Source organism: Mirounga angustirostris, unplaced genomic scaffold, assembly GCF_029215605.1.
Source record: "Mirounga angustirostris isolate CCGP_5_RB_7025 unplaced genomic scaffold, mMirAng1.0.hap1 SCAF_7, whole genome shotgun sequence".
Taxonomy (NCBI): domain Eukaryota; kingdom Metazoa; phylum Chordata; class Mammalia; order Carnivora; family Phocidae; genus Mirounga; species Mirounga angustirostris.
In genome coordinates, this window is record NW_026991715.1 from 2,788,803 (window position 1) to 2,932,981 (window position 144,179).

Consider the following 144,179-nt stretch of genomic DNA (forward strand, 5'->3'; position numbering starts at 1 on the left):
TGAGTAAACAATCCTTAAATTGCTTAGAATAGTGCCCAGCACATAAAACAGAAACAAAAACACCTACTACGTAGTTTTCTCACTAAAGGCAGAAAGTTGAGTTTGTTTACATTGCTTGCTAATTAGTACTTTTTGTTAAAAGGCACAACCCTGTCTCTCCTATTTAATGACACCCTGTTCAATGTCAATAACCTTTTTCAAGATCCAACTAAAAAATTATCTCCTCTTGCTATTTTTCTGTTAAGATAACGATTACATTCTCTTTATTTTTTCAGCAGTATGGACCAAGTTTGTAAAACTTAATTTGCTAATTATGGTAATCTTCTTTGTAATTTATGCTAATGATCAGTAATTATGTGCGTGAATATACAGGACAGCAACTCTGTCTCATGAATTTTTACATCTCAAACATCAAGCAAGGTCAGAATTACAGCTTGTTCCTATAAATGCTGTACTTTTAGTATGTCCCCCTTAAAGGCAATGCAACATTTTCAAATATAGTAGACAATGAATCATGGAACACTACATCAAAAACTAATGATGTAATATATGGTGATTAACATAACATAATAAAATAAAAAATATATAGTAGAAATGTTAGTCAAATTATTTTGTGACTCCAGGTACACAAGTAATCTGTCTTTTGCAATTTACCAATTAGTATTTAGGAGGACTATTTCTCTCCTCTTTCCTCTCTAAATTTGAGTCATCTTAGTGATTGCTCTGATGTAAAATTATTATTTATATGACTTGCTTTCCTCTACATCCTCCACAGAAGTCTCTTGAGAATTGTTTTCCTTTAGGATCTTACATCTCTAGAGGCTGGAAGAAGACCTAAGAACTCAGGCAACCTAATAGCATAAACAACTTAAGCTCATTCTAAGAAACCTACAGGGGCTTAATGCTAATTTTCTAACCACTTGAAAAGCTTTAAAACTCCCTGCAGTTTAGCGTGTGAGAGGAACGCTGGGATAGCGGTGGGGGATTAGCGTTGTCTCCTCTCCCTGGGCAGGAAGGGGAGGGATGTGTTTTCTGGGGTGGCAGATTCATCACCCCATCTCAGTGACTGCAGAGTGCCCATCCCCCCTCGTAACTGAGCCTGTTGTTAAGCTGAATCCTTACTTCCTCCCCTAGGTCAGGATTTTAGAGATTACGTTCCTTTCTCTCTTCATTTCCAAGTTGTATGTTAAAAGTTACATTAAATCCAATGCCAATATTGATTTGGTTAAATAATGCAGTCGTGCAACTAGTTTGACCACGTTCCTCTTTGTTCCTGAGAGATTTGCTATTTTAACTAAACAGGGGTTTCCCAGTTCACATTTTTTTCAGAAAACCTTGTTACCTTTTCTGCTCCCCAAATTACCCACCCATGCTTTCCCAAACCCTCTTATTAACTTAGGGAAGAGTTAATGGGTACATCCTCTCAGGTTTCACCAGATGGTGCTAAAAATAATTGGATCTGTGCTTATTAAGCTACTAGCAATAAGTGGAATCCATTAATTTTATTGATACAATATTCAAAGAACTGTGCTTTGTATACAGTACAAAGTGTTCTAAAATCCTGTCTTCAGTGGTTTTGCAGTTAGTTTTTCCTACGAGAACTTTGGATCCTTGATCAGGGCAATGACTTCTACTCCCGTTGGCCATCTCCGGCTAGAGAACGACTTAATGTACAGGGTTAGGTGTTTCTGTTTGCCTTGTTTCATTTCTATCTGTGGACCACCATCTTCTGGTCCTGACGATTCGTTATACCTCCAGATTTCCGCTTCCAAAACTGGAACACAGGCATTGTTCAAATGTAGACAACCGAGCGAGGCCAGAGCAGGATGCTGTTGATTTGCCACAGTAGCAGGATGAGTGAGAGATCCACCACTGGCTCTTTGTAGCCTGTGAACTCAGCTGACCCTCCTCGTCAGACTCTGGGTGAGGACAGGGGCTTTCCTTCTTGGAGGAATGCCCTGGCTCCCCTCTTCTACCACCTGCCCCGTTGACAAAAGGGGAGCACTCTGGGAAGCGGCTTCTTCAATCCAGGGACAATCTCGCATCCCAGACCCACTCATTGTTTCTTCTGAGAACTTGGTACAGGTCAGTATAAACAATGATGGTGTTGCAGTGAGGGGAAAACTTACCCAAAAAAGACCTGCTGGCAAGTGTATTTCATTTGAGATCATGGGCTCCCAGAGCACTGTCCTAGAATACTGATGCTTTTGTAAGTTTAAGCATGCGAGTCTTATATTTTTGGAATTATTTTGTTGTTTTTCCCTAACAAATATTTCTGATTTTCATTTTAAAAAAGAAACATTTGAGTGTCTTTAAATACAAGTATTTTAAGGAATGCTCTGAGAAACCCCGTGATGTAGTTATTAATATTTCCTCGTAAGAGGAAACCAGTTCTTGTGGTTATACTGGGATCCAGGGGGGTGTGGATCTACATCTCAGATCCCAGGACAAAGGGCTTTAAACCCAGCTGCAGTCCCACAGACCTAATAGGCCATTGCTATAACAGGTAATCAGGGAGGTGGATGGTTAGGCAAATGTGCTTTTCAGATGTGTGATAAGCTTTCTACATTTCTATGCACTCTTCTCAATATTTAGTAGTCTCTGTTTGAACACAAATTTCAGGAAGCTTGAGAGTGTTCAGAGCAACTCATGCAAACTAATACAGTATTCAGAAAGTCCTAACAAAGAGCAAATGTGGCATTATTAACTGTGTTCTGTGGTAGAGGACGTGGACACAGAGCTGGAATTCACTCAAGGAACCTTCCTTAAACATGTAACTTCTAAGGTGTAGTGACTGGGCTCAGGTCACGTGGACTTCTCAGCCCCGTTTCCAATGGCCAGTCCATCAGAACATGTGTCTGACAATTCTGGGGCTCCTCGGAAGCATGCTGCAATCAGGAAATGGGCATCTTACCTCCCTTCCAGACAACTGACTTCTCCTGAGGTCACAAAGGTCTCCCCTTCCCATGTAATTGTCCCACCCCATCTGCAACACCACCACCCCCAGATGGGAAGAGCTAATAATGAGGGCATGTGAAGTGGGCAAAACCTCTCTAGACCTTTGCCAGAGTAATTACACAGATGGAAACGTTCCCCTATGTGAAGCTCATGGCAGAGGCCCTCTTGCTCTGTGGTTAAAATATTGATTGGTGGGGCACCTGGGTGGCTCAGTCAGTTAAGTGTCTGCCTTTGGCTCAGGTCGTGATCTCAGGGTCCTGGGATTGAGCCCCATGGTGTGAACCTTGCTCACGGGAAGCCTGCTTCTCTCTCTGCCCCTCCCCCTGCTCATGCTCTCTCTCTCTCTCTCAAATAAATCAATAAAATCCTTACAAAAATAAAACATTGATTGCTTAATGAAAAAGAATGGTAACATTATTAGGACGTTTGTACCTTGATGAGATCACTGTAGATCCAACAAATTTTTGTGTTCATGGAGCTAATGTTCAGGTGACCCAATGGCGATTGAGCCCAGGAAGCTTACTGTTCCTAACCAAACCCACAAGTATTTGGTTGACAAGACTGACTGCTGTTTACCAGTAGAGGGAGCAATGGGACCCCAGGAGGGCTGGACTACTGTCATTGAAGGTACGGCATTCCGACCAGCAGGTGGGAAGCAAGTTGACAGAAGAGGGTAGACTGTGCGAGGACTGTTAGCTGGTCCAGGGAGTATGGAGGCCCACAGCCTCCACAACAGGAGTGCCTGCCACCTATGGGGAGATCTCCCATGCCAGCAAGGTGGGACTACTTCTTTCTTGTATGTTTCTGAAAATGCACAAGGGGATAATTACACCTCCACTTTCTCTTTCCTAAATTCCATTCAGATAATTCGTGTGACCCTGCTGAGATCATGGATTTTGGTTTAGTATCGTTAAGATATCAGACTTCAGACCTGGAGCAAAGCAGTGAGTGAACACATGGGGCAAGTATTGAGTGGTTCCTCATGCTAAGAGAGTGGAGTGCTCTTGCACACATGCACACACACACAGACACGCACACACACGATGAACACGGGAGGTTAAGACACGCACATACACGAACATGCAAGGTGAAGACACATACACACATGATGAACATGTGAGGTGAAGACGCACACACATGATGAACATGCGAGGTGAACAGACGCACACACGATGAACATGCGAGGTGAAGACATGCACACACATGATGAACATGCGACGTGAAGAGACACCCACACACGATGAACATGCGAGGTGAAGAGATGCACACACACGATGAACATGCGAGGTGAAGACACGCACACACACATGATGAACATGCAAGGTGAAGACATGCACATACATGATGAACATGCGAGGTGAAGACATGCACACACACGATGAACATGCGAGGTGAAGACACGCACACACACGATGAACATGCGAGGTGAAGACACGCACACACACACGATGAACATGCGAGGTGAAGACACGCACACACACGATGAACATGCGAGGTGAAGACATGCACACACACGATGAACATGCGAGGTGAAGACACGCACACACACGATGAACATGTGGGGTGAAGACACGCACACACATGATGAACATGTGAGGTGATGGGTGTGGGGATGACTTAGATGGAGAGTCCCTTTAACAGAGTGCAAATGTATCAAATTATCACGGTGTACACCTTAAATATCTTACAATTTTATATGCCAACTGTACCTCAATAAAGCTGACATATATATGTGTATATGATTCATATACATATAAGTTCTAAAAATCTGGAAGAAGAAAGTAGAGAAAACAAGTATATACATAAATTTATCAATAACTATTGTCTATGAGTAGATGGGATTAGGCATTATTTTTTTTAATAGCCTTTTTTTTCTGTAACAAACATGAATTGCTCTTATAATGAGTTGTTTTAAAGTAGCTAAATAGGATAGAGGGTACATACCTCAATATCATAAAAGCCATCTATGAAAAACCCACAGCGAATATCATTCTCAATGGGGAAAAACTGAGAGCTTTCCCCCTAAGGTCAGGAACATGGCAGGGATGTCCACTATCACCGCTGCTATTCAACATAGTATTAGAAGTCCTAGCCACAGCAATAAGACAACAGCAAAGAAGAAGTTAAACTCTCACTGTTTGCAGATGATATGATACTTTATGTGGAAAACCCAAAAGACTCCACCCCAAAACTGCTAGAACTTATACAGGAATTCAGTCAAGTGGCAGGATATAAAATCAATGCACAGAAATCAGTGGCATTCCTATACACCAACAACAAGACAGAAGAAAGAGAAATTAAGGAGTTGATCCCACTTACAATTGCACCCAAAACCATAAGATACCTAGGAATAAATCTAACCAAAGAGGCAAAGAATCTGTACTCAGACTATAAAATACTTATGAAAGAAATTGAGGAAGACACAAAGAAATGGAAAAACGTTCCATGCTCATGGATTGGAAGAACAAATATTGTGGAGATGTCAATGCTACCTAGAGCAATCTACACATTCAATGCAATCCCTATCAAAATACCATCCACTTTTTTCAAAGAAATGGAACAAATAATCCTAAAATTTGTATGGAACCAGAAAAGACCCTGAATAGCCAGAGGAATGTTGAAAAAGAGGAGCAAAGGTGGCGGCATCACAATTTCGGACTTCCAGCTCTATTACAAAGCTGTCATCATCAAGACAGCATGGTACTGGCACAAAAACAGACACATAGATCAATGGAACAGAATAGAGAGCCCAGAAATGGACCCTCAACTCTATGGTCAACTCATCTTCGACAAAGCAGGAAAGAGTGTCCAATGGAAAAAAGACAGTCTCTTCAACAAATGGTGTTGGGAAAATTGGACAGCCACATGCAGAAGAATGAAACTGGACCATTTCCTTATACCACACCCAAAAATAGACTCAAAATGGTTGAAAGACCTCAATGTGAGACAGGAGTCCATCAAAATCCTAAAGGAGAACACAGGCAGTAACCTCTTCGACCTCAGCTGCAGCAACTTCTTCCTAGAAACATCACCAAAGGCAAGGGAAGCAAGGGCAAAAATGAACTATTGGGACTTCATCAAGATAAAAAGCTTTTGCACAGTAAAAGAAACAGTCCACAAAATCAAAAGACAACCGACAGAATGGGAGAAGATATTTGCAAATGACATATCAGATAAAGGGCTAGTATCCAAAATCTATAAAGGACTTTTTAATCTCAACACCCAAAGAACAAATGATCCAGTCAAGAAATGGGCAGAAGACATGAACAGACAGTTTTCCAAAGAAGACATCCAAATGGCCAACAGACACACGAAAAAGTGCTCAACATCGCTCGGCATCAGGGAAATCCAAATCAAAATCTCAATGAGATACCACCTCACACCAGTCAGAATGGCTAAAGTTAACAAGTCAGGAAACGACAGATGTTGGCGGGGATGCGGAGAAAGGGGAACCCTCCTACTCTGTTGGTGGGAATGCAAGGTGGTGCAGCCACTCTGGAAAACAGCATGGAGGTTCTTCAAAAAGTTGAAAATAGAGCTACCATACAATTCAGCAATTGCATTACTGGGTATTTACCCCAAAGATACAAATGTAGGGATCCGAAGGGGTACATGCACCCTGATGTTTATAGCAGCAATGTCCACAATAACCAAACTGTGGAAAGAGCCAAGATGTCCATCGACAGATGAGTGGATAAAGAAGAGGTGGTATATATATATACAATGGAATATTATGCAGCCATCAAAAGGAATGACATCTTGCCACTTACAACAATGTGGATGGAACTAGAGCATATTATGTGAGGGAAATAAGTCAATCAGAGAAAGACATGTATCATATGACCTGACTGATATGAGGAATTCTTAATCTCAGGAAACAAACTGAGGGTTGCTGGAGTGGGGGGTGGGGTGGGAGGGATGGGGTGACTGGGTGATAGACATTGGGGAGGCTATGTGCTATGGTGAGCACTGTGAATTGTTTAAGACTGTGTCAAAAAAAAAAAAAGAATATAGCAGGAGGGGAAGGATGAAGGGGGAGAAATCGGAGGGGGAGACGAACCATGAGAGACGATGGACTCTGAGAAACAAACTGAGGTTTCTTGAGGGGAGAGGGGTGGGAGGATGGGTTAGCCTGGTGATGGGTATGAAAGAGGGCACGTTCTGCATGGAGCACTGGGTGTTATACGCAAATAATGAATAATGGAACACTACATCAAAAACTAATAATGTAATGTATGATGACTAACATAACATAATAAAAAAAAAAAGTAGCTAAATAGATAACAAGCCCTTGTCTTTAGGGTATCACTCTTCAGCTAAAAATAAGACAGAAAAAATAAAAGTGTTGTCCCCTTTATGTGTGGTGATTACAAATCAAATGTTACATCTCATTACCACATGGTTTTTAAATTTAACTTTTTAAAAAAATTTAAAGATTCTTCTACTAAAAAGGAAAAGAAGAAAAAGAAAAGATTCCTTGTGCCCATATTATATTTTCTAAACTTATAATTCATGCTGACCTGCGTTAGCTCTTGGTATGCATTTTCACCAGGAGATGTGCAGAGACACTGCACTCATACTATACTCCATTTCCAAGCCATCCGTTACGTTAGTTTGTCTACAATTTTCAAGTTGACTTTTTTTTTAAACACTGACTCTCATTGGCCTTTGTGTATGGCTTCACCTCAGACAATTACTTCTTCCTGAGTTTAGGGTCTGCAGCCCTTTCTGATTGGACCTCAAGTGGACATGCCCTACAGGTAGGCATGCATTTACAGACTCCCCATTTATACCCTATTCTAACTTCTCCAGCAGCTGGATCCTTGTCAGCCCCAAACAAGTTGATGGCAGGAAACTGTATCCATACAGCTAGCATTTAATTGTCGATATGGAGGACATACATCTTTTTCTGTTAATTTCTGAATGTTAGAGGAGTTCACAAGCCAAATATTTGGTGTCTGTTCAATAATGTAAGTATTTAGTCCACTCTTACTGAAGCAATGCAGGTTAACCCTCCCTCCCCAAATCTCCCAAACCTGCTGCAAAAATAACCCTGCACAATGATTCTTACTATTTCCTTTAACTGACCCATTGCGCAGAGTATTATGTTGCGTTGGAATGAGCCAAAGAACGTCCCTCATTTCTGCTCATTCTGTGAATGCCTGCAGCAGGGAAGAAGATTCTCTCACCTCTGCACAATCAAATCTGCTTTTGGTCTCTTGGATAACTCTACCTTCATCACTGGGTCAGGAGACCGGACCAAATACTTAACAGTTCAGAGTTAAGTAAATTCAGGGCTTGTTTTATTTCAAGGGCCCCCAGGCTGTTACTTTCCTGACTGTGTATAAGTAATGTATTTTATGAATAGATGCTGTCTCTCATTCCTGTCTATACCACAGAGTAAGTCACCAATACATATTTTTTTCCCAGTTGAGTTTATAATCATGGAAACATGAGAGTTTATCCTATTAATTGAAGCTATTGTTTCACAAATTTTAGGGGGCAGTTTGTCAGTGAGCAGAGAAATAGGTTCAAAGTTCGTGGATTCTGACAAAAGTATTTGCTTTCTTTTTCTAAATTATTTTATAGCTAATTATATCAATAAAAGCTTATTTTTTTAAAGGTCTATCCACTTATTTCACTTAACCAGATTATAAGCTATTGAGGAAAAAGTTATAGCTTTCATCGCTTTGTAGACAAGTATGTTTTTAGCACCTCAGCCTACAGTTGCAGGAATGGGCAGACAGGTGGCCCAGTTCAGGTGTGAGGGGGCACAGTGAGACGCATCCACTGTTGGAAGGAAAGGAGATGCACCATTTTCTTCATGAGTAATAGCACACATGTTAACCTCTGCAAACAGGTTTATCAAGCCAAGAGTGATGGAAAGAAGTAAGGCGAGCTCTGGAGGAGACTTCATTCTGCTGGGGTTCTCTGACCGGCCAAAGCTGGAGACCATCCTGTTTTTCATTAACATGGTTTTTTACCTTCTGGCTGTGGCGGGGACCTCGACCATCATCTTCCTCTTCCTGGTGGACCCTCCACCGCACTAGCCTATGTATTTCTTCCTCTGCAGTCTGTCCCTCCTGGATCTCTGCTACACGACTGGCAGCATTCCTCAGATGCTGGTCAACCTCTGGGGCCCACGGAAGACCATCACCTACGTGGGTTGTGTCGTCCAACTCTGCCTTCCTGTCTGCGGGGGGCACCGAGTGCATCCTCCTTTCAGTCATGGCCTACCACCGCCTCGTGGCTGTTCGCATGCCACCGCACCCACGGCCGCCACGCACCCACAGGAGTGCCCGCAGCTGACAGCCGTTGCCTGGCTCAGTGGGATCGCCGACTCCGTGCTCATGTCCCCACTGACGATGTCCCCGGGGCGCTGTGGCCAGCGCCGCATCAACCACTTCGCCCGCATTTCCTGCGTGGACACCAGCCGCGCTGAAGGCCTGCTTTCCTCCTGGCCATCCCCATCGTGCCCGTGCCTCTCGCCTTGATTCTCGTGTCCCACGGCTGTATTGCAGGGGCGGTGGTCGCGCGCATCCAGGGTGCGGCAGGGAGGCCTTCAACACCTGCTCTTCGCACGTGGCCGTGGTGTCCCTCTTCTATAGCAGCATAATCTACATGTACATGCAGCCCGGGACCGTGGCCCCCCAGGACCAGGGCAAGTTCCTCACGCTCTTCTACGGTCTCGCGACCCCCACTCTGAATCCTTTCATCTACACGCCGAGAAACAAAGAGACTCAGTGCAGGGGGCGGTGCGCAAGGTTCTCAGGAGAGACAGCGGCGTGCTGGGCGCGGGAAGGCACTCAGGAAGGCTGGCATCCCTGCGCCCAGGTGCCTCGGGTCCGCGGAGACTGAGGCGCCCCAGCGCAGGAGCGGTGTGCGGGGTCGCGCGCAGGCGCTGGAGTGTGGGCGCAGCGGGTCTGCTCTCTTCCAGGGGTCCTGGACTAAGGCACAGGTGGCTGGACAGGACCCCTGTCCTTCCCGGTGACAGCGTTGACCGGAGGAGATACTGTGCTGGGGGAATGGAAATGCTACTTCCGCTCTGCTCAGGGGGGTTTTACGCGGAGACAGTGATGACTTGGGGCTGGGATTCCAGGGCCCTGTGACGTCACTACTAAGTTAGCCATCAGGGAGGAGACGGCAGGTGCCGGACACCTGCGCGCGTGTGTGAGGGCGTGGCTGGTATGCTGACGTTCGGTGGTTCCCTTCCATAAACCTTCGTGTTAGGAATGTTCTCGACCCTCCTGGAGATGGGGCTGTTCCTTCTGCAGGCTGCAGTTGCCTGTCCCCGGGTGCCCTGCTCAAGTAACTGCTTCAACAACAGTGGTCCTTTAAAATTTTTTCAGGTCATATGCCACTTGTTGATCATTAACTCAACTGAACGGGCATTTCATGCAACAAGCATTTAAAAGTAAGTTGGGTTAGCAGGAAAGCGAATAGACATTACAGAGACGATTACATAAGGTAGGGTAAGTCAGTTGTGAGTGCGTGTGTCTCAAATGTTTTCCTTACAGTGAACCATTGACACAAAAGCTTGAAAATCACTGCCTGAAAGAGTCTTTGCTGGAACAACCTTCCAAGCATGCAGTACCTCTGCACTGGGGGAAAAAAATTAGAGATACAATTCTATTTATTTTTCTAAATACTCTTTCCCCCCCCTTTTAAAAAAGTTTTAAAATTTCAGTTAGTTAACGTACAGTGAAATATTAGTTTCAGGTGTAGAATCTAGTAATTCATCACTTCCATACAACACCCGGTGCTCATGACAAGTACCCCCCTTCATCCTCATCCCCTGTTTCCCCCATCCTCCACCCTTTCCTCTCTGGTGACCATCACTGTGTTCTCTAGTGTAGAGAGTCTCTCTCCTTTTTTTTCTAATTTAATTTAATTAAAAAAAATTTGTATTGTTATGTTAATCACCATACATTACATCATTAGTTTTTGATGTAGTGTTCCATGATTCATTGTTTGCATATAACACCCAGTGCTCCATGCAGAATGTACCCTCCTCAATATCCATCACCAGGCTAACCCATCCCCCCACCCCTCCGCTCTAGAAACCTCAGTTTGTTTCTCAGAGTCCTTAGTCTCTCATGGTTCATCTCCCTCCAATTTCCCCCCTTCGTTTTTCCATTCCTTCTCCTAATGTCCTCCTTGCTATTCCTTGTGTTCCACAAATAAGTGAAATCATATGATAATTGACTTTCTCTGCCTAAAGACACATACAGACTGAAAGTGAACGGATGGAGATCCATCTTCTATGCCAACGGACCTCAAAAGAAAGCTGGGGTAGCAATTCTGATATCAGACAAATTAGATTTTAAGCTAAAGACTGTAGTTAGAGACACAGAAGGACACTATATCATTCTTAAAGGCTCTATCCAACAAGAAGATCTAACAATTGTAAATATCTATGCCCCCAACATCGGAGCAGCCATCTACATAAGCCAACTGTTAACCAAAATAAAGAGTCATATTGATAACAATACATTAATTGTAGGAGACCTCAATACTCCACTCTCAGCAATAGACAGATCATCTAAGCAGAAAATCAACAAAGAAACAAGAGCTTTGAATGGATCAGAATGGACACTGGACCAGATGGACCTCATTGATATTTACAGAACATTCCACCCTAAAACAACAGAATACTCATTCTTCTCGAGCGCACATGGAAATTTCTCCAGAATAGACCACATACTGGGTCATAAATCAGGTCTCAACGGACACCAAAAAATTGAGATTATTCCTTGCATACCCTCAGACCATACTGCTTTAAAACTGGAACTCAATCACAAGAAAAAATTTGGCAGAAATTCAAACACTTGGAAGCTAAAGACCACTCTGCTCAAGAATGTCTGGGTCAACCAGGAAATCAAAAAAGAACTTAAACACTTCATGGAAACCAATGAGAATGAAAACACATCAGTCCAAAACCTATGGGATACTGCAAAGGCGGTCCTAAGGGAGAAATACATAGCCATCCAAGCCTCACTCAAAAAAACAGAAAAATCCCCAATTCACCAACTAACTCTACACCTTAAAGAACTAGAGGAAAAGCAACAAACTATGCCTAAGCCATGCACTAGAAGAGAAATAATTAAAATTAGAGCAGAAATCAATGAATTAGAAACCAGAAACACAGTAGATCATATCAATGAAACTAGAACCTGGTTCTTTGAAAGAATTAATAAGATCGATAAACCACTGGCCAGACTTACCCAAAAGAAAAGAGAAAGGACCCAAATTAATAAAATTATGAAGGAAAGGGGAGAGATCATGACTAACACCAAGGAAATAGAAACAGTTATTAGAAATTATTATCAACAACTATATGCCAATAAATTAAGCAACCTGGAAGAAATGGTTGCCTTCCTGGAAACCTATAAGCTGCCAAGACTGAAACAGGAAGAAATTGCAACCTGAATAGGCCAATAACCAGTAACGAGATTGAAGCAATGATCCAAAACCTCCCAAAAAACAAGAGTTCAGGGCCTGATGGATTCCCTGGCAATTCTACCAAACATTCAAAGAAGAAATAATACCTATGCTCCTGAAGCTGTTTCAGAAAATAGAAACAGAAGGAAAGCTTCCAGACTCATTCCATGAATCCAGCATTACCTTAATCTCCAAACCAGGCAAAGACCCCCTCAAAAAGGAGAATTTCAGACCAATATCCCTGATGAATATGGATTCCAAAATCCTCAACAAAATCCGAGCTAATAGGATCCAGCAATACATTAAAAGGATCATCCACCATGACGAAATGGGATTTATCCCTGGGATGCAAGGGTGGTTCAATAGTCGCAAATCAATCAGTGTGAGAGAACACATTAATAAGAAGAGAAAGAAGGACCATATGGTCCTCTCAATTGATGCAGAAAAAGCATTTGACAAAATACAACATCCTTTCCTGATTAAAACATTACAGAGTATAAGGATAGAGGGAACATCCCTCAAGTTCATAAAATCCATCTATGAAAACCCACAGTGAATATCATCCTCATGGGGAAAAGCTGAGAGCCTTTCCCTTAAGATCAGGAACATGTGAAGGATGCCCACTCTCACCACTATTGTTCAACATAGAAGTCCTAGCAACAGCAATCAGACAACAAAAAGAAATAAAAGGTATTCAAATTGGCAAAGAAGAAGTCAAACTCTCTCTCTTTGCAGATGACATGATACTTTATGTGGAAAATCCAAAAGACTCCACCCCCAAATTACTGGAACTCATCCAGCAATTCAGTAATGTGGCAGGATACAAAAGCAATGCACAGAAATCAGTTGCTTTCTTATACACTAACAATGGAACTGTAGAAACAGAAATTAGATAAACGATTCCATTTACTATAACATCAAAAACCATAAGATACCTCGGAATAAACCTAACCAAAAAGGTAAAAGATCTATACTCTAGGAACTACAGAACACTCATGAAAGGAATTGAAGAAGACACAAAAAGATGGCAAAATATTCCATGCTCGTGGATCAGAAGAATAAACATTTTTAAAATGTCCATGCTGCCCAGAGCAATCTATACCTTCAATGCCATCCCAATCAAAATTCCAATGACATTTTTCAAAATGCTGGAACAAACAATCCTAAAATTTGTGTGGAATCAGAAAAGACCCTGAAATGCCAAGGAAAGGTTGAAAAAGAAAAACAAAGCTGGGGGCATCACATTGCCTGATTTCAAGCTATATTACAAAGCGGTGATCACCAAGACAGCATGGTACTGGCACAAAAACAGACATATAGATCAATGGAACAGAATAGAGAACCCAGATGTGGACCCTTAACTCTATGGTCAAATAATCTTTGACAAAGCAGGAAAAATATGCAATGGAAAAAAGGCAGTCTCTTCAAAAAATGGTGCTGGGTAAATTGGACAGCCACATGCAGATGAGTGAAACTCGACCATTCTCTTACACCATACACAAATAGTCTGTTCTTGATTCGTCTCTTTCTCTTTTTTTCCCTCAGCTCATCTGTTTTGTTTCTTAAATTCCACATATGAGTGAGATCATATGGTATTTGTCTTTCTCTGACTGACTTAGCATAATACTGTTAGCTTCATCCACGTCCTCGCCTTCCATACAACACCTGGTGTTTATCACAAGTGTCCTTCTTAATGCCCATCACCCAACTGACCCATCCCCCTACCCCCACCCCTCTGGTCACCATCAGTTTGTTCTCTGTAGTTAAGAGTCTGTTTCTTGGTTTGCCTCTCTCTCTCTTTAGGGATACCATTCTTACTAATTCAAGAACAGAGGGTCATGGAAGGAGATAGTGGTGTGGTAGCACATGGACAGGAAGAGGGTGGAAAGCCATGAACCTGCAGCTGCACAGTATGAGAGAGTTTGCCGGGATCAGTGATGATCATGATGAGGATGATGATGCTAATTATGATGTAAATGGATCTGTACTTCATTAACTCATGTATTTTCACCTTCTGACAATTCTGAAGTAAGACCAATTCAAGATTTAATGGCAAAAAAGAGTTTACTTTGCAATATTTTTTTTTCTCAGAATTACAGCAAAAGGTAAAAACAAGAATCTTTAAGTTGTAAAAATTAATGGAATTAATAAAATTTCAATGAATTCTAGGAACTAATTGGTCTCTGCAATGGTGAACTTGCTGTGTCAATCTGACTAGGCCGTAGTACCCAGTAATTTGGTCACACACCATTCCTGATGTGACTGTGAAGGTATTTCTTAGATGAGATTAGTGTTTAGATCAATAGACTTTGAGTAAAGCAGATTGCTCTCCATTGGGTGGGTGGGCTGCATCCAACAAGTTGAAGGTCTTAGGATCAAACAGAGATTCCCTACCAAGGGGGATATCTGCTTTTAGATCACTGTTGGACTTCAGCTGCATCAACTTTTCCTTGACTCGCCAGCCTGTCCTGCAGATTTTGAATTGCCAACCCACAAAATCACAAGAGCTATTTCTTTAAAATCTTTCTATTTATCTACCATCTATCATCTATCTATCCATCTATCATCTATCTATCTATCTATCTATCATCTATCTATCTATCTATCTATCTATCTATCTATCATCTATCTACCACCTATCTATGTATCTATCTATCACCTATCTACCATCTATGCATCTATGTATCTATGTATCTACCATCCATCTATCATGTATCTATCTACCTTCCATCATCTATCTGTCATCTATCTATCTACCATCTATCTATATCTATCAGTCATCTATCTATCATAATCTATCATCTATCAATCTATTATCTATATCTACATATTCTATTGATTCCGTTTTTTTGGAGAATGCTAATACTTTCCAAAAAGTAATAAAAATTAAGTATGTGTAGATTAACTTTTGCATAAGTTTTAATTATTTTTTAAATCCTAGATTCTTTAGGTTCATACCCAGTTTTCATATTTATTTTCTTATGTTCAAACAACCATTTCCTTGAAGAGAAGCTTTGCTTTTATTTTCAATCCAGACATCCTCACTGGATTTGTAGAAATTAAAAAAAAATGTGGGTATTGTAGAGAATGAGGAGGGCAAGTTAGTTTATGTGTATACTACTTTACTTTCTGATTTCTCCAGGTAAAAGGAAGTTTGTTGTAATCTTTCTTTGCTTGTACCTTTTATGAAATCTCTGAAATTTTTTCATGGTTTTGTCTTTTGGTGGGTTTGATATTTTTATACTTGTATGTACTCAGCATTGCAAATTGTAAGGATAAGCACATGTACTCTAGCTTCTGGTGCAGCTTCATATGTATGTCCTGTGGACCTATATAAACAACAGTATTAAAACAAGTTTTTAGGTTATGTGGAAATAAGTCACTTAGGATTACTAATTTGCTTGTTTTCCTTTATATTTTTGGCCAGGAAACAATCATATAGCACCATTCTAACTGTTTAGAGAATCCATCCTGTGTTTTGTCTTAAGACCTCTTTTTTTGAAGATTTTATTTATTTATGTGAGAGAGAGACAGAGCGTGAGAGAGGGCACAAGAAGGGGAGAGGTAGAGGGAGAAGCAGACTCTCCACTAGGCAGGGAGCCCAATGTGGGACTCCAACCCAGGACTCCAGGATCATGACCTGTAGCCAAATGCAGACGCTTAACTGACTGAGCCACCCAGGTAACCCACCCAATTTTTATATACCTGCAGTATTAATTATAATAAGATTGATAAAGGTCAATCAGGATAAGGTTGTAAGCATTTTCAACTATTTATGAAAAACATCATTTATAACTATCAGTGAACATAAACAATTTTGTCTAATAAATATTCTAACATACACAGCTTCCCATAGCTAATGTACAGAAGAGTTAAATATTAATATTAAATTATTATTAATAATAATAATATTAATTATTATTAATAATAATTAAATATTAAATGTCTGTGTTTTACCAAAAAGTACTTGAAAGCTTTTTAGTAAATGTATGTAAACACAAATTTTTTTTCATTATGACAAAATACAGATTTAGAATAGTTGTTTTGTTGGATCATATTTAGTTATCCTTTAAATGTACCCCTTTCCATTCTAAACAAAAGAAATCTCTATGCCAGCCTTTTTCCATCACAAATGCTTTTGTGTCAATGTGTTCTTGAGGTTTGATATGAAATGTGATTCCAGTTTGTACACATGGTTCCCAATAGCATTTTGGTTAAGGCCTATAATATCTTTAGTCTATGCAACTGTACCAGTTTTTCTTGCTTCCTTTTCTTTCAATTTATTTATTTAATATGCATATTCAAGTATAATTAGCATACAGTGGTGTATTAGTTTCAGATGTACAGTATAGTGATTCAAAAATTACATACATTACCCAGTGCTCATCATAAATGTGCTTTTAATCCCCTTTATCTATTTCACCCATCCCCCCCCACTTGCCCTCTGGCACCCACTACTTTGTTCTCTGTATGTAAGAGTCTGTTTTTGTTTGTCTCCTTTTCTTTGCTCATTGGTTTTGTTTCTTAAATTCCACATGAGTGAAATCATATGGTATTTGTCTTTCTCTGACTGATTTAGTTTGCTTAGCATAATACCCTCTAGCTTCATCCATGTCGCTGCAAATGGATTATGGTTTCACATCTCACAGTTAGGTCTTTAATCCATTTTGAGTTTATTTTTGTATATGGTGGAAGAGTAATAAAAAATGAGAATAGGTTAAGGGAACTCAGCAATACCATTAAACATAATAACATTTGCATTACAGGAATTTCAGAAGGAGGAGAGAAAAGGGGGCAGAAAGTTTATTTGAAGAAATAATAGCTAAAAACTTCCCTAATCTGGGGAAGGAAACAGACACCCAGATCCAGGAGTACAGAGAGCCCCCAACAAAATCAACCCAAAGAGGTCCACACCAAGACATATACTAATTAAAATGGCAAAAAAGTAGTGATAAGGAAAGAATTTTAAAAGCAGCAGAAAAAGAAAACAGTTACGTACAAGAGAAACCCCATAAAACTATCAGCTAATTTTTCAGCAGAAACTTTACAGGACAAAAGGGAGTGACATGATATAATCAAACTGTTGAAAGGAGAAAACAAAAACAAAAACAAAAAACCCTGCAACCAGAAATACTCTATACAGCAAGGCTACCATTCAGAATAGAAGGAGAGATTAATGTTTCCCAGGCAAACAAAAGTTAAAGGAATTCATCACCACTAAACCAGTTTTACAAGGAATATTAAAAGAAATTCTTTGAGTGGAAAGAAAAAAACCATAATCAAGAGTAAGAAAATTAGTATTAGAAAAAATTCCACAGTAAATGCAAACATAATAAATGTAATAGATTAATCACTTATAAAACCAGTACAGAGGTTAAAGCATAAAAACAGTAAAAATCAATTATATATACAAAAATCAGCCAAAGGATTCACAAAATAAAAAGATATAAAGTATGACATCATATATGTAAAATGTGTGGCGGGGGTGAATGAATCTACATTTACTGCTTGTCAGTAGTTCTTGCTGTGCACTTGGTGGCAGTCAACCTTATACATCAGAGATGCCCCTTGCACCTGTATAAACTTTATCAACTTTGAGCCACTTATTGTTGGTATGACAATGCAACTTATACTTGAAATACTACTCAAAACCTAGAGGAAGAAACATTTTCTGAAGAAATAAGACTACATTAATTTACAGAAAATCATAATCACTTTTTTTTTTTTTACTTTGTCATGGACTATATTTAGTTGTTTACTTACTTCTCATCACTTGATTCTTTATAGCAATCCCATGAGGCTGGTGTTATTGCCCCACTTTATAGATGAAGAGGACAGGGTTCAACAAGGTGGATCTATTAACTGAGAACCCATAGTCACTAAGGAGCCAGGTTCCACAGCAAGTATGACCTGACCTAATCCCATACTCCCAAGCCCTGTGCTGCCTGGCCTTTTTTCATTATGGACACAGTGGTCTTGGTCCTATAAAAATGTGAATTCTCCTCAAATTAATTTACAAATGTAGTACAATACCAATCAAAGTCCCAATGAGATATTTTTGAGGTTACTAGGAAGGGACCCTGGTATGACATTTAATCTGGTAAAACAAAACATTGTAACAACCATGAAAAGTCTAAATTGAAAAAAAAAGAAAGAACAATGATCCATGTCTTGATCTACTAAATGATAAAATATCCTATAAATCCACAGTTACTAAAAGCATGTTACTCATATAGAAACTAATAAATATTACATGATCAGAATTGATATTCTCCCAAATAAATGTATATACATTGGAAATTTAGTATATGGCAAAGGTATCATTTCAGGACAATGGTGAAAGTATAGCTAATAAAATTAATTGGGAACTCTTAAGTAAACATTTGGAAATATTAAATATTATTGCTTCTTTCTCTCACACACAGTCACTGTAGATGGAGTGGATTAAAAGGCTAAGCATAAAATAGAAAGCTGTAAAGCAACAAGATAAACATAATCTCTAAGTATAACTTCAGGCATCAAGCTATAAAATCGTGTCCTTTCCCAAATAGTCTGAAAACACAAAACAATATTCAGTTGGGATCTCTAAGACCCTTTATTACCTAGACCTCTGGGATCTCTCAGAACTCACTTCCCACCACTCTTTTTCTCACTACCTTCCAGCCACACCAGACCTTCCCACATATGAATCTCTTCTTCCTCTAAATCCTTTGCACTCCTTTCTCTTGTGATTTCCTCTACACCCATATTGTGTGTCTCCCTCATTTCATCAGGGAGAGCCCACATGGCAGCTCCCAGATCACCTGTTACTTTCTCTAGGCTCACCCCATTGGATTGTTGGTCTTCTTCACCTGTATTCCCCATTGGCTTGCTTACTTGGTGAACTTGTACATCACTTGTCACTGAAAGTTTCGGCTTGGTGAGTGTGATGGTTAATTTGATGTGTCCCTGTGGCTAGACTATCATACCCGGTTTTTGTTCAAACCCCAGCCTAGATGTTTCTATAGAGATATTTTTTAAAGATGTGATTGACATTAAATCAATAGACTTAAAGTACATTATCTTCTAAAGTATAGGTGGATCTCATCCATGCAATGAAGGCCTTAAGAGAAAAGACTGAGCTCCCATGAAGGTGAGGAAATTCTGACTTCAGACTGCCTTTGGGATCAAGATGCAACATTATTCCTGTCAGAATTTCCAGTTTGCTGGCCTGTCCTGCAGAATTTGGATTTGCCAACCCCCAAATCACATGAGCCAATTCCTTGAGATTAATCCCCCTTCTCCATCCTTCCTTCCCACCCTCCGGTCCTCCTCTCTCTCCGCATGTATGTATCTATCTATGTCACCTGTATCTATGTAAAACCTGCATTGCTGTTATAGAATGTTGCAAGGAGAAATAATTGGGGGAGAAACTTCTAGTACTTGTCCAATAGTCTTGGACAAGGAAAAATGCAACAACCCAATAAAGCTAAGACATAAAATATTCAAATTTCACAGGAGTTAAAAAGGATGAAGTTATGGTTAGCCTCACCAGGTAAAGAATCCCTTTCTAGTTAAGATGCTGGAAGGAGGTTAGGGGAACATGGATTGGGTGGTGAAAGAAAATAGCTGTGATTGAAAGCTCTTATCTCATACTTATCAAGAGTTATGGGGATTGTTAGCAGCTATGTTTCATGTTAAATTATTGCCCCCCTTCTATATTACTAAGTTATGTGAAAAACAATGGTGGTGGCTAACATTTTAGGTCTCAAAGAGCTTATTCCTTAACTGATATCACTTCTTGTGATATGGTAGCCAATAGAAGTTTCTATGTCCCTGAAGTTGGAGATGTGAACTTTCACCTAAATTGAAGACCAGGATAGAGACAGAGAGCAATGAATATGGACTCTGCCCCAGCAGATTCAGTGTCTACCTTCTCCAGCTTGCTCTGTGCTCCATCTGCAGGGACAACACCAGCTGGACCCTAGCCTTTAGCTTGTGGTTGCATTCAGCCAATGGGGGACCATGCCAGGAGGTAGTAAGGATGGAGTAGTTAGGTCAACATATTGACTACAGCTCTTTCATCCTGAGAGTGCCACATCTGGATGTTTCTCTCCCCTAAAAATAACAGCTCCTGTTGAACATCTGTCCTCACATAGCACTTCTGTCTTCTGGTTTCTGTAACTGCTCCTGTCCTCTTGCCTTTGTCTGCAAGTAGTAATGGTCCCCACTGGCACTAGCCCAGGTTAATATTGGTTGACAAGTTTAATTATAAACCTAGGTCCTCTGGCTCAAATCCAGACTCATTTCCATTCTTCCTCATAGCTGTGATGTGGCAGCAGTTTCCAGGTTAGCTGGAAGACTGTTTTGGTTTCCATTACCTTATTAACTCAAGGAAGAGGAGTGCACACCCTCTTCTTCACTTCAGAAGGAGAAGTGGTCCTGAATACCACTCCTGTGTCTGGTACCTGAAATGCTTTATAGAGAAGTAGAGAGTGTTACAATATGAAATAAAGAATCAACGAAAACAAATAAGTATGACGTAATATTTTGTATGCAATGGATTCCATTTTTTAAGGCAGATTTGTGAAGTAAATTGAATTGTATCAACAATCTGTTTCCCTTCCCAACTGCCAGTATGTGGGCAATGTTTGTAAAAGAAATACAATTCTTGTAATATTTTCCCCAATGATATATATTCTGTGGAGTATTTTAAGAAAATGATTCAATACAAAAAAGAAACCTACATACATTCCATAACATAGCAAAACATAAAATAAAAGTAGCCAAATGTCTACAAATAGAAATAGTTGGAAACTAGGGAATACCTACTAATTACATTGTTATACATTATTTTCAAAAAACATTGTGAGACTGTGTCAGTATAAACATTTTTATGTCATTTAATGTTGGAAGTACTCAAGAAGCAGCAGGGCACTCTAAAACTGATGTCTGGATTAAAATACGAGCTTCTTGCATCCAAGTTCTATTAATTTGGACCTCAGTTCCCTCATTTATAAAATGGGGACAATAATGGTGCCTAATTAATAACTTCACTGTATAAGTTAAGTGAGTGAAGCCAGATAATTTTTTTAGAAATATGCCTGGCAATACTAAGCAGCTATGATGTCCCAGGGTCCTGGGATCAAGCCCCACATCAGGCTCCATGCTCAGTAGGGAGTCTGCTTGAGATTCTTTCTCTCCCTCTCCCTCTGCGCCCCCCCCCAACAAATATGCTCACTTGCTTTCTCTCAGATAAATAAATCTTAAAAAAAAAAAAAGAATGAATGCATGCATGCTTGGACGTATGAGAAAAGCAAATGTGCCAGTGAGTGAATGAAAACATCTTTACATATCCTAAAAAGGAAGGCCTAGAGTTGAATAGGAAAATCACTAGTTCAGTAGTTATAGATAAATCAATGCAGCATATTATTGACAAAACCACTGATTTGCTGGAAATCTGATTGCAGTTCTACTCTTTTTTTTTTTTTAAGATTTTAAAAAATTTATTTATTTGACAGAGAGAGACACAACAAGAGAGGGAACACAAGCAGGGGGAATGGGAGAGGGAGAAGCAGGCTTCCCACGGAGCAGGGAGCCCGATGAGGGGCTCGATCCTGGGACCCTGGGATCATGACCTGAGCTGAAGGCAGACACTTAACAACTGAGCCACCCAGGCACCCCCACAGTTCTACTCTTGAGATGCTTGCATTTTCCAACTCCTCCTCCAAAAGGGGTATGAAATGTTTTATTCTCAACTCTTCCAACACTAAATGTGTGAGATTTTCCCCACCAATAACCAACTCTCCAACTCTCTGGACACCTATATTAAATGAAATTCTGACACTAACACCCAGAGTTAGCACAGACCCCCAAAATTTGAGGGCTCATTGGCATAAATCAGGTATGATAGAAATGGCCTCATTATGAATAACAAAAGATGTACCTCTCACCCAAGTCACTCAGGAAATTCCAAAGGTCTTAGAAACTCTGTGCCATCAGACACAAAGAGTGAATTTATACATATTTCTTATTATATCACAATGGGTCACAGGCAAAATGGTGAATATGTTATGGATAGATCTAGAGTTAAATCTCAACATAAAATCTTAATAGTTTTGTAATTAGTTAACGTTTATGAGATTAATAATATTTGCCTTGTGGAGTTGTTACACATATTAGGGAAAAAAATGAAAAAGACTTCACACAGATCATCATCTCAAAGGCAATTACTCTAAACAATTAAAAAAATAACAACATATATAACTATACAAGCAATTAACAGTAAGACTGCATACATATTACACATATATAACAATATAAACAACTAATAGGATTATTAGCAAAAAATAAAACAGAAAATACTTTTTCTTTACCTTGTCCTGAAAATGATGTATGAGCACATTCATATCAGATTGTCACCTACCTTGAACTCAAGCAATATTGGCAAGTATCCTGCCTCCCTAATCAATTTTCATATCTTTCAATCTTTTCTTTCCTCTCACAAGTTACTAAAGTCTCTAAATATGTCCCCATGACCCTGCAAAGCCACAGCAGTTCTCTAACACAATGCGCCGGAGAGCCTTCTTCACATCCTTGTTCCTGAGCATGTAAATCAGGGGGTTCAGCATTGGGGTGACAACAGTGTAGAAGAGGGCTATGAACTTGCCCTGTTCATGAGAGTTACTCTTGGCTGGCTGGAAATACATAAAGATGATGCTCCTGTAGAACAGAGCCACAATGGCCAGGTGGGAAGAGCAGGTGTTGAAGGCCTTCCTCCATCTTTCTGCTGACCTGATCTTCATCACAGCCACGGCGATGTAGCTGTATGAGACCAGGATGAAACCCAGGGGCAAGACAACAAAGATAAAGCTGGCCACATACATCTCTATCTCGTTGAGGCTGGTGTCCATGCAAGCCAGTTGCATAATGAGGGGCATCTCACAGAAGAAGTGGCCAATGCAATTGTTCCCACAGAGTGGCAGGAGCATAGTGAGTGTGGAGCCCACCATGCCGGTGGTCAGACCCCCAAGCCACGAGGCAAGGGCCAAGCTGAGGCAAAGTTGTGGATGCATGATGACAGTGTAATGCAGTGGCCTACAGATAGCAGCATAGCAGTCATAGGACATGACTGCCAGGAGGATGCATTCAGTTGCCCCCAGCCAGTGGGAGATATAGAACTGGACCACACACCCTCCATAGCTTATGGTTTTCTGTGGTCCCCAGAGGTTGACCAGGAGTTGTGGGACAATGCTTGTGGTAAAGCTAATGTCCAGGAAGGAGAGGTTGGCAAGAAAGAAGTACGGAGTGTGGAGGTGCACATCCATGCAGGAAACCAGAATGATGATGCCATTGACCAAGATAAACACCACATAAAACCCTGAGACAACGATGAAGAAGAAAGGTTCTAGTGAGGGTCGTGCAGAGAAGCCCAAGAGTACAAAGACTTCTGGAGAACTTACATTGACTAGTCCCATCTTCACATGCAGCCGGGAGTGGGACAAAAAGACCACCTGTGGTGAGTGGAGGGTACAGAATATAAGGCCTCGAGTGATTATATCAGTTAGCAGACTTTAAACATAATTTAAACCCATTTTCTTGAAAGCATCTACTGCTCGATGGATGATGCTGCATCATCTTCCTGAAGGCCAGTTTGGAGAGACATGAAAATATGCATAGCTGAGGGGAAAACGGACATTCATGCAAAGTTCTTGGCACATTTTATTAAAATATTACTCAGGTGTGAAGAACAGAGCAGCTATAAACTCAAAGGTCATCCCTTTCTAAATCCCAGGGAGTGAAATTTATTCATCTCTAAAACAGGAAGTTGACCAAGAAAAATAAACTTGAACACACATGTTTATTCACAGATTTTCAAAATACATGTAGGGTTTCCATCATGCATATGCAAAAATGGGGCTCAGAAAGCTTCATGCGTTTGCTGAAATTTATGCACAGAAGCTGAACCAGTGTGGACCTCACTGAGCCACAATGCTGAGACAATCGTCTGCTTTGCATGTAGCAGAGCAGGGCAGCACTGACGCTCTGAAAAAGCATCTGGGAGATGGATTCTGACGCCCTGCAACCCGGGGAAGCATCGAGAGCTGCAAAGATACGGGTGGCTTCATAATGTGGATGTGAGAGAGGAGAAGTGAATGAGGAGAGATACGAGCAATGACACAATGAGGTGATTACCCCATATAGAGAGTCATCTCAAATGAGCTGATGAGGACATAGAAAAGTAAAGGACAGAACTCAAAACCATATTGTTCCCTGTGGATATAAGTGTCCCCTCCATGGAGATATGTAAACTTTGTGGACTCACGTATGAAGAAAATGTATGAATGTCACCAAGAGATGGCAGCCATAAGGTCAATCACGAGGTAACAGTTCAATAGAATTTTTGAGGAAGTAGAAACCTTTGTGGTGATCTGATCTATTTCTGGAAATGTTCAGTGGTTTACCCAAAGTCCCAGAGCTGCTCAGTGCTGGTACTGGAGCTACACCCAACATTCAGATTCTTAGTACAAAGATAACATTCCCAGTAAAGGAGGAGGTTTGATCATTTGCAGAGATTCACCAAAACTGCCCAATAAATAATCATTCTTGAAAATGTGATCTCACCCAAGTCCTGTGACATTATGACAAAGAAAGATAGCATAGTGACAGTTGTGAAAACGTTTTTAATTCAAATTTTAAGTTAATTATGTAGTCACAAACTCTACTCCTGGCTGTAGGTAACCTGCCAAAATACCAAAGACCTCAAGAAGAGCAGGTCAGATTATTGAAATGGATCCGTGTTCATCAACCTAACTGGAATTACCAGAAAGTCTGTGATCCCAGTTCATCTTAAATACTGTAAAAAACAAACAAATGAACAAACAGAAATAAACAAACCCAAGGATGTCACTTACTGATGGTGAGCGAGCAGCAGCATCTCCCTGTATGGAGAGTGGAAATGTTGAATAATGGGGAGTATTTTACTTCAAAGATTGGTAAAACCCATGAATTCAATGGATGTGGCATTAAAAATTAGGAAGGTAGCCATGGGATCTGAGAAACACTAAAAATATTGGAAATCTCCAAGTCATTGGTGGCAGACATGTTAGATTCTGTTCAAATGCATGTCTAAAGAATACATTCTTAAGTTTTAAAATCAGAATAGGTTTAAGTTAGAAAGAAACCCTATTTTTTCCTAGAAAACTTTTTGTAAAAGGAGTGAGGATGACTCATAGTGTTTCCAGAACGAGAAATTTATGCCCACTCTCAAAGGACCTAGTGTGTCATAAAACCCATGTAATCACAAGACACTCATTTTATCCTCTGGAGCATTCAGGAGGGAGACAGAGGGTGATGTATATGTCAGGGGAGTGAAATTGGAGGGAAAGAAGCTTTGGGGATTTTTTTTCCCTATTGAATAATTACAATTTCATTGTAATCAAATTAATGATTACTTTTATGAATAAAACACCACTTTAAGTTTTTATACTGCCAAACACTGTTTACCGAACATAAGAATCAAGTCTCTACTCAAAGATTTGTCAGGTAGTGGAGGAGAGAGTCTGAAATATTTGCTCATTACAGTAATTTTGGTACATGTCGCTATAGATTTTCTTTTCTTTTTCAAGAGAGAAGACAATCAAGAATTTTATTTTTTACTTTTGTTATTTAATTCAATTAGCCAAAGTATAGTACATCATTAGTTTTTGATATAATATTCAGTGATTCATTAGTTGAGTATATCATCCAGTGCTCATAGATTTTCTTTAAAATTCAATCATATAATTATTGGTGTCCACCACAGCAATGAACTAACATTTTCTTCTTTAAAAATGAGCTTATTTTTTTATTGTATTAAAATACACATAACATAAATTTAGCATAAAAATTTTTTAAGTATACAAATCAGTGAAATTAAGTGCATTCACAGAATATTGCAACCATAACCAACATCTAGTTCCGGAACTTTCTCATCGCTCCAGATGTACCCCCTACCTAGTCACTCTTCATTGGCTTTCTTTCTCCAGGCCTTGGCAAACACTAATCTGCTTTCTGTCTCTAAGGATCTACCTATTGTCAATATTCCATGTATATGAAATCATACATTTTGTGGCTTTTTGTGTTTGGATTCTTTCACTTAGCATAATGTCTTGTTCATCCACATTGTAGTATGTGCCAGTATTTCACTCGCTCTTGTAGCTGAATACTATTCCATTGTGTGCCTTCACCATATTATATTTACCTATTCATCTGCTGATGGACATTGGGTGAATTTGTTGGGTATTTTGGCTATTTCTACCTTTGGCTATTGTGAATAGAATGTCTATGAACATTTCTCTACAAATTTTGTTTGAATGCCTGTGTTCAGTTATTTCAGGTGTACACCTAGGAGTGGACTCATTGGGTCATGTGATAACTCTGTGATTAACTTATGGGAGAACTGCCAAATTTTTTCACAGTGACACAGCCTTTATATTCCTGCAAGCCCTGCATTGTATGTTCTGATTTCTCTACATCTTCGCCAATACTTTTTATTTTCCACTTAAATTTTTTTTGTAATAATCCTGGTGGGTGTGAAGACATATTTCCTTGTTGGTTTTGATTTGTACTTCCCTAAAGACTGATGATATTGTGCATCTGTTTATGTACTTTTGGTCACTTTATCTTTTTTTGGAGCAGTATTTATTCAGGTCCTTGTTCCACTTTTAATTGCATTATTTGTTGTTGTTGTTCTTAAGAAATGAATTCTTTATATATTCTGATTATTAGATCCCTTATAGATAGATCATTTGCAAATATTTTCTTTCATCTCTGGGCTGTTTTTTTTTTCACTTTTTTCATAGCGTCCTTTGACAAAGAAATTTTTTTCATAAAGTCCAATCTATTTTTCTTTTGTTTCTTTTGTTTGGGGTGTCATATTTAGGAAACCATTGCCAAATCCAGACTCATGAAGTGTTCCTTCTGTATTTTCTTTTAAGAGTTGCATAATTTTAACCCTTATAATTAGGTCCCTGATCCTTTATGTATATATGTGTGTATGTATGTATGTATGTATGTATGTATGTATGTATGTATGTATGTTTCAATATGATATTAGATAGGGGTTCAGCTTCATTCTTTAATAGCTATATATCCAGTTGTCCCAGTGTTATTTGCTGAAGAAACTATTTTTTCCCCATTGAATGGTCTTATCATCCTTGTCTAAAATCAATTGCCACAGATGTATGAGTTTATTTCTGTACTTCCAGTTCTGTACCACTCATCTTTTGTTATGTTAGGACCACAATTTTGATTACTATAGAGTTGTAGTAAGTTTTGAAATTGGAAAATGTGAGGTCTGTAAATTTGCGAGTTTTTTTTTTCCATTATTGTTTTGACTATGCTGGGTCCCTTGTAATTCAATATGAATTTGAGAATTGGCTTTTCAATTTTTGCAACAATGACAACAAAAACATTGGGGTTTTGATAGGCATTGCATTAAATCCATGGATCACTTTGGGGAGTGTTGCCATCTTAGCCATATTAGGTCTTCCCATTCATAGACATGGATGTCTTTCTATTCATTTAGGTCTTCAATATTTTCATCAATAGTTTGTTGTTTCAGTGTACAAGTCTTAAACATTCTTAAATTTATTCTGAAGTATTATCTTTCTCCCATGCTATTGTAAATAGAATTATTCTGTTAATTTCCTTTTGGGGTGTTTATTGCTCGTGTACAAAAATACAACTGTATTTTGTGTTTTGATCAAGTGTCTTGAAACTTTGGTGAATTCATTTATTAGCTTTAACAGTTTTGTGGATTCTTCAGGATTGTATACATTAAAAATCATGCCATTTGTGAATATAGATAATTTTACTACTCCCTTTTCATTTTGGGAGTCTTTAATTCTTTTGCTTGCCTAATTACTTTGGCTAGAACTTCAACACAATGTTGAATAGAAGTGGTAAAAGTGGAAAAAGTGGACGCCATTGACTTGTTCCTGATTTTAGGAAGTAATCTTAGTTTTTCACAATTGAGTATGATGCTAGGTGTGGGTTTTTAAAATTATATTACCTTACCACGTTGAAACAGTTTCCTTCTTGAATTACATGAATTGATATTTGTATGTTGAACCGTCCTTGCATTCCTGTACTAAATCTCACTTAGTTATCATGTATAATGGTTTTAATATGCTCTGCAGGGTTTGATTTGCTATTTTTCTGAGGATTTTTGTATCTATATTCATAAAGTACATTGGTCTGCAGTTTTCTTCAATGTCTTTAGCTGACAGCTATACATTTTTACATATATCTGCAATAACTTCACTGGATACTATTTCTTATTCCTTTAGCACTGGTCCCTAATTGAACCATAATAAATTTACTCTTCAATTTGTGTAAAGATTTGGGGGAGCATAATTACTAAGACTGAGTTTGCACATTGCACTGGAACTAGCTAGTTCTGGCTATTAGTCAAGCCTCTTAAATTTACTTGTCTTCCATTTTTTTTTGATATGCACATTAAAAGATTTGCAGAATATCATTTTAATTTTTAAACTCTGTGAAGGTAAGGTCTGTGTCTAACCTGGTTATTATTATATTCTCCATTGTCCCAATATATGCCTTGATTTGATACCTGGCATGTTGACAACATCCAATACATATTAATTATTATTATTATTATTATTCAATGAATGAGTGATTCTGGGTCTATTCTGTTAATGAATGTATAATGCTTTTGATATAACATAGGAATAGAGGCATTGGAATATGTATTTGACATAATTTACTCCATTATGGGTCATTTTACACCAATAATTTTATCTAACTTTTGAATTATCTCTGAATTATGCAGATTACTCCTAATTAACTCTGTAAAGAGCTATTATGAGTGCCACCTCAAAGATGAGGCCACTAGGGCTTTGAGTGGGTTTGCACAGGGTCACATGTCCCTCCCACCCCACCCCTCACTCCAGCAACCCCCAGTTTGTTTCTTGAGATTAAGAATTCCTCATATCAGTGAGGTCATATGATACATGTCTTTCTCTGTTTGACTTATTTCACTCGGCATAATACCCTCCAGTTCCATCCATGTCATTGCAAATGGCAAGATCCCATTCCTTTTGATGGCTGCATAATATTCCATTGTATATATATACCACCTCTTCTTTATCCATTCATCTGTCGATGGACATCTTGGCTCTTCCACAGTTTGGCTATTGTGGACATTGCTGCTATAAACATCGGGGTGCACGTACCCCTTCGGATCCCTACTTTTGTATCTTTGGGGTAAATACCCAGTAGTGCAATTGCTGGATCATATGGTAGCTCTATTTTCAACTTTTTGAGGAACCTCCATACTCTTTTCCAGAGTGGCTGCACCACCTTGCATTCCCACCAACGGTGTAGGAGGGTTCCCCTTTCTCCACAATCCTGCCAACATCTGTCATTTCCTGACTTGTTAATTTTAGCCATTCTGACTGGTGTGAGGTGGTATCTCATTGAGGTTTTGATTTGGATTTCCATGATGCCGAGCGATATTGAGCACTTTTTCATGTGTCTGTTGGCCATTTGGATGTCTTCTTTGGAAAAATGTCTGTTCATGTCTTCTGCCCATTTCTTGATTGGATCATTTGTTCTTTGGGTGTTGAGTTTGATAAGTTCTTTATAGATTTTGGATACTAGCCCTTATCTGATATGTCATTTGTAAATATCTTCTCCCATTCTGTCGGTTGTCTTTTGGTTTTGTTGACTGTTTCCTTTGCTTTGCAAAAGCTTTTTATCTTGATGAAGTCCCAATAGTTCATTTCTGCCCTTGCTTCCCTTGCCTTTGGCGATGTTTCTAGTCCCGGAGAAGTTGCTTTGCCTGAGGTCGAAGAGGTTGCTGCCTGTGTTCTCCTCTAGGATTTTGATGGACTCCTGTCTCACATTGAGGTCTTTCAATCATTTGGAGTCTATTTTTGTGTGTGGTGTAAGGAAATGGTCCAGTTTCATTCTTCTGCATGTGGCTATCCAATTTTCCCAACACCATTTGTTGAAGAGACTGTCTTTTTCACACTGGACATTCTTTCCTGCTTTGTCAAAGATTACTTGACTATAGAGTTGAGGGTCCATTTCTGGCTCTCTATTCTGTTCCATTGATCTATGTGTCTGTTTTTGTGCCAGTACCATACTGTCTTGATGATGACAGCTTTGTAATAGAGCTGGAAGTCCGGAATTGTGATGCCGCCGGCTTTGCTTTTCTTTTTCAACATTCCTCTGGCTATGTGGGGTGTTTTTTGGTTCCATACAAATTTTAGGATTATTTGTTCCATTTCTTTGAAAAAAGTGGATGGTATTTTGATGGGGATTGCACTGAATGTGTAGATTGCTCTAGGTAGCATTGACATCTTCACAATATTTGTTCTTCCAATCCATGAGCATGGAACGTTTTTCCATTTCTTTGTGTCTTCCTCAATTTCTTTCATGAGTATTTTAGTTTTCTGAGTACAGATCCTTTGCCTCTTTGGTTAGATTTATTCCTAGGTATCTTATGGTTTTGGATGCAATTGTAAATGGGATCAACTCCTTAATTTCTCTTTCTTCTGTCCTGTTGTTGGTGTATAGGAATGCCACTGATTTCTGTGCATTGATTTTATATCCTGCCACTTTACTGAATTCCTGTATGAGTTCTAGCAGCTTTGGGGTAGAGTATTTGGGGTTTTTCACATAAAGTATCATATCATCTGCAAAGAGTGAGAGTTTGACTTCTTCTTTGTCGATTTGGATGCCTTTGGTTTCTTTTTGTTGTCTGATTGCTGTGGCTAGGACTTTTAATACTATGTTGAATAGCAGTGGTGATAGTGGACATCCCTGCCGCGTTCCTGACCTTAGGGGGAAAGCTCTCATTTTTTCCCCATTGAGAATGATACTTGCTGTAGGTTTTTCATAGATGGCTTTTATGATATTGAAGTATGTACTCTCTATGCCTATACTCTGAAGAGTTTTGATCAAGAAAGGATGCTGTACTTTGTCAAAAGCTTTTTCTGCATCTATTGAGAGGATCATATGATTCTTGTTCTTACTTTGTTAATGTATTGTATCACATTGGTTGATTTGCGGATGTTGAACCAACCTTGCAGCCCAGGGATAAATCCCACTTGGTCGTGGTGAATAATCCCTTTAATGTACTGTTGGATCCTATTGGCTAGTATTTTGGTGAGAATTTTTGCATCCATGTTCATCAGGGATATTGGTCTATAATCCTCCTTTTTGATGGGATCTTTGTCTGGTTTTGGGATCAAGGTAATGCTGGCCTCATAAAATGAGTTTGGAAGTTTTCCTTCCATTTCTATTTTCTGGAACAGTTTCAGAAGCATAGGTACTAATTCTTCTTGAAATGTTTGGTAGAATTCCCCTGGGAAGCCATCTGACCCTGGGCTTTTGTTTTTTGGGAGATTTTTGATGACTGCTTCAATTTCCTTAGTGGTTATAGGTCTGTTCAGGTTTTCTATTTCATCCTGTTTCAGTTTTGGTAGTTGATACATCTCTTGGAATGCATCCATTTCTTCCAGGTTATCTAATTTGCTGGCATAGAGTTGCTCATAATATGTTCTTAGAATTATTTGTATTTCTTTGGTGTTGGTTGGGATCTCTCCTCTTTCATTCATGATTTTGTTGATTTGGGTCATTTCTCTTCTCTTTTTGATAAGTCTGGCCAGGGATTTATCAATCTTGTTAATTCCTTCAAAGAACCAGCTCCTAATTTCGTTGATCTGTTCTAATCTTCTTTTGGTTTCTATTTCATTGATTTCTGCTCTGATCTTTATTATTTCTCTTCTCCTGCTGGGTTTAGGCTTTATTTGCTGTTCTCTCTCCAGCTCTGTTAGGTGTAGGCTTAGGTTGTGTACTTGAGACCTTTCTTGTTTCTTGAGAAAGTCTTGTATTACTATATACTTTCCTGTTAGGACTGCCTTTGCTGCATCCCAAAGATTTTGAACAGTTGTGTTTTCATTTTCATTGGTTTCCATGAATTGCCTGGTTGACCCACTCATTCTTTAGTAGGATGCTCTTTAGCCTCCATGTATTTGAGTTCTATCCATCTTTCCTCTTGTGATTGAGTTCTAGTTTCAAAGCATTGTGGTCTGAAAATAGGCATGGAATGATCCCAATCGTTTGGTACCAGTTGAGACCTGATTTATGACCTAGAATGTGATCGATTCTGGAGAATGTTCCATGGGCACTAGAGAAGAATGTGTATTCCATTGCTTTGGGATAGAATGTTCTGAATATGTCTGTGAAGTCCATTTGGTCCAGTGTGTCATTTAAAGTCTTTATTTCCTTGTTGATCTTTTGCTTAGACGATCTGTCCGTTTCAGTGAGGGGGGTGTTAAAGTCCTCCACTATTATTGTATTGTTGTCGATGTGTTTCTTTGCCTTTGCTATTAATTGCCTTATATAATTGGCTGCTCCCATGTTAGGGGCATAGATATTTACAAGTGTCAGATCTTCTTGTTGGATAGACCCTTTAAGTAGGATATAATGTCCTTCCTCATCTCTTATTACAGTCTTTGGTTTAAAATCTAATTTGTCTGATATAAGGATTGCCACTCCAGCTTTCTTTTGGTGTCCATTAGCATGGTAAATGGTTTTCCACCCCCTCACTTTCAATCTGGGGGTGCCTTTGGGTCTAAAATGAGTCTCTTGAAGACAGCATATTGATGGGTCTTGTTTTTTAATCCAATCTGATAGCCTGTGTCTTTTGATTGGGGCATTTAGCCCATTTACATTCAGGGTAACTATTGAAAGATGGGAATTTAGTGCCATTGTATTGCCTGTAAGGTGACTGTTACTGTATAATCTGTGTTCCTTTCTGGGCTATGTTGCTTTCAGGCTCTCTCTTTGCTTAGAGGACCCCTTTCAATATTTCTTGTAGGGCTGGTTTTGTGTTTGCCAATTCCTTTGGTTTTGTTTGTCCTGGAAGCTTTTTATCTCTCCTTATATTTTCAATGACAGCCAGCTGGATATAGTATTCTTGGCTGCGTATTTTTCTCATTTAGTGCTCTGAATATATCCTGCCAGTCCTTTCTGGCCTGCCAGGTCTCTGTGGATAGGTCTGTTGCCAATCTAATGTTTCTACCATTGTAGGTTACATATCTCTTCTCCTGAGCTGCTTTCAGGATTTTCTCTTTGTCTCTGAGACTCGTAAGTTTTACTATTAGATGTCGGGGTGTTGACCTATTTTTATTGATTTTGAGAGGGGTTCTCTGTGCTTCCTGGATTTTGATGCCTGTTTCCTTCCCCAAATTAGGGAAGTTCTCTGCTATAATTAGCTCCATTGTACCTTCTGCCCCTCTCTCTCTTTCTTCTTCTTCTGGGATCTCAATTATTCTAATGTTGTTTTGTCTTATGGTATCGCTTATCTCTCGAATTCTGCCCTCGTGATCCAGTAGTTGTTTATCTCTCTTTTTTCTCAGCTTCTTTATTTTCCATCCTTTGGTCTTCTATATCACTGATTCTCTCTTCTGCCTCATTTATCCTAGCAGTTAGCACCCCCATATTTGATTGCACCTCAATAATAGCCTTTTTGATTTCTACTTGGTTAGATTTTCATTCTTTTACTTCTCCAGAAAGGCTTTCTGTAATAAGTTCCATGCTTTTTTCAAGCCCAGCTAGTATCTTTAAAGTGATGATTCTGAACTCTAGATCTGACATCATACTAATGTCCGTATTGAGTAGGTCCCTGGCTGTCAGTACTACCTCTTCTTCTTTTTGTTGAGGTGATTTTTTCCATCTTGTCATTTTGTCCAGAGGAGATAGATTAATGAGAGAACAAACTGCTAACAGGGTAACAACATTCCCAGAAAATATACTCTAAACAAATCAGAAAAGACCTGAAGCAGTTGGAAAAGAAAGGGAAAGAGATTAAAAAGAAAAAGAAAAAAAAAAAGATGGAAAAGAAAAAGAAAGATAAAAACAAACAAAACCAGAAAAAAACAAAGAAAACCAGAATGTGATCAAATATGATCAGGCTGGTATATAGATCAGTGCCACACACTAGATTTTGGGTGTATTTGGTCTGTTAGAAGAAAGTGCCTCCCAAAATTTTAAAGAAAGAAAAACTTATATATGTACAAAAATAAGGGTTTGTATGATGAAGGGATGGAATATGACTGTAAAGATGGAAATTATAAAAAATTCTATAAAAGGAATTGATAAGAAGTTGTTTGAAAAAAGAAAGAAGAGGATTAAAAAAAAAGAAAAAAAGAAGGGAGAGAATGTGATCAGGCAGGGGAGTAGAAGAAAACCATACAATAGAGATTTAGGGTATATTTTGATCTGTTAGAAGAAACTATCTCAAAATTTTAAAGAGAGAACAACTTTATATATATATATATATATATATATATATATATATATATATATATATATATATATATATGCCAAAAATATGGGTAACTACTATGAAGGGATAGAATATGACTCTAAAAATGAAAAATAAAAATGAAAAATAAAAATTTTTTTTAAAAAAACGGATTGATAAGATGTTGGTTGAAAAAGGGAAAAAGAAAAATTCAAAACAAAACAAAACAAAAAAAAGACAGTTAAAAAAAAATTAACTTTGAAAGACTAAAGAATCATGGTAAAAAAGCCATGGATTCTATGTGCTGTATTCCCCTAGCGCTGGAGTTCCGCCGTTCTCCTTGATCGGTAAATTTGGTCTTGGCTGGCTGTTCTTGCTGATCCTCTGGGGGAGGGGCCTGTTGCCATGGTTCCCAAATGTCTTTGCCGGAGGCGGAATTGCCCCACCCTTGCCCGACCAGGCTAAGTAATCTGCTCAGGTTTGCTCTCCGGAGATTTTGTTCCCTGCAAGCTTTCTGTACAGCTTTGGAGGCGGAGACTGAAAATGGCGGCCTCCCAATCTCCGTCCCGGAGGAGCCGACAACTCGGGCCCTGCTCCTCAGTGAGCCCCCGAGAAAAGCCGTCAGTCACTCCCGTCTCCCCGGTCTCCGGCCGCACTCCGTGCTCACCTGGCCTGTGACCGCGCGTTTCTATCTCTCGTACCCAACCCTGGGTGGAGTCTCCAAACCCAGCAGATCCCTGCGGTGCGCTCCTGCACCTCTCCTTCTGGTGGAAGAAGGGGAGTCTCCCTGGATCTGCTGCTTGTTGGGTCCCTGCTGGAGGAGCAGTGGCCTGACTGTGCCGCAGATCATGGTTTTTGACAACCCCGAGCTGAGAGCCCGTGCCTCGGCTCCGTCTCTGCAGTTGGCTTCCCTGCTCTGATATCTGATACCTGGGAGCTCTGCTGCACTCAGGCACCCCCGGTCTTTCTGTGACCCCAAGGGTCCTGAGACCACACTGTCCCGGAGGGTTCCACCCCCCGCTTAGCCACCAGAGTGACGTCCCTCAGCGGAGCAGACTTTTAAAAGTTCCGATTTTGTGCTCCGTGGTTCTATCACTTGCCAGAAGCGGCCAACAGAGGCCCCTCCCCCGCCGTCTATCCTCCTGAATATTGCCTCGGATTCACTTCTCCGCACGTCCTACCTTCCAGAAAGTGGTCGCTTTTCTGTTCAGAGAGTTGTTGCTCTTCTTTTCTTCGATCTCCTGTTGAGTTTGTAGGTGTTCAGAATGGTTTGATCCCTATCCAGCTGAATTCCTGAGAGGAGACGAAATCCAGGTCTCCTACTCCTCCACCATCTTGCTCCGCCCCCGCTCTTAATATATCTTTTAAGTCCATGTAGTCCAGTGTGTCATTCAAAACCATTGTTTCCTTGCTGATCTTCTGCTTTGATGATCTGTCCTTTGCTGTAAGTGGGGCTTTAAAAATCCTCTGCTATTATTGTATTATTATGAATGTGTTCCTTCATGTTTGTTATTAATTGTTTTATATATTTGGATGCCTCAAATTAGGGGCATAAATAGTTACAATCGTTAGATCTTTTTGGATAGTCCTCTTTATTATGATACAGTACCCTTCTTCATCTGTTGTTAGTCTTTGGTCTAAAATCTAGTTGGTCTGATATAAGTATTTGTTACTCTGGCTTTCCTTTGATGTCCATTAGCATGATAGATGGTTCTCCAGCCCCTCACTCTCAACCTGCAGGTGTCTTTAGGTCTAACTTGAATCTCTTGTAGGCAGCATATGAATGGGCCTTGTTTTGTTATCCATTCTGGCAGCCTATGTCTTTTGATTGGAGCATTTAGTCCATTTATATTCAGAGTAATTATTGATAGATGCATATTTAGTGCCATTCTATTACTTGTTTTGCCATTGTTTCTACAGATTTTCTCTGTTCCTTTATAGTCTTTGTTGTTTTTTGTCCTTCCCAAAGAGTCTGCTTAGCATTTCTTGGAGGGCTGTTTAGCAGTCACACACTCCTTTAGTTTTTGTTTGCCTGGGAAACTCTCTCTCTCTCTTTCTTTTCTGAATGACGACCTTGCTAGATAGAGTATTCTTGGCTACAGATTTTTCCCATTCAAAATTCCTGACTTTAAAAGCCCAAACTAAGATTATAGTTCTTTGAGTAGGAGAATCACCAGAGTATTTTGTGTAAAACCTGAACTTGTTGATAGGCAGAAGACTAAGTAGTGAGACCAAACAGAGTAGCAAACAAGTAGAGGATATTAGCAGAGAGAACTCCTGTAGAGATATAAATGACCTGCATCCCATGGGTAAGTTGAGACACTGACAGTGAAAGGACTACTGTCTCTTCTGCATGGCCCTGAGAATCCAAATGAAGTTGGACGTGTGCATATCTATTGCGGTTAGTGAATAGTCACTGCCACCATCCCTGCAGAATACAGTTCACTAAAACTCACTTCCTTATATTCTATCCATCCTACAGAAGAAGAGGAGTTCCAGGATGTCCATTGGGTAGACATTGGTAGTGGAATTAAAGTCTTGTCCTTTCCCAGATAGATTCATGCTAGTGTGAGCAGAAAGGGAAGTTAAAGAGGCTGAAGAAACTAAAAGCCTTCTGAGTACCACATCTGTATCATTTAGTGTCTGAGACCCAACAGGGACCTACTTAACTGAGCATTTGTGGATTAATGACTTTATTCATGAGTAATCAGAACAAGAGAAAGCTGATTGCAGTGCTTCTCAAATTTTAGCAGGCAACAAGAGGATTCTGCTCCCAGAGTTTCTGTTTCAGCAGGTGTATGTGAGTTAGGACCTGAGAATTTGTATTTTTAATACGTTCAGGTGAAACTGATGTTTGTTCCTTCATGTTTTGGTCCCAAAGCATGGGACTATGCTTTGAGGACTGCTGGTCTAATGTCTAGCTACTCAAAGGAAGAGCAAGAGTGGTATCTTCTGGGAGCTTGTTAAAAAGGCAGAATGTTGAACCTAGTTTGACAGAATCAGAATTAGCATTTAAGAGTCCTCTGAGGATTGGTAAGATGTGAAAGTTTGGGATGCAGGGTTTTAGTACATAGGTTCACAAATATGAGTTAGGTAAAGCATAAACCCAGCATGGGTTTGTGACACTCCTGCTTCAAATGCTTTTTTTCCCCATGCTATGATTGAAACAAAAATAGTAATACAAAATTTAGAAATGACTGCAAAGCATTTGAGACCCCTGAGCACTGCCAATGGGTAGCACTAACAAACTTCCTCAGACTTGGTATCTACATTTGGTTTGAAAACAGAACAAAACAAAACATTGGGATAGATGAGCATATAATTTCTGACTTCAGCAAATCATTTTCATGTTAGATAAAAACTGAAGAAGTTTTAATCTGTTCTGCACTCCATTGGGTGAGAGACAATATGAATAAACTGTTTCATTCCCCCAACAGCAACAGCTCAGAGTCAGCAGTCAGCTAATCGCCTGCATGAAATTATCACTGTGGCCAGCTTGTGCTCTGTGGCTCTGGTGGGTAGTGTAGGGGAGGAAGTGGGGGAACAGATGGTGAGATGGGTTTGTCAGGCTCTGTCTCCTTCCCCATTGCAACGCTAGCCTTGGAACAACAACAGGAAGAACAATTACTCCTTTACCTAACTTGTATGACATCAATACTCTTCTATTTTCATACTCTTTTTCTCTTTCTTCCCCATTTTGTTATTATTATTTTTTGAAGTATCAGACCTTTTAGGAGAGACATTTACATTCGATTTGATGTTTATAACCTGAGGAACAAACACATTTTATTTCTAACTTTTCTTTTTCTTTTTCTTTTTTAAGTTCCCTTTTTGTGTGTTTAGAAGAGGACAAAATATTGGTATTCTGGAGATGTGAGATTTCTGAAGAATCTGAAAGTCCTCCTCTTCTGATTCTCCAATCCTGGAGTTTCCTTGAAAGCAAGGTGAACCTGGAGTGTTAGATTTATTCTCTCATGTTTCAGCCTGATTTTTTTTTTTTACCCATGTGCCTTTTTCTTTTCCCCTCCCCTTCAGAATGTTTCCTGCCTTCTCTACCATGCCCATCCCTTGGCAGCTCATGGTTGGTAGGAGCACAAGCCAGTGGTCAGATGCCACGTCCTGCCTCATATTGTGCCCATCATTGCTGAAAGTGGAGTGAAACTCCAGGGCTGAAAAGCAGAGTCACAGTGAGAGAATGGGGAATTATCTCCTGAGAGAATTCAGGTGAGTCTGAAGCTGTTCGGAAGAACAGGGAGTGGGAGACTGGGTGTATGCATTTGGAACAGTGAGACTGTGGTGCTTTAAGAGGTTTGAACCTGAAGACAGCATTCTTTTAGAACACACAGTGACCCCTCACCACCTCAGTTTACTCACTCTTTTGCCTTACTTTGGAACCATGGTAGGTTGCCAGATTTAGAAAATAAAAGTACAGGTTGCCAAGTCAGATTTGAATTTCAGATAAACAAACTTTTTTTTTTTTTTAGTGTAAGTATGCCTTAATCAATATTTGGAGCATTATTGCATGGGCCATACTTACACTAAACAAATTGTTGTTTATTTGAAATTCAGATTTAACTGTCATTTTACATTTTATCCAGAAACCCTAGTCTGTAGTCACTCGAATCTTTCTATACCTTTCTATCCTCATCTGGGTATACGGTTTATCTTCCTATTAATCAACTTCATGATCCCATGATCCTTCATTAGAATAAACAGTCAGGTTCTTGAAAATTATGGATGCAAAATAATGTACTCAAATGCTTTTGATTTAAGTAGTGCCTTCTCTTGGTGATATTTAGCCTTCCTCATCTTTGAATGCTTTCTTTTTTTTTAAAGATTTTATTTATTTGACAGAGAGAGAGAGTGCACCAGCAGGAGGATTGACAGGCAGAGGGAGAGGGAGAAGCAGGCTCCCTCCTGAGCAGGAGCTTGATGTGGTACTTGATCCCAGGAGGATCATGACCTGAGCCAAATGCAGACACTTAACCGACTGAGCCACCCTGGTGCCCCTCAAATGCTTTTGAGGTCATAGAATAGATGTGAATAACAGACATTCTTACGGCTTGCTTAATCTTAAAGGGTTTTCTTTACAGCACCTCACTCTCCCATCCACTCCTTGCAGCCTAATTATATTATATTATATAACAAGACTAGATTTTTAAAATTAAGATATAATTGACATATAATATTGTATAAGTTTAAAGTGCACAATTTGTTGATTTGATACATTTATATATTACAATATGATTACTGCCATAGTATTAGCCAACACTTCTATCACATTACATAAATTATCACTTCTTTTTTGTGATTGGAATAATTAAGATCTAGTTCCTTAGCAAGTTTGAAATTTACAATCCAGTGTTGTTGATTATAATCACTATTTTGTGCATTAGATCTCCAAGACTTATTTATCTACTAGTTGCAAGTTTGTACCCTTAAACAATATCTCCCTAATTTCTCCACCTCCAGCCCTGATAACCACCATTCTACTCTCTGTTCCTAAGAGTTAGCTTTTTAAAATTCCACATAGAAGTGATATTTGTTTTTCTCTGTCTGACTTATTTCACTTAGCATAATGCCCTCAAGTTCATGACATGCCATGTTGTCACAAATGGCAGGATTTCTTTTTTTCTCATGGCTGAATAATATATATGGACATACTCTATCCATCATACTTATCTATCATCTATCTATCATCTATCTATCTATCTATCATCTATCTATCTATCTATCTATCTATCTATCTATCTATCTATCTATCTATCATCATCTACCTATCTATCTATCATCTATCATCATCATCATCTATCATCTATTATCTATCTATCTAATCTATCATCTATCTGCCACATCTTGTTTTTTTTAAAACTTTTCCATCTTCATTTTATTTTATTTTTTTACATATACACATTTTTTTATTTTTATTATTATGTTATGTTAATCACTATACATTACATCATTAGTTTTTGATGTAGTGTTCCATGATTTATTGTTTGCGTTTAACACCCAGTGCTCCATGCAGTACGTGCCCTCTTTAATACCCATCACCAGACCAAACCATCCCCGGGTCCCCCTTCCCTCTAGAACCCTCAGTTTGTTTCTCAGAGTCCATCGTCTCCCCCTCCAATTTCCACCCCTTCATTCTTCCCTTCCTGCTATCTTCTTTTTTTTTTTAACATATAATGTATTATTTGTTTCAGAGGTACAGATCTGTGATTCAACAGTCTTGCACTGTTCACAGCACTCACCATAGCACATACCCTCCCCAATGTCTATCAACCAGCCACCCCATCCCTCCCACCCCACCCCCCACTCCAGCAACCCTCAGTCTGTTTCCTGAGATTAAGAATTCCTCATATCAGTGAGGTCATATGATACATGTCTTTCTCTGATTGACTTATTTTGCTCAGCATAATACCCTCCAGTTTCATCCACGTCATTGCAAATGGCAAGATTTCATTCCTTTTGATTCTACCATATCTTCTTTATTCATTCATCCATTGACCGATGTTTAGATTGTTTCCATATCTTGGCTATTGTAATTTTGCAACAAACATGGTAGTGCAGATATTTCTTTGATATCCTGTATTCATTTCCTTTGGCTGTATATCCAGAAGTGGGATTGCTGGATCATATGGTAATTCCATTTTTAATTTAAAAATTGTTTTCCATAATGGCTAGATCAATTTATATTTCTACCAATAGTATAAAAGGGTTTCCTTTTCTTTACTTCCTTGCCAACACTTAATACCTCTTCTCTTTTTGATGGTAGCCATGTGACAAGCAGGAGGTGATATTTCATTGTAGTTTTGATGTGCATTTCCCTGATGATTAGTGATGTCGAGCACCTTTTAATGTAGCTTTTGGCCATTCTGTTGTGTTCTTTAACACAACTAGATTGATCTGCCCATGGCAAAATTCTAATCACATTACTCCTGTGTTTCAAGGTACATCCATTTCCCACTACTTAACATGTAATGTGTAGACCACTTATTTTGGAATTTAAGGTCTTATATATTCTGTTTTAATAACTCCCTCCTTCTGTTCTCTTCTCACTTTGGGCATTTCCTCCACTGCCTGGTTTAGCAATGAGCCTCTGATCAGTTGTTTTCTGTTTAGTAGAGAATCTCTCAAGGGTAATTGCTGCCTTGAATATATCTTTGCAGTCCCTATGTCTCCCTAGAACTTAGCACAAAGCAGGGATTTAAAGAAAGTAAAATTAATTTGGTTAAATATACTTTTCTGCCCTTTCTACCTTAAATATGTTGCATGGACCCTATACCCTTATCAATCTGACCACTGGTTTACCTTTTGATTTCAAGCTTTTGTGCACTGGCTATCAAAACTCTTACTCCAAAGTACATTTTCAACCATCTTTACTTGTCAAAATATTAATTCTGCAATGCCCTGGCCAAATATGACATTTTCCTGATCTTTGCCAGAAATTATTCTTTCACATTTTTATGACTTGTAAATGGTCATAAAATTTATGACACTAACCACATTCTACCTAGTGCCATTAGATTATGAATCCTTTGATTACAATGACAGTGACTTTAAAACTTGAGCATCCCTCAAACTTGTGCTTATGCTCTATGGAAAGAAGTTTTTCTATAAATGATTTTTGGCTATTATGAAGAAGCATATGTAATTCTCATTTGAGGGAAGCAGAGGACAAAATGATCTGCTTCAGAATACTGAGACTTAAAGGAACTTTCCATTTTTAATTATCTCCCTTTCTGAATTGATTGTTAAATTTTCTGACATACATCTGTTACCATATTCTGATAGAGATGGCGGTCTTTGGAAACAGCCATGGACTTCTACTTTATAAACACAAAAGCAGCAAGAGGATGCTGCTTAAATTCAACCATGCTGTAGTGAAGCCATTTAGACTCAGAGATATGGAAATGTTTTGGTTCGCTCACATTTGCAGTTGCAAAGACCCCTTCTCATTCTGCTCTTCAGTCATTGCTCTCTGCTTAGGGTCCTAGGCCTGACTTTCTGGAGAAGTCCATTTGCTGGGTTTTGGTTCTATTTGTTTTGTTTTTTTTTATTTAAATTCCAGTTAGTTAACATACAGTGTGATATCACTTTCTGTTCTATTTTAAAATCCATACAGACACAAAGAAGAAAGAGGAGGACATTGACTCAGGAGGTCTCACCATGGGTATCTGTGAATGAGACCTCCACAGTCCAACATTCCCACATACTTCACAGCAGCCAGATTCAGTGGCACTCAAGGAATTCACAGGACTGAAAACAGTATTCAACTTGCATTGATAATAGCAAGGGATGATTATTTCTGTCTTTCTCTCTGCCCACATAGTGTTAAAAATTTCACAGGATTATCTCATTATTTTTCTATAACTACTATATGACGTGGTTGTTGTTATTACCCTCATACTGTACTATGATTGTGGAGTCAATCAATCAATCAATAGGTAAGTAAGTAAGCAAATAAATAAATAAATAAATGTGAATTGCATAGTTGGATATATTTACTAATTGGTGACGGAGATATTTTATTCCCAGTAAGTAAAATATAGGTAATTTCTGTCTAGAGCACTCCTTTCATTGGTAAATATTATTATTATTATTATTATTATTATTATTATTATTTGATTGATCCTTAGTAATTTTTTTTAAAGATTTTATTTATTTATTTGAGAGAGAATGAGATAGAGAGAGCATGAGAAGGGGGAGGGTCAGAGGGAGAAGCAGACTCCCCGCCGAGCAGGGAGCCCGATTGCGGGACTCAATCCCGGGACTCCAGGATCATGACCTGAGCCGAAGGCAGTGGCTTAACCAACTGAGCCACCCAGGCGCCCCGATCCTTAGTAATTTTTTTATATTACAAAACAATTTTGTCAGTTATATCTTAATAAAGTAGGGGAAAAAAGACACAGATGTAGTGAAAAGAAGGGCTATATGCACCCCAATGTTCATAGCGGCAATGTCTGCAATAGACAAACTGTAGAAAGAGCCGAGATGCCCTTCAACATATGACTGGATAAAGAAGATGTGGTCCATATATACAATGGAATATTACTCAGCCATCAGAAAGGATGAATACCCAACTTTTACATCCACATGGATGGGACTGGAAGAGATTATGCTAAGTGAAATAAGTCAAGCAGAGAAAGTCAATTATCCTATGGTTTCACTTATTTGTGGAACATGAGGAATAGCATGGAGGACATTAGGAGAAGGAAGGGAAAAATGGGGGGGGATTGGAGGGAGAGATGAACTATGAGAGACTATGGAGTCTGAGAAACGAACAGGGTTTTAGAGGGGAGGGGTGAGGGGGGATTGGTTAGCCCGGTGATGGGTATTAAGGAGGGCACGTACTGCATGGAGCACTGGGTGTTATATGCAAACAATGAATCATGGAACACTACATCAAAAATTAATGATGTAATGTATGGTGATTAACATAACATAATAAAATAAAATTTAAAAAAAAGTAGGGAAAAAATAATGCGTCTTCTGAGGAAAGTCCACAAACTACCTATGGAGTATCCTTCTCCCCCAGTATCGACCCTGAATTTGATCAAGTATCTAGATATAATCACAACTTACAAGAGGTGTATTTGAAACAATAGCATACAAATGCAACCAGCAAGACCCAGAACATTTCTTCAACAGATAAATTCCAAAGTCCAAACAAGAGAGGAGAAAAATCCTAGAGGTTAAAAGGGACTTTGGACAGCTATTAATTAATCGGAATATATGAATATTATTTGGATTCCTTTTTTAAGTTTTTATTTTAATTTCAGTTAGTTAACATACAGTATTATATTAGTTTCAGGTATACAATATAGTAATTCAACATTGCCATACATCACCCTGTGCTCATGACACGTGCCCTCCTTAATCCTCATCACCTATTTAACCCATCCCCTCCACCACCTCTCCTCTGATAAACATCAGTTTGTTCTCTGTTGTTAAGAATCTGTTTCTTGATTTGTCTCTCTTATTTTTTTCCCCTTGCTCCTTTGTTTTGTTTCTTAAATTCCACATATGAGTGAAATCATATGATATTTGTTTTTCTCTAACTGGTTTATTTTGCTTAGCATTATACTCTTTAGCTCCATTCATGTTGTTACAAATGTCAAGAATTCATTCATTTTTTTTTAAGATTTTATTTGTTTATTTGACAGAGAGAGACACAGTGAGAGCAGGAACCCAAGCAGGGAGAGTGGGAGAGGGAGAAGCAGGCTTCCCGCTGAGCAGGGAGCCCGATGCGGGGCTCGATCCCAGGACCCTGGGATCATGACCCGAGCCGAAGGCAGACGCTTAACAACTGAGCCACCCAGGTGCCCCAAGAATTCATTCTTTTTTATGACTGAGCAATATTCCATTGTACATATACACCACATCTTCTTTATCCATTCATCAGTTGATGAATACTTGGGCTGCTTCCATAGTTTGATTATTGTAAATAATGTTGCAATAAACATAGGGGTGCATGTATCCCTTTGAATTAGTGTTCTTGTATTCTTTGAGTAAATTAGTGGTGAACTTTGGAAGGCAGGTTAGCAGCATTGCTTGGAGCTCATACAATTAGATAAAAGGGAGATGGATAGTTTCCAATAAAAGTTCACCTGGGAAATCTCATCCTGCTTTTCCTGTAGTACTGGATACATTCCTTGGTTTCTCTGATTCTATATTCCCATGCCCAAAGTAAGGATATGAATATTGCCAGATCCTAGATTTTGTGAAGATAAAATGAAACAATGCATTTATGTTAGCAAGAACATGGTAGGTGATTAACCAGTATTAGCTATTATTTAACTACTTATAATGCTCTGAAGTTGAACTTGTTTTCAGGTTCTTGAGCTATATATTTTGTTTCAATGAACCAGTCACAGGAATTATGTGGTTCTCAAGGAATCTCATTCAATGCACTGTAGATATGATTGAGAACAAGTTGGAAATATTCCACCTCATGGAACTTATTCTAGCAGGATGAAGGAATTGCAAACAGTTATATAAATCATAAGTACTATGACTGAAATATAGCAGAAGGAAGGGTGTGATACTATGGAGACCTGACTTCTGAGGAGAGACCTGGATAATTAAGAATGAGCAGGTTAGGCAAAGATCTGAGGGATTAGCTTCCAAACAAAAGACCATACGTGAAGACCCCGAGAAGAGTCTGAGCATGGTGTGTAGTGGGACAAAAAGGACAGGAGTATATGAGGTTAATGAAACGAGTTGGTTCACTACTTGGCCACTCCACATCCCACAGCTGATTATCCTGAGTTTTTTTTTTTCCCTCTAAGTTTTATTGAGGTATAATTGGCAGACAAAAAATTGCTCATAGTTAAAGGATACATTTTGGACATATGTGAACTCCTGTGATATCATCACCACAATCAAGGTACTAAACATATTCATTGCTTTTGATTTCCTTGTGTTCGTGTGTGTGTGTGTGTGTGTGTGTGTGTGATAAGAACACTCAACATGAGATCTACCCTTTTAACATATTTTGAAGTGCACAGTATTCTAAATTATAGGCATTATGTTGTACAGCAGATCTTTGGAAACTATTCATGCAACATAACAAACTTTGTATGCATTAGGCAACAACTCCCTAGCCCCTGGCAGCCACCACTCCATTTTCTGCTTCTAAGAGTTTGACTCTATTCAATTTCACATATAAGTGAGGTAATTCAGTACTTGTTCTCCTGTCACTAGATTAACTCATTTAAGCATAATATCTGTAAGATTCATTCATGTAGTTGCAAATGGTAGTATTTCCTTCTTATTTATGGCTGACTAACTTTCCACTGTATGTATATGCCACATTTTCTTTATCCATTTATCTGTGGAGAGACATTTGGGTTGTTTCCATGTCTTGGTTATAAGTAAATAATGCTATGGTGAACATGGATGTGCAGATAGGTCTTTAAGATCTTGATTTTGATTCTTTGGATATATACTTAGGAACAGGATTGCTGGTTCATATAGTTATTTTATTTTTAATTTTTGAGGGGGCTTCATGCTGTTTTCCATAATATCTGTACCATTTGCATTCCTACCAACAGTGCCCGAGAGTTTAATTTCTTCATACCATTACCAACACCTATTATTTTTTAATTTTTTGATAACAGCCCTCCTAACAGGTGGGAAATAATAACTCATTGTGGTTTTGATCTGCATTTCACTCATAATTATTTATGTTGAGTATCTTTTCATATACCTACTGGTCATCTGTGTGTCTTCCTTGGAGACGGAGGGAAAACAACATAATTGTGCTCAAAGAGTTGAATTCAAACATGCATTTTGATGGAAAATGCTTTCCTCTCTTTGGGGTTAATCAATATTTATGGAAAATCCATATGAGCACTCTTGGCCTTAAGAAAAAAATTAGAGAAGAGATCTCAGTGGATGTTGATTAAAAAAAAAGAAAAAAGATAAACCCCTTCAAGAAACACTGCACTTAATCACTGTGCTGTAACTTAAGAAAAATTACATAGCTAAGAGAAGATGAAAACTTGTCAAGGTCTTTTTTGCTATTAAGGGATGAAGTTACAGTGTAATTTCTGTCTTCCTTTTTTTTCAGGGTTTATGGCATGATGATTTAATATATCTAATATACTGTGAAGTGAGTATGAGGATAAAATTTCTGATGTCAGGTCATGTGTCATTTCCAGTATACCACAATAGCCTCTTTTTCAGATAAGGCAGAAGTTAATGTGTTAATGCCCATCACCCATAAAGATTCCGTTCTTTGAAAGATGTAGTGAGATTAAAGGGCAAGCTACAGGATGCCTGGATGGCTCAGTCAGGTAAGCATCCAACTCTTGGTTTCTTTGGCTCAGGTCCTGATCTCAGGGTCCTGAGATTGAGCGCTGGGTTGGGCTCCATGCTCAGCACAGATTCTACTTGGGATTCTTTCCCTCTTCCTCTTCCTCCCCCTCTGCTCTTCACCATGCTCTCTCTCTTTCTTTCTCAAATAAATAAATAAATAAATAAATAAATAAATAAATAAATAAATAAATAAATAAATAAATAAAATCTTTGAAGGGCAAAAGAAAAAGGAAGTTAATGTATTTTATGTAGAAGCACAAAGAATGTGCTATAGAAACAAGAGGAAATAATGAATGCAATTCTGATTTGAAATGGCCAGAGGGAAGGTCACATTTGAAAAATTGCTGTATGGATTGTGCTGCAAATGTTTAACAAGCTAATGAAAGTCAGAAAAGACTTTCCAGACTGAAGGGACAATATGTGAAAATGTATAAGAGTTTGAAGTATCTGGTGGTTCAGGAATAACAATTAGCTGTCAATAACAAGCATATTGTTCAAGAATAGAGCCAACAGGAAAAGAAGTTGGAAATGAGGTTTGGTATTTGATGATGCAGTCTTCAAAGGCCCATAGGAAGTGGTGATTCAGTGAGTATTTGTGAATTGGAGAAAGATGTAATGTGGCTCATATTTAAGGGAGAAATGTCTGTCTTCTAATGTGCATTAGATGGAATGGCAGACAAAAATGGAGAAGTTAAGAAACTTAAAATATACCAAGCAATAGAGGGTAAAGAGCTGAAATTTGTCAGGAACAACCAAAATGGAAAAACAAAAAAAGTTCAGTTAAAGTAAATGCATTTCCAATGATTCATCTTGATGTCTGTCAGTCATTTAGATCACAGATGTGGTATAAGAGAAGGCTAAGATTATTTCTCCAAATGAAATTTAAAGTCACTCCTGGTATCTCCCAGAGAGCTCTCCATTATTAGAGAACCTTGGAATATACTGTACATATATAGAGATAGAGGAGACACAGAAGCAGGGAGAACAGGGATGGATTTTACATGAGGTGATACTGAGTTGGGAAATTCCCAATTTCCTCCTTGGCTGTCAGATCCTCAGCAAGTGTACCAGATGAAGGAAACAGAACTGATAAGAAATAGACACTCATTCTACATCATGAGTCACTTTCATTTTCTCTGATAAAGTGTTTCACTGTCTCCAGACCCAACCATTACGCAGGATCAGCCAAGAAACAAAAGAGCCACAGGACTTGTACCAAAGGCTCTCCAGATTTTATTCTCAGTCACTCTAGTCCAGTGGAATTAATGAGGAAAGGAAATGACATTTATGAAGTTATCAAAGGGCGCCAAGCATGTTACATAGTGGCCTTAACTCCTAATGAGCCTATAAAGGAGATGTTGTTATTCCAATTTTTACAATTTTTGAAATTTAGGTTAAAGGATTGTAGTTTCACAGTAAGAAAAGGTAATTTAAATCACTAGACATAAACCAAGCAAGACTCCAAAGCCCACTGGCCTTCTCTACTTACTTGAGAGAGGTCTTCTATAGGACTCCTTTCCATCTTAAAAGTGAGCCCATGCTGTGCCCAGGAACTTTTTGTGGTTTTCAGAGGGGATTAAGGGGATGCGATGCAACATTCTAACTGTTGCTCATCTATGGGATTCTTTGGGTCTTCATTCTCTTGTGAAGGCCCCTATGTTTTCTTCCACTGTTATGTGACAAAGCTATTTCTCTAAATTTTCTCTGGCTGACTTTCTTATTTAGATCTTTATTCCCCAGTGAATAAAGCATGAAGTAGGGGTTTGCTTTTCTTTTTCTCTCCAAATAGCGAGTCAGATTTTGCAACTTCAACTTCATTCACTCTTTTCCCATTGAATTATGGTTACTTCTTTATTGTATATCAAGTTTCTACATATAGATAGATCTGTTCCTTTCTACTTAATTTCTTTATATTGACTTAGTTCTTGTTTGTCTTTACTAGCAGCATACTGTTTTTATTATTTTGACTTTGTAGCATCATCTGGTATCTGGTGTGTTGTCATCTTCTATGACATCATAGAGGCTTGGCACAGGAGATACAAACCATGGCAGATTTTTTTTTTTTTTAAATAAGATGGGTTTCAATATAAAGAATTAGGTGCTTACAAAATCATTGGAATGGCTGAAGGTGTGGGTTTGAGGCTGGGCTCTTGTAAAGATACCCTCACCCTACAGAATTGATCCATGGAGTTTTGCTGCCGAGGAGGCTTTTTGAATGATTCCACATTCAATAATTTGCCACCAGCAATATCTGTGAGGTTGGAGATTGGACACCAGAATGTTGATGCTGAAAAACTTCCCACCTCTGAGCCTGATTGTCAGAGGAAGAGACACAAAAGGCCTCTGGGCACTTTGGACAGCACCTAATTGACAGCCTGAATAGTGGCTGCCAGTGAGTCCTAGAAAGGTAGCTAGATGTTGCTTTCCCCTCTGACCAGAAAGAATGTGGAATGGACATTGACATTGCCTGTTAACAGTTTCCAGGACATGCCTTCTTTGTTCTTTGTTTCAAAACGGATTTAGCTCTTTGAAGACTTTCTCTTCCCACATTTATTTAACACTGAATTTGTTGATTTTATCAAAAGTAAAATTTGAATTTTGATTGGGGTGACACTGACTATACAGATTAATTTGAGGGAAAAATGCTATGTTTATGCAAATACATTATTCAATAAAAACAATTATTCATATGGCATTTATTCAAGTCTCTCCTCATGCACTTTGGTAGAGTTGATAATTTTTGTCTTTCTTGCACTGTTAGGTTGATTTCTAGAAGCCACTTACAATAGTCAGTCTATGAAGTGTTTTATTTTCTAGCCTGCTATTGTTGAAATGCTCTTAAATTTTGTAAGATTACTGTGTATCTACCAGCCTTGCTGACCTTCTCATTTCTTTTAATGTTTTGTTAATTTTACTGGGCTTTGTACATAGTTAATATAGCATCTATAAAGTTAAAGATTTTTCTCTCCTTTTTCATCTTACAACTAGTACCTTTTTTCTTGTTTTATGTCATTATTATGTTTAAAACTATCAATGTTCTTGGGTGTCCTTGTCTTGTAAATGATCTTAGATTTTTTTTTTCCTGATTTGTTCCATTAAGTTTGCTGTATGTTTTTGGTATATTGAACTTATCACAATAAGGAAGTTTCATCTTATAATAAGTTTTATTGTTTAATTTTTATTGTTAATGGGACTAGATATCACCAAATGCATTTTTTTTAAACTATTAAGATAAACTTGTAAATTTTCTCTTAGACCTCTAAGGTGGTAAATCATGGGAATAGGTTTTGTTTTTTTTAAGATTTTATTTATTTATTTGACAGAGAGAGACACAGTGAGAGAGGGGACACAAGCAGGGGGAGTGAAAGAGGGAGAAGCAGGCTTCCCACTGAGCAGGGAGCCCGATGTGGGGCTGGATCCCAGGACCCTGGGATCATGACCTGAGCTGAAGGCAGAAGCTTAAGGACTGAGCTACCCAGGCACCCCAGGGACTAGGTTTTTTTGTTGATGACCTATCCTTTAATTTCTGGGATAAAGCCCACTCAATTGTCAAGTGTGTGTTATTTTTACTGAACTTTTAGAATTAGTTAATTAATATTTTATTGAGGATTATCGTATCTATTTTCATGCATAAATTAGACCTGTAATTCTTTTCTCCCATTTATTTAATTTTGGACTGAAGAGTCTTCTAATCTCATTAAATGGATTTGAAATCATTTTCTGTTTTTCTCTTTCTGGAACATCTTTTATAAGAAGATATATTTGTCACATGAAATTTGGTAAAACTTTATATGGAAACATGTTGGCTAGAATATTTTGAGGTATGGGTGATATTCAAGTGACAATTTTTGCATTATGTTTTTCTCAGATATCCATTTTAAGTCATCATGTTTATTATATAGCTGTTCAGACTACTTGTTTTTTTATCTCTGTAGTACTTACTCTGAAATTTGTTTTGATATTAGTTTTATTCCCCTTTTCTTTTTATTTAAATGATCCTGCCAGATTTTTGCCCATCTTGCCAATATTATTCTTTTCTAATATTTGGTTCTCACATTCATTTCTGCCCATAACTTTCTTTGTTTCCTTTTTCTTTTTTTCCAAGTAGATAGATATCTGCTTACTTTGTCATTTTCAATCATTTGTGTTTTCTTATGAAAACAACTCATTTTCTTCACATTTCCCTTTATCTATAGCCTGGAAATTGTCTTCTGTGGCTTTCACTATCATTTTATTAGTGTTTTAGGAAATTTCCTTTATGTTCTCATCTTTAAAATAAAGATTACTTATTATATTACTTAATGTCTAGACATACGTACATTTTTAGGTATTTCATTGTTGATTTTTAATTTTATTGCTTGATAAAGAAATAGAATGTAAACTGTTGATTTTTTGCATTTAGATTTCCTTTGTGGAGTTATAATGTCTTAATTAATTCCAAATATGTGGGGAGTTAGAAAAAGAATTGAAAAAAAAGCCAGGAAGTATGGAAAAATCACTCATGATCTCAACACTTTGACCAAGATACATTTTTAAGATTCATTTAATGTCTATTGTCTTAATGATAGAGTATAAGATGATATATTATTTCAGCCAATAAATCTTTGTATATCACCTATGACCTGACATTATCTGAATTATGCTGATAAAAAAATTACTTTGTATACAGCAGAATTTAGTGCCCATTTATGTTCAGTAATAATGACATGGAATTCCAATTAGGTTCCTGCTAATGGTAAGGATTTTATGTTCCTGTTCTTAACTTTAAAATACAAACATCCCATTGGGGAGGGTATGTGCCATGGTGAGCATTGTGAATTGTGTAAGACTGTTGAATCACAGACCTGTATCTCTGAAACAAATAATACATTATATGTTAAAAAAAAAAAAAAGAAGATAGCAGGAGTGGAAGAATGAAGGGGGGGAATCGGACAGGGAGACAAACTATGAGACACTATGGACTCTGAAAAACAAACAGGGTTCTAAAGGGGAGTGGGGTAGGGGGGATAGGTCAGCCTGGTGATAGGTATTAAAGGGCACATTCTGCATGGAGCACTTGGTGTTATACGCAATGAATCGTGGAACACTACATCAAAAACTAATGACGTAATGTATGGTGATTAACATAACATAATAAAAAATAAAATAGAATAAAAAAATAAAATACAAACATCCCTTAGAAGGGAAAGTCAGTGAATCAATAACATCAAAGAGAATTATTTTATCAGATTCTTTTTTCATTGGGCAGTTTAGAAAAATGGAATATTGAGAAAACTGGACTCTAGGGAAACAGAAGAAAACACATGGGACACTGAAATTAAATTTTGCCTGATTTACAATCATTACATCCAAATTAAATCATTTGTGAATATTATCCAGAAATCTCTACATCTGAACTCATCTCCAAAAAGGGCCCTTCTTCCTCATATTTGACTTACTTTGTATTTAACAACTTCTATTCTTTGCTTACTGGCCCAATATGTCAATATATAACCGTGTTCTTGAACTTTTAAACACCAACACTGAGGAAATGTCTTCTCCAAATATTGACAGTAAGCAAGAGTGAGGCTCATAGTCTGGGATATTTTGCATGCAGTCTTACATAGAAGCAGGAGAATAGACAAGTGTTGGGATGTGATAACAGAAGAAAAAGACCATTCAAAGAAATACTGTTTGGATAACCAGTGTAGTGATAAATTTGCTTAACTCAGTCATGGGTTTGGGTCTGTATTTCACTATTGTGTAACCATGAAAGCCTCTGGTTTCTCTAACCTCAATTCCATCACTCAGTGCTTGCTTGATTCTTATAAGGAAGATGATAATTGTTGGGAAAATGTCAAGAGTAATATGCACAACAAACTTCTCTGAATGTAGGTGTGGATCATAGTATTCTATATGTGCATGGATGGCCAAACCCCAGCAGGGTTTGGAGACTCTTGCTCTGGCTCATGGGGCCAAAGTTAATGGTGCAGCTATTCCATGGGGATGGATGCACAGGAACTGCTGGTCTCCTCTGGGCTCACTGGAGAAGTCACACCTTCCTGTTGTTAGGATCTCTTTCCATTTTTGGCCCCTCCCACCTCTTCTGGAGAGGTCAGACTATAGACATTCCTACCCATTGTAAGCCGGTCTCCGTGGTTAATTTTTGAACTGCTTCTATATTTGTGACTGCCTGCCAGTTCTAAACGACAGAGAAGTTTGGCAAAAAGAAGAAGCAGGCTTTGTCTTAATGGTAAGGAAAACAAGAAAAGGGGGTGAAAATATTTGAAGGAAAATAAGAGTCTCTTTTCTATGTGTTTCCATCTAGTTGCCTGAGAAACAATCAAAAGAAGCTCAAGAAAGTAAACGAAGATGTGGAAAGAAAACGGTAAGCACACAGTGTATCAGAGCATTTTCCCCTGAGATTTACCTCTGTCTCACAAGGGACTGAGAATCCATCTCATAAGAGCTAACATCTTATTTTAAACCTCACAGAGCTACAATCATAGAATTCTTTGGTGATTGCCTCTAAGACTTGGCAGGTTAGTCGGAGGCTCTAAACAAAAGAAATGGGGTATTAGTGCACATGTTTAATTCCTTCATGGTTATATAAAGCACATGTACAAACATATAGCTGACATGCTTATTTTAGGTTGGCTATTTACAATGGCTACACCTCCAACTTTTTCCTCACTCTAGAATGATCTTTGGAAAGTGTAAGTCTCATCATGCCTTTCTCTTGAGACCCTTCAATTTTTCTCCATTGCATCCAGAATAAAATCCAAACTCTTCAGTGGGACTGTAGTCCTATAAGGATTGACTCCTGCATACCTCTCTGATTTCATTCCCCACCCTCCACCCTCACCCATCGTCTTCCAGGAATTCTGCAGCATTTCATGTTCTTGAATCCACCGAGCGCAGCCTGAACTCAGTGCCCTAGTGCACACTGCTCTTTTAGCACGTACGGTTTTCATTTTTGACGCTTGTGCTTCACAGCATCTCTTTCTGGAAATTCTGGCTCCCACACTCTCCTCTAGAAAACATCCTTGAGTTTTCTCACAATGTGGGAACATTGCTTCCACACCCCATGAATTTCCTGCATTGCCCACTATGCTTTTCTATCACCTAGTAACTTTATATTAGTTAGTTTAGCTTTTTATTGTCCATCTTCCTTTATAGACCATGTGGTCTTTGAGGCTCTGACCACTGCTTGCCTTGCCTAGCCGTTGCCCAACCTTTACAAGATACTCAATGGAAAAAAGAAAAAAAAAAAAAGAGTGGAAAAAACAACAGCTATCTGGACACTGATATATTACCCCAGCTTAGATAAACCCTGCCTTGTTTGCTGACTGTAGGATTTCCATATCTTTGCACTCATCCTCTTTCCTAATCATTGCATGTCAAGATCTGGGTTTTTATCTGAGATGGCTCCTTCTTCTCTAACTAAGTGTGAAAGGGTGAGGGATTGAAGGGAAGGCCCATATTTATTGTTGATATGAAATGCTGTTTGCAGGAATCAGCCATTACCTAAGTATTCCACTTACATTTTCTTGGCACAAAGGAAAAGGTAGACAGTGGGGTGGCTATGCATCATTGTAACTAATTCCCCTTTACAGTGTGTGGCTGAAGAGGTGATGTTATTGAACTAAGGTCCTTGTCTCAGGCTGCCACAAACCTGTTCTGTACAACATAGAGTCATTTAAACTTGACTTTTGCTTTCTTGTGTCTAAAATGAGATCTGTGCTAGGTGATGTTCTCCAATTCTTCCCTTTTAAAGGAACTGAAGTGTTGACATGCCAAATACAACCAAGTCTTTATTAAAAACAGACAGTAACTAAATGAGAAATTAAATGTCTCCAGGGTGTCCCAATCTGAACAATTTTTTTAAAGTTTTATTTTACGGATGCCTGGGTGGCTCAGTCATTAGGCATCTGGGGTCATGATCCCGGGGTCCTGGGATTGAGCCCCAGATCGGGCTCTCTGCTTGGCGGGAAGCCTGCTTCTCCCTCTCCCACTCCCCCTGCTTGTGTTCCCTCTCTTGCTGTCTCTCTCTCTCTGTCAAATAAATAAGTAAAATATTTTTTAAAAAGTTTTATTTTAATTCCAGTGTAGTTAACATACAGTGTTATATTAGTTTCAGGTATACAACTTAGTGATTCAACACTTACATACAACACCCAGTGCTCATCATGATAAGTGCACTCCTTAATCCCCATCACATATTTCCCCTATCTCCCCTCACACTTTCCCTCTGGTCACCATCAGTTTGTTCTCTGTAGGTAAGAGTCTATTTATTGATTTGCCTCTCTCTTTTTTTCCCTTTGCTTGTTTGTTTTGCTTCTTTTAAGACAATTTTTATTTTATTTTATTTTTTTAGAGAGAGAGAGCATAAGCGGGGGCGGATGGGAGGGAGGGAGGGAGAAAGAGAGACAGAATCCAAAGCAGGCTCCATGCCCAGCACAGAGCCTGACCTGGGGCTCAATCTCACGATCCTGAGATCATGACCTGAACTGAAATTAAGAGTTGGACACTTAACTGACTGAGCCACCCAGGCACCACTCTTTTCTTTCTTAAATTCCACATATGACTGAAATCATAATGGTATGTGTTTTTCTCTGACTGACTTATTTCACTTAGCATAATACCCTCTAGTTCCATGAATAGCATTGCAAATGGGAAGATTTCATTCTATTTGATGGCTGAGTAATAGTCCATTGTGTGTATATATACACACACCATTCTTTATCCACTCATGAGTCAATGGACATTTGGGCTCATCCCATAGTTTGGCTATTGTTGATAATGCTGCTATAAATTGGGATGTTTTTATCCATTTGAAATAGTGTTTTTGTATCCTTTGGGTAAATATCTAGTAGTGCAATTGCTGGATCATAGGGTAGATCTATTTTTAACTTTTGGAGGAACCTCCATACTGTTTTCTGCAGTGGCTGCAAATTTTATGAATGGGACTCACAGAACTTTGACCAGTCAGTTTGGTGAGGCAGAACTCAATTGTCCTGACTACCTGAGTCAACTGCAATCAAATATATTATATAAGACTTATATGGGCTAGAACTAAATTCAGTTTCATTTTGGCTAATTTGACGGGATGATAGTCTCTGAATAAAGTCACATTCTCTACATCTTCCTGAGTCAATTTTGGTTATTTTATTTTTACTAGAATATTATCATTTAATTCATGATTTTAAACATATTTACCAAAGGTATAGTATGAACTCTTTCAAGTCATTTAGCTTTTTAAAATTTAGGCTTATAGATGTATGGCACAGTAAAATTCATCCTTTTTAGGTAAATTGTTTGATAAGTTTAGAAAAACATGCAGTCATGTGACCACCATCTCAATCAAGATATGGAATATTTTTATCAGCTTTCCCCTCACTAACAAGCCCTGGCAACCACTGATCTGATTTCTGTTTTGCTTTTTTCCAGGATGTCACAGTGTTATTGCTTTTATCTTTATTAGGTTCTTATTTTTGCTGTTCTTAGTTTTTTATCATTGTTGCTATTCTAATTGTTTTGAATTAAAAACTCAATTTTTGTGTTTTCAATTTTTTCTTGTTTAAAAATGGGGGCATGTAAAAATATAACTTTTTCTCCAATATTTTTTTCTCTTTTAATTTTTTATTTAAATTCAATTTAATTAACATATTGTGTATTATTAGTTTCAGAGGTAAAGTTTAATGATTCATCAGTTGCATATAACACCTAATTCTCATTACATCAGGTGTCCTCCTTAATGTCCACTACCCAGTTACCGCATACTTGGTTTGTCTCCCTCTCTGATTTTGTCTTATTTTTCCTTCCATTCTCCTATGTTCATCTGTTTTGTTTCTTAAGTTCTGCATATGAGTAAAATAATGAGCTATTTGTCTTTTTCTGGTTGATTTATTTTGCTTAGCATAATATATTCTTGTTCCAACCATGTTGTTGAAAATGATTTCATTCTTTTTTATGGCTGAGTAATAGTCCACTGTATATCACCTCTTCTTTATTTGTCCATTTTTGAATGGACATCTGGACTCTTTCCATATTTTGGCTATTGTGGACATTGTTGCTATAAACATTAGGGTGCATGTGCCCCTTCGAATTACTATGTTTGCATTCTTTGGATAAAAACCTAGTAGTGCAATTGCTGGGTTGTAGGGTATCTCTATAATGTTAAAAATTTTATCTCACCTACTTACATTCAAAGTACTAAGCACAAAGTTGTAAACATTAACTAGATTAAAAAATAATAATATACAAAGCAGAAAAATGTATTAAAAGCAGATAGATATAATAATCTGTTATAATTATTTTAAAAATAATAATAAATGGAGAAAGAAAGTAGCTACCATAAAGCAGGAAAACAATGGAAAGGAATGATAAAATCTTTAGAGATTAAAACAACATTAAAGCATCAGTAAGTACAATCAATTCTTTCTCTTTTTTTTTGTTAGTTTCAGAGGTAGAATTTAGTGATTCATCAGTTTCATACAACACCCAGTGCTCATTAGTTCAAGTGCCCTCCTTAATGACCATCCCCCAATTATTCCTTCCCCCTACCCACTTCCCTTCTGGCAACCCTCAGTTTGTTCCCTATAGTTAAGAATCTCTTATGGTTTGCCTCCCTCTCTGTTTTTATTTTATTTTGTTTTTCCTTCCCTTCCCCTATGTTCCTCTATTTTGTTTTTTAAATTCCACATGTGAGTGAAATCATATGGTATTTGTCTTTCTCTGAGTGACTTATTTTGCTTAGCATGATACCCTCTAGTTCCCTCCATGTTGTTGCAAATGGCAATATTTCATTCTTTTTGATGGCTGAGTAGTATTCCATTGTATCTGTATCCCATGTATTATTAAAGGAATTAGTATTATTGTCCAAAATTGTGTTACTTTGCTTTTCATGTTTTCTTGGACTTGAACTGTTTTTAATTCCAAACAGTGTATTATATTTTTAATAATAAGTTCTGATTTTATTGCATTATCAGTATCAGTATCTGTTATTTCTGCTTGTGGATTTTGTCAAAGTTCTTTGTCATGTATTGTGCACCAACTTTGAAAGAAGTTACCTATATTCTTTAAATCCTTGTTTCTTCATATAGAAAATAGTCTTACAATTAAAAACACTGCAACTTTAGATTGTGGTTGTAAAAGTAACATTTTAAAAATTAACATTCAGACATGAGCACATGCCTGGATGAAACCAGCATTTAAAAGTGCAAACTAGCATTATGTCTATTATGCCCCACAGGCTTTGAAAATTCCAATAATAATTATTTTAAGGTTCATAATTTGAAATTTATCTATTAGGGAAACCTGATTAATTATGTATTTCATATATTTTATGTCCTTATTTTTCTTACTATTTGTTGCTGTCTGAGAGAAATTAATCTACTACTATTTCATTTGAGTTAATGTTCATTTTTTTCTATGCTTCATATTGATTCTAAGTATTTCAGTAAGTAACATTTCATAAGAGTTGCAGGTGTTTATGGTTTTGTCTTTATCATGTCATCTCCTGTCCATCTTTGTTCTGAAATGAGAGGAGGGCAAATTGCTAGTCTTTATCTTCTAACGTGTGTGAAGACCCATGTGGAGGAAGGGTCGAGCTAGGTGGGGGGATGGTAGGCAACTCCCCTTCAGGAAACAAAGAGGATAAGGGTGATTATCATATTAACACTTAATATTGTCTGAACTAATTTCTACATATAAGGCTGCATTGGTTTGCTTGGGTTGCCATAACAAAGTACCACAGACTGGAAGATTTAACAGAAACTTTTTTTCTCACAATTCTGGAGGCCCTAAGTCCAAGATCAAAGTGTTGGCAGAGTGGATCTCTTCTGAGGCCTCTTATCTAGGTTTATATGCCTGTGTTCTCCCTGTGTCTTCATATTATCTTCACTCTATGTCTGTTTGTGTCCAAATTTCCTCTTCTTATTTTTATTTTTTATTTTATTTTATTTTATTTTTAATTTTATTATGTTATGTTAGTCACTACATCATTAGTTTTTGATGTAGTGATCCACGATCCATTGTTTTCGTATAACACTCAGTGCTCCATGCAGTACGTGCCCTCCTTAATACCCATCACCAGGCTAACCAATCCCCCCTCCCCCCTCCCCTCTAAAACCTTGTTTGTTTCTCAGGTCCATAGTCTCTCATGGTTCATCTCTCCCTCCAATTCCCCCCGCCCCCCACTTTTCCCTTCCTTCTCCTAATGTCCTCCATGCTATTCCTTATGTTCCACAAATAAGTGAAACCATATGATAATTGACTTTCTCTGATGGATTTATTTCACTTAGCATAATCTCCTCCAGTCCCATCCATGTTGATGTAAAAGTTAGGTATTTATCTTTTCTAATGGCTGAGTAATATTCCATTGTATATATGGACCACATCTTCTTTATCCATTCATCTGTTGAAGGGCATCTCGGCTCTTTCCACAGTTTGGCTATTGCAGACATTGTTGCTATGAACTTTGGGGTGCATATGGCCCTTCTTTTCACTACATCTGTGTCTTTGGGGTAAATACCCAGGAGTGCAATTGCTGGGTCATAAGGTAGCTCTATTTTTAAATTTTTGAGGCACCTCCACACTGTTTTCCAAAGTGGCTGTACCAACTTGCATTCCCTCCAACAGTGTAAGAGGGTTCCTCTTTCTCCACAACCTCTCCAACATTTCTTGTTTCTTTCCCTGTCCATTTTTGCCATTCTAACTGGTGTAAGGTGGTATCTCAATGTGGTTTTGATTTGGATTTCCCTGATGGCTAATGATGATGAACATTTTTTCATGTGTCTGTTAGCCATTTGTATGTCTTCTTCAGAGAAGTGTCTTTTCATAACTTCTGCCGACTTTTTGACTGGATTATTTGTTTTTTGGGTGTTGAGTTTGAGAAGTTCTTTATAGATCTTGGATACCAGCCCTTTATCTGTAGTGTCATTTGCAAAGATCTTCTCCCATTCTGTGGGTTGCCTCTTTGTTTTGTTGACTGTTTCCTTTGTTGTGCAGAAGCTTTTTATCTTGATGAAGTCCCAAAAGTTCATTTTTGCTTTTGTTTCACTAGCTTTTGGAGATGTATCTTAAAAGATACATCGGCTGTGGCCGAAGTAAAGAGGTTACTGCCTAGGTACTCCTCTAGGAGTTTGATGGATTCCTGTCTCACATTGAGGTCTTTCATCCACTTTGAGTTTATCTTTGTGAATGGTGTTAAGAGAATGGTCGAGTTTCATTCTTCTGCATGTGGCTGTCCAATTTTCCCAGTACCATTTATTGAAGAGACTGTCTTTTTTCCATTGCATGTTTTTTCCTGCTTTGTCAAAGATTATTTGACCATAGAGTTGACGGTCCATATCTGGGTTCTCTATTCTGTTCCATTAGTCTGTATGTCTGGTTTTTTTTTTTTTTTTTTGTATGTCTGTTTTTGTGCCAGTACCATGCTGTCTTGGTGATCACAGCTTTGTAATATAGCTTGAAATCCGGCAACGTGATGCCCCCAACTTTGCTCTTCTTTTTCAACATTTCCTTGGCGATTCGGGGTCTTTTCTGATTCCATACAAATTTTAGGATTGTTTGTTCCAGCACTTTGAAAAAATGTCATTGGAATTTTGATCGGGATGGCATTGAAGGTATAGATTGCTCTGGGTAGCATAGACATTTAAACAATGTGTATTCTTCTGATCCATGAGCATGGAATATTTTTCCATCTTTTTGTGTCTTCTTCAATTTCTTTCATGAGTGTTTTGTAGTTCCTAGAGTATAGATCCTTTACCTCTTTGGTTAGGTTTATTCCAAGGTATCTTATGGTTTTTGGTGCTCTTGTAAATGGAATCGTTTCTTTAATTTCTCTTTCTACAGTTGCGTTGTTAGTGTATAAGAAAGCAACTGATTTCTGTGCATTGATTTTGTATCCTGCCACATTACTGAATTGCTGGATGAGTTTTAGTAATTTTGGGGTCAAGTCTTTTGGGTTTTCCACATAAAGTATCATGTCATCTGTGAAGAGGGAGAGTTTGACTTCTTCTTTGCCAATTTGAATAACTTTTATTTCTTTTTGTTGTCTGATTGCTGTTGTTAGGACTTCTAGTACTATGTTGAACAACAGTGGTGAGAGTGGGCACCCTTGATGCGTTCCTGATCTTAAGGAAAGGCTCTCAGCTTTTCCCCATTGAGGATGATATTTGCTGTGGGTTTTTCATAGATGGATTTTATGAACTTGAGGAATATTCCCTCTATCCCTATACTCTGGACAGTTTTAATCAGGAAAGGATATTGTATTTTGTCAAATGCTTTTTCTGCATCAATTGAGAGGACCATATGGTTCTTCTCCCTCCTCTTATTAATGTGTTCTATCACATTGATTGATTTGCGAATGTTGAACCACCCTTGCATCCCGGGGATAAATCCCACTTAGTCGTGGTGGATGATCCTTTTAATGTATTGCTGGATCCTATTAGCTAGGATTTTGTTGAGGATTTTGGAATCCATATTCATCAGGGATATTGGTCTGAAATTCTCCTTTTTGATGGGGTCTTTGCCTGGCTTGGGGATTAAGGTAATGCTGGCCTCATAGAATGAGTTTGGACGTTTTCCCTCTGTTTCTATTTTCTGAAACAGCTTCAGTAGAATAGGTATTATTCCTTCTTTGAATGTTTGGTAGAATTCCCCAGGGAATCCATCAGGCCCTGGACTCTTGTTTTTTGGGAGGTTTTGGATCACTGCTTCAATCTCGTTACTGGTTATTGGCCTATTCAGGTTGTCAATTTCTTCCTGTTTCAGTCTTGGCAGCTTATAGGTTTCCAGGAAGGCCTCATTTCATCCAGATTGCTCAGTTTATTGGCATATAGTTGTTGATAATAATTTCTAATAATTGTTTCTATTTCCTTGTTGTTAGTGGTGATCTCTCCCCTTTCATCCATAATTTTATAAATTTGGGTCCTTTCTCTCTTCTTTTGGGTAAGTCTGGCCAGTGGTTTATCAATCTTATTAATTCTTTCAAAGAACCAACTTCTAGTTTCATTGATCTGATCTACTGTGTTTCTGTTTTCTAATTCATTGATTTCTGCTCTCAGTTTAATTATTTCTCTTCTAATGTGTGGCTTAGGCATCATTTGTTGCTTTTTCTCTAGTTCTTTAAGGTGTAGAGGTAGTTGGTGCATTCGGGATTTTTCTATTTTTTTGAGTGAGGCTTGGATGGCTATGTATTTCCCCCTTAGGACTGCCTTTGCAGTATCCCATAGGTTTTGGACCGATGTGTTTTCATTCTTATTGATTTCCATGAATTGTTTAAGTTCTTCTTTGATTTCTTGGTTGACCCAAACATTCTTGAGCAGAGTTGTCTTTAGCTTCCAAGTGTTTGAATTTCTGCCAAATTTTTTCTTGTGATTGAGTACCAGTTTTAGAGCATTGTGGTCTGAGAATATGTAGGGAATAATCTCAATCTTTTCGTATCGGTTGAGACCTGATTTGTGACCCAGTATGTGGTCTATTCTGGAGAAAGTTCCATGTGCGCTCGAGAAGAATGAGTGTTCTGTTGTTTTAGGGTGGAATGTTCTGTAAATATCTATGAGGTCCATCTGGGCCAATGTATCATTCAAAGCTCTTGTTTTCTTGTTGATTTTCTGCTTAGTTGATCTGTCCATTGCTGAGAGTGGAGTATTGAGGTCTCCTACAATTAACGTATTGTTACCAATATGACTTTTATTTTGGTTAACAGTGGGCTTATGTAGATGGCTGCTCCCATGTTGGGGGCACAGATATTTACAATTGTTAGACCTTCTTGTTGGATAGACCCTTTAAGAATGATATAGTGTCCTTCTGTGTCTCTTATTACAGACTTTAGTTTAAAATCTAATTTGTCTGATATAAGAATTGCTACCCCAGCTTTCTTTTAAAGTCTGCTGGCATGGAAGATAGATCTCCATCCCTTCACTTTCAGTCTGGATGTATCTTTAGGTTCAAAATGAGTCTCTTGTAGACAGCATATGGATGGGTCCTGTCTTTTTATCCAATCTGCGACCCTGTGCCATTTTATGGGAGCGTATATGCCATTCACATTGAGAGTGGTTATTGAAAGATATGAATTAATTGTCATCATGTTGCCCGTGAAGATGTTGTTTTTATAGATTGTCCTTGTAAATTTCTGTTGTAGATCACTCTTGGCATCTTTCTCCTTTTATAGAACCCCCCTTAATATTTCTTGCAGGGCCGGCTTAGTGGTCACATATTCTTTCAACTTCTGCCTCTCTCTCCATCCATTCTAAATGAAAGCTCTGCATCTCTCCATCCATCCAAATGAAAGCCTTGCCGGATAAAGTATTCTTGGCTGCATGTTCTTCTCGTTTAGTACCCTGAATATGTCTTGCCAGGCCTTTCTGGCTTGCCAGGTCTCTGTGGATAGGTCTGACGTTATTCTAATGATCCTCCCTCTGTCTGTAAGGAATCTCTTCCCCCTAAGTGCCCTTAGGATGGTTTCCTTGGTTCTAAGATTTGCAAGTTTTACTATTACATGCTGGGGTGTTGGCCTGTTTTCCTTGATCTTAGGAGGGGTCCTCTCTGCCTCTAGGACGGGAATGTTTGTTTCATTCCCCAGATTAGGGAAGTTCTCAGCTACGATTTGCTCAAATACGTATTCTAGCCATCTCTCTCCACTCCCTCCGGGATTCCAATGATTCTGACATTGGAATACCTCATGGTGTCACTTATGTCTCTGATTCTATTTTCATGGATTCTGAGTGTTTTCCCCTGGCCTCCTCTTTTCCCTTTTTATCTATTATATTGTCTTCCAGATCGCTTATTCTCTCTTCTGTCTCAGTTACCCTAGCTGTTAGATTATCTAGATTGGATTGGATCTCACTGATAGCATTTTTAAGTTCTGCCAATTTACCTTTTATTTCTGCTCTTAGAGACTCTATGTTGCCATTAATTGATTTCTCCATTCTAGCCATTGTCTTCACAATTGCGAGCCTGAATTCCATCTCCGACATCTTGGTTATATCTGCATCCATTTGTAAATCTGCAGCATAAGTCATAATCTCTGAGTCTTTTTAGTTTGGGGGGCTCCTCCTCCTAGTCATTCTGTTGATGGGTGTTTGAGGGAATGTATAGAGTCGAAATTATTGACCAGAACCCAAGCAAGATGCACCTGTTTGCTTGGGACCTTAGGGTTGTTGGCCTCTTGTTTTTCCATCCTGTCTTCTGTGGGAGGGGCCTGCTGCGCTGTTACTCAGGCAACCCTGTTTGGGCGGAGTTGCCCTGTCCCCCTGTGGTGGGGAATGGGCTCAGCGGGAATCAGTCTTTGGGGCTTTTGCTCTCTGGCACCTTTCCCTGGTGGCTTTCTGTGTCTCTTCCGCGAGTCAGAGCAGAGGAGACCGTTTCCAACCCTCTGCCTCAGAGCAGAGAGACAACAGTCTGTTCTTCAGTGAGCTTTCCAGGCCACACCGTCTCCGTTTCTGTTCGTGATGCTATAAACTGCAGCGTCCTGGGTTGTGCGCCCCTCCGCAGCGTTCCCAGTCCTGCCTCCGGGTTGGGGCACGTCTCTGCCCTTTGTGCTTCTAAAACCGCCAGCCGCTCCCAGTTCGCACGTGTGCACAACTCCGCCACTTGGGGTCCTGTCCCGGGGAATGCAGTTTGCGTGCGTGACTCTGCCCCTCAGGGTTTCCACCCCCGGGGGTTGCAGTTCCCCGGTGCGACCCCTGTGCACCAGGTTTCCAACTCGGAGGCTGCAGTTCCTGTGCACGCGACCGTTGCTCCAGTTTCTGTCCGGGGGGCTGCAGTTCGCGTGCATGTGACCCCGCCGGTCTGGTTTTGCACCCCGGGGCCTGCCCTAAAGTTCTTTCCTGACACTACTGGTCTGCGAGTCTGTGCCCCTCCACAGCGCGCGAGGCTGTCACTCACCGGCGGTGTAGGATCCCCATGGCCAGGCACCCTCCCGCTGCCATTTATCCGCCAATATGTGCCCGCAGAATCACGGCTCTCCGCTTCGTACCTCAAAACCAACCGCCTGTGATATTCTGTTTGTAGAGATGCAGATCTTCTTACATCTCAGGCTGGTTTCGTGGGTGCTCAGAGTGGTCTGGTAGATATCCAGCTCAATTCCTGGGACCAGTTGAAAGAGGGTTCCCTACTCCTCTGCCATCTTTCCCCCCTCCTCCCAAATTTCCTCTTCTTATAAGAACAACACTCAAATTAGATGAGGGCTCACCTCAAAAGCCTCATTTTAATTTAATTCCCTATGTAAAGACCCTGTTTCCAAAAACAGTTGCATTCCAAGATACTGGGCATTAATTTGGGGGAGTACACCATTTAATCCATAACACAGGTCAATAAACAACAACAATAAGAAAGAAGAAAGAAAGAAAGAAAGAAAGAAAGAAAGAAAGAAAGAAAGAAAGAAAGAAAGAAAGAAAGAAAAATAAAGAAAAGAAAGAAAGAGGAAGGAAGGAAGGAAGGAAGGAAGGAAGGAAGGAAGGAAGGAAGGAAGGAAATAAATCCAGGGATATTTCCAATCTGCAAGTTACAGCTAGCCTCAGGACCCAGAACTATCTCACTGTATTTAAGATAGACAGTCAGTAGTAGATGGTGATAATGCACAAAATGGATTTGGACAGATTTGGATTTTATGGCCAGACCCTCAATGACAGAGCTGGCTGAGCAACTTAGATTCATCATTCACCAATTTCTTTGTAACATGACTTTGCATTCTATAATATTCAAATGCAGTTTGCAGTCATCTTCTGATTTGTTTTATTCCCTAAAGAACTCATAGGTTTTATATCCCCTGGGCACTAATGTACTTGACAGTACATTTTCATTTCTTGGAGAGTCATAGAATTCTTGTTGTCATCCTATTTTCCTCACCACTTTGTGGGCTTGGTTTCAGATGGGAAGGTTGGGCTACCTTAAGCTCATCTCATTGATGAATTAGTTGCACAATAAGTGTTTTCCACATGGATGTTTTAGAATTTATTATTTATTCTTGAAGTTCAGAAGCTATTACATATCTCAAGGTTCCATGTGATTTGTGGGTTTCCCCCCCATAAAAGACATTTTCAGATTGAAGTCTTTATTTCAGGTATCTTAGTACATCTTTCAATACTTTTGTTTCATTTATGTGGTTCTTTTTTTTTTGAATATATATATTTTTTTATTCATTTATGTGGTTCTCATCTCCAAGACTAACTACTGTGTATATGAGATCATTTCTTTCCATTTTATTTTTCTTTCTCTAACCATACTACATTCTCATTTTCTATCACTTAATGTTCACTTCAGGCATGCATTACATGCTGCCTGCTTGTTTTTAGAAATGCAATTTGCAATGACACGGAGGGAACTAGAGGGTATTATGCTAGGTGAAATTGGTCTGTTAGAGAACAACAAATACCATTTGATTTCACTCATGTGGCATTTAAGAAATGAAATAGAGGAACATAGGGGAAGGGAGGGAAAAATAAAATAAGATAAAAACAGAGAGAGAGGCAAACCATAAGAGACTCTTAACTATAGGAAACAAATGGAGAGTTGCTGGAGGAGAGGTGGGTGGGGAGAAGGGGTGATGGGCATTAAGGAGGGCACTTGAACTAATGAGCACTGAGTGTTGTATGAAACTGAAGAATCACTAAATTCTATCTCCGAAACTAACAAAAAAGTTGATTGTACTTATGGATCATTTTCATGTTGTTTTAATCTCTAAATATTTTATTATGCCTTTCCATTGTTTTCCTGCTTTATGGTAGCTACTTTATTTCTCCATTTATTATTATTTTTAACAATAATTATTATAGATGATTACATCTATCTGCCTTTGATACATTTTTCTGCTTTGTATATTATTATTTTTTAATCTAGTTCATGTTTAAAACTTTGTGTTTAGTACTTTGAATGGAAGTAGGTGAGATAAAATGGTGTGTTCGTGCCTTTGTGTATTTGTTTGGGGAGGACACAGAGAAGAAATAAGCTGAAATTCAAGCTTTGATTTTGGTGTGTTGTCTCAGCTTCCTCACCAAATACTGTCTTCCCTCTGCACTGAGCACATTTCTATTCTGCGTATATTGCCCTCTTTGATGTGGGCAGGTCATTACAAGATTCTTTGTCTATATTTCCCCTCAAGTTTAGGGGTCTGGGACACAGAGAAATAAAAGGTGACATTCTGGCTACTCCATCCCGTCTTAACCACTCACTCCCTGTTGTGGTGTGGAGTTGTGTCCCTGTAGAGATAATCTCTATTTCTCTCATCACCAGCCCACACTTAATAATACTGGTCACTGTAAATTCGTGTTCAGAATTTTTGGGACTTTCTCATTTACCTTTAAAGATATAGACTCCCTCATCAAGGACAGCAGAGAAATAAATTGGCTTTCAATATTCTCCTTTAAATTGTTCCAAATTTTAGGGGTGCCTGGGTGGCTCAGTCAGTTAAGTGTCTGCCTTTGGCTCAGGTCTGCCTTTGGTTTAGGTCATGATCCCAGAGTCCTGGGATCAAGCCCCAAGTAGGGCTCCCGGCTCAGTGGGGAGTCTGCTTCTCCCTCTCCCTCTGCAGCTCCCCCAGCTTGTGAACATGTTCTTTCTTTCTGTCAAATAAATAAATAAAATCTTAAAAAAATAAAATTTTCCAAATTTTACTATATTGCACATCTGTTTTTCGTACATGTGGTATTATACATAGTATGATAATCTATTAATTCCTTAAGTTTCATAAAATATGGAATTTTATTCTCTGCTTCTTATTCTTTTGCTAGTTTTTTTTTTTTTTTTTTTAGAGAGAGTGCACACGTGTGAGAGCGAGGGGGGAGGGGCAGAGGGAGAGGGAGAGCATATCCCAAGCAGGCCCTACACCCAGCACAAAGCCCATTGCTGGTCTTGATCTCATGATCCTGAGGTCATGACCTGAGTTGAAATAAAGAGTTGGACACTTACCTGACTGAGCCAGCCAAGCACCCTTCTTTTCCTAGATTTTTGTTTTTTTCAGCTTTATTGAGTTATAATTGACAAATAAAATTTTAAAATATTTAAAGTGTATGTGGTGATATATGTATACTTTGTGAACAGAAACCCCCTCATCAGTTAATTAACATATCCACCAACTCCCACAGTGTTGTCAACTATATTTCATGGTTTTTCAGAAACACCTACAGTAAGCAGGCTTTTAATTTTAATTAACATTTGAATTGTGAATCTACCAATGACATTAGGTTAATAGGAATGAAACCTCTCTTTCAAGTGAGTTTCCAGCTTCAGATGATTGGGCTGTCTTACGTTATTATCTCTTTCCTTTGTAGGCAGGAAATGACTACATATGAGAGACAAAATCAAGTTCAAGATAAGAAAAGTAAGTCATTGCTTCATAATATTCTTCATGCAAGGGAAGTTGTAAATTTAAACATCTAAATTAGTTTTGATATTATGTTAGGATTGAAGGAAACACAGCTTTGAGTCCTTATGGGGATGTCTCAGCCCTTCATTTTTTTTTTTTTTTGTATAACTAAACTGATCTCATTACTTTTTGTATGAAAGTAATATCTGTGTGTGCTTTATTTCATTTTCCTTAAATTTTTAAGTTTTACAAGTTTTTTATTCATTTTTTGTTAGAGGTAATAATTTATTTATCTTGTTAAAAATCTAATAACCCCATAGAGTGTTAACCAAATGACATATAAAATACAGAAAAAGAGAGAAATAAGCCAGATTCTTAGCTATTTGTCCTATTAGAAATATTCCATTCGCTTCTCCACCATAGGAGGGCCGGGCAGAGACTCCTCAGCTAGAGAATTTTTCAGGTTGGGACTCTCTTCAGGCTTGCCTTCTGCACATCATTGGGTACAAAAACCTTACTGCAGACTTGGAAAAACTGTGCAGAGAACCCTCTGATTTTGATAATCTCCAACATGAAGAAATGTTTTTGAAGAAGTTTTAGAAAGAACATCATGGGGAAGAAGGAAAGATGACGGAGGAGTAGGGGACCCTATTTCAACTGGTCCCCGGAATTGAGCTGGATATCTACCAGACCACTCTGAGCACCCACGAAACCAGCCTGAGATGTAAGAAGATCTGGATCTCTACAAACAGAATATCACAAGTGGTTGGTTTCGAGGTACAAAGCGGGGAGACCTGATTCTGCAAGCAGATATTGGAGGATAAACGGCAGTGACAGGGTGCCTGGCCATGGGGATCCCACACTGCCGGTGAGCAACAGACTCAGTTGCTAGGGACGGGGCACAGACTCATAGACCTGTAGCGGTGGGGAAAGGACTTTAGGGAAGGCCCCAGGACAGAAACCTGGAGCGGTGGGGTCACATGGGTGAACTGGGAGCAGCTGGCGGTTTTAGAAGCACAAAGGGCAGAGATTGCCCCAACCTGGAGGCAGGACTGGGGGTGCTGCAGAGGGGCGCACAACCCAGAACGATGCAGTTTATAGCAGAATGGACAGAAATGGAGATGATGTGGCCTGGAGAGCCCACTGAACAACAGACTGCGGTCTCTCTGCTCTGAGGCAGAGGGTTGGAAACAATCCCTTCTGCTCTGACTCATGGAAAAGATGCAGAAAGCCACCAGGGAAAGATGCCAGAGAACAAAAGCCCCCAAAACTGATTCTGACTGAGCCCATCCCCCACCACAGGGGCCAGGGCAACTCTACCCAAACAGGGTTGCCTGAGTAACAGTATGGCAGGCCCCTCCCCCAGAACACAGGCTGGGAAAACAAGAGGCTAACAACCCTAAGGTCCCAAGAAAACAGGTGCATCATGCTTGGGTTCTGGTCAATAATTTGGACTCAATACATTCTCTCAAACACCATCAACAGAATGACTAGGAGGAGAAATCCCCAAAACAGAAAAGACTCAGAGATTATGAATTATGCTACAGATTTACAAATGAATGCAGATATAACCAAGATGTCGGAGATGGAATTCAGGCTCACAATTGTGAAGACAATGGCTAGAATGGAGAAATCAATTAATGGCAACATAGAGTCTCTAAGGGCAGATATAAGAGGTGATTTGGCAGAACTTAAAAATGCTATCAATGAGATCCAATCTAATCTAGACAATCTAACAGCTAGGGTAACTGAGGCAGAAGAGAGAATAAGCGATCTGGAAGACAATATAATAGATAAAAAGGGAAAAGAGGAGGCCAGGGGAAAACAACTCAGAATCCATGAAAATAGAATCAGAGAAATAAGTGACACCATGAAGTGTTCCAATGTCAGAATCATTGGAATCCCGGAGACAGTGGAGAGAGAGAGAGGACTAGAAGATGTATTTGAGCAAATCGTAGCTGAGAACTTCCCTAATCTGGGGAATGAAACAAACATTCGAATCCTAGAGGCAGGGAGGACCCCTCCTAAGATCAAGGAAAACAGGCCAACACCCCGGCATGTAATAGTAAAACTTGCAAATCTTAGAACCAAGGAAACCATCCTAAGGGCAGTTAGGGGGAAGAGATTCCTTATGTACAGAGGAAGGAACATCAGAATAACGTCAGACCTATCCACAGAGACCTGGCAAGCCAGAAAGGCCTGGCAAGACATATTCAGGGTACTAAACGAGAAGAACATGCAGCCAAGAATACTTTATCCGGCAAGGCTTTCATTTAGAATGGATGGAGAGATGCAGAGCTTCCACGACCGGGAGAAGCTGAAAGAATATGTGACCACTAAGCCGGCCCTGCAAGAAATATTAAGGGGGGTTCTATAAAAGGAGAAAGACGCCAAGAGTGATCTACAACAGAAATTTACAGGGTCAATCTATAAAAACAACATCTTCACAGGCAACATGATGGCTATTAATTCATATCTTTCAATAATCACTCTCAACGTGAATGGCCTAAACGCTCCCATAAAACAGCACAGGGTTGCAGATTGGATAAAAAGACAGGACCCATCCATATGCTGTCTACAAGAGACTCATTTTGAACCTAAAGATACATCCAGACTGAAAGTGAAGGGATGGGGATCCATCTTCCATGCCAGCGGACCTCAAAAGAAAGCTGGGGTAGCAATTCTTATATCAGACAAATTAGATTTTAAACTAAAGTCTGTAATAAGAGACACAGAAGGACACTATATCATTCTTTTTTTTTTTTCCACTCTCAAATGTGCCACATGACACTTGTCTGGCAAGATTCTTTTTTTTTTTTAAATTTTTATTGTTACATTAATCCCCATTAATTACATCAGTAGTTTTAGATGTAATATTCCATGATTCATTGTTTGTGCATAACACCCAGTGCTCCATGCAGAACGTGCCCTCCTCAATACCCATCACCAGGCTAACCCATCCTCTCCCCCCCACAACCCTCAGTTTGTCTCTCAGAGTCCATTGTCTCTCATGGTTCGTCTACCCCTCCGATTTTCCCCCTTCATTCTTCCCCTCCTGCTATCTTCTTCTTTTTTTTTTCCCTCAACATATATTGCATTATTTGTTTCAGAGGTATAAATCTGAGATTCAACAGTCTTGCACAATTCACAGTGCTTACCAAAGCACATACACTCCCCAAGGTCTATCACCCAGTCACCCTATCCCTCCCACCCCACCCCCCACTCCAGCAACCCTCAGTTTGTTTCAGGGAAATCCAAATCAAAACCTCAATGAGATACCACCTCACACCTGTCAGAATGGCTAAAATTAACAAGTCAGGAAATGACAGATGTTGGCGGGGATGCAGAGAAAGGGGAACCCTCCTACACTGTTGGTGGGAATGCAAGCTGGTGCAGCCACTCTGGAAAACTGTATGGAGGTTCCTCAAAAAGTTGAAAATAGAGCTACCATATGATCCAGCAATTGCACTACTGGGTATTGACCCCAAAGATACAAAAGTAGGGATCCGAAAGGTTACGTGCAACCTGCAGTTTATAGCAGCAAGTCCACAATAGCCAAACTGTGGAAAGAGCCAAGATGTCCATCGACAGATGAATGGATAAAGAAGAGGTGGTATATATATACAATGGAATATTATGCAGCCATCAAAAGGAATGAGATCTTGCCATTTGCAATGACATGAATGGAACTGGAGGGTATTATGCTGAGCAAAATAAGTCAAACAGAGAAAGACATGTATCATATGACACTATATCATTCTTAAAGGGTCTATCCAACAAGAAGATCGAGCAATTGTAAATATCTATACCTCCAACATGGGAGCAGCCATCTACATAAGCCCACTGTTAACCAAAATAAAGAGTCATATTGATAAGAATACGTTCATTGTAGGAGACCTCAATACTCCACTCTCAGCAATGGACAGATCAACTAAGCAGAAAATCAATAAGGAAACAAGAGCTTTGAATGATACATTGGACCAGGTGGACCTCATAGATATTTACAGAACATTCCACCCTAAAACAACAGAATACTCAATCTTCTCGAGTGCACATGGAACTTGCTCCAGAATAGACCACATACTGGGTCACAAATCAGGTCTCAACTGATACCAAAAGATTGAGATTATTCCCTGCATATTCTCAGACCACAATGCTCTAAAACTGGACCTCAATCACAAGAAAAAATTTGGCAGAAATTCAAACACTTGGAAGCTAAAGACCACTCTGCTCAAGAATGTTTGGGTCAACCAAGAAATCAAAGAAGAACTTAAACAATTCACGGAAATCAATGAGAATGAAAACACATTGGTCCAAAACCTATGGAATACTGCAAAGGCGGTCCTAAGGATGAAATACATAGCCATCCAAGCCTCACTCAAAAAAATAGAAAAACCCCGAATTCACCACCTAACTCTACACCTTAAAGAATTAGAGAAAAAGCAACAAACGATGCCTAAGCCATGCATTAGAAGATAAATAATTAAAATCAGAGCAGAAATCAATGAATTAGAAAACAGAAATACAGTAGATCATATCGATGAAACTAGAAGTTGGTTCTCTGAAAGAATTAATAAGATCGATAAACCACTGGCCGGACTTATCCAAAAGAAGAGAGAAAGCACCCAAATTAATAAAATTATTAATGAAAGGGGAGAGATCACCACTAACACCAAGGAAATAGAAACAATTATTAGAAATTATTATCAACAACTATATGCCAATAAACTGAGCAATCTGGATGAAATGGAGGCCTTCCTGGAAACCTATAAGCTGCCAAGACCGAAACAGGAAGAAATTGACAACCTGAATAGGCCAATAACCAGTAACGAGATTGAAGCAGTGATCCAAAACCTCCCCCAAAACAAGAGTCCAGGGCCTGATGGATTCCCTGGGGAATTCTACCAAACATTCAAAGAAGAAATAATACCTATTCTACTGAAGCTGTTTCAGAAAATAGAAACAGAGGGAAAACGTCCAAACTCATTCTATGAGGCCAGCATTACCTTAATCCCCAAGCCAGGCAAAGACTGCATCAAAAAGGAGAATTTCAGACCGATATCCCTGATGAATATGGATTCCAAAATCCTCAACAAAATCCTAGCTAATAGGATCCAGCAATACATTAAAAGGATCATCAACCACGACCAAGTGGGATTTATCCCCGGGATGCAAGGGTGGTTCAACATTTGCAAATCAATCAATGTGAGAGAACAAATTAATAAGAGGAGGGAGAAGAACCATATGGTCCTCTCAATTGATGCAGAAAATGCATTTGACAAAATACAACATCCTTTCCTGATTAAAACTCTTCAGAGTATAGGGATAGACAGAACATTCCTCAAGTTCATAAAATCCATCTACGAAAAACCCATAGCGAATATCATCCTCAATGAGGAAAAGCTGAGAGCCTTTTCCCTTATGATCAGGAACACGTCAAGGATGCCCACTGTCACCACTATTGTTCAACATAGTACTAGAAGTCCTAGCAACATCAATCAGAAAACAAAAAGAAGTAAAAGGTATTCAAATTGGCAAAGAAGAAGTCAAACTCTCTCTTTTCACAGACGCCGTGATACTTTACGTGGAAAACCCAAAAGACTTGACCCCAAAATTACTAGAACTCATCCAGCAATTCAGTAATGTGGCAGGATACAAAATTAATGCACAGAAATCAGTTGCTTTCTTATACACTAACAGCACAACTGTAGAAAGAGAAATTAGAGAAATGATTCCATTTACAATAGCACCAAAAACCATAAGATACCTCGGAATAAACCTAACCAAAGAGGTAAAGGATCTATACTCTAGGAACTACAGAACACTCATGAAAGGAATTGAAGAAGACACAAAAAGGTGGCAAAACATTCCATGCTCATGGATCAGAAAAATAAACATTCTTAAAATGTCCATGCTACCCAGAGCAATCTATACCTTCAATGCCATCCTGATTAAAATTCCAATGACTTTTTTCAAAGTGCTGGAACCAACAATCCTAAAGTTTGTATGGAATCAGAAAAGACCCCAAATCGCCAAGGAAATGTTGAAAAAGAAAAACAAAGCTGGGGGCATCACTTTGCCCGATTTCAAGCTATATTACAAAGCTGTGATCACCAAGACAGCATGGTACTGGCACAAAAACAGACATATAGACCAATGGAACTGAATAGAGAACCCAGATATGGACCCTCAACTCTATGGTCAAATAATCTTTGACAAAGCAGGAATAAACATGCAATGGAAAAAAGACAGTCTCTTCAATAAATGGTGCTGGGAAAACTGGACAGCCACATGCAGAAGAATGAAACTCGACCATTCTCTAACACCATTCACAAAGATAAACTCAAAGTGGATGAAAAACCTCAATGTGAGAGAGGAATCCATCCAAATTCTAGACGAGAACATAGGGAGTAACCTCTTTGACATCAGCCACAGCAACTTCTTTCAAGATACATCTCCAAAAGCTAGTGAAACAAAAGCAAAAATGAACTTTTGGGACTTCATCAAGATAAAAAGCTTCTGGACAGCAAAGGAAACAGTCAACAAAACAAAGAGGCAACCCACAGAATGGGAGAAGATCTTTGCAAATGACACTACAGATAAAGGGCTGGTATCCAAGATCTATAAAGAACTTCTCAAACTCAACACCCCAAACAAACAAATAATCCAGTCAAAAAGTGGGTAGAAGTTATGAAAAGACACTTCTCTGAAGAAGACATACAAATGGCTAACAGACACATGAAAAAATGTTCATCATCATTAGCCATCAGGGAAATCCAAATCAAAACCACATTGAGATACCACCTTACACCAGTTAGAATGGCAAAAATGGACAGGGAAAGAAACAAGAAATGTTCGAGAGGTTGTGGAGAAAGAGGAACCCTCTTACACTGTTGGAGGGAATGCAAGTTGGTACAGCCACTTTGGAAAACAGTGTGGAGGTGCCTCAAAAAATTAAAAATAGAGCTACCCTATGGCCCAGCAATTGCACTGCTGGTTATTTACCCCAAAGACACAGATGTAGTGAAAAGAGGGGCCATATTCACCCCAATGTTCATAGCGGCAATGTCTGCAATAGCCAAACTGTGGAAAGAGCCCGGATGCCCTTCAATAGATGAATGGATAAAGAAGATGTGGTCCATATATACAGTGGAACATTACTCAGCCATCAGAAAGGATGAATACCCAACTTTTACATCAACACGGATGGGACTAGAGGAGATTATGCTAAGTGAAATAAGTCAAGCAGAGAAAGTCAATTATATGGTTTCACTTATTTGTGGAACATAAGGAACAGCATGGAGGACTTTAGGAGAAGGAAGGGAAAAATGAAGGGGTTGAAATCAGAGGGATAGAGGAACCATAAGAGACTATGGACTCTGAGAAACAAACAGGGTTTTATAGAGGAGGGGTGGGGATTGGTTAGCCCGGTGATGGGTATTAAAGAGGGCACGTACTGCATGGAGCACTGGGTGTTATACGAAAAGAATGGATCGTGGATCACCACATCAAAAACTAATGATGTATTGTATGGTGACTAACATAACATAATAAATTAAAAAAAAAAGAAATATTCCATTCTTTCCTGGGTAGCCTGAATTTCTTCTTCTTTTTTTTTCTTGTGAATTGTATTTTTTTTTATTTAATAAGTTTTTATTTTAATTCTAGTATAGTTAACATAAAATGTTATATTAGCTTCAGGTGTACAATATGGTGATTCAAAAATTCAAAACAGTACTCAGTGCTCATCAGAATGCACTTCTTAATCCCCATCACCTATTTCACCCATCCCCCTGCCCACCTCCCCTCTGGGAACCATCAGTTTGTTTGATGTGTTTTGATTCTTAAATTCCACATATGAGTGAAATCATATAGTATTTATCTTTCTCTGTCTTATTTTGCTTAGCATTATTCTATGTAGTTCCATTCATATCATTGCAAATGACAAGATTTCATTCTTTTTTTATTGCTGATAATGTTCCATGGCATATATATAATCTTTATTCACTCATTAGTCAATGGACACTTGGGCTGCTTCCATAATTTGGCTATTGTAAACAATGCTGCTATAAACATAGGAGTGCATATTTTCCTTTGAGTTTGTGTTTTTGTATTTTTGGGGTAAATACCCAGTAGTGCAATTGCTGGATTCTAGGATAGTTCTATTTTTAAATTTTGAGGAACCTCCATACTGTTTTCCAGAGTGGCTGTACCAGTTTGCATTCCCACCATTTACAAGGGTTCCATTTTCTCCCCTACCTCACCAACACTTGTTTCTTTTGTTAATTTTAACCATTCTGACAGATACATTGTTGTAGTTTTGATTTGTGTTTCCCTGATGATGAGTGATGTTGAGCATCTTTTCATGTCTGTTGGCCATCTGTATGTCTTTTCTGCAAAAATATCTATTCAGGTCCTCTGTCCATTTTCGTAATTGGGTTGTTTGGTTTTCTGGTGTTGAGTTGTGTGTTTTTTTTTTTTTTTTTTGAAGTATAATGGCCATTTATTTTTTTTCTGGAGAACAGCTTTTCTTCAGTCCTTAAGGACTTAGCTCCTTTGAGTTGTGAAAGTTCTTAACACATTTTGAGTATTAACTCCTTATCAGATATATCATTTGCAAATATCTTCTCCTATTGAGTAGGTTTCCTTTTTGTTTGGCTGATGGTTAACTTTGCTGTGCAAAAACTTTTTATTTCGGTGTAGTCCCAATAGTTACTCTTACTACTTTTGTCCAACATCATACTGGAATTCTTAGCCATAACAATCAAAGAAGAAAAAGAAATAAAGGGCATCCAAAGTGGTAAGGAAGAAGAAAAACTTTCATTTGCAGATGACATAATACTATATATAGAAAACCCTATAGACCCCACTGAAAACTTAGAATTGATAAATGAATTCAGTAAAATTGCAAAATAAAAAACTAATATACAGAAATCTGTCACATTTCTATACACAAATAATGAAGTAGAGGAGATAAAAATTTTAAAAAATCTCATTTACAATTGCACCAAAGAGAATAAAATACCTTTGATTAAACTGAGCCAGGGAGGTGAAAAACCTGTACCCTGAAACCTATAAAACATTGATGAAATAAATTGAAGACAACACAAATAAATGGAAAGATATTCAGTGTTTATGGATTGCAAGAACCGATTTGTTAAAATGTATACACTACCCAAAGCAATCTACAGATTCAAAGCAATCCTTATCAACATGCCAATGTTTTTCACAGAACTAGAACAAATAATCCTAAAATTTGTATGGAACCACAAAAGACTCCAAAGAGCCAGAGCAGTTTTGAATAAGAACAAAACCAGAAATATCACAGTGTCAGATTCCAAGATGTACTACAAAGTGATAGTAATCCAAACAGTATGGTACTGGCACAAAAATAGACACACAGATCAAAGGAACAGAATAGAAAAACCAGAAATGGACCTACAACTCTATGGTCAATTAATCTATGACAAAGGAGACAAGAATATATAATTGGAAAAAGATAGTCTCTTCAACAAATGGTGAAATGATATCTGGAAAACTGAACAGCAACATGCAAAAGAATGAAATTGAACCACTTTTTTACACCACACAGACACACAGACACACAGACACACAGACACACACAGACAAACTCAAAATTAAAAAAGACCTAAATGTGAGACATGAAACCATAAAACTATAGGAAAACATAAGTAGTAATTTCTTTGACATTAGTTGTAGAAGCATTTTTTTTTTAAATATGTCTTATCTGGCAGGGAAACAAAAGCAAAGTTAACCTATTGTGATATGATTTATTTTGAGCAACACTTTATTAAACTTCCATGGGAAGCGATTAACCCAAATCCTGCTGATTTACATTTCTATATAGATGTTTTAAATAGGGCCATTTTGAAAATTAGCTGTGTTAAGTGTCTCTTTTTTCTCTCCTCTCCTCTCCTCTCCTCTCCTCTCCTCTCCTCCTCTCCTCTCCTCTCTTCTCTTCTCTTTTCTTCTTTCTTCTCTTCTCTTCTTTCTCTTCTCTCCTCTCCTCTCCTCTCCCCTCCCCTCCCCTCCACTCCCCGCCCCTCCCCTCCCTTTTCTTTTCTTTTCTTTTCTTGTTTTACTGTAGCATTCACTTTTTTTGACATAGTAACCAGGTATAGTAATCATGTAACTACTCAGAATGAACAATTATGAACAGCAATGTTTGTTCCCTGGGGACAGACATATGTGAAAGAAACTCACATATGCTTCAACTGTCTTCTCATCTTACAGACAAGTGTATTGAAAAAATTGTGTAGCCTCATTATTTGGAACTTTGCATTTCTTTTTTTTTTATGTTATATTAATCACTATACATTACATCATTAGTTTTTGATATAGTGTTCCATGATTCATTGTTTGTGTATAACACGCAGTGCTCCATGCAGAAGTGCCCTTTTTAATACACATCAGCAGGCTAACCCATCCCCCCACCCCCCTCCCATCTAGAACCCTCAGTTTGTTTTTCAGAGTCCATTGTCTCTCATGGTTCTTCTCCCCCTCCGATTCCCCCCCTTCATTCTTCCCCTCCTGCTATCTTCTTCTTCTTCTTCTTCTTCTTCTTCTTCTTCTTCTTCTTCTTCTTCTTCTTATTTCTTCTTTTTACATATAATGTATTATTTGTTTCAGAGGTAAAGATATCTGTGATTCAACAGTCTTACACAATTCACAGCACTCACCATAGCACATACCCTCCCCAATGTCTATCACCCAGCCACCCCATCCCTCCCACCTCCAACCACTCCAGCAACCTGTTTGTTTCCTGAGATTAAGAATTCCTCATATCAGTGAGGTCATATGATACATGTCTTTTTCTGATCGACCTATCTCACTCAGCATAATAGCCTCCAGTTCCATCCACGTTGTGGCAAATGGCAATATTTCATTCCTTTTGATGGCTGCATAATATTCCATTGTATATATATACCAAATCTTCTTTATCCATTCATCTGTTGATGGACATCTAGGCTCTTTCCACAGGTTGGCTATTGTGGACATTGCTGCTATAAACATCGGGGTGCACGTACCCCTTCGGATCCCTACTTTTGTATCCTTGGGGAAAATACCCAGTAGTGCAATTGCTGGATCATATGGTAGCTCTATTTTCAACTTTTTGAGGAACCTCCATACTGTTTTCCAGAGTGGCTGCACCAGCTTGCATTCCCACCAACAGTATAGGAGGGTTCCCCTTTCTCCGCATCCCTGCCAACATCTGTTGTTTCCTGACTTGTTAATTTTAGCCATTCTGATTGGTGTGAGGTGGTATCTCGTTGAGGTTTTGATTTGGATTTCCCTGATGCCAAGCGATGTTGAGCACTTTTTCATGTGTCTCTTGGCCATTTGGATGTCTTCTTTGGAAAAAAATGCCTCTTCATCTCTTCTGCCCACTTTTTGACTTATTTGTTCTTTGGGTGTTGAGTTTGATAAGTTCTTTATAGATTTTGGATACTAGCCCTTTATCTGATATGTCATTTGCAAATATCTTCTCCCATTCTGTCGGTTGTCTTTTGATTTTGTGGACTGTTTCTTTTGTTGTGCAAAAGCTTTTTATCTTGATGAAGTCCCAAGAGTTCATTTTTGCCCTTGCTTCCCTTGCCTTTGGCAATGTTTCTAGGAAGAAGTTGCTGCAGCTGAGGTCGAAGAGGTTACTGCCTGTGTTCTCCTTTAGGATTTTGATGGACTCCTGTCTCACATTGAGGTCTTTCAACCATTTTGAATCTATTTTTGTGTGTGTTGTAAGGAAATGGTCCAGTTTCATTCTTCTGCATGTGGCTGTCCAATATTCCAACACCATTTGTTGAAGAGATTGTCTATTTTCCATTAGACATTCTTTCCGGCTTTGTCAAAGAATAGTTGGCCATAGAGTTGAGGGTCCATTCTGGGCTCTCTATTCTGTTCCATTGATCTTTGTGTCTGTTTTTCTGCCAGTATCATACTGTCTTGATGATGACAGCTTTATAATAGAGCTTGAAGTCCAGAATTGTGATGCCACCAGCCTTGCTTTTCTTTTTCAACATTTCTCTGGCTATGCGGGGTCTTTTCTGGTTCCATACAAATTTTAGGATGATTTGTTCCATTTCTTTGAAAAAAGTGGATGGTATTTTGATGGGGATTGCATTGAATGTGTAGATTGCTCTAGATAGCATTGATATCTTCAAAGTATTTGTTCTTCCAATCCATGAGCATGGAACGTTTTTCCATTTCTTTGTGTCTTCCTCAATTTCTTTCATGAGCATTTTATAGTTTTCTGAGTACAGATCCTTTGCCTCTTTGGTTAGATTTATTCCTAGGTATCTTATAGTTTTGGGTGCAATTGTAAATGGGATCGACTCCTTAATTTCTCTTTTTCCTGTCTTTTTTTTAATGTTTTATTTATTTATTCATAAGAGCCAGAGAGAGGCAGAGGCAGAGGGAGAAGGAGGCTCCCCGCCAAGCAGGGAGCCTGATGCGGGACTCGATCCCAGGACCCTGGGATCATGATCTGAGCTGAAGACAGATGCTTGACCATCTGAGCCACGCAGGCACCCTCTTTCTTTCTTCTATCTTGTTGGTGTATAGGAATGCCACTGATTTCTGTGCATTGATTTTGTATCCTGCCACTTGACTGAATTCCTGTATGAGTTCTAGCAGTTTTGGGGTGGAGTCTTTAGGGTTTTCCACATGAAGTATCAAATCATCTGCAGAGTGAGAGTTTGACTTCTTCTTTGCTGATTCGGATGCGTTTTATTTCTTCTTCTTGTCTGATTGCTGTGGCTAGGACTTCCAATACTATGTTGAATAGCAGTGGTGATAGTGGACATCCCGCCGCGTTCCTGACCTTAGGGAGAAAGCTCTCCATTTTTCCCCATTGAGAATGATATTTGCTGTGGGTTTTTCATAGATGGCTTTTATGATATTGAGGTATGTACACTCTATGCCTATATTCTGAAGAGTTTTGATCAAGAAAGGATGCTGTACTTTGTCAAATGCTTTTTCTGCAACTATGGAGATGATTATATGGTTCTTGGTCTTTCTTTTATTAATGTATTGTATCACATTGATTTGTGGATGTTGAACCAACCTTGCATCCCAGGCATAAATCCCACGTGGTCGTGGTGAATAATCCTTTTAATGTACTGTTGGATCCTATTGGCTAGTATTTTGGTGAGAATTTTTGCATCCGTGTTCATCAAGGATATTGGTCTGTAATTCTCCTTTTTGATGGGTCTTTGTCTGGTTTGGGGATCAAGGTAATGGTGGCCTCATAAAACGAGTTTGGAAGTTTTCCTTCCATTTCCATTTTTTGGAACAGTTTCAGAAGAACGGGTATTAATTCTTCTTTAAATGTTTGGTAGAATTCCCCTGGGATAGCCATCTGGCCCTGGGCTTTTGTTTTTTGGGAGATTTTTGATGACTGCTTCAATTTCCTTAGTGGTTATAGGTCTGTTCAGGTTTTCTATTTCTTCCTGGTTCAGTTTTGGTAGTTGATACATCTCTAGGAATGCATCCATCTCTTCCAGGTTATCTAATTTGCTGGCATAGAGTTGCTCATAATATGTTCTTATAATTGTTTGCATTTCTTTGGTGTTGGTTGTGATCTCTCCTCTTTCATTCATGATTTTATTGATTTGGGTCATTTCTCTTTTCTTTTTGATAAGTCTGGCCAGGGCTTTATCAATCTTATTAATTCTTTCAAGGAACCAGCTCCTAGTTTCATTGATCTGTTCTACTATTCTTTTGGTTTCTATTTCATTGATTTCTGCTCTGATCTTTATTATTTCTCTTCTCCTGCTGGGTTTAGGCTTTATTTGCTATTCTTTCTCAAGCACTTTTAGGTGTAGGTTTAGGTTGTATATTTGAGACCTTTCTTGTTTCTTGAGAAAGGCTTGTATGCTATATACTCTCGTCTTAGGACTGCCTTTGCTGTATCCCAAAGATTTTGAATAGTTGTGTTTTCATTTTCATTAGTTTCCATGAATTTTTAAAATTCTTCTTTAATTTCCTGGTTGACCCATTCATTCTTTAGTAGGATGCTCTTTAGCCTCCATGTATTTGAGTTCTTTCCGACTTCCCTCTTGTAACTGAGTTCTAGTTTCAAAGCATTGTGGTCTGAAAATAGGCAGGGAATGATTCCAATCTTTTGGTACCAGTTGAGACCTGATTTGTGACCTAGGATGTGATCTATTCTGGAGAATGTTCCATGGGCACTAGAGAAGAATGTGTATTCTGTTGCTTTGGGATGGAATGTTCTGAATATGTCTGTGAAGTCCATATGGTCCAGTGTGTCATTTAAAGTCTTTATTTCCTTGTTGATCTTTTGCTTAGATGATCTGTCCATTTCAGTGAGGGGGGTGTTAAAGTCCCCCACTATTATTGTATTGTTGTCAATGTGTTTCTTAGTTTTGTTATTAATTGGAATACATTATTGGCTGCTCCCATGTTAGGGGCATAGATATTTACAATTTTTAGATCTTCTTGTTGGATAGATCCTTTAAGTAGGATATAGTGTCCTTCCTCAATTCTTATTACAGTCTTTGGTTTAAAATCTAATTTGTCTGATATAAGGATTGCCACCCCAGCTTTCTTTTGGTGTCCATTAGCATGGTAAATGGTTTTCCACCCCCTCACTTTCAATCTGGGGGTGTCTTTGGGTCTAAAATGAGTCTCTTGCAGACAGCATATCGATGGGTCTTGTTTTTTTTTTATCCAATCTGATAGCCTGTGTCTTTTGATTGGGGCATTTAGCCCACTGACATTCAGGGTAACTATTGGAAGATAGGAATTTAATGCCTTTGTATTGCTTGTAAGGTGACTGTTACTGCATATTGTCTGTGTTCCTTTCTGGTGTATGTTGCTTTTAGGCTCTCTCTTTGCTTAAAGGACCCCTTTCAATATTTCTTGTAGGGCTGGTTTCGTGTTTGCAAATTCCTTTAGTTTTTTTTGTCCTGGAAGCTTTTCATCTCTCCTATTTTCAATGACAGCCTAGCTGGATAGTATTCTTGGCTGCATATTTTTCTCATTTAGCGCTCTGAATTTATCATGCCTGTCCTTTCTGGCCTGCTAGGTCTGTGTGGATAGGTCTGTTGCCAATCATATGTTTCTACCATTGTAGGTTACAGATCTCTTCTGAGCTGCTTTCACGATTTTCTCTGTCTCTGAGACTAGTAAGTGTTACTATTAGATGTCGGGTTGTTCACCTATTTTTATTGATTTTGAGAGGGGTTCTCTGTGCTTCCTGTATTTTGATGCCTGTTTCCTTCCCCAAATTAGGAATATTCTCTGGTATAATTTGCTCCAATATACCTTCTGCCCCTCTCTCTCTTTCTTCTTCTTCTGGATCCCAATTATTCTAATGTTTCATCTTGTGGTATCACTTATCTCTCGAATTCTGCCCTTTTGATCCAGTAGTTGTTTATCTCTCTTTTTCTCAGCTTCTTCATTTTCCATCATTTGGTCTTCTATATCACTAATTCTCTCTTCTGCCTCATTTATCCTAGCAGTTAGATCCTCCATTTTGGATTACACCTCATTAATAGCCTTTTTGATTTCAACTTGGTTAGATTTTAGATCTTTAATTTCTCCAGAAAGGCTTTCTGTAATAACTTCCATGCTTTTTTCAAGCCCAGCTAGTATCTTTAAAATCATCATTCTGAACTGTAGTTCTGACATCTTACTAATGTCCATATTAGGTCCCTGGCAGTCGGTACTGCCTCTTGTTCTTTTTGTTGAGGTAATTTTTTTCCATCTTGTCATTTTGTCCAGAGGAGAATAGATGAATGAGAGAACAAAATGCTAACAGGGTAACAATGTCCCCACAAATTATACACTAAACAAATCAGAAAAGACCTGGAACCAGGGGGAAAAAAAAAAAGAAAAAGGTAAAAATGAACAAACAAGAACAAAGCAAAACAAAAAAAGAAAATATGATCAAATATGATCAGGCTGTTGCATAGATCCGTGCCACACAGTAGATTTTGGGCATAATTTGGTTTGTTATAAGAAAGTGCCTCCCAAAATTTTAAAGAAAGAAAAACTTATATATATACAAAAATAGGGGTTAATACGATGAAGGGATGGAATATGACTGTAAAGATGAAAATTATAAAAGATTTTATAAAAGGAATTGATAAGATAAGAAGTTGGTTGAAAAAAGAAAGAAGAGGATTAAAAAAAAGAAAAGAAAAGAGAAAAGGGAGAGAATGTGATTAGGCTGGAGACCAGAACTAAGCCATACACTAGAGATAGGGTATATTTCGATCTGTTAGAAGAAACTGTATCCCAAAATTTTAAAGAGAGAACAACTTATATATATATACCAAAAATACGGTTAACTAATATGAAGGGATAGAATATGACTCTAAAAATGAAAAATAAAAATGTTTTTTTTTAAAAGGGATTGATAAGATGTTGGTTGAAAAAGGGAAAAAGAAAAATTCAAAAGAAAAAGAAAAAGAAAAAGAAAGTTAAAGAAAATTAACTTTGAAAGACTAAAGAATCATGGTAAAAAAGCCATGGATTCTATGTGCAGTATTCCCCTATTGCTGTAGTTCTGCCGTTCTCATTGATCAGTAAACTTGGTCTTGGCTGGCTTCTCTTGCTGATCTTCTGGGGCAGGGGCCTGTCACCTGTTTCCCAAATGTCTTTGCCAGAGGCGAAACTGCTCCACCCTTGCTGGGTGTGGGCTCAGTAATCTGCTCAGGTTTGCTCTCGGGAGCTTTTTCCCTGCAAGCTTTCCATCCAGCTTTGGAGGCCGAGAGTGAAAATTGCGGCCTCCCAATCTCTGCCCTGGAGGAGCCGAGAACTCAGGGCCCTACTCCTCAGTGCACCCCCAGAGAAAAGCAGTCAGTCACTCCCGTCTCCCCAGTCTCCGGCAGCACTCCATGCTCACATGGCCTGTGACCGAGCATCTCTATCTCTGGCACCCGACTCCGTGTGGAGTCTCCAAACCCAGCAGATTCCTGTGGTGTGCTCCCGCGCCACTCCTCCCGGGGGAGGAAGGGGAGTCTCCCCATATTTGCCGCTTGTTGGGTCCCTGCTGGATGAGCAGTGGCCTGACTGTGCCACGGATCACGGTTTATGGCAACCCCGAGCTGAGAGCCCGTGCCTCCGCTCCGTCTCTGCAGCTGACTTCCCTGCTCTGATACCTGGGAGCTCTGCCGCACTCAGGCACCCCCGGTCTTTCTGTGACCCCGAGGATCCTGAGACCACACTGTCCTGAGAGGGTTCCTCCCCCAGCTTAGCCATCAGAGTGACGTCTCTCAGAGAAGCCAACTTCTAAAAGTTCTGATTTTGTGCTCTGTGGCTCTATCACTTGCCGCAGCTGACAGAGGCCCCCTCCCCGCCATCTATCTTCCCAAATATCGCCTCGGATTCACTTCTCTGCACCTCCTACCTTCCAGAAAGTGGTCACTTTTCTGTTCAGAGAGTTGCTGCTATTCTTTTCTTCGATCTCCTGTTGAGTTCATAGGTGTTCAGAATCGTTTGATCCCTATCTAGCTGAATTCCTGGGACCAGACAAAATTTAGGTCTCCTACTCCTCTGCCATCTTGCTCCTCACCCCCACACATCTTCTTTATCCAGTCATCTGTTGATGGGCATCTTGGCTCTTTCCATAGTTTGGCTATTGGATCCATGATATTTCTATCTGTGGGGTTTGTTTTGTTTTATTTTTTAAAAACAGAATGCCTTTTTGGGCACCTCAGTGGCTCAGCCATTAAGCGTCTGCCTTAGGCTCAGGTCATGGTCCCAGTGTCCTGGGATCGAGCCCCACATTGGGCTCCCTGCTCAGTGGGAAGCCTGCTTCCCCCGCTCCCCCTCCCCCTGCTTGTGTTCCCTCTCTCGCTGTCTCTTTCTCTCTAAGTGAATAAATAAAAAAATCTTAAAAAATAAAAGCAGAATGCCTCTGCCAAAATGTAACTACAGAATCCAAAGGACAGTTGTCAATCTTAATTTCAATTACCCTATTTCTAGCACTTACAAATATTGCTCAACATCTCCCTCCTAAAATTGTTCCTTTATCCATTCCTTTGACCTCTACACTTTACTGTTCATGTCCTAGGTCACAGCCACTTTTCTGATATTTGACTTGCCCTTTTTTGGGGACACCTAAAGTGCTGGTGCTCCTCAGTGATCCAGGCTAGGATTTTTTTCTACTTTCATGAAGAATTTGTTTCTGATAAATCTTTCTTCTTCTCATCTTTGATAGAATTTTCTGGTAAAGCTATCTAGGGGAGAGGACATTTATTAAGAAATTTTTTAACAGTGATGAAAACACTTCTGTAGTTGCAGACTATTACCATTTTCTGTTTCATCTCGTCAGCTTTACAAGTTCCATTTCTCATTAAATTTGTCCTTTTCATTAAAAATTTTAATGTATTATACTTTAAAATTATTCATTATATCCTTGTATGTATTTAATGTTTTCAGGTCTATATGGTGCCTTCTTGCTCATTCCTAATGTTGTTTCTGTGTGTGTGAATGCATGTGTGTGAGTGTGTGTGCTTTCCATCTGTTTTTTAATTAATCAGTCTTGCTAGAGTTCATTCACTTCATTCATATTTTTACAGAATCAAATTTTGATTTTTTTTTAGTTCTTTACCACAGGGGAATCTCTTTTCAGGTCCAACTCCAACTGGTATATGGCTTATTTAAATTCTAAGAGACTCCCCAAATACTGTGCTGTTTTATGGGGAAAAGAGATGCAAATTCATTTGGGTGGATTTACCCTGAAATAATTCAGACTTCTAAACCACCTGAAATTTCACTAAGGTGCTGACACTTTCATTTTCCTTAGACATGCTGGTATTTCAGGTAGGCTAGGGTACCTGCTCCTTGCTGTTCACCTGGACTTAGCTTTATGTTTTCCATGTAGTACACCATTACTATGTCCTTTGGATATGTGAAATGACCAGTATTCCTGCAAAGCAGATTTTGAAAGAGACAAAAATGGATAAAGCCTTGAAATACACTAATGTAGCTGTGCTGGTGTTCCTTCATGTAAAAAAGGCATGTTAGATGTTTGTCATTGTATTACTTTAGTCAAGTAAACAGACCTCATTTGCAATAGTAAATGTGATTGAACTTGCCATTTAATTAAATTTGTGAAAATGTTCAAAAGGGGAAATTAAATGGAGCAGTTGGGGGGTAAGAAGTATACTTGTGATGAGCACCAGGTGTTGTATGGAAATGTTGAATCACTGTATTGTACACCTGAAAGCAATAGAACACTGTATGTTAACTAACTGGAATTAATTAACTTAATTAATTTTTTGGTTTTATTTAAATTCAAGTTAGTTAACATATAATGTATTTTATTTTATTTTATTTATTTTATTTTTTTAAAGATTTTATTTATTTATTTGCGAGAGAGAATGAGAGACAGAGAGCACGAGAGGGAGGAGAGTCAGAGGGAGAAGCAGACTCCCCGCCGAGCAGGGAGCCCGATCCGGGACTCGATTCCGGGACTCCAGGATCATGACCTGAGCCAAAGGCAGTCGCTCAACCGACTGAGCCACCCAGGCGCCCCCATATAATGTATTTTAATTTGGGGGTGGAATTTAGTGATTCATCAGTTGCATATAACACCCAGTGCTCATTATATCAAGTGCCCTCCTTAATGCCCACCACCCAATTACCCCTTCCCTCCACCCACTTCCCCTCCAGAAACCCTCAATTTGTTCCCTATAGTTAAGAGTCTCTTATGGTTTGTCTTCCCTCTCTATTTTCATCTTATTTTATTTTTCCTTCCCTTCCCCTATGTTCCTCTGTTTTGTTTCTTAAATTCCACGAGTGAAATCAAATGGTATTTGTCTTTCTCTGACTGTCTTATTCTGCTTAGCATTAATACCCATAATACCCTTAGCATAATAGTTCCATACACATCATTGCAAATAGCAAGATTTCATTATTTTTAATGGCTGAGTAATATTCCATGTATATATACACCACATCTTTTTTAACCATTCATTTATTGATGGACATCTGGGCTCTTTCTATATTTTGGCTATTGTGGATGTTGCTGCTTTAAACATTGGGGTGCATATGCCCCTTCAAATCATTATGTTTGTATCCACTGGATAAATACCTAGTAGTGCAATTGCTGGGTTATAGGGTAGCTCTATTTTTAACTTTTTGAGGAACCCCCATACTGTTTCCAGAGTGGCTGCATCAGTTTCCATTTCCACAAACAGTGTAAGAGGGTTCCCCTTTCTCTGCATCCTCACCAACATCTGTTGCTTTCTGAGTTGTTAATTTTAGCCATTCTGACAGGGGTGAGGTGGTATCTCATTGTGGTTTTCATTTGTATTTCTCTGATGATGAGTGATGTTGAGCATCTTTTCATGTGTCTGTTAGCCATTTGTATGTCTTCTTTGGGGAAATGTCTGTTCATGTCTTTTGCCCATTTATTGACTGGATTATTGTTTTTTGGGTGTTGAGTTTGATGAGTTTGATGAGTTCTTTATAGATCTTGGATACTAACACTTTATCTGATATGTCATTTGCAAATATCTTCTCCATTCTGTAGGTTCATTTTAGTTTTATTCATTTTGTTTTAATTTTAATTTTATTCATTTTATTTCCTTTGCAAAAGCTTTTTATCTTGATGAAATCCCAATAGTTCAATTTTGCTGTTTCCCTTGCCTTTGGGGACATGTCTAGGAAGAAGTTGCTACAGCTGAGGTCAAAGAGGTTGCTACCTGTGTTCTCCTCTAGGATTTTGATGGGTTCCTGTCTCACATTTAGGTCTTTCCCATCCATTTTGAATTTATTTTTTTGTATTTTTTTTTCTAATTTAACATTTTTTTATTTTGTTATATTAATCACCATACATTACATCATCAGTTTTTGATGTAGTGATCCATGGTTCATTGTTTGCGAATGACACCCAGTGCTCCATGCAGAACGTGCCCTCCTCAATACCCATCACCAGGCTAACCCATCCCCCCACTCCCTCCCCTCTAGAACCCTCAGTTTGTTTCTCAGAGTCCATAGTCTCTAATGGTTTGTCTCCCCCTCTGATTTTCCCCCCTTCATTTTTCCCTTCCTACTATCTTCTTCTTCTTTTTTTTTTTTTAACATATAATGTATTATTTGTTTCAGGGGTACAGATCTGTGATTCAACAGTCTTACACAATTCACAGCGCTCACCACAGCACATACCCTCCCCAATGTCTATCACCCAGCCACCCCATCCCTCTCACACCCACCACTGAGAAAGCAGTCCATTTTCATTCTTCTGCATGTGGCAGTCCAAGTTTCCCAAAACCATTTGTTGAAGAGACTGTCTTTTTCAATTGGATATTCATTCCTGCTTTGTTGAAGATTATTTGACCAGTAGAGTTGAGGGTCCATTTCTGGGCTCTCTATTCTGTTCCATTGATCTATGTGTCTGCTTTGTGCCAGTACCATACTGTCCTGATGATGGCAGCTTTGTAATATGGCTTGAATAACCTGAAATTGTGATGCCTTCAGCTTTCGTTTTCATCTTCAACATTACTTTGGCCATTTGGGGTCTTTTCTGGTTTCATACAAATTTTAGAATTGTTAGTTCTAGCTCTGTGAAAAATGTTGCTGTTATTTTGATAGGGATTGTATTAAATGTGTAGATTCCTTTGGGTAATATAGACGTCTTAAAAATATTTGTTCTTCCAATCCATGAGCATGGAATGTTGTTCTATTTCTTCGTGTCTTCCTCAATTTCTTTCATAAGTGTTCTATAGTTTCCAGAGTACAGATATTTTACCTCGTTGGTTAGGTTTATTCCTAGGTATCTCATGGGTTTTGGTGCAATTGTAAATGGGATCAATTCCTTGATTTCTCATTCTGCTGCTTTGTTGTTGGTGTATAGAAATGCAATAGACATGTGTGTGTTGATTTTATATCCTGCAACTTTGCTGAAATCGTATATCAGTTCTAGCAATATTTAGATGGAGTCTTTTGGGTTTTCTGTATAAACTATCATGTCATCTGCAAAGAGTGAAAGTTTGACTTCTTCTTTGCCAATTTAGATGCCTTTATTTCTTTTTGTTGTCTGATTGCTGAGGCTAGGATGTCTAGTAATATGTTGAACAACAGTGATGAGAGTGGATATCCTGTCATGTTCCTGACCTTAAGAGAAAAGTGCTCAGGTTTCCCCACTGAGAATGATATTCACTGTGGGTCTTTTGTCTATGGCCTTTATGATGTTGAGGTATGTTCCCTCTATCCCTACTTTGTTGAGGGTTTTTATAATGAAAGGATGCTGTATTTTCTCAATTGCTTTTTCTACATATATTGAGAGGACCATATGGTTCTTACCCTTTCTCTTATTAATGTGGTGTACCACATTGATTTGCAGATGCTGAACCACCCCTGCAGCCAGGAATAAATCCCACTTGGTCATGGTGAATAATCCTTTTAATGTACTGTTTGATCCCATTAACTATTATCTTGGTGAGAATTTTTACATCCATGTTCATCAGGGATATTGGTCTGTAATTCTCCTGTTTAATGGGGTCTTTGTCTCATTTTGGGATCAAGGTAATGGGGCCTCATAGAATGAGTTTGGAAGTCTTCCTTCCATTTCTATTTTTTGGAACTGTTTCAGGAGAATAGGTATTAATTCTTCAAAGGTTTAGTAGAATTCTCCTGGGAAGTCATTTGGTCCTGGACTCTTGTTTGCTGGGAGATTTTTTGATTACTGATTCCATTTCTCTGTGGGTTATGGATCTATTCAGATTTTCTATTTCTTCCTGTTTCAGTTTTGCAGTTTGTTTCTAAGAATGTATCCATGTATTCCAGATTGCCTAATTTGTTGATATAATTGCTCATAATATTCTCTTATAATTGTTTGTATTTCTGTCGTGTTGGTTGTGATCTCTTTTCTTTCATTCGTGATTTTATTTTTTGGGTCCTTTCTCTTTTCTTTTTGATAGATCTGGCTAGGGGTTTATCAATCTTATTAATTCTTTCAAAGAATTGGCTCTGGCTAATTGAATTTAAATTTTTAAAAATGAGGAACAAACAAACAAAGAACCAGCTCCTAGTTTTGTTGATCTCTTCTACTGTTTTTTTTTTTTTTTTTTTTAATTTCTATATCATTGATTTCTGCTTTAGTCTTTATTCTGTCCCTTCTCCTGCTGGTTTTAGGCTTTATTTGCTGTTATTTTTCCAACTCCTTTAGGTGTGAGTTTATGTTTGTATTTGAGACTTTTCTTGCTTCTTGAGAAAGGCCTGTATTGCTATATGCTTCCTTCTTTGCTGCATCCCATAGGTCTTGAACTTTCGTATTTTCATTTTCATTTGCTTCCATGTACTTTTTAAATTCTTCTTTAAGTTCCTGGTTGACCCATTCATTCATTTTTTTTAATGTTATGTTAATCATCATACATTACATCTTTAGTTTTTGATGTAGTGTTCCATGATTCATTGTTTATGTATAACACCCAGTGCTCCATGCAGAACGTGTCCTCTTTAATACCTTTCACCAGGCTAACCCATCCTCCCACCCCCTCCCCTCTAGAACCCTCAGTTTGTTTCTCAGAGTCCACAGTTTCTTATGGTTTGTCTCCCCCTCCGATTTCCCCCCCTTCATTCTTCCCCTCTTGTTATCTTTTTTTTTTTTTAACATATAATGTATTATTTGCTTCAGAGGTACAGATCTGTGATTCAACAGTCTTGCACACTTCACAATGCTCACCATAACCCATTCATTCTTTTTTTTTTTTTAAGATTTTATTTATTTATTCATGAGAGACAGAGAGAGAGAGGCAGAGGGAGAAGCAGGCTCCCAAGGAGCAGGGAGCCCAATGTGGGACTCGATCCCAGGACCCTGGGATCATGACCTGAGCCGAAGGCAGATGCTTAACCATCTGAGCCACCCAGGTGCCCACCCATTCATTCTTAAGTAGGATGTTCTTTAACCTCCATGTATTTGTGGTCCTTCAAAATTTTTTCTTGTGGTTGATTTCAAGTTTCATAGCATTGTGGTCTGAAAATATGCATGGTATGATCTCAATCTTTTTGTACTGTTTGAGTCCTGATTTATGACCCACTATGTGACCTATTCTGGAGAATGTTCCATGTGCTTTTGAAAAGAATGTGTATTCTGCTGCTTTGGGAAGAAATGTTCTGTTTTAAGTCCATCTGGTTGAGTGTGTCATTCAAAGCCCTTGTTTCCTTGTTTATCTTCTGCTTAGATCATCTATCCATTGCTGTGAATGGGGTGTTAAAGTCCATGCTATGATCGTATTACTATTAATGAGTTTCTTATAGTTCGTTATTAATTTAATTATATTTTTGGTTGCTCCCAAGTTAGGGGCATATTTACATTTGTGAGATCTTCTTGTTGGATAGACCCTTTTATTGTGATATAGTGTCCTTCTTCATCTCTTATTATAGTCTTTGATTTAAAATCTAGTTTGTCTGATATAAGGATGGATACTCTAGCTTTCTTTTGATGTTCATTAGCATGATAAACAGTTCTCCACCCCCTCACTTTAAATCTGTAAGTGTCTTTGGGTCTAAAATGAATCTCTTGTAGGCAACATACTGATGGGTCTTTTTTGTTTGTTTGTTTTTATCCATTCTCATACCCTGTAATTTTATTGGAGCATTTCATCCATATATATTCAGAGTAATTATTGAAAGATATGAATTTAATACCATTGTATTACTTGTAAAGTTGCTGTTCCTGTAGATTATCTCTGTTCCTTTCTAGTCTTTTTTTACTTTTGGTCTCTCTTTCCTACTCAAACGGTCTCCTTTAATATTTCTTAAGGGCTGGTTTAGTGTTCATGAGCTCTTTTAGTTTTTGTTTACCTTAGAAACACTTTATCTCTGCTTCTATTCTGAACAACAGCCTTGCTGGATAAGTATTCATGGATGCACATTTTTCCCATTTAGCATGTTGAATATGCCAGTCCTTTCTGGCCTATCAAGTTTCTGTGGACAGGTCTATTGCCAGCCTTATGTGTCTACCCTTGTATGTTAAGGACTTTTTCTCCTGAGCTGCTTTCAGGATTCTCTCTTTATCTTTGTATTTTGCAAGTTTCACTACGTTATATCTTGGTGTTGACCTGTTTTGGTTGATTTTGAGGGGAGTTCTCTGTGTCTCTTGGAGTTGAATGTGTGTTTCCTTCCCCAGATTACAGAAGTTCTCAGCTATAATTTGTTCAAAGGAACCTTCTGCCCTTTTTCCCACCTGTCTTCTGGGATTCTATGATATGGATATTATTTTGTTTTACAGAATCGCTGATTTCCCTGTCTACCTTCTGGACCTAATAGTTTTCTTTCCCTTTTCTTTACAGCTTCATTATTTTCCATAATTTTATCACCTATATCACCTTTCCTCTCCTCTGCTTCTTCAATTCTTGTAGTGATTATATCTGGTCTGTTTTCCATCTGTTTTGTTATAGCATTTTTTTTTTAAATTTCTGCCTGACTAGTTTTTGGTCTTTTATCTCTACAGCAAGTGTTTCTCTGGTATCTTCTATGCTTTTTTCATGTTCAGCTCATAGTCTTATAACTGTTGATCAAAACCCTAGTTCAGATATATTGCTTACATCTGCTTTGAACATGTCCCTGGCTGTGAAACATTCCTGACCTTTCTTTCAGGGAGAATTACTCCATCTTATCATTTTGGCTAAGTTTCTATCTTTTGAGCACTATGAAAGCTTGTTATGTTTCCTGCATCTCAGAGTAATGGTATATTAAAAAGAGGTCACACACTGTCCAGGGCCTGGCACTTCAGAAAGTGTTTCTTCTGTAGGCTGTGTACACTCTGTTGTTGCATTTTGGCTGCTCTTTCCCAGTGGTTTGTCTTTTACAGAGTTCCTCCTTGCTTTTAGTGGGGAGTGATTGGATATATATATATATAAAAGACTGGTTCCAAATAATAAGAAAGAAAGAAGTAAAAAAGAGTAAGGAAAGAAAAAAAAAAAAGGCTGATCCAAAAGGTAAGAGAAAGAAACAAACCAACAAATGAACAAAAAAAAATTATAAGCCTGATACCAAGAAAAAGGTAAAGAAAAAAAGAAGGAACAATATATAAAATAAAAGATAAAAAATTAAAAAAAAAGAAATAAATGGCAAGATTTTGTTGTTTTTTTTTGATGGCTGCATAATATTCCATTGTATATATATCCATTACATCTTCTTTATCCATTCATCGGTTTGCAATGATGTGGATGGAACTGGAGAGTGTTATGCTGAGCGAAATAAGTCAATCAGAGAAAGACATGTATCAGATGACCTCACTGATATGAGGAATTCTTAATCTCAGGAAACAAACTGAGGGTTGCTGGAGTGGGGGGTGGGGTGGGAGGAATGGGGTGACTGGGTGATAGACACTGGGGAGGGTATGTGCTCTGGTAAGTGCTGTGAATTGTGCAAGACTGTTGAATCTCAGATCTGTACCTCTGAAACAAATAATGCAATATATGTTAAGAAAAAAAAAAAAAGAAGAAGGTAGCAGGAGGGGAAGAATGAAGAGGGGAAATCGGAGGGGTAGACGAACCATGAGAGATGATGGACTCTGAAAAACAAACTGAGGGTTCTAGAGGGGAGGGGGGTGGGAGGATGGGTTAGCCTGGTGATGGGTATTGAGGAGGGCACGTTCTGCATGGAGCACTGGGTGTTATGCACAAACAATGAATCATGGAACACTTCATCTAAAACTAATGATGTAATGTATGGTGATTAACATAACATAATAAAATAAAAACAGAAAAAAAAAGAAATAGAAAAAGAAAAAATTAAAAGAAAAAAGAAAAAGAAAGCCTCATCCTATTTTCACCAGAACTGAAGCTGACGCTTTAGAGCACTCTTTAATCGGTAGACTAGTTATATGCGTGGGGTTTGTGTTGCTCTTCTGAGGGAGAGGCCCAGTGGGCTGGCTCACAAGCTGACTTGCCCTTGTAAAGATGCTCCTGCCAGGAGCTGGGGGTGCAGGGTTCAGGGTAGGGGATTCCAGCCTCCACTGGAGGTGCTGTGTTTCTCTCTGTAGTCCACCTGTGCTGGTGGGCTGTGGGGGGGAAGGGAGTGGTGGTGAAGGAAGAAGATGGTATCACCCCATCCTCTTATCTCCGGGGAGGGGAACTCATGGTTGCTGCTGCTCAGGTGGCCCTCACAGAAAAGCAAACAATCTCCTATGTTCTGGGCTTTCCTCAGATCCCTGGCCTTAACCTGTCTGTGCTCAGGCCATTGAGCAGCTGGGATTCAAAACTCCCCATTGTAAAGGGCCTGGCAAGGTGCAGCCCTACTCTTCTCGCCCAGAGCAGAGGCTTGTGGCATGCCCAGCACCATCCTGTCCCAGAAAAGCAGTTGCACAGTGTGTGTACTGTCCTAGAGTCTATTGTGTCACACAGCGAAAGGTGACCCAGTTATCTGCCATCTGCACATGCTTCAGTCCCAGAAAAGCACAGTATTGTGTCTATTGATCCTCTTGTGACAGAGAATTAAAAGCAGCCACCATGGAGCGCCTGGGTGGCTCAGTCATTAAGCGTCTGCCTTCGGCTCAGGTCATGATCCCAGGGTCCTGGGATCGAGCCCCACATCAGGCTCCCTGCTCAGTGGGGAGCCTGCTTCTCCCTCTCCCACTCCCCCTGCTTGTGTTCCCTCTCTCGCTGTCTCTCTCTGTCAAATAAATAAATAAAATCTTAAAAAAAGGGCGCCTGGGTGGCTCAGTTGGTTAAGTGACTGCCTTTGGCTCAGGTCGTGATCCTGGAGTCCCGGGATCGAGTCCCGCATCGGGCTCCCTGCTTGGCAGGGAGTCTGCTTCTCCCTCTGACCCTCCTCCCTCTCCTGCTCTCTGTCTCTCATTCTCTCTCTCAAATAAATAAATAAAATCTTAAAAAAAAAATCTTAAAAAAAAAAAAAAGCAGCCACCAGGTTGTCTGCAGTCTGTAGGTGTCTCTGGTCTCTGCTCAGGTCTGTCCAGAAGAGCAGCTGCTCTGTGAGTGCACAGTGGCTTGAGTCTATTGTGGTTCACAGAGGAAAGCTGCTACCAGGGTATCTGACCTCTGTGCACCTATGTCCCAGCTCCCACCTGGTCTTTTGTCCTTGGAGAGTTAAAATACACTCTTGCAAATGTACTCCAGGAAGGGGTGTGATCCCTCCCATGCTACCCAGGGGATCTCCTCGCTGAGTCTTATGGAACAATCCCTACCTGCTGCACTCTCTCCTACTCTCTCCCTCTCCTTGACTTTGTTTGACAAAAAGGGTTCCCTCCCTTTCACGGCCCTGTGGCTTTCCTCTCCCCCAATTCACAGCTCTAAAGCTCACATCTCCCACATTCTCTCCCTCCAGTTGTGCAGATTGTTTTCTTACTCAGATTATATTCCTAGTTATTCAAAATAGTTTGATGTTGGGGCACCTGGGTGGCCTAGTCGGTTAAGTGGGTGTGCCTCCAGCTCAGGTCATGATCCCAGAGTCCTGGGATCGAGCCCGCATCAGGCTCCCTGCTCAGCGGGGAGCCTACTTCTCCCTCGGCTGCTCCCCCTGCTTGTGCTCTCTCTCTGTGTCAAATAAATAAATAAAATCTTTAAAAAAATAGTTTGATGTTGATCTAGCTGTGTTCAAGGGACAAGGCAAGCTCAGGGGCCCCTACTACCCTGCCATCTTAGCTCCTTCCCCAACTAGGTGCAATTTAAATAAAGACTTAAAAATTACCACCTTTGCACCTTTTCGATATTCAAATCAATAATTTCCTGATTTCCTTAAGGAAGATACATTGCTGTTGGTTAATTTGTTTACATTCCGTTTGGACCAGGTCACCAGAGCAGATTAGGAGAATCGATGTGATCATGTTGCCCATTGGTCAAAATATGTTGTGGTGATATTCACAGGCTGTGTATATAGATCCTTTCCACTCACTGTGAAACAGATATAGGAGAAAATTATTTTACCCTTTACTCTGATTAGTGGGCTCAAGTACAAAGGATATTCTTTCAGAGCAATTTACTTGGTCTTTTGATTCTTGAATTACAAATTTAAAGTCATGATGGTATCTTGATTTCTGTTTATGTGCTTCAGAAGCAATCAGAATGATCTGATGGCTCAGTCTTTGTACTCTTCATTCTTACCATAATGGTCTGTTGGAACAGCCATTTAGGCTGGCCTCTTCCATTCTGGTGACTGCAGGTTAGCTTTAGCAAACTCTTAGCCATGTGTGCGGTGGACCACTTGTTTCCCATATTTCAATACTGTTGGGATTCTCTCTGCCTCTGAACCAAACCTGATGATATAACTAAAACTAGGTTCTCATACTTTGGGGACTTTGTTGCTTTCAATCATTCATGGTACCAATTGTTGCAGTTCAGTCATAATTACTGGTTTGAATTGCAGAAAAGACATTGCAGTCCACTAAAGTCTTATGAGTCATAATAGGGTTACCAGATTTACTAAAAAAGAAACAAACAGAAGGTTAATTTTGTATTTCAGAAAACAAACAAACAAACATAGTGATGCTTTCCAGTGTATTATGTTATGGACTTAGGGAAAGGAGGATTTTCTTTGCTATTTTATGAAATGTTGGGGGATGGATGAGTAGTTTACATTAATATATTCACTTTAATATTCATATACTCCCAAATCTGTATTTTCCTGTTTTCTTCAATAATAAGGGATACATACGTGGTAGGCAGGATGAAGACATCCAGTTTAAATCTGAATTATTTTTTCTTTAATATGACAAAAAGGGATTTTGAGGATGTAATTAAAAATCTTTTTTTTTTTTTTAAAGATTTTATTTGTTTGACAGAGAGAGACACAGTGAGAGAGGGAACACAAGCAGGGGGAGTGGGAGAGGGAGAAGCAGGCTTCCCGCGGAGCAGGGAGCCCGATGCGGGGCTCGATCCCAGGACCCCGGGACCATGACCTGAGCCGAAGGCAGACGCTTAACGACTGAGCCACCCAGGCACCCCTGTAATTAAAAATCTTAAGGTGGGGAGAGTATCTTGGATTTTTAGAAAAGTTTTTATTTTAATTCAAGTTAGTTAACATACAGTGTAATATTAGCTTTGGGTGTACAATACGGTGATTCAACAATTCCATACATCACCTATATACCACATCTTTTTTTGGTGGTGGTGGGGAGGGGGGTAACACCTGACATTTATTTTTTTTCCTCAGGTGTTTATTTAAATTCTGGTTAGTTAACATACAGTGTGATATTAGTTTCAGATGTAGAATGTAGTGATTCATCACTTACACAGAACACCCAGTGCTCATTACAACAAGTGCCCTCCATAATCCCCATCACCTATTCAACGATACCCCCACCCACCTCCCCTCCCGTAATCATCAGTTTGTTCTCTAATAGTTAAAAGTCTGTTTCCTGGTTTGATTCTATTTTTTTCCCTGCCATGTTCATCTGTTTTGTTTCTGAAATTTCACATATGAGTGAAATAATACGTATATACCACATCTTTATGCATTCATCAGTCAATGGACACTTGGGCTGCTTCCATGATGTGCCTTTTATTGATAATGCTATCAATGCTATAGACATAGAGCTGCATGTATCCCTTTGGATTAGTGTTTTTGCATTCTTTGGGTGAATACCCAGTAATGGGATTTCTGGATCATAGGATAGTTCTATTTTTAACTTTTTGAGGAAACTCCATACTGCTTTCCACGTGACTATACCAGTTTGCATGCTCACTAACAGTGCAGGAAGGTTCCTCTTTCTCCACATCCTCGCCAAAACCTGTTGTTTTTTGTGTTGTTGATTTTAGCCATTCTGAGTGGTATGAGATGGTATCTCATTGTGGTTTTGATTCATATTTCCCTGATGATGAATGATGTTGGGCATCTTTTCATGCAGAACATCTGCTGGCCATTTTTATGTCTTCCTTGGAGAAATGTCTATTCATGTCTTCTCATTTTTAATTGGATTCTTTGTTTTTTGGGTGTTGAGTTTTATAAGTTCCTTATATATTTTTGATACTAATCCTTTATCAATATGTCATTTGCAAATATCTTCTCTCATTCTGTAGGTTGCCTTTTACTTTTGTTGACTGTTTCCTTCACTGTGCAGAAGCTTTTTATTTTGATGAAGTTCCATATTATTTTTGCTTTTGTTTCCCTTGCCTCAGGAGACATATCTAGAAAAAATTTGCTATGACAAATGTCAGAGAAGTTACTGCCTGTGTTCTCTTCTAGAGTTTTTAGGCTTCAGGTCTCACATTTAAGTCTTTAATCCATTTTGAATTTATTTTTTGCGTATGGTGTAAGAAAGTGGTAAGTTTCACTCTTTTGCATGTTGCTGTCCAGTTTCCCAACACCATTTGTTGAAGAGAATGTCTTTTTCTCATTGGATATGCTTTCCTGATTTTGTGAAGGATAATTGACTATCTAATTGCAGACTTATTTCTGTTCTCTAGTCTGTTCCATTGATCTGTGTGTCTATTTTCGTGCCACTACCATATTGCTTGGATTACTACAGCTTAATGATATAACAAAGTCCGGAATTTTGATGCCTCCAGCTTTGCTTTACTGTTTCAAGATTGTTTTAGCAATTCAGGGTCTTTTGTGGTTCCATATAAATTTTAAAATTGCTCTAGTTCTGTGAAAAATGCTGTTGTTATTTTGATAAGGATTGCTTTAATTGTGTAGATTGCTTTGTGTAGTGTAGACACTTTAACAATATTTGTTCTTGTAATCCATGAGAATGGGATGTCTTTCCATTTCTTTGTGTCCTCTTCAATTTCTTTCATCAGTGTTTTATACATTTCAGAGTACAGATCTTTTACCTCTTTGGTCAGGTTTATTCCTAGGTATCTTATTTTCAGTGCAAATATAAATGGGATTGATTCCTTAATTTCTCTTTCTGCTGCTTCATTATCAATGTATAGAAATGCAACCAATTTCTGTACATTGATTTTGTATCCTGAAACTTTAATGACTTTGTTCATCAGTTCTAGCAGATTTTTGGATGAGTCTTTCAGGTTTTCTATGTAGAGTACAATATTATCAGTAAATAGTGAAAATTTTACTTCTTCCTTACTGATTTGCATGTTTTTAATTTCTTTTTGTCTGATTGCTGCAGCTAGGATTTCCAGTACCATGTTGAATAAAACAGGTGAGAGTGGAAATCCCTCAGTTCATGATTCTAAAACAATATTAAGATTGACATTTTGGGGGTGGCTCAGTGGCTCAGTCATTAAGCGTCTGCCTTTGGCTCAGGTCATGATCCCAGGGTCCTGGGATCGAGTCCCGCATTGGGCTCCCTGCTCGGTGGGAAGCCTGCTTCTCCCTCCACTTGTGTTCCCTCTCTGTTGTGTCTCTGTCAAATAAATAAATGAAATCTTTAAAAAACAAATATTTTTAAAATTATTGTTATGTTATGTTAATCACCATACATTACATCATCAGTTTTGGATGAGTGTTCCATGATTTGTTGTTAGTGTATAACACCCAGAGCTCCATGCAGAACATGCCCTCTTTAATACCCATCACCAGGTTAACCCATCCTCCTACTCCCCTCCCCTCTAGATTGAAATTTTGTTTAATTAAATCATTTTATATCAATACATTTATAAATAAATAAATAAATAAATAAATAAGTCACATACACAAAATTGGTGCATTGAACATGACATTTTATTTTTGAAAAATAGTGAGCTATGAGAAATTATCAACATATTGTTGTTTTGCAGAATCTGTTAAATTTACCTAGTATATATTAAGGCTCACTATCAAGTTTATGAAGTTGTAAATTTCAGAATTACTCAATATTCCTCTTATAAATTGGTATTTTTGCCATATTTAGTGCTCTGTGACATCCCTCATCCTAGATTGTTAATTAAAAAAATATTAGTTGTGGGGAGCAGGAAGATGGCAGTGGAGTAGGACCCTGAGCTTGCCTCATTCCACCAACATGACTAGATAACAAGCAAATCATCTTAAATACCCCAGAAATAGACCTGAAGACTGACGGAACAAACTCAACAACTAAAGGGAAGGAAGAAGCCACATTTAAGAAGGTAGGAAGTACAGAGATGTGGTTTAGGGGAGAAAGATCACAGGTGTTGTGGAAGGGAGGGAGTCATGGTCATAGACAAGGGCAAGAGAGAGAGAGGAGGAAATAGAGGAACACACAAGGAGAATGTTTCCCTAAAGCCATTGGCTTGGAAAATGGGGATCCCTGAATATCATGGGTTCTTGCAACCAGCAAGGCTTAAAGCTTGGAGTTTTAAAGGCCAAGGCTCGGCTGGAATAGAGCCTGGAGGGCACTGGGCTGCTCCTGGAGAGAAGGCAGGCAAATAACTGGGGAGCAGATAGCATGGAAACAGCAATCTGAAGAACACCCAGGGCACACAGGTGGGAGATTATTTGCTCCTCTCCTATCACTTCCCTGATAAGCAGCATTCATGGAAACGTCTCTCTGGGAAAAATGGAGCAGGTCAGTGCCGTTTCTGTCCCTTGCACCTCAGCATAAATATAGATTCATCTCTGGGAAACAGTGCACTCCCAACACTGGCAGTCCCAACCTAAATTACTTACCCCAAGACTCACACCCCTGTCTCTGGTGGAAGTGCACTTCTCAGTCACACTTGCCTCAGTTCCAGTGCAGTGGGCCCTTTCCCCAGAAGACATATCTCCTGACCAGAGTTTTCCAGGGCCTCGCTTCCAGTGGAGGAGGTGTCAAGTGTCATTACACAAGCAGACTAGAGCACACCTAGTTAAAACTGCACCATATTCAGGTCAGGAACCAAACACTGCCCACAGCAAGCAAGGAGAGCTGCTGTAGATGACTGGTCTGAAGGATAGAGCAACCAGAACACAACAGCAGGGTGTACAGAGCATACACCAGAGATACTCCCTAAAGTGCCAGGTGCTACATGACTTCTTCACAAGGCCATTATTTTTAGGAGCAGGAGACATAACTGGTTTTTCTAACACACCAAAGAAGGCAGAGACTTAGACAAAATGTAAAGATAGAGGAATTTATCCCAAACGAAAGAATAACATGAGGACTTGTTCAGAGATTTAAGTAAAACATATAAGCAACATGCCTGATAGAGAATCCAAGGCAGTGATCATACAGATACACACTGGGGTTGAGAAAAAAATAGAAGACATCAGTGAGACCCTTACCACAGGAACAAAAGGTATAAAAAGGAATCAATCAGAGATGAAGAGTACAATGAATGAGATTAAAAACAGGCCTGATGCAACGAGCACCAGGTTAGAAGCAGAGGAATAAATTAATGACCTATAAGACAAAGTAATGGAAAGCAGTGAAGCTGAACAAAAGAGAGAAGGAAGAATTATGCAAAAGGAGAATAGACTTAGGGAACTCAGGGACTCCATCAAACATAATATTTGTCTTATAGAAGTCCCAGAAGAAAAGAGAGAAAAAGGGTGGCCACCTGGGTGGCTCAGTCAGTTAAGCGTCTGCTTTCAGTTCAGGTCATGATCCCAGGGTCTTGGGATGGAGCCCCACATAGGGCTCCCTGCTCAGCAGGGAGTCTGCTTCTACCTCTGTCCTTCCCCCCGCTCATGCTCTCTCTCACTCTCTCTCAAATAAATAAATAAAATCTTAAAAAAAAAAAAAAGAAAAGAGAGAAAAGGGCACAGAAAGTTTATTTGAAGAAATAATAGATGAAAACTTCCCTAATCTGGGGGAGGAAACAGATGTCCAGATCCAGGAGGCACAGAGAGCTCCCTTCAAAATCAATAAAAGCAGCAACACCCAGACATATTGTAATTAAATTTGCAAAATATAGCAATAAAGAAGAAAAAATCTTAAAAGCAACAAGACAAAAGAAGTCCTTAACTTCCAAAGGAAGACCCGTAAGTCCAGCTTGAGATTTCTCAAGACACTTGGCAGGCCAGAAGGGAGTGCCATGATATATTCAATGGGCTAAATGGGAAAAATATGCAGCCGAGAATATTCTATACAACAAGGCTATCATTCAAAATGGAAGAAGAGATAAAGAGTTTTCCAGACAAACAAACATGAAAGGAGCTCATTACCACTAAACCAGTCCTTCAAGAAATATTAAAGAGGACACTTTGAGTGGAAAGGAGAGATCAGAAGTGACAGTATAAAGACAGGAAACATAAGCAGTAAAAAAAGAAATGTTTCTGTAAAAATCAGCCAAGAACTCACACCAAAAAAAAGATATAAAATATAATAACATATACCTAAAATGTATGGGGGGAAAGGAGAAAAGAATTGGTTCAAACTTGAATAACCATCAACTTAATATAGACTGCTATATGCAGAAGATGTTGTATACAAATATAATACCAACCATGTATCAAAACCCACTAATGAACATGTAAAGAATGAAGAGAAAGAAAACCAAATATATCACTAAAGAAAATGAGCAAAGCCTAAAAAATAGAAAGACAAGAAAGGATCAGAGAAAATATCCAGAAACAACCACAAAACAAGTAATAAAATGTCAAATACATATTTATCAATAATTACTTTGAATATAAATGGACTAAATGCTCCAATCAAAGACATAAGGTGTCGGAATAGATAAAACAAAAACAAGCCCCATCCCTTTCCACAGTACCCAAGGAGAGTATGGCGTTGTTTGTGTTCCCATCATAACTTATAGGGAAACTTCTACAAAGTCCAGAGCCCTTGATGTCCTGCAAATGAATGAAGAGGGTGTCCTTAAATTCCTTGCAGCAGGAGCCCACTTAGGTGGCACCAACCTTGACTTCCAAATGGAACAGTACATCTACAAAAGGAAAAGTGACAGCATCTACATCATGAATCTGAGGAGAACCTGGGAGAAGCTTCTGCTGGCAGCGCATGCCATTGTTGCCATTGAAAACCCAGCTGATGTCAGGTCATATCGTCCAGGAACACTGGCCAGTGAGCTGTGCCAAAGTTTGCTGATGCTACTGGAGCCACTTTATTGCTGGCCACTTCACTCCTGGAACCTTCAATAACCAGATCCAGGCAGCCTTCTAGGAGCCCAGATTTCTGGTGGTTACAGATCCCAGGGCTGACCACCAGCCTCTCACAGAGGCATCTTATATTAACCTGTCTACCATCTTTCTGTGTAACACAGACTCTCCTCTGCACTATGTGGACACTGCCATCCCTTGCAACAACAACAGAGCTCACTCCACGGTCTGATGTGGGTGAGGCCAGCCCTGTGGAAGTTCTGCACATGTGTGGCACCATTTCCCATGAAGACCTATGGGAGGTCAAGCCTGATCTCTACTTCTACAGACATTCTGAAGAGATTAAAAAAGAAGATCAGGCCACTGCTGAAAAGGCTGTGACCAAGGAGGAATTTCAGGGTGAATGTACTCCGGCTCCTGAGTTCACCACTACTCATCCTAAAGTCACAAACTGTTCTGAAGGCATGCAGGTGCTCTCGGTGCCTTTTCAGCAGTTCCCTACTGAAGACTGGAGCACTTAGCCGGCCACTGAGCATTGGTCTGCAGCTCCCACTGCTCAAGCCATTGAATGGGTAGGAACAAACTCTGTGTGGTCTTAAGCCACTCTTCCACAAAGGCAAAGTTGAAATAAGGTTGACAGAAAATAAACAGTTTCTAAAAGTTGAAAAAAAAAAACAAAACCCAAAACACAAGACCCATCTATATGCTGCCTGCAAGAGACTCATCTTAGACCTAAAAATACCTGGAAATTAAAAGTGAGGGGATGGAGAAACATTTCTCATGCAAATGTGTATCAGAAGAAAGCCAGAGTAGCAATATTTACACTGGACAAACTAGACTGTAAAACGAAGACTAACTTTTTTTTAAATTTAATTTTATTATGTTAGTCACCATACATTACATCATTAGTTTTTGATGTAGTGGTCCATGATTCATTGTTTGCATAAAACACCCAGTGCTCCACGCAGTATGTGCCCTCCTTAATACCCATCACCAGGCTACCCATCCCTCCACCCTCCTCCCCTCTAGAACCCTCAATTTGTTTTTCAGAGTCCATAGTCTCTCATGGTTCGTCTCCCCCTCTGATTTCCTCCCTTCATTTTTCCCTTCCTACTATCTTCTTTTTTTTAACATATACTGTATTATTTGTTTCAGAGGTACAGATCTGTGATTCAACAGTCTTACATAATTCACAGTGCTCACCATAGCACATACCCTCCCCAATGTCTATCACCCAGCCACCCCCCACCCCTCCCACCCCCCCACCACTCCAGCAACCCTTAGTTTGTTTCCTGAGATTAAGAGTCTCTTATGGTTTGTCTCCCTCTCTGGTTTCATCTTGTTTCATTTTTTCCTCTCTTCCCCAATGATCCTCTGTCTTGTTTCTCAAATTCCTCATATCAGTGCGATCATATGATACTTGTTTTTTCTCTGATTGACTTATTTTGCTTAGCATAACACCCTCTAGTTCCATCCACGTCATTGCAAATGGCAAGATTTCATTTTTTGATGGCTGCATAATATTCCATTGTATATATATACCACCTGTTCTTTATCCATTCATCTGTCGATGGACATCTAGGCTCTTTTCAGTTTGGCTATTGTGGACATTGCTGCTATAAACATCAGGGTGCATGTATCCCTTCGGATCCCTACTTTTGTATCTTTGGGGTAAATACCCAGTAGTGCAATTGCTGGATCATATGGTAGCTCTATTTTCAACTTTTTGAGGAACCTCCATACAGTTTTCCAGAGTGGCTACACCAGCTTGCATTCCCACCAACAGTGTAGGAGGGTTCCCCTTTCTCCGTGTCCCCACCAACATCTGTCATTTCCTGACTTGTTAATTTTAACCATTCTGACCAGTGTGAGGTGGTATCTCATTGAGGTTTTGATTTGGATTTCCCTGATGCCAAGTGATGTTGAACATTTTTTCATGTGTCTGTTGGTAATTTGGATGTGAAGACTAACTTTTTGAGGAACCTCCATACTTTTTTCCACAATGGCAGTACCAGCTTGCATTCCCACCAACAGTACAAGAAGGTTCCCCTTTCTCTACGTCATCACTAACACCTGTTGTTTCTTGTGTTGTTGATTTTAGCCATTCTGACTAGTGTGAGGTGGTATCTCATTGTGGTTTTGATTTGTATTTCTCTGATGATGACTGATGTTGAACATCTTTTCATGTGTCTCTTGGCCATCTGGATGTCTTCTTTGGAAAAATTTCCGTTCATGTCTTCTGTCCATTTGTAATTGGATTATTAATTTATTTTTGTTTTTGAGTCTTATAAGATCTTTATATATTTTAGATATTAGCCCTTTATCAAATATGTCATTTGCAAATATCTTCTACCATTCCTTATGTGCCTTTTAGTTTTGTAATCTCTTTGACATTGTCCATAGCAACTTCTTTCTAGATATGTCTCCTGAAGCAAGGGAAATAAAAAACAAAAATAAACTTTAAAAAAAAAAACAGATTTGAACAAATAAAGAAATAATTCTCTAAAATAAATACCAGTTGTGGATCTCAGATTAACAACAAAAATATAAATTACTTTAGCCTTCATAGATGCAATTAACCTGAATCTTAATATTTGTGTTTAATTTGAAATAGTTGATTTTGTTACTTCAGTATCTATCTGTCATATTATAGAATTTATATCCTAAATTTCATATATAATTGTTCTTTCTTTGAACTTGCCATACTTTACTGTCATAGCATGTTTGTGAAGAAAATTTTATTACTCAAATCCAAAATCTACCTTTATTTAGCAAATTTATTTTAGCAAATTACACAGAAACACAGTATTAATGCTTCCTGAACATATATTCACATATGTTCTTTTACATAGATTCACATATATTAACATTTATTCTTTCCTGATCTTGTCATTCAGCTTGAGAACCTCAATAATAACATGAGATAATGTCACATACTTAGATAGTGACTTCCTTGCAGTTTTGTCACTGTATTTTATCCTTTCCCCATTTTCCCCCATCTTATGATAGTTCAAAAAATCTTTTTTTTTTTAATCCATCAGGTAAAGAAGTTTCATCTACTTCTAATCAGGTAATAAAAATATTAATTTGTGTGATAAATGTCAAAATACAGATGACTTTATTTAAAGATAGCTGTAGGTCTTTCTTGTAATTTCTGAACGAGCTTATCAAAGTATCTTATGCTTTAAATACTTTTATTTATCATTTTAATGTTGAAATAGAGAACATTAAAAAAACAAAACATTATTTTAACTGATTTTGATGACTGGCAAATTCTAATTGTTGACCCAATTCTACTGAAGTTTATTATTTAATTTTCAAAACTACCATAACAGAAATAAAATGAAATAAATTTACACTTATAATTTGACTACCATAAAACATTAATTCTTTTGTTTTCTATGTTGTGTTCCAATAGTTAAGCCCAGAAGTTAACATTTATATTTAGAAGTATGATGGTAATTAATAGATATAAAAATGTTTATTCCTTTTAATACTACATCATAAGCATTTTATTGATTTAATTACAATATAGTATCTTAATGTTTTCATTTTTCTTTCATGGTCTATGCAACTGAGAATGTATTTAAGCTCAGAAATTTAATTTTACTTTGTCTTATGAAACTTGTTTTTTTATGTCGTTTGAGTAATTACTCATTTGAGGTATGATTATTGCATATTTAATGTCTGATTATGTGTGACCTAATGTATACAACTACTTTCTTTTAGATATTCAGAAGGGTAATAATATCCTTCTTTTCTCTTTTGTTATTTGAAGTGAAATGAAAGCATAACAATAGTAGCTCAGAGCACAATACATATTTGCTAAAATGAAGTCTGTAAGATATCAGGATTTGGAGAAAGGGCTTTGGATACCTGATGTGTAAGATCACTGTCAGACAAGAAGAAAGGAAAGGCAGTCACTAAGCTCAAATCTGATGAATGGTCCTGGATCCTTTATTTATTGTTATTGTTTTTGTGCTTGGCAGGAAAATGAGAATGGCAGTGGTTCTGAGGAACTGTGCTACTCCATCATTAGTCACAGACCTTATCGGAGGCCCTCCCTGAGCTCCAATGATGATGGTTATGAGAATATTGACTGTACCACAAAGAGAGTGAGGCCATTTAGAAATGGGTCAGAAACAGAATATGCCCTTGTCAAGATGACTTGTGTTACTAGGCCTTCTTCCTGTACCCTCGAGCATGATTATGAACTTGTGCTTCCCCACTAGAAATCTCATGATTCATCATCTTACACTAACAGAGATGATACAAAATAGTGACCTCCAGGAAAGTGTTTCTACATCTTTGGAACATGACAATTCTGTGGTTTGGGTTAAGCCATGTAAATTGACATAAAGGTATAGAGTATTCTACATCTTTTTGTTTGTAAGGTTTGAAGACATGGAGATGGTGGAACCTTCCTAGGCAATGGACATCCATAGATATATGACCTAATATCTGATTCCAACACTGCTCTCCAAATTTCAAATGCGAAAAATTTCTGCTCATAATTGTCTATTTTACTTTTGAGGTGTAATCTACTCAATAAACTTTTAAAATATAAGACCAGTGACCCTTTGCTAACCTGATTTTTACTTAAGTTTTTATTTTTTCATGTATTAGAAATTCTTGTTGGTAAATTGTGGTAAGAGTTCCAAGAATCAATAGGTTTTGATATTGACCTTTCTGAGAGGGGAAGCTGAAAGTCATTAAAAAGGAAGAAATGTGTCAAGTTTAGTTACCCACTGCCTTTTTCTCCAATGGGAAATCAGAAGACTCTGTTCAAAGATCAGTAAAAAACAAAAATAAACAAACAAAAACCCAAAAGTAAACTTTGTGCGTATAGCTTTGTTCACAACATACTAGTTAGTTTAATCTATTACTAGTTACCTCTGCTGAGGGATTGTAAAGAGTGTTTGGTCTTAAAATTCAGGCATATTGGGAGTTCTGGGAAGATGCCAGAGTAGGAAGATCCTAAGATCACCTCACTCCACAAACACACTAAGATAATAGACACATTAGTGCAACTAACTCTGAAAAGGACCTGGAGACTGGCAGAACAGATTTTCCATAGTAATTATCTAGAAGAGGCCATATCAGAAAAGGTAGGAAAGGCAGATACTTTGGGAAGCAAGTACCTGGCAAGACTAACCACAAACAAAAAGGACACCATAAGCATGGTGAAACAAGAAGATAAGACTTCCACACCAGGCACCCGAGGTATGGGGGACCTGCACTAAGATGAGTCCCCCTAATATTTGGCTTTGATAACAAGTGGGGCTTAAATTGGTGAGTTTCTACAATCAGTGGGCCTTAACTCCAGGTACTTTAAAAATCAGTGGGCTTAGCTCCAGGAGAGCTGGAGGGCAATAGAAAACTGAGTCTCCACCCTTAAAGAGATAGCATAAAAAAATAACCCTGCTGAGATACAGCATGGAATTAGCAGCTTGAAAAGTGCTTGGAATACACAAGAGGAGATTTATTTACTCATCTCAAGTAAATAAATACTTCTCCAAGAACAAAAAGGCACCACTTTCTTTTTTTTATTTTTTATTTTTTATTTTTTTATTTGTGAGAGAGAGAATGAGAGACAGAGAGCATGAGAGGGAGGAGGGTCAGAGGGAGAAGCAGACTCCCCGCTGAGCAGGGAGCCCGATGCAGGACTCGATCCCGGGACTCCAGGATCATGACCTGAGCCGAAGGCAGTCGCTTAACCAACTGAGCCACCCAGGCGCCCCAAGGCACCATTTTCTAGATAGCAAGACATTTGTGGGGATTGGCAAGAATGGCCTCCACCTACCTTGCTAACACCATGCATCTCACCCACATGTTCTCCTCCAGATCCACCCCAATCAACCCACCGCACTCTGTTGGCCTCCCTCCAAAGTGACTACTGCCCCAAAACACCCTGATAGCAACCCCAACAGGGACCAGCACCATTTGGAAGTGACTCCTTCCCTGGGGAGAGGGGAAGATGATCACAGTGCACCAGCAGTCCAAGCAGCTGAATCTTATACCTGGCAGCACAGAGAGAACACACTGGTAATCAGTGCAGCTGCAGCTCTGGTGGGTAAACTGGGGCAGGCATCTAGTCTGTCTGGTCCCACCCACAAATGAAAGCTTTTCAGGGGACACTATAGGGAAGAGCACCCTGCAAGATGGTATGACTGCTGTCCCAATAGATGGACTGGGAGTAGGCATCTGGTCTGATGGCCAGATCAGCCCAGCAACAAAAGTCTCTTAGGGGGCCACATAGTGAGAAGGCCCTGCAGTTCAGTGTGAATGTGGTCCCAGCAAATAGGCTGAGGCAGGCATCAGCTCTGACTACTGACATGGCAACTGCAAGCCCATGGTGGCTCCAGACAGGCCTATTAACAGCACAGGAACCCAGTCCTCCCTAGTGTGTCAGAACATTGCAGCCAACTGGACTGAAAATAAACATGGTTCAGCCACAAGAGTTGGGCACCTGCAACCTACACAGGAGACACACCTCAAGTGCTTGGTCTGGTGAGTAGGGGATATTGTACGACAGGGTGCCATAGGATCTCTTCTTCATAAGGCCACTATTTTCAAGATCTGGAACATAGCTGACTTTCCTAATACATAGAAACAAACAGAGTCAGACAAAATGAAGAAACAGAAGAATAGGTCTCAAATAAAACAACAGGGCAAAGCCACTGCAAAAGAGCAAAATGAAACAGGATATGCCTGATAAAGAATTCAAAGTAATGGTCATAAATGTACTCACTGGACTTGAGAAAAGAGTGGAAAATATCAGTGAGATCTTCAACAAAGATATAGGAAATATAAAAATGAACTAGAAATAAAGAACACGATAACTGAAATTTCAAAATAAATACACTAAAGGGAATCACTAAAACATTAGAGGAAGCAGAAGAGCAGATCAGTGATCTGGAAAACAGGGTAATGGAAAGCAATAAAGCTGAATAGCAAATAAAATAAGAATAATAAAAAATAAAAAATACATTAAGGGAACTAGGTGACATCATCAAACCTAATAACATTGGCATTATAAGGATCCCAGAAAGAGAAGACAGAGAGATGGGGGCAAAAAATTTACTTGAATAAATAATAGCTGAAATTTTCCCTAACCTGGAGAAGGAAACAGATCTCCACATTTAGGAGGCACAGAGAGCCCCCAACAAAATCAACTCAATGAGGTCCACACCAAGACACATAACAATTAAAATGGTAAAGAGTAGTGATAGAGGGATGCCTGGGTGGCTCAGTTGGTTAAGCGTCTGCTTTCAGCTCAGATCATGATCCCAGGGTGCTGGGATCAAGTCCTGCATAGGGCTCCCTGCCCAGCGGGGACCCTGCTTCTACCTCTGCCTCTGCCTGCCCCTCCTCCTGCTTGTGCACTCACTCTCTCTCTCTCTCTGACAAATAAAATAAAATCTTAAAAAAAAAGTAGTGATAGAGAACTTTAAAAGCAGCATAGAAAAGTTACAAACAAGGGAAAGCCCATAAGGTTATCAGCTGATCTTTTAACAAAAACTTTACAGCAAAAAGAGAGTAGCATGATAGGTTCAAAGCCCTCAAAGGAAAAAAAAAAAGAATAAAAAAGAAGAACTTGCATCCAAGAATGTCCAGCAAGGTCATTATTCAGAGTAGGAGGGGATATAAAGTTCCCCAGACAAACAAAAGTTAAAGGGGTTTATCACCACTAAACCAGCATTACAAAAAACATTAATGTGGATTATTTGAGTGGAAAGAAAAGACCATAATCAGGAGTAAGAATATTATAAAAGGAAAACATTTAAAAGGTAATGCAAACATATAAAAAAAAAGTAGTAGACTAATGATTATAAAATCATGGTGGTTAAAGCACAAAGGCAGTAAAATCAATTATAAATACAAAAATCAGTCAAGGGATGCACAAAATAAAGAATGTAAACTATGAGATCATATTCATAAAACATGGGGAGGGGAGTAAAAATTTAGTGCTTTTAAAATGGGCTCAAACTTAAGTGACCGTCAACATAATATAGACTACTATATTCATGAGATGTTATATGTAAACCTAATGGTAAACACAAATAAAAAACCTATAACAGACACAAAAAATTTAAAGGATTCCAAGCATATCACTAAAGAAAGCAAAAATAAAGGACAGAGAAGAATTACAAAAACAACCATAAAACCAGAAATAAAATTACAATAAGTACATACCTATTGATAATTACTTTGAATCTAAGTGAACTAAATTTTATTTGCTATTCAGCTTTATTACTTTCCATTACCCTGTTTTCCAGATCACTGATCTGCTCTTCTGCTTCCTCTAATGTTTTAGTGATTCCCTTTAGTGTATTTATTTTGAAATTTCAGTTATCGTGTTCTTTATTTCTAGTTCATTTTTATATTTCCTATATCTTTGTTGAAGATCTCACTGATATTTTCCACTCTTTTCTCAAGTCCAGTGAGTACATTTATGACCATTACTTTGAATTCTTTATCAGGCATATCCTGTTTCATTTTGCTCTTTTGCAGTGGCTTTGCCCTGTTGTTTTATTTGAGACCTATTCTTCTGTTTCTTCATTTTGTCTGACTCTGTTTGTTTCTATGTATTAGGAAAGTCAGCTATGTTCCAGATCTTGAAAATGCTCCAGTCAAAAGGGTGTTTGGCAGAGACATGAACAACATGTCTCCAAAGAAGAAGTACAGATGGCCAACAGATGCATGAAAAGATGATCAATATCACTCATCATCAGGGAAATGTGAATTAAAACTACAATGAGATATTATCTCACATCTATCAGAATGGTTAACATACACACACACACACACACACACACACACACACACAGGAAACAAGTGTTGGTGAGGATGTGGAGAAAAAGGAACGCTCGTGTATTGTTGGTGGGAATGCAAACTGGAGCAGCCAGTGTGAAAAACAGTATAGAGCTTCCTCAAATAATTAAAAATAGAATACCATATGATCCAGTAATTCCACTACTGGGTATTTACCCAAAGAATGCAAAAACACTAATTTGAAAAGATATGTGCACCCCTATGTTTATTACACATTATTTACAATAGCCAAATTATGTAAGCAGCCCTAGTGTCCATCAGTAAGTGAATGGATAAAGATGTGATATATATATATGTTAGAATATTACTCATCCATAAAAAAAGAACGAAATCTTGTAATTTGCAACTACATGGTTAGGTCTGGAAATTATAATACTTAATGAAGTAAGTTGGTCATCTTATTTGGATGCTGAAAACTTCAAATAACCCCTTGCTAAGTAGTATGATTAGACTGACGAAAATTTGTATCCTACAGGCATCCTTTTCCCTAAGTGATTCCTGATGAACTATACACTAGTGAACACATGTCTTAATTACTTCCTTGGGGTTCTTTGCCACAGTGACCTCAGCCAAGTAAACATACTATATTTCCCTCTTCTTTACCTCCTTATATTCTCATTTTAGAGACAAAGGAGAGTCTATTCCAAGAGTAGACTCATTTTCTCTTTGCTGGCGTCTGCTTTTTGACCTCAAGTAAACAACGTCAGTGACAATGCCCTTATTTCTCTTCATATGTATGTGTCCATATATCTCGTGACAAGAGGCTCTATGGAAAATAAAGCAATCACTTCTTTATGGCTCTTTTATAATAAATACATAATTGAATAAAGTTTTATATTATTAATTAGATTTAAGGGAAGCTAATATGATTTTTTTTCCAGTATTTTACCAGATATATGTTTCTCTTATGTCAGTTAATTAAATGACTTATTTGCACATAGATCCAAAACTACCAATCTGTTAACTCTCTGTCATGGAGGATGTGCTAACATGAAAACAATATTATTTGGATTTCATGTAAATATTTTAAATAATTTTGTCCTTTTCCAATACATGAATGTTATCATGTAGGCAAAATGTGTCATACAACACATTTATAGTTCAATTAAATTTTCAGAAAGCATAAACCAATTAAAAAATATTAGGAGGAGGGGGGCAAGATGGCGGAGGAGTAGGGGACCCTATTTCAACTGGTCCCAGGAATTGAGCTGGATATCTACCAGAACACTCTGAGCACCCACGAAACCAGCCTGAGATGTAAGAAGATCTGTATCTCTACAAACAGAATATCGCAGGCAGTTGGTTTTGAGGTACGAAGCAGAGAGCTGAGATTCTGCGGGCAGATATTGGAGGATAAACGGCAGGGGAGGGTGCTTGGACGTGGGGATCCTACACCACCGGTGAGTGACAGCGTCACACGCTGTGGACGGGCACAGACTCGCAGACCGGTAGCGGTGGGGAAAGGACTTTAGGGCAGCCCCAGGGGTGGAAAACCAGATGGGCGGGGTCGCACGTACGCCAACCACAGACACCCGGACAGAAACCAGAGCAACGATCGCGCCCACGTGAACTGCAGCCTCTGAGATGGAAACCCAGTGCGCTGGGGTCTTGCCGGTGAACTGCAACCCCTGGGGTGAAAATTCCAAGCGGTGGAGTCGCGCGTGTGCACGCGAATTGGGAGCAGCTGGTGGTATTAGAAGCACAAAGGGCAGAGACGTGCCCCAACCTGGAGGAAGGACTGGGAGCACTGCGGAGGGGTGCACAACCCAGGTTGCTGCAGTTTGTAGCAGCACGGACAGAAACGGAGATAGTGTGGCCTGGAGAGCTCACTGAAGAACAGACTGAGGTCTCTCTGCTCTGAGGCAGAGGGTTGGAAATGGTCTCTTCTGCTCTGACTCGCGGAAGAGACACGGAAAGCCACCAGGGAAAGGCATCAGAGAACAAAAGCCCCAAAGACTGATTCCCGCTGAGCCCACCCCCACCACAGGAGGGAAGGGCAACTCTGCCCAAACAGGGTTGCCTGAGTAACAGCCCGGCAGGCCTCTCCCACAGAAGACATGCTGGAAAAACAAGAGGCCAGCAACCCTAACGTCCCAAGGAAACAGGTGCATCTTGCTTGGGTTCTGGTCAATAATTTGGACTCTATACATTCCCTCAAACACCCATCAACAGAATGACTAGGAGGAGGAGCCCCCAAAACAGAAAAGACTCAGAGATTATAACTTATGCTGCAGAATTACAAATGGATGCGGATATAACCAAGATGTCAGAGATGGAATTCAGGCTAGCAATTGTGCAGACAATGGCTAGAATGGAGAAATCAATTAATGGCAACAGAGTCTCTAAGAGCAGAAATAAAAGGCGAATTGGCAGAACTTAAAAATGCTATCAATGAGATCCAATCCAATCTAGATAATCTAACAGCTAGGGTAACTGAGACAGAAGAGAGAATAAGCGATCTGGAAGACAGTATAATAGATAAAAAGGGAAAAGAGGAGGCCAGGGGAAAACAACTCAGAATCCATGAAAATAGAATCAGAGACATAAGTGACACCATGAGGTGTTCAAATGTCAGAATCATTGGAATCCAGAGGGAGTGGAGTGAGAGAGAGGGCTAGAAGATGTATTTGAGCAAAACGTAGTTGAGAACTTCCCTAATCTGGGGAATGAAACAAACATTCGAATCCTAGAGGCAGGGAGGACCCCTCCTAAGATCAAGGAAAACAGGCCAACACCCCAGCATGTAATAGTAAAACTTGCAAATCTTAGAACCAAGGAAACCATCTTAAGGGCAGTTAGGGGGAAGAGATTCCTTACGTACAGAGGGAGGAATATCAGATAACGTAAGACCTATCCACAGAGACCTGGCAAGCCAGAAAGGCCTGGCAAGACATATTCAGGGTACTAAATGAGAAGAATATGCAGCCAAGAATACTTTATCCGGCAAGGCTTTCATTTAGAATGGATGGAGAGATGCAGAGCTTCCACGACCAGCAGAAGTTGAAAGAATATGTGACCACTAAGCCGGCCCTGCAAGAAATATTAAGGGGGGTTCTATAAAAGGAGAAAGACCCCAAGAGTGATCTACAACAGAAATTTACAGGGACAATCTATAAAAACAACGTCTTCACAGGCAACATGATGACAATTAATTCATATCTTTCAATAATCACTCTCAACGTGAATGGCCTAAATGCTCCCATAAAATGGCACAGGGTTGCAGATTGGATAAAAAGACAGGACCCATCCGTATGCTGTCTACAAGAGACTCATTTTGAACCTAAAGATACATCCAGACTGAAAGTGAAGGGATGGAGATCTATCTTCCATGCCAGCGGACCTCAAAAGAAAGCTGGGGTAGCAATTCTTATATCAGACAAATTAGATTTTAAACTAAAGTCTGTAATAAGAGACACAGAAGGACACTATATCATTCTTAAAGGGTCTATCCAACAAGAAGATCTAACAATTGTAAATACCTATGCCCCCAACATGGGAGCAGCCATCTACATAAGCCTACTGTTAACCAAAATAAAAGTCATATTGATAACAATATGTTAATTGTAGGAGACCTCAATACTCCACTCTCAGCAATGGACAAATGATCTAAGCAGAAAATCAACAAGGAAACAAGAGCTTTGAATGATACATTGGACCAGATGGACCTCAGAGGTATTTACAGAACATTCCACCCTAAAACAATAGAATACTCATTCTTCTCGAGTGCACATGGAACTTTCTCCAGAATAGACCACGTACTGGATCACAAATCAGGTCTCAACTGATATGAAAAGATTGAGATTATTCCCTGCATATTCTCAGACCACAATGCTTTAAAACTGGAACGCAATCATAAAAAAAATTGGCAGAAATTCAAACACTTGGAAGCTAAAGACCACTCTGCTCAAGAATGTTTGGGTCAACCAAGAAATCAAAGAAGAACTTAAACAATTCATGGAAATCAATGAGAATGAAAACACATCAATCCACAACCTATGGGATACTGCAAAAGTGGTCCTAAGGGGGAAATACATAGCCATCCGAGCCTCACTCAAAAAAATAGAAAAATCCCGAATTCACCAACTAACTCTACACCTTAAAGAACTAGAGAAAAAGCAACAAAAGATGCCTAAGCCACGCTTTAGAAGAGAAATAATTAAACTGAGAGCAGAAATCAATGAATTAGAAAACAGAAACACAGTAGATCAGATCAACGAAACTAGAAGTTGGTTCTTTGAAAGAATTAATAAGATCGATCAACCACTGGCCAGACTTACCCAAAAGAAGAGAGAAAGGACCCAAACTAATAAAATTATGAAAGAGAGGGGAGAGATCACGACTAACACCAAGGAAATACAAACAATTATTAGAAATTATTATCAACAACTATATGCCAATAAACTGAGCAATCTGCATGAAATGGAGGCCTTCCTGGAAACCTATAAGCTGCCAAGACCGAAACAGGAAGAAATTGACAACCTGAATAGGCCAATAACCAGTAACGAGATTGAAGCAGTGATCCAAAACCTCCCCAAAAACAAGAGTCCAGGGCCTGATGGATTCCCTGGGGAATTCTACCAAACATTCAAAGAAGAAATAATACCTATTCTACTGAAGCTGTTTCAAAAAATAGAAACAGAAGGAAAACTTCCAAACTCATTCTATGAGGCCAGCATTACCTTAATCCCCAAGCCAGGCAAAGACCACATCAAAAAGGAGAATTTCAGACCGATATCCTTGATGAATATGGATTCCAAAATCCTCAACAAAATCCTAGCTAATAGGATCCAACAATACATTAAAAGGATCATCCACCACGTCCAAGTGGGATTTATCCCCGGGATGCAAGGATGGTTCAACATTCGCAAATCAATCAATGTGCTAGAACACATTAATAAGAGGAGGGAGAAGAACCATATGGTCCTCTCAATTGATGCAGAAAAAGCATTTGACAAAATACAACATCCTTTCCTGATTAAAACTCTCCAGAGTATAGGGATAGAGGGAATATTCCTCAAGCTCGTAAAATCCATCTATGAAAAACTTACAGCGAATATCTTCCTCAATGGGGAAAAGCTGAGAGCCTTTCCCTTAAGATCAGGAACACATCAAGGGTGCCCACTCTCACCACTGTTGTTGAACATAGTACTAGAAGTCCTAGCAACAGCAATCAGACAACAAAACGAAATACAAGGTATTCAAATTGGCAAAGAAGAAGTCAAGCTCTCTCTTTTCGCAGACGAGATGATATTTTATGTGGAAAACCCAAAAGACTCCACCCCAAAATTACTAGAACTCATCCAGCAATTCAGTAATGTGGCAGGATACAAAATCAATGCACAGAAATCAGTTGCTTTCTTATACACTAACAACGCAACTGTAGAAAGAGAAATTAAAGAAACGATTCCATTTACAATAGCACCGAAAACCATAAGATAACTCGGAATAAACCTAACCAAAGAGGTAAAGGACCTATACTCTAGGAACTACAAAACACTCATGAAAGAAATTGAAGAAGACACAAAAAGATGGCAAAATATTCCATGCTCATGGATCGGAAGAATAAACATTGTTAAAATGTCTATGCGACCCAGAGCAATCTATACCTTCAATGCCATCCCGATCAAAATTCCAATGATATTTTTCAAAGTGCTGGAACAAACAATCTTAAAATTTGTATGGAATCAGAAAAGACCCCAAATCGCCAAGGAAATGTTGAAAAAGAAAAACAAAGCAAAAAAAAAAAAAAAAGAAAAAGAAAAAGAAAAACAAAGCTGGGGGCATCACATTGCCCGGTTTCAAGCTATATTACAAAGCTGTGATCACCAAGATAACATGGTACTGGCACAAAAACAGACATACAGACCAATGGAACAGAATAGAGGACCCAGATATGGACCCTGAACTCTATGTTCAAATAATCTTTGACAAAGCAGGAATAAACATGCAATGGAAAAAAGACAGTCTCTTCAATAAATGGTGCTGGGAAAATTGGACAGCCACATGCAGAAGAATGAAACTCGACCATTCTCTTAACACCATTCACAAAGATAAACTCAAAGTGGATGAAGGACCTCAATGTGAATCAGGAATCCATCCAAATCCTAGAGGAGAACATAGGCAGTAAACTCTTTGACATCGGCTACTGCAACTTCTTTCAAGGTACATCTCCAAAAGCTAGTGAAACAAAAGCAAAAATGAACTTTTGGAACTTCATCAAGATAAAAACCTTCTGGACAGCAAAGGAAACAGTCAACAAAACAAAGAGGCAACCCACAGAATGGGAGAAGATCTTTGCAAATGACGCTACAGATAAAGGGCTGGTATCCAAGATCTATAAAGAACTTCTCAAGCTCAACACCCAAAAAACAAATAATCAAGTCAAAAATTGGCAGAAGATATGAAAAGACACTTCTCTGAAGAAGACATACAAATGGCTAACAGACACATGCAAAAATGTTCATCATTAGCCATCAGGGAAATCCAAATCAAAACCACATTGAGATACCACCTTACACCAGTTAGAATGGCAAAAATGGCCAGGGAAAGAAACAACAAACATTGGAGAAGTTGTGGAGAAAGGGGAACCCTCTTATACTGTTAGTGGGAATGCAAGTTGGTACAGCCACTTTGGAAAACAGTGTGGAGGTGCCTCAAAATTTAAAAATAGAGCTACCCTATGCCCCAGCAATTGCACTCCTGGGTATTTATCCCAAATACACAGATGTAGTGAAAAGAAGGGCCATATGCACCCCAATATTCATAGCAGCAATGTCCGCAATAGCCAATCTGTGGAAAGAGCCGAGATGCTCTTCAACAGATGAATGGATAAAGAAGATGTGGTCCATATATACAATGGAATATTACTCAGCCATCAGAAAAGATGAATACCCAACTTTTACATCAACATGGATGGGACTGGAGGAGATTATGCTAAGTGAAATAAGTCGAGCAGAGAAAGTCAATTATAATGTGGTTTCACTTATTTGTGGAACATAAGGAATAGCATGGAGGACATTAGGAGAAGGAAGGGAAAAATGGGGGGGGAATTGGAGGGAGAGATGAACCATGAGAGACTATGGATCTGAGAAACAAACAGGGTTCTAGAGGGAGGGGGCTGGGGTGATGGGTTAGCCCAGTGATGGGTATGAAGGAGGGCATGTACTGCATGGAGCCCTGAGTGTTATACGAAAACAATGGATCGTGGATCACTACATCAAAAACTAGTGATGTATTGTATGGTGACTAATATAACATAATAAAATTAAAAACTACAAAAAAAAAAAAAAGAAAAAAGAAGGAACCATCCACCCCCCCCAAAAAAATTAGGAAAGTAAAATATGGATTTTGTTCATTGTGAATATACCAACATAATTGATTTTATTTTACTTTATTTGTTTATTTATTATTTTTTATTTTTGGGGGTTCAATGTGGAACTGAGAATATTTCTTTTTAAAAATTTTTATTGTTGTGTTCATCACCATACCTTGCATCTTTAGTTTTTGATGTAGTGTTCCATGATTCATTGTTTGTCCATAACACCCAGTGCTCCATGCAGAATGTGCCCTCTTTAATACCCATCACCAGGCTAACCCATCGTCCCACTCCCCTCCCCTCTAGAACCCTCAGTTTGTTTTTCAGAGTCCATCGTCTCTCATGGTTCGTCTCCCCCTCCGATTCCCCCCTTTGATTTTTCCCCTCCTGTTATTTTCGTCTTCTCTTTTTTTTTCTTAACATATATTGCATTATTTGTTTCAGAGGTACAGATCTGTGATTCAACAGTCTTGTACAATTCACAGCACTCACCATAGCACATACCCTCCCTAATGTCTATCACCCAGCCACCCCAAACCTCCCCCCTCCCCCCACTCCAGCAACCCTCAGTCTGTTTCCTGAGATTAAGAATTCCTCATATCAGTGAGGTTATATGATACATGTCTTTCTCTGACTTATTTCGCTCAGCATAACACCCTCTAGTTCCATCCACGTCATTGCACATGGCAAGATCTCATTCCTTTTGATGGCTGCATAATACTCCATTGTATATATATACCACCTCTTCTTTATCCATTCATCTGTTGATGGACATCTTGGCTCTTTCCAAGATGAATAGTTTGGCTATTGTGGACATTGCTGCTATAAACATCGGGGTGCACGTACCCCTTTGGATCGCTACATTTGTATCTTTGGGGTAAATACCCAGTAGTGCAATTGCTGGATTGTATGGTAGATCTATTTTCAACTTTTTGAGGAACCTCCATACTTTTTTCCAGAGTGGCTGCACCAGCTTGCATTCCCACCATCGGTGTAGGAGGGTTCCCCTTTCTCCACAATCCTGCCAACATCTGTCTTTCCTGACTTGTTAATTTGAGCCATTCTGACAGTGTGAGGGGATATCTCATTGAGATTTTCATTTGGGTTTCCCTGATGCCGAGCGATGCTGAGCACTTTTTCATGTGTCTCTTGGCCATTTGGATGTCTTCTTTGGAAAAATGTCTGTTCATGTCTTCTGCCCATTTCTTGATTGGATCATGTGTTCTTTGGGTGTTGAGTTTGATAAGTTCTTTATAGATTTTGGATACTAGCCCTTTATCTGATATGTCATTTGCAAATATCTTCTCCCATTCTGTCGGTTGTCTTTTGGTTTTGTTGACTGTTTCTTTTATTGTGCAAAAGCTTTTTATCTTGATGAAGTCTCAATAGTTCATTTTTGCCATTGCTTCCCTTGCCTTTGGCGATGTTTCTAGGAAGAATTTGCTGTGGCTGAGGTCAAAGAGGTTGTTGCCTGTGTTCTCCTTTAGGATTTTGATAAACTCCTCTCTCACATTGAGGTCTTTCAACCATTTTGAGTCTATTTTTGTGTGTGGTGTAAGGAAATGGTCCAGTTTCATTCTTCTGCATGTGGCTGTCCAATGTTCCCAACACCATTTGTTGAAGAGACTCTCTTTTTTCCATTGGACATTCTTTCCTACTCGGTCGAAGATGAGTTGACCATAGAGTTGAGGGTCCATTTCTGGGCTCTCTATTCTGTTCCATTGATCTACGTGTCGGTTTTTGTGCCAATACCATACTGTCTTGATGTTGACAGCTTTGTAATAGAGCTGGAAGTCTGAAATTGTGATGCCGCCAGCTTTGCTTTTCTTTTTCAACATTCCTCTGGCTATTTGGGCTGTGTTCTAGTTCCATACAAATTTTAGGATAATTTGTTCCATTTCTTTGAAAAAAGTGGATGGTATTTTGATGGGGATTGCACTGAATGTGTAGACTGCTCTAGGTAGCATTGACATCTTCACAATATTTCTTCTTCTAATCCATGAGCATGGAATGTTTTTCCATTTCTTTGTGTCTTCCTCCATTTCTTTCATGAGTATTTTATAGTTTTCTGAGTACAGATCCTTTGCCTCTTTGGTTAGATTTATTCCTAGGTATTTTATGGTTTTGGGTGCAATTTTAAATAGGCTTGACTCCTTAATTTCTCTTTCTTCTGTCTTGTTGTTGGTATATGGGAATGCCACTGATTTCTGTGCATTGATTTTATATCCTGCCACTTGACTGAATTCCTGTATGCGTTCTAGCAGTTTTGGGGTGGAGTCCTTTGGGTTTTCCACATAAAGTATCATATCATCTGCAAAGAGTGAGAGTTTGACTTCTTCTTTGCCGATTCAGATGCCCTTTATTTCTTTTTGTCGTCTGATTGCTATGGCTAGGACTTCTACTACTATGTTGAAAAGCAGTGGTGATAGTGGACATCCCTGCTGCGTTCCTGACCTTAGGGGGAAAGCTCTCAGTTTTTCCTCATTGAGAATGATATTCGCTGTGGGTTTTTCATAGATGTCTTTTATGATATTGAGTTATGTACCCTCTATGCCTACACTCTGAAGAGTTTTGATCAAGAAAGGATGCTGTACTTTGTCAAATGCTTTTTCTGCACCCATTGAGAGGATCATATGATTCTTGTTCTTTCTTTTTTAATGTATTGTATCACGTTGATTGATTTGTGGATGTTGAACCAAACTTGCAGCCCAGGGATAAATCCCACTTGCCGGCCAGGGAAAAATCCCACTTGGTTGTGGTGAATAATCCTTTTAAGGTACTGTTGCATCCTATTGGCTAGTATTTTGGTGAGAATTTTGCATCCATGTTCGTCAAGGATATTCTGTAATTCTCCTTTTTGATGGGGTCTTTGTCTGGTTTTGGGATCAAGGTAATGGTGGCCTCATAAAATGAGTTTGGAAGTTTTCCTTCCATTTCTATTTTTTGGAACAATTTCAGAATAATAAGTTTTTTTTTTTTTAAGATTTTATTTATTCATTTGAGACACAGAGATAGAGAGAGAGAGAGAGAGCATGAGCAGAGAGAGAGTCAGAGGGAGAGGGAGAAGCAGGCTCCTTGCTGAGGCAGGAGCCCGATGTGGGGCTCGATCCCAGGACCCTGGGATCATGACCTGAGCTGAAGGCAGATGCTTAACCATCTGAGCCACCAAGGCGCCCCTCAGAATAATAGGTATTAATTCTTCTTTAAATGTGTGGTAGAAGGCTTCCCCTGGGAAGCCATCTGACCCTGGAGTTTTGTTTGTTGGGAGATTTCTGATGACTGATTCAATTTCTTTAGTGTTTATAGGTCTGTTCTGGTTTTCTATTTCTTCCTGATTCAGTTTTGGTACTTGATACATCTCTAGGAATGTATCCATTTCTTCCAGGTTATCTAATTTGCTGGCATAGAGTTGCTCATAATATGTTCTTATAATTGTTTGTATTTCTTTGGTGTTGGTTGGGATCTCTCCTCTTTCATTCATGATTTTGTTGATTTGGGTCATTTCTGTTTTCTTTTTGATAAGTCTGGCCAGGGGTTTATCAATCTTGTTAATTCTTTCAAAGAACCAACTCCTAGTTTCATTGATCTGTTCTACTATTCTTTTGGTTTCTATTTCATTGATTTCTGCTCTGATCTTTATGATTTCTCTTCTCCTGCTGGGTTTAGGCTTTATTTGCTGTTCTTTCTCCAGCTCCTTTAGGTGTAGGGTTAGGTTGTGTACTTGAGACCTTTCTTGTTTCTTGAGAAAGGCTTGGATTGCTATATACTTTCCTCTTAGGACTGCCTTTGCTGCACCTGAAAGATTTTGAACAGTTGTGTTTTCATTTTCATTTGTTTCTATAATTTTTTTAAATTCTTCTTTAATTTCCTGGCTGACCCATTCATTCTTTAGTAGGATGCTCTTTAGCCTCCATGTATTTGAGTTCTTTCCAACTTCCCTCTTGTAATTGAGTTCTAGTTTCAAAGCACTGTGGTCTGAAAATAGGCATGGAATGATCCCAATCTTCTGGTACCAGTTGAGACCTGATTTATGACCTAGGATGTGTTCGATTCTGGAGAATGTTCCATGGGCACTAGAGAAGAATGTGTATTCTGTTGCTTTGGGATGGAATGTTCTGAATGTATCTGTGAAGTCCATTTGGTCCAGTGTGTCATTTAAAGTCGTTATTTCCTTGTTGATCTTTTGCTTAGATGATCTGTCCGTTTCAGTGAGGGGGGGTGTTAAAGTCCCTCACTATTATTGTACTGTTGTCAATGTGTTTCTTTGCTTTTGTTATTAATTGCCTTATATAATTGGCTGCTCTCATGTCAGGGGCATAGATATCTACAATTTTTAGATCTTCTTGTTAGATAGACCCTTTAAGTAGGATATAGTGTTCTCCCTCATCTCTTATTATAGTCTTTGGTTTAAAATCTAATTTGTCTAATATAAGGATTGCCACTCCAGCTTTCTTTTGGTGTCCAATAGCATGGTAAATGGTTTTCCACCCCCTCACTTTCAATCTTGTGGTGTCTCTGGGTCTAAAATGAGTCTCTTGCAAACAGCATATCGATGGGTCTTGTTTTTTAATCCAATCTGATAGCCTGTGTCTTTTCATTGGGGCATTTAGCCCATTTACATTCAGGGTAACTATTGCAAGATAGGAATTTAGTGCCATTGTATTGCCCTTAAGGTGACTGTTACTGCATATTGTCTGTGTTCCTTTCTGGTCTATGTTGCTTTTAGGGTCTCTCTTTGCTTAGAGGACCCCTTTCAAGATTTCTTGTAGGGCTGTTTTCCTGTTTGCAAATTCCTTTAGTTTTTGTTTGTTCTGGAAGCTTTTTATCTCTCCTTCTTTTTTTCAATGACACCCTAGCTGGATATAGTATTCTTGGCTGCATATTTTTCTCATTTAGTGCTCTGAATATATCCTGCCAGTCCTTTCTGGCCTGCCAGGTCTCTGTGGATAGGTCTCTTGCCAATCTAATGTTTCTCCCCTTGTAGGTTACATATCTCTTCTCCTGAGCTGCTTTCAGGATTTTCTCTTTGTCTATGAGACTCATAAGTTTTACTATTAGATGTCGGGGTGTTGACCTATTTTTATTGATTTTGAGAGGGATTCTCTGTGCTTCCTAGATTTTCATGCCTTTTTCCTTCCCCAAATTAGGGAAGTTCTCTGCTCTAATTTGCTCCAATATACCTTCTGCCCCTCTCTCTCTTTCTTCTTCTTCTGGGATCCCAATTATTCTAATGTTGTTTCGTCTTATGGTATCATTTATTTCTCGAATTCTGCCCTCGTGATCCAGTAGTTGGTTATCTCTCTTTTTCTCAGCTTCTTTATTTTCCATCATTTGGTCTTCTATATCACTGATTCTCTCTTCTGCCTCATTTATCCTAGCAGCACCCCCATTTTGGATTGCACCTCATTAATAGCCTTTTTGATTTTGACTTGGTTAGATTTTAGTTCTTTAATTTCCCCAGAAAGGGTGTCTTTAATAATGTCTATGCTTTTTTCAAGCCCAGCTAGTATCTTTAAATGATGATTCTGAACTCTAGATCTGACATTGTACTAATATCCTTATTGAGTGGGTCCCTGGCAGTCGGTACTGCCTCTTTTTCTTTTTGTTAAGGTGTTTTTTTCCGTCTTGCCATTTTGTCCAGAGTAGAATAGATGAATGAGAGAACAAAATGCTACCAGGGTAACAACATCCCCAGAAAATATACTCTAAACAAATTAGAAAAGACCTCAAGCTGGGGGGAAAGAAAAGGAAAGAGAGAAAAAAGAAAAAGAAAGAAAAACAAAAAGAAAAATATAAAAGCAAACAGAAACAGAGAAAAACAAAAAAAACTGAATTTGATCAAATATGATTAGGCTTGTGCATAGCTCAGTGCCACACACTAGATTTTGGGTGTATTTTTGTCTGTTAGAAGAAAGTGCATCCTAAAATTTTAAAGAAAGAAAAACATATATGTACAAAAATAAGGGTTGATATGATGAAGGGATGGAATATGACTGTAAAGATGAAAATTATAAAAAATTTTATAAAAGGAATTGATAAGAAGTTGTTTGAAAAAAGGATTTAAAAAAAGAGAAAAAATAAAGGGAGAGAATGTGATCAGGCAGGAGAGTAGAACAAAACCATACACTAGAGATTTAGGATATATTTTGATCTGTTAGAAGAAACTATCCCCAAAATTTTAGAGAGAACAAGTTATATATATATGCCAAAAATACAGGTAAGTACTATGAAGGGATAGAATATGACTCTAAAATGAAAAATAAAAAATGTTTTTTACAAAAGGGATTGATAAGATGTTGCTTGAAAAGGGGAAAAAGAAAAATTCCAAAAAAAAGTTTAAAAAAATTAACTTTGAAAGACTAAAGAATCATGGTAAAAAAGCCATGGATGCTATGTGCAGTATTTCCCTAGTGCTGGAGTTTTGCTGTTCTCATTGATAGGTAAACTTGGTCTTGGCTGGCGGTTCTTGCTGATCTTCTGGGGGAGGGGCCTGTTGCCGTGGTTCCCAAATGTCTTTGCATGTGGGGGAATTGCCCCACCCTTGCTGGGTCTGGGCTAAGTAATCTGCTGGGGTTTGCTCTCAGGAGCTTTTGTTCCCTGCAAGCTTTCCCTACAGCTTTGGAGGACGAGAGTGAAAATGGTGGCCTCCCAATCTCTGCCCTGGAGGATCTGAGAACTCGGGGCCCCACTCCCCAGTGCACCCCTAGAGAAAAGCAGTCAGTCACTCCTGTCTCCCCGGTCTCCGGCCACACTCCGTGCTCACCCGGCCTGTGACCACGCGTTTCTATCTCTGGCACCTGACCCCGGGTGGAGTCTCCAAACCCAGCAGATCCGTGCGGTGCACTCCCGCACCGCTCCTCCCGGGGGAGGAAGGAGAGTCTCCCTGGATCTGCCGCTTGTTGAGTCCCTGCTGGACGAGCAGTGGCCGGACTCCGCCAGATCACGGTTTATGGCAACCCCGAGCTGAGAGCCCGCACCTCAGCTCCGTCTCTGCAGCCGGCATCCCTGCTCCAATACCTGGGAGCTCTGCCACACTCAGTCACCCCTGGCCTTTCTATGACCCCAGGGTCCTGAGACCGCACTGTCCCACGAGGTTTCCACACCCCGCTTAGCCACTGGAGTGACGTCCCTCAGCGGAGCCGACTTCTAAAAGTTCCGATTTTGTGCTCCGTGGCTCTATCACTTGCCAGTAGCGGCGGACGGAGGCCCCCTCCCCCGCCGTCTATCCTCCCGAATGTCACCTCAGATTCACTTCTCCGCACGTCCTACCTCCAGAAATGGATTGCTTTTCTGTTCCCAACATAATCCATTTTAAAGTGGTCAAATGTACTTTCATTTCCCTGCCTATTCTATATTATGATCACGTTTAAGGAATTTCTTTGGCAATAAGGATCTGGCAGATGGAAACTTCCGACAAAGCTCCGAGCATGCTGGAAATATGTGAGGTCCTTAGCGACATTCAGAATGAAAATTTCTGTTCTCAATTTTCAAAATATGGGATATATATGCATATTTGAAGGCAGAGGTAAAAGAAAATGGGAGTAGTCAAAGTTCCAGACAATGTAAATATATAAAATAAACAAATGACAAAAATTCTAAGGAAGGCAGGAAGAAAATATTAATGTAGGCATTAGAGAGGGTTGAGGGTTTAAATTTTAAGTGGTTATTTATGGTTCAGAGAGGAATGTGCTTTCTTTGCATCTTTTAGTTTGGCACCCAGGAAAGATGATGATGGTATAGATTTCTATTCAGTCTCATATATGCAATGAAAAGTAATGGTTTTTCTAATACCAGCTCCTTTGGTTGACTTTTCTTGTTGGGCTTCTCTGAGCAGCCTCTGTTAGAGATGACCCTTTTTGTTATCATTGTGGTTTTCTACTTGCTGACTCTGCTTGGCAATATGGCCATCGTTATATTGGTTCATCTGGATCCCCGGCTCCACACCCCACTGTATTTTTTCCTCACCCACTTGTCTTTAATGGACCTCTGCTACACCACCAGCCCAGTCCCCCAGCTGCTGTTTAACCTGCTGGGCCCAGAAAAGATCATAAGCTATGGTGGCTGTGTTGGTCAGCTGTATGTGTTCTTGGCCATGGGTTCCACAGAATGCATTCTCCTTGCAGTCATGGCTGTGGACCACTATGTGGCAGTATGCCGGCCTTTGCAGTGTACCATTCTCATGCATCCATGCCTCTGTTGGCAACTGGCAGCCACCACCCGGCTGACTGGCTTGGCTAGCTCACTGGTACGGATTGTGCTCATCACACAGCTTCCCCTTTGTGGAAGGAACATCATAGACCATGTCTTCTGTGAAGTACCAGTTCTCCTCAAACTGGCTTGTGTGGATACCACATTTAATCAGATGGAACTCTTCCTGGTCAGTGCCCTTTTACTCCTGGTGCCTCTCACTCTCATTCTGATTTCCTACAGCTGCATTGGTCAGGCTGTGTGGAAGATCAAGTCCCATGAAGGTCACCAAAAGGCCCTAGGGACTTGCTCTTCCCATCTGGTGGTGGTGTTTCTCTTCTATGGCACTGCTATGGCCACTTATCTGCAACCCACGGCAGCCACCTTCCAGAACCAAGACAAGTTCATGGCCTTACTCTATGGAATTGTCACCCCAATTCTAAATCCCTTCATCTACACATTATGTGACAAAGACATGAAAGGGGCACTGAGGAAGATGATAGGGAAAGATTAAAGAAAAAGGAGTTTGAAGAGATGATGGAAACTGGAGAACTGCTTAATGCAAACAATTCATGAGATGCTTTTAATTCTGAAGAAATTGGTCAAGTTTATTTTATTTCTGAGTAGCCAAACTCCTGTGTCAGAATTCATTTAATCATGTTATTATATTTTTATAGCTTATTTACAAGGATTAGGTAAATGAGAAGTTTACCTACATCTATCTTCACTCTACCAATAACTAGCTACATAACAATGGTCAGCTCGTAATTTCTTTTATTGTCATTATTATTTTCAGTGGGTATAAAAATACCCATCTTATAGAGCTGAGAGTCTATTTTGAAGATGGAGTTAGACAAAGTAGTGTTTTATCACCTGAAAATATAAAACATAAGCAATTCGACATACAATTTTGGGGGATTACTTTTAGTTTTAGATAGTTTATTTAGAAGTATACAATCTCCAAGTTGGTAGGGACCTTAGAGGACATCTGGATTTATCTACTATACAAATTCCTGTCAAATACCTTTGAGTAGTAGTCATTCAAGTTTGTTTGAATATTCCCATAAAATCTGTTTTATCCCAACGTATATACTCCACAGTTTGAAATATATGCTCATTATGCTTTTTTTTTTTTTCAATTAGATTAAACTGGAAATTTGCCTTTCTACTAATTCAATGTTATTGATTTGGTCTTTGGCCTGCAGAGCCAGAAAAAAAAATGTTCCTTGAAAATATAATCTTCCCTTTACCTAAACATTTTCAACATATGGAATAGACCACAAGTCTTCCTTAATTTACAATGGGATTACACCCCAATAAATCTATCATAAACTGAAAATATTTTAAGTAAAAAATGTACTTCATACATTTGACCTATTGGACACTATTGGACATCACTGCTTAGCCTAACGTACCTCAAGCACCCTCAGAACACTTACAATAACCTACAATTGGGCAAAATCATCTAACACAAAGCCCATTTTATAATAAAGTGTTACATGTGTCATGTAGTTTATTTAATACTACACTGAAAGTGAAATGCTTGTATGGGTACAGAATGGTTGTGAGTGTATCAGTGCTTTACCCTTGTGATCATGTGGCTGACTGTGGGCTATGCCTTGGCTTTGCTGTTGCCCCTCATCATGAGACTACATGTTGTTATCCTGACAAAATATCAAAATTTAAAATTTGAAGTATGATTTCTATGAATCACTCTTGCGCCATTGTAAATTCAAGAATTTGTAAGTCAAATCATTGTAAGTCTGGATTGTCTGTTCATGGTGTACAATTTCTTTGAATGCATAATTATTTAAACTATTTCTTTGGTACCATGATGCCAACTTTTCTCACAATCCTGGCATTTATTTTTTAAATTTAATTAAAAATTTTGCAAAAATCTGTTTCAACAAATCAACTTTGTTGATTAAGTTGATGTATATGGACATAGTAAGGTGGGCTGAATTTGTATTTTACATCCCATGAATATATTTTGCTAAAAGCCAACCTGACTTAAAAAGTGGGAGGTTACTTTCTAGTTAATTCCTATAGGCATTCCTCTCTGTCTTTGTAGAAAGGAAAATAGCTATAATATCACTGACAGGCAATAGGCTGCCACATGCACTAAGAATAAGCAGTAGCCATTATGAATTACATCTCTACTCCACAGGAGTAGTACTTTCAGGACTGTTCATATCTCTGAAGACTTCACATGTTACTGAAGTCCTTCTGTCACTTCCCCACCAAGTATTCTTTTAGTGTATAGAAACCATTATATTATGTCCCTGTAAAATACACAATAAAGCAAGAAAAAAGACAAAGTTTTCTCCTTCTGCTTGGCTACCTCAACCAGAAACATACGAGACATCTGTGAATCCTCTCTTCTCTCACTTTCCATATCCAATCAACCATTATATCCATGGATATGTCTCCTTAGTGCTCTTCATATTAGTTTACCATCATTTGTAGTCTAACTTAAAAGAGAGTTTCACTTAAAAAAAAAAAAAAGAGAGTGTCATTTGCTTACAATAGGCTGTATGAATACTTGTTGAATAATTGAATCAAATAAATAATGATTAGCTTTGATAAATTGATTAGGTAACAATGCTATATTAAACATAAATAAACATTTATGTAACAATGCTGCCTTAAACACATTCCTTGTATACCAGCAATAACAAGTTAAGGGTAAAACTCAGTTAATTATTTCATAATTTTGAATTGTGTATTAACCATGTTTTTCCTTATCTTATATTGACCTGGGCCATTAGTAGAGAGCAGAATGGCAGGCAATTTTTTTTTTTTTAAGTCTTAAAAGTAATGTGTTCAAGTTTTTTCCACTAAGTATATTATTAAAAGTTGGTTTTGGAATATATTTCTTAATAGATACAAGAATTTCCATTTCATTTCTGGTTTTCTGAGATTTAAAAAAAATCACAAGTTGCCGTTGAACTCTACCAGATGCTTTTTTCCCCTGTATTTACTTTAAAAATTATGTGAAATTTTTCTTTTAGGCTATTATTCTAATGAATTGTATTCTTATATTTACTGTGATTGACTCATCTTTGCAAAACTTGTATAAACTCTATTTGATAATAATTTAAAAACGTTTACTTGGATTTAATAAATATTTCATTTATGTATTTTCAGTCAATTGTTAATAAGTGCCCATAATTTTTTTAAACTAATACTTTTCTAGAAATATAATTCTGATGATCAGTTAAGAATACCATAGAACACTCTACTTCTGAAGACAATTAAAATGAGAGAAAGAGATTACAATGGGGGTTTACAGGCAATGCAAAACTGACAGTATTGAGGAACTTATCCCCAGAGGAAGTTGCATTTAATATAAAACCTATATAGGACAGTGGAGTGAGTTTTGGTGCAAGGAAGAGGAACTCTGTGCAGTTACAGTTTAAATGTTAGATGGGCTAAGTTTCTTAGGCAAAAAGTAGTCTAGTAGGTTGGTGGCTCAATGATACCATTAGAAATCATTTAAGTATGGGGGGAAGAGGGACTTTACATATAAGAGAAATCATCCTGGATGGTTTAGATAAAAGGACTCTAATGTCTGATGAAGGTATACCTACCATTTTGAGTGGGAATCTGGGAATACAGAAGGGATGGTGGGGCACCAAGAAATTAGCCTCAGGGGGAAGCATGTTCCCCATTGTCTGAAAGACAAATGGAAGGAGAAAGCGTCATCCATGTAGAGGGTGATTGAGAACTGTGGATGGAGCTGCTTTGAGCATGCTATAGGGATGTTGCTACTCTCAGAGATGTATTTATTTATTTTTATTTATTATTTATTTATTATTATTTTTTGGGTTCCTGACCTGGCTGACCTAGCCCTGGGGGGACCTACTCTAGGCCCTCAGCTCCTCAGCTCCTACCATGCTTGTTGCCCTCCCTGCTCTGCCTGCTGGACCAGGACTCTGTTTCTCCAGTATCTAGAGACTTGTCTCCACACTTGTGCATAATTTCACTGGTATTTGAATTGTGTTCCAAGAATGCAATTTTTGTCCTTTAGATGCTTAGAGCTCCCTTAGGTGTCTACTCCTGGCTGAGACACAGTATAATTAAATAATGGCATGAGGGGCTATATTATCTTCTTGATTTAATCCCAGTGATTTACTTGTCTTTTCATTAGTTCAGATTCAAAGTCCTTTGTTAAACACAAGGTAGTTCGTATACTAACCACTTTGCTTGTATATATAATTTTTCTATATTATTTATTATTGATTTTCCATATTATTATTAATATCATTAATGTATGTTAACATTTAAATACTTATACTTCCATCAGAGAAGAAATTGTTTAACAGATTTTAAATAAAAAATGTTCTATTGACTATATGTTATATATATTTATTACATATTAAATAAAATATGTATTTTTGATTTATATATAACACATATATTTGATTGGAAATCTATATATTAATAAGGTCATTTTCACTTAAAACTTTTTTTTTAAATTTTATTATGTTCTGTTAGTCACCATACAATACATCATTGGTTTTTGATGTGGTGATCCACGATCCATTGTTTTCGTATAACACCCAGTGCTCCATGAAGTGCATGCCCCCTTAATACCCATCACTGGGCTAACCAATCCCCTCACCCCCATTCACCTCTAAAACCCTGTTTGTTTCTCAGAGTCCATAGTCTCTCATGCTTCATCTCTCCCTCCAATCCCCCCCCCATTTTTCCCTTCCTTCTCCTAATGTCCTCCATGCTATTCCTTCTGTTCCACAAATAAGTGAAACCATATGATAACTGACTTTCTCTGCACGACTTATTTCACTTAGCATAATCTCCTCCAGTCCCATCCATGTTGATGTAAAAGTTGGGTATTCATCTTTTCTGATGGCTGAGTAATGTTCCATTGTATATATGGACCACATCTTCTTTATCCATTCATCTGTTGAAGGACATCTTGGCTCTTTCCACAGTTTGGCTATTGTGGACATTGCTGCTATGAATATTGGGGTGCATATGGCCCTTCTTTTCACTACATCTGTGTCTTTGGGGTAAATACCCAGGAGTGCAATTGCTGGGTCATAGGGTAGCTCTATTTTTAAATTTTTGAGGCACCTCCACACTGTTTTCCAAAGTGGCTGTACCACCTTGCATTCCCTCCAACAGTGTAAGAGGGTTCCCCTTTCTCCACCACCTCTCCAACATTTGTTGTTTCTTTCCCTGTCCATTTTTGCCATTCTAACTGGTGTAAGGTGGTATCTCAATGTGGTTTTGATTTGGATTTCCCTGATGGCTAATGATGATGAACATGCTTTCATGTGTCTGTTAGCCATTTGTATGTCTTCTTCAGGGAAGTGTCTGTTCATCTCTTCTGCCCACTTTTTGACTTATTTGTTTTTTGGGTGTTGAGCTTGAGAAGTTCTTTATAGATTTTGGATACCAGCCCTTTATCTGTAGGGTCATTTGCAAATATCTTCTCCCATTCTGTGGGTTGCCTCTTTGTTTTGTTCACTGTTTCCTTTGCTGTGCAGAAGCTTTTTATCTTGAAGAAGTCCCAAAAGTTCATTTTTGCTTTTGTTTCACTAGCTTTTGGAGATGTATCTTGAAAGAAGTTGATGTAGCCGATGTCAAAGAGGTTACTGCCTATGTTCTCCTCTAGGATTTTGATGGATTCCTGTCTCACATTGAGGTCTTTCATCCACTTTGAGTTTATCTTTGTGAATGGTGTTAAGAGAATGGTCGAGTTTCATTCTTCTGCATGTGGCTGTCCAATTTTCCCAGCACCATTTATTGAAGAGACTGTCTTTTTTCCATTGCATGTTTTTTCCTGCTTTGTCAAAGATTATTTGACCATAGAGTTGAGGGTCTATATCTGGGCTCTCTATTCTGTTCCATTGGTCTATATGTCTGTTTTTGTGCCAGTACAATGCTGTCTTGGTGATCACAGCTTTGTACTATAGCTTGAAATCGGGCAACGTGATGCCCCCAGCTTTGTGTTTCTTTTTCAACATTTCCTTGGCGATCCGGGGTCTTTTCTGATTCCATACAAATTTTAGGATTGTCGGTTCCAGCACTTTGAAAAATATCATTGGAATTTTGATTGGGACGGCATTAAAAGTATAGATTGCTCTGGGTAGCATAGATATTTTAACATTGTTTATTCTTCCGATCCATGAGCATGGAATATTTTTCCATCTTTTTGTGTCTTCTTCAATTTCTTTCATGAGTGTTCTGTAGTTCCTAGAGTATAGATCCTTTACCTCTTTGGTTAGGTTTATTCTGAGGTATCTTATGGTTTTTGGTGCTATTGTAAATGGAATCGTTTCTCTAATTTCTCTTTCTACAGCTGCATTGTTAGTGTATAAGAAAGCAACTGATTGCTGTGCATTGATTTTGTATCCTGCCATATTACTGAATTGCTGTATGAGTTCTAGTAATTTGGGGTGGAGTCTTTTGGGTGGATGATCCTTTTAATGTATTGTTGGATCCTATTAGCTAGGATTTTGTTGAGGATTTTGGAATCCATATTCATCAGGGATATCAGTCTGAAATTCTCCTTTTCGATGGGGTCTTTGCCTGGCTTGGGGATTAAGGTAATGCTGGCCTCATAGAATGAGTTTGGACGTTTTCCTTCTGTTTCTATTTTTTGAAACAGCTTCAGTAGAATAGGTATTATTTCTTCTTTGAATGTTTGGTAGAATTCCCCAGGGAATCCATCAGGCCCTGGACTCTTGTTTTTTGGAAGGTTTTGGATCACTGCTTCAATCTCGTTACTGGTTATTGGCCTATTCAGGTTGCCAATTTTTTCCTGTTTCAGGCTTGGCAGCTTATAGGTTTCAGGGAGGCCTCCATTTCATCCAGATTGCTCAGTTTATTGGCATATAGTTGTTGATAATAATTTCTAAAAATTCTTTCTATTTCCTTGGTGTTAGTAGTAATCTCTTCCCTTTTATTCATAATTTTATGAATTTGGGTCCTTTCTCTTTTCTTTTGGATAAGTGTGGCCAGTGGTTTATCGATCTTATTAATTCTTTCAAAGAACCAACTTCCAGTTTCATTGATCTGATCTACTGTGTTTCTGGTTTCTAATTCATTGATTTCTGCTCTAATTTTAATTATTTCTCTTCTAATGCATGGCTTAGGCATCGTTTGTTGCTTTTTCTCTAGTTCTTTAAGGTGTAGAGTTAGTTGGTGAATTCGGGATTTTTCTGTTTTTTTGAGTGAGGCTTGGATGCCTATGTATTTCCCCCTTACGACCGCCTTTGCAGTATACCTTAGGTTTTGGACCAATGTGTTTTCATTCTCATTGGTTTCCATGAATTGTTTAAGTTCTTCTTTGACTTTCTGGTTGACCCAAACATTCTTGAGCAGAGTGGTCTTTAGCTTCCATGTGTTTGAATTTCTGTCAAACTTTTTCTTGTGATTGAGTTCCAGTTTTAAAGCACTGTGGTCTGGGGGGGGCGGAGCAAGATGGCGGAGGAGTAGGAGATCTGGATTTCGTCTCCTCTCAGGAATTCAGCTGGATAGGGATCAAACCATTCTGAACACCTACAAAACCAACAGCAGATCGAAGAAAGGAATAGCAACAACTCTCTGAACAGAAAAGCGACCACTTTCTGGAAGGTAGGACGTCGGAGAAGTGAACCCAAGGCGATATTCGGGAGGATAGACAGTGGGGTAGGGGCTTCCATCTGCCACTTCTGGCAAGTGATAGAGCTGCGGAGCACAAAATTGGAAATTTTACAAGTCTGCTCTGCCGAGGGACGTCACTCTGGTGGCTAAGCTGGGGGTGGAACCCTCCGGGACAGTGTGGTCTCAGGACCCTTGGGGTCACAGAAAGATCGGGGGTGCCTGAGTGTGGCAGAGTTCCCAGGTAACGGAGCAGGGAAGCCGGCTGCAGAGGCGGAACCCAGGCGCAGGCTCTCAGCTCGGGGTTGCCATAAACCGTGATCTGCGGCACAGTCGGGCCCCTGCTCCTCCATCAGGGACCCAAGAAGCGGCAGATCTGGGGAGACTCACCTTCCTCCCCCAGGAAGAGCCGCGCGGGAGTGCACCACAGGGATATGCTGGGTTTGGAGACTCCACCCGGGGTTGGGTGCCAGATATAGAAACGCACGGTCACAGGCCAGGTGAGCACGGAGTGCAGCTGGAGACCAGGGAGACGGGAGTGACTGACGGCTTTTCTCTGGGGGCTCACTGAGAAGCGGGGCCCCAAGTTCTCGGCTCCCCTGGGGCGGAGATTGGGAGGCCGCCATTTTCACTCTCCGCCTCCAAAGCTGTACGGAAAGCTCGCAGGGAACAAAAGCCCCGGAGAGCAAACGCGAGCAGATTACTTAGCCGGGAGGGGGCAAGGGCAGGGCAATTCCGCCTCCGGCAGAGACATTTGGAAACCATGGCAACAGGCCCCTCCCCAGAAGATCAGCGAGAACAGCCAGCCAAGACCAAGTTTACCGATCAATGAGAAGAGCAGAACTCTAGCGCTAGGGGAATACTGCACATAGAATTTGTGGCTTTTTTACCATGATTCTTTAGTCTTTCAAAGTTAATTTTTTTAACTGTCTTTTTTTCTTTTTTTTCTTTTTGAATTTTTCTTTTTCCCTTCTTCAACCAACATCTTATCAATCCCTTTTTTTAAAAAAAAAAAAATTTTTATTTTTCATTTTTAGTGTCATATTCTATCCCTTCATAGTAGTTACCCGTATTTTTGGCTTATATATATAAGTTGTTCTCTCTTTAAAATTTTGAGATAGTTTCTTCTAACAGATTAAAATATACTCTAAATCTCTAGTATATGGTGTTTTTTATTCCCCTGCCTGATCACAACCTCTCCCTTTTTTTTTCTTTTTTTAAATCCTCTTCTTTCTTTTTTCAAACAACTTCTTATCAATTCCTTTTATAAAATTTTTTATAATTTCCATCTTTACAGTCATATTCCATCCCTTCATTATATTAACTCTTATTTTTGTACATATATAAGTTTTTCTTTCTTTAAAATTTTGGGAGGCACTTTCTTCTAAAAGACCAAAATACACCCCAAATCTAGTGTGTGGCACTGATCTATATACCAGCCTGATCTTATTGATCACATTCTGTTTTTGTTGTTGTTGTTTTGTTTTGTTTGTTTTTGTTTTTATCTTTATCTTTTTCCTTTTTTTCTTTTTCTTTTTTCTCTCTTTCCCTTTCTTTTCCCACTGCTTCAGGTGTTTTCTGATTTGTTTAGACTATATTTTCTGGGGACGTGGTTACTCTGCTAGCATTTTGTTCTCTCATTAATCTATTCTCCTCTGCACAAAATGACAAGACGGAAAAAATCACCTCAACAAAAAGAACAAGAGGTAGTAGGTAGTACCAACTGCCAGGGACCTACTCAATACGGACATTAGTACGATGTCAGATCTAGAGTTCAGAATCATCACTTTAAAGATACTAGCTGGGCTTGGAAAAAATATGGAAGTTATTAGAGAAACCCTTTCTGGAGAAGTAAAAGAACTAAAATCTAACCAAGTACAAATCAAAAAGGCTATTAATGAGGTGCAATAAAAAATGGGGGCGCTAAGTGCTAGAATAAATGAGGCAGAAGAGAGAATCAGTAATATAGAAGATGAAATGATGGAAAATAAAGAAGCTGAGAAAAGGAGAGATAACCAACTACTGGATCACGAGGGCAGAGTTCGAGAGATAAGCGATACCATAAGATGAAACAACATTAGAATAATTGGGATCCCAGAAGAAGAAGAAAGAGAGAGAGGGCCAGAAGGTATAATGGAGCAAATTATAGCAGAGGACGTCCCTAATTTGGGGAAGGAAACAGGCATGAAAATCTAGGAAGCACAGAGAATTCCTCTCAAAATCAATAAAAATAGGTCAACACCCCGACATCTAATAGTAAAACTTACGAGTCTCATAGACAAAGAGAAAATCCTGAAAGCAGCTTGGGAGAAGAGATATGTAACCTACAAGGGTAGAAACATTAGATTGGCAACAGACCTATCCACAGAGACCTGGCAGGCCAGAAAGGACTGGCAGGATATCTTCAGAGCACTAAATGAGAAAAATATGCAGCCAAGAATACTCTATACAGCTAGGCTGTCATTGAAAATTGAAGGAGAGATGAAAAGCTTCCAGGACAAACAAAATCTAAAGGAATTTGCAAACACAAAACCAGCCCTACAGGAAATCTTGAAAGGGGTCCTCTAAGCAAAGAGAGAGCCTAAAAGCAACATAGACCAGAAAGGAACACAGACAATATACGGTAACAGTCACCTTACAGGCAATACAATGACACTAAATCCCTATCTTTCAATAGTTACCCTGAATGTAAATGGGCTAAATGCCCCAATCAAAAGACACAGGCTATCAGACTGGATTAAAAAACAAGACCCATCGATATGCTGTCTGCAAGAGACTCATTTTAGAACCAAAGACACCCCCAGATTGAAAGTGAGGGGGTGGAAAACTATTTACCATGCTAATGGACACCAAAAGAAAGCTGGGGTGGCAATCCTTACATCAGACAAATTAGATTATAAACCAAAGACTGTAATGAGAGATGAGGAAGGACATTATATCCTACTTAAAGGATCTATCCAACAGAACATCTAACAATTGTAAATATCTATGCCCCTGACATGAGAGCAGCCAATTATATAAGGCAATTAATAATAAAAGCAAAGAAACACATCGACAACAATACAATAATAGTGGGGGACTTTAATACCCCCCTCACTGAAACGGACAGATCATCTAAGCAAAAGATCAACAAGGAAATAAAGACTTTAAATGACACATTGGACCAAATGGACTTCACAGACATATTCAGAACATTCCACCCCAAAGCAACGGAATACGCATTCTTCTCTAGTGCCCATGGAACATTCTCCAGAATAGATCCCATCCTAGGTCATAAATCAGGTCTCAACCAGTACCAAAAGATTGGGATCATTCCCTGCCCATTTTCAGACCACAATGCTTTGAAACTAGAACTCAATCACAAGAGGAAAGTCGGGAAGAACTCAAATACATGGAGGCTAAAGAGCATCCTACTGAAGAATGAATGGGTCAGCCAGGAAATTAAAGAAGAATTAAAAAAATACATGGAAACCAATGAAAATGAAAACACAACTATTCAAAATCTTTGGGATGCAGCAAAGGCAGTCCTGAGAGGAAAGTATATAGCAATACAAGCCTTTCTCAAGAAACAAGAAAGGTCTCAAGTACACAACCTAACCCTACACCTAAAGGAGCTGGAGAAAGAACAGCAAATAAAGCCTAAACCCAGCAGGAGAAGAGAAATCATAAAGATCAGAGCAGAAATTAATGAAATAGAAACTAAAAGAACAGTAGAACAGCTCAACGAAACTAGGAGCTGGTTCTTTGAAAGAATTAACAAGATTGATAAGCCCCTGGCCAGACTTATCAAAAAAAGAAGAGAAATGACCCAAATCAACAAAATCATGAATGAAAGAGGAGAGATCCCAACCAACACCAAAGAAATACAAACAATTCTAAGAACATATTATGAGCAACTCTATGCCAGCAATTTAGATAACCTGGAAGAAATGGATGCATTCCTAGAGATGTATCAACTACCAAAACTGAACCAGGATGAAATAGAAAACCTCAACAGACCTATAACCACTAAGGAAATTGAAGCAGTCATCAAAAATCTCCCAAAAAACAAAAGCCCAGGGCCAGATGGCTTCCCAGGGGAATTCTACCAAACATTTCAAGAAGTAATACCTATTCTTCTGAAGCTCTTCCAAAAAATGGAAATGGAAGGAAAACTTCCAAACTCATTTTATGAGGCCAGCATTACCTTGATCCCAAAACCAGACAAAGACCCCATCAAAAAGGAGAATTACAGACCAATATCCCTGATGACCATGGATGCAAAAATTCTCACCAAAATACTAGCCAATAGGATCCAACAGTACATTAAAAGGATTATTGACCACAACCAAGTGGGATTTATCCCTGGGCTGCAAGGTTGGTTCAACATCCACAAATCAATCAATGTGATACAATACATTAATAAAAGAAAGAACAAGAATCATATGATCCTCTCAATAGATGCAGAAAAAGCTTTTGACTAAGTACAGCATCCTTTCTTGATCAAAACTCTTCAGAGTATAGGCATAGAGGGTACATACCTCAATATCATAAAAGCCATTTATAAAAAACCTACAGCGAATATCATTCTCAATGGGGAAAACTGAGAGCTTTCCCCCTAAGATCAGAAACACGGCAGGGATGTCCACTATCACCACTGCTATTCAACATAGTATTGGAAGTCCTAGCCACAGCAATCAGACAACAAAAAGAAATCAAAGGCATCCAAATTGGCAAAGAAGAAGTCAAACTCTCACTCTTGGCAGATGATATGATACTTTATGTGGAAACCCCAAAGGACTCCACCCCAAAACTGCTAGAACTCATACAGGAATTCAGTCAAGTGGCAGGATATAAAATCAATGCACAGAAGTCAGTGGCATTCCTATACACCAACAACAAGACAGAAGAAAGAGAAATTAAGGAGTCGATCCCATTTACAATTGCACCCAAAACCATAAGATACCTAGGAATAAATCTAACCAAAGAGACAAAGGATCTGTACTCAGAAAACTATAAAATACTCATGAAAGAAATTGAGGAATCATTTCCAAAGAAATGGAAAAACGTTCCATGCTCATGGATTGGAAGAACAAATATTGTGAAGATGTCAATGCTACCTAGAGCAATCTACACATTCAATGCAATCCCCATCAAAATACCATCCACTGTTTTCAAAGAAATGGAACAAATAACCCTAAAATTTGTATGGAACCAGAAAAGACCCCGCATAGCCAGAGGAATATTGAAAAAGAAAAGCAAAGCTGGCGGCATCACAATTCCGGAATTCAAGCTCTATTACAGAGCTGTCATCATCAAGACAGCATGGTACTGGCACAAAAACAGACACATAGATCAATGGACCAGAATAGAGAGCCCAGAAATGGACCCTCAACTCTATGGTCAACTCATCTTTGACAAAGAAGGAAAGAATGTCCGATGGAAAAAAGACAGTCTCTTCAACAAATGGTGTTGGGAAAATTGGATAGCCACATGCAGAGGAATGAAACTGGACCATTTCCTTACACCACACACAAAAATGGATTCCAAATGGTTGAAAGACCTCAATGTGAGACAGGAGTCCATCAAAATCCTAAAGGAGAACACCGGCAGCAACCTCTTCGACCTCAGCCGAAGGAACTTCTTCCTAGAAACATCACCAAAGGCAAGGGAAGCAAGGGCAAAAATGAACTATTGGGACTTCATCAAGATAAAAAGCTTTTGCACTGCAAAAGAAACAGTCAACAAAACCAAAAGACAACCGACAGAATAAGAGATGATATTTGCAAATGACATATCAGATAAAGGGGTAGTATCCAAAATCTATAAAGAACTCATCAAACTCAACACCCAAAGAACAAAGAATCCAATGAAGAAATGGGCAGAAGACATGAACAGACATTTTTCCAAAGAAGACATCCAAATGGCCAACAGACACATGAAAGAGTGCTCAACATCGCTTGGCATCAGGGAAATCCAAATCCAAACCTCAATGAGATACCACCTCACACCAGTCAGAATGGCTCAAATTAACAGGTCAGGAAAGACAGATGTTGGCAGGATTGTGGAGAAAGGGGAACCCTCCTACACCGTTGGTGGGAATGCAAGCTGGTGCAGCCACTCTGGAAAAGAGTTTGGAGGTTCCTCAAAAAGTTGAAAATAGAGCTACCATATGATCCAGCAATTGCACTACTGGGTATTTACCCCAAAGATACAAAAGTAGGGATCCGAAGGGGTACGTGCACCCCGATGTTTATAGCAGCAATGTCCACAATAGCCAAACTGTGGAAAGAGCCAAGATGTCCACCGACAGATGAATGGACAAAGAATATGTTGTATATATATACAATGGAATATTATGCAGCCATCAAAAGGAATGAGATCTTGCCATTTGCAACGACGTGGATGGAACTGGAGGGTATTATGTTGAGTGAAATAAGTCAAACAGAGAAAGACATGTATCATATGATCTCACTGATATGAGGAATTCTTAATTGCAGGAAACAAACTAAGGGTTGCTGGAGTGGGGTGTGGGGTGGGAGGGATGGGGTGACTGGGTGATAGATACTGGGGAGGGTATGTGCTCTGGTAAGTGCTGTGAATTGTGGAAGACTGTTGAATCACAGATCTGTACCTCTGAAACAAATAATGCAATATATGTTTAAAAAAAAAAAAAGAAGAAGAAGAAGGTAGCGGGAGGGGAAGAATGAAGCGGGGGAAATCGGAGGGGTAGACGAACCATGAGAGATGATGGACTCTGAAAACAAAGGTTCTAGAGTGGAGGGGGGTGGGAGGATGGGTTAGCCTGGTGGTGGGTATTGAGGCACATTCTGCGTCGAGTACTGGGTGTTATGCACAAACAATGAATCATGGAACACTTCATCTAAAACTAATGATGTAATGTATGGGGATTAACATAAGAATTAAAAAAATAAATAAAATAAATAAAATAAAGCACTGTGGTCTGAGAATATGCAGGGAATGATCTCAATCTTTTGGTATCGGTTGAGACTTGATTTGGTACCCAGTATGTGTTCTATTCTGGAGAAAGTTCCATGTGCACTCGAGAAGAATGAGTATTCTGTTGTTTTAGGGTAGAGTGTTCTGTAAATATCTATGAGGTCCATCTGGTCCAATGTATCATTCAAAGCTCTTGTTTCCTTGTTGATTTTCTGCTTAGATGATTTGTCAATTGCTGAGAGTGGAGTATTGAGGTCTCCTACAATGAACGTATTCTTATCAATATGACTTTATTTTGGTTAACAGTTGGCTTATGTAGATGGCTGCTCCCATGTTGGGGGCATAGATATTTACAAGTGTTAGATCTTCTTGTTGGATAGACCTTTTAAGAATGATATATTGTCCTTCTGTTTCTCTAACTACAGACTTTAGTTTAAAATCTAATTTTTTTGATATAAGAATTGCTACCCCAGCTTTCTTTTGAAGTCCACTGGCATGGAAGATGGATCTCCATCCCTTCACTTTTGGTCTGGATGTATCTTTAGGTTCAAAATGAGTCTCTTGTAGACAGCATATGGATGGGTCCTGTCTTTTTATACAATCGGCAACCCTGTGCCATTTTATGG

The 144,179-nt window shown here is 38.9% G+C and overlaps 3 protein-coding genes and 1 pseudogene across 3 annotated transcripts; 3 read left to right on the forward strand and 1 right to left on the reverse strand.

Annotated features, from left to right (window-relative positions):
- Positions 1 to 8,837: 8,837 nt before the first annotated feature.
- On the forward strand, positions 8,838 to 9,816 carry LOC123842366 (putative olfactory receptor 2W6; annotated as a pseudogene).
- Positions 9,817 to 22,898: 13,082 nt separating this feature from the next.
- Positions 22,899 to 23,855, reverse strand: LOC123853838 (olfactory receptor 2C3). The gene has a single exon (XM_045888585.1). The coding sequence runs from the start codon at positions 23,853 to 23,855 to the stop codon at positions 22,899 to 22,901; it is 957 nt and encodes a 318-aa protein (XP_045744541.1).
- Positions 23,856 to 38,824: 14,969 nt separating this feature from the next.
- On the forward strand, positions 38,825 to 109,194 carry GCSAML (germinal center associated signaling and motility like). Its single transcript, XM_064595575.1, has 5 exons — positions 38,825 to 38,923; positions 53,829 to 53,888; positions 68,779 to 68,828; positions 107,708 to 107,736; positions 108,656 to 109,194. The coding sequence occupies exons 1-5, from the start codon at positions 38,895 to 38,897 to the stop codon at positions 108,896 to 108,898; spliced, it is 411 nt and encodes a 136-aa protein (XP_064451645.1). The 5' UTR covers positions 38,825 to 38,894; the 3' UTR covers positions 108,899 to 109,194.
- A 19,441-nt stretch (positions 109,195 to 128,635) lies between these two features.
- LOC123841946 (putative olfactory receptor 2B8) lies at positions 128,636 to 129,517 on the forward strand (the record flags this gene model as incomplete). Its single annotated transcript, XM_045871398.2, has 1 exon — positions 128,636 to 129,517. A coding segment is annotated over one exon (882 nt), but the record flags the coding sequence as incomplete, so codon positions are not given.
- Positions 129,518 to 144,179: the final 14,662 nt, after the last annotated feature.

Bases quoted from the DNA above. Each gene is read 5' to 3' on its own strand.
- LOC123853838 (XM_045888585.1), bottom strand. From the start codon at position 23,855: ATGGGACTAGTCAATGTAAGTTCTCCAGAAGTCTTTGTACTCTTGGGC.
- GCSAML (XM_064595575.1), top strand. From the start codon at position 38,895: ATGGGGAATTATCTCCTGAGAGAATTCAG. The intron at 53,889-68,778 runs GTAAGCACACAG...TTTCCTTTGTAG, and splicing joins GAAGATGTGGAAAGAAAACG to GCAGGAAATGACTACATATG. The intron at 107,737-108,655 runs GTAATAAAAATA...TGTGCTTGGCAG, and splicing joins TTTCATCTACTTCTAATCAG to GAAAATGAGAATGGCAGTGG.